Source organism: Ammospiza caudacuta, chromosome 6 (assembly GCF_027887145.1).
Source record: "Ammospiza caudacuta isolate bAmmCau1 chromosome 6, bAmmCau1.pri, whole genome shotgun sequence".
NCBI lineage: Eukaryota > Metazoa > Chordata > Aves > Passeriformes > Passerellidae > Ammospiza > Ammospiza caudacuta.
In genome coordinates, this window is record NC_080598.1 from 31,506,184 (window position 1) to 31,629,263 (window position 123,080).

General features: G+C 39.0%; 1 protein-coding gene and 1 long non-coding RNA gene across 2 annotated transcripts in view; both read right to left on the minus strand.

The window, feature by feature from the left end:
- The window catches only part of LOC131559514 (uncharacterized), a 5,829-nt gene extending 1,325 nt beyond the window's left edge, over positions 1-4,504 (minus strand). The window contains exons 1-2 of the long non-coding RNA XR_009274890.1: positions 4,445-4,504; positions 2,072-2,144 (exon numbers count right to left, since the gene is read on the minus strand). This is a non-coding gene — a long non-coding RNA (uncharacterized LOC131559514). The remainder of the gene's footprint in view (positions 1-2,071; positions 2,145-4,444) is intronic.
- A 13,992-nt stretch (positions 4,505-18,496) lies between these two features.
- PCNX1 (pecanex 1) lies at positions 18,497-107,424 on the minus strand. The gene is made up of 36 exons (XM_058806185.1): positions 107,215-107,424; positions 99,430-99,638; positions 93,415-93,520; positions 90,729-90,774; positions 89,785-89,874; positions 86,445-88,145; positions 75,974-76,106; positions 71,287-71,471; positions 64,097-64,187; positions 62,372-62,429; positions 60,068-60,285; positions 58,854-59,007; positions 58,076-58,108; positions 56,835-57,006; positions 53,204-53,314; positions 52,645-52,736; positions 51,248-51,357; positions 49,504-49,609; positions 47,600-47,692; positions 45,949-46,099; positions 44,199-44,340; positions 42,689-42,866; positions 42,193-42,301; positions 41,463-41,592; positions 40,358-40,416; positions 39,392-39,607; positions 38,756-39,009; positions 37,575-37,805; positions 36,206-36,306; positions 34,873-35,023; positions 32,942-33,172; positions 32,298-32,572; positions 30,398-30,639; positions 28,929-29,365; positions 27,428-27,568; positions 18,497-24,033 (listed from the first exon to the last, which is right to left on the minus strand). The coding sequence occupies exons 1-36, from the start codon at positions 107,365-107,367 to the stop codon at positions 23,893-23,895; spliced, it is 7,050 nt and encodes a 2,349-aa protein (XP_058662168.1). The 5' UTR covers positions 107,368-107,424; the 3' UTR covers positions 18,497-23,892.
- Between the last annotated feature and the right edge of the window lie 15,656 nt (positions 107,425-123,080).

Below are 123,080 nucleotides of genomic sequence, written 5' to 3' on the forward strand. Positions count from 1 at the left end.
ACACAATCACCAAAATACACCAGGATTAAATTAGCATTCAGGGGTAAAGATAGGAAGGGAAAATGTGGAGTTTGAGGAAGGACTTCCTGGCGGTGAGGTATACAAAATTGTCTCTTAAAAGTAATGCAACAGAAGCTCTACTCCTTGGTATATTTAAAATTAAGCCGGACAAAGCCATAGTGAGTGAATGAGAGATAATAGTTCTGATCTAGCAGGAAGGCAGACTTAGGCTATTTTCATCCTCAACTGCTTGGATCTGGCTGTTAGCATGATTGTTTCCAAGCAGAAAACTAAAGTCTTCACAGAATAGCAGGTAGCAGAGAGCTACACCTCAATCTACTACCAGCTCTGGCAATTTTAGGACTGTTTGCCAAACAGATCTATGAAGAACAGGAAAACACATGAGGACTGAGACTGTTTTTGAACTCTATGCTAAATCCAGAAACATCAAACACAAACCGAATTTCTGAAAATAAAGAATGCATGAGAGAGAAATTTAAAAGAACTTTTTTACTTTGCCTTGTAAATACTGATAACGCATGTCTTTTATTTTCTGGAGCCAGACTAAATTAGGCAATTTATTACAGGAGATGATGAAAAAAGCTGCACTCTTGTGGCAATAGAAGTCAGGGCTGGGCTGTGATGGGTTCTACCACTGATTTCCTGCAAAACCCAAAGTCACTTTCTCTACCTTCCCCAGAGCAACCCTGATAACATGACAGTGGATAGGACTATTTGCCAAGTTTGCTTCATCTTCTGCTTCTTGCTCAAATTCCTCTGAAGACAAATCTCTCCCATCTGGGCTAAATATTAATCACTCACAGAAGCAGGGACTTCACTAAAGTGTGGTCAGCAAAATCAAAGCCTACTACAGTGAGATTTTAATCTAAGTATTAAAACTCCTGAAGGCTAAAACAGCTCTTTTGCAAAGCTTCTCAGCCAGGTGCTGAGTTTCAGGCAGTCTTAACATGGTGGCAAGCCAAGAAGTTGGGTGGGAGGCAGGGTCAATGGAAGCTCACTGCAACCACTCACAGCAGGATCTGATTGAAGGCATGATGTGATACACTGTGGGTCTGTACCTGTTGCACGTCTGGTGGATCCCTGATCCTGCCTTACAAGAGACAACCCTCAGCAAAAAAGGAAATTGTTGAAAAAGCCTGCCATAACTCCTGAAGACAGCAGGCTTTTGAACTGGCACATTACAAAAGTGACCTACTCATTTCATGCACTTGCTTCAACAATGGCTGAGAACTTCAAGGCCAGGCTGTGCAGCAGCAGCAGCACACCACCACACAGCCAAGGGATACTTAGAGATCAGAATCCAGCAAATTAGGCAGTCCTTTTGCTGCCTGTTTCTGCTAAATACTGAGACTTGCACATGGGTAGGACATGATGGGAGGGAAAAGACACAGCAAGTTGGGTTTGTGCTGCTGCCAATGACTTATCACAGGAGGTCTTGAGACCTTGGTCAGAGTCATCCCAAAGCTGTGGGATGAAGCAGCAGCTTCTGATCAGCAGCAGGTCTCACGGACCAGCCAGGCTGACAGTATCACTGGCTTTACAGGGAAAAGACTGGCAAAATGGAAGTATATTTTATGCTTGACAAATGGTAACTACTAACAGTGATTGTCATCACTTTTTCCTCAATCCATACCTCCAAGTCTCTGGCTTACATTGCAATCTGGTTAATGCTTAGAAGGGAGAACCAGTCACACACACACACTCCCATGTATTTTTCTGGGAAAAGTCACACAGTTGTAACAGGAAAAATGGGACAGAGTACTGAAACATTTCTCAGCTACAAGCCCTGGCCAAGCAGGGAGAACTGTGAAATTATGGAACAGTTTTCAGGCAGAAAGGACAGATCCCAGTTTCACGCTTTGCTCAAAACTAGGTTACATAGAGCCTTGGAGAGCACACTGTAGGCAACAGTCTTGAAGGGAGTTCAGAAGACAAGCAAATAGAGCAACAAAAATTCACCATATAGACCCTTCATTCAAATTTCCTGAAGTTCCACAAAACCATGCATGAGGAAACCTGGTTTATGCAGTAGAGGTAATTTTGTCCATACCATATCTGTGCTTGTTCTCCTGGAAAACCATCTGGCAGCAGCCGGTACTGTGTTTTCCACTTGGCTTTTATGGCTGAAAGATTAGAAATACATATTTGTCATATATATTGGCATTCTTATTACCTCTGCAATTAATCTCACTACCTCTCTTGGCTAAGCAATTGCTTTCTAAAGCAGCTGACTGTACCCAATTAAGGATTAAGCTGGGTATATGAAATCACACATTCTCTCAGGAAAGGGAATTTTAAACTAAAGTTTGTATTAAGTGAGGTTGGAAGGAAATCTATCCTGGCTTTTATCTTAATGGCCTTTTGAATGTCACCTTTCCATTTAGATCCTCTTGTGATAATCAGTGGCTTCCCACTAACACAGAGGCTTTGGCAGCTCTTTTCATAACACCTGTCCCTTCAGGCAGCACTCTAATTCAGGCAGTTTGAGTGTCTATGCAAAGAAAAGCAGTGCTTATTAAAAAGAGCACACAAACTTCATCCACTCTGAGCCTTGTACATTAACCCCTGGTGAAAAGGATTTCCAGTTACTCTTCATGGAATTGGAGGCTCATGAATACAGAAAACCCAGCGGATCAGGCTGTTACTTATGCCGTGTCCCCTAGCTTTCCTCTAGGACAATAGAAAGCCTCAATTAGGAACAAAATAAATCAGTAAAATATCAGACAGTAAAATGATCAGACATCAAATATCTATGTGAGAATTATTGATGGTGCATGAATAACTTCAGAGTCACAGAATGGGTCAGGTTGCAAGGCATGATTTGGTCCAACCTTAATGCTCAAGTGGGGTCATCCTAGAGCACATGGCATGGGATTGCATCCAGGTGGTTCTTAAATATCTCCAGTGAGTGAGATTCCACAACCTCTCTGACAGCTGGTACAGTGCACGCTCACCCACAGAATAAAGAAGTTTTTTTTCCTTTTGTTCTGCTGGAATTTGCAGCACATCAGTTTCTGCCCATTGCTTCTTGTCCTATTGCTTTCACAGAGAAGAGCCTGGCTCCATCCTTTTGGTACCCTCCCTTCAGATACTTAAATACATTGATGAGGTCCTACTCTCAGTAGTCTCTTCTTGAGGCTGAAGAGGCCCAGCACCCTCAGTCTTTCCATGTAAGAGAGATGTTTCAATCCCCTTTTCCTCTTTGTAGCCCTTTGCTGGACTGACTCCAGGAGCTCCCTGTCCATTTTGTACCGAAGAGCCCAGAACTGAACACAGCACTCCAGATGTGGCCTCACCAGGGCTGAGCAGAGGGGCAGGATCACCTCCCTGGACCTGCTGGCAGTGCTCTTCCTAATGCAGCTCAGGATGCCATTGTCCTTCTTGGTCACAAGGGCACTTCTGGCTCATGGGCAGCTTGTCCACCAGGCCTCCCAGGTCCTTCTCTGCAGAGATGCTTTCAAGCAACCCTCCAGAATGAGGTACTCTTTCCCTTCCCAGGGGCTCGTGTGAGGCTCAATGGTCAGTAGTTCCTTGGGTTCTCCTTCCTGCCATTTTTGAAGGCTGAAGTGACATTCACTTTCTTCCAGTCCTTTAGGCACTCTCCTGATTGCCACAAAGGTGATGCTGAGTGGCCTGGTATGGTATCTGCCAGCTCTCTCTGCACTCATGGATGCATCCTGTCCGGGCTCATGGACTTGTGGATGTCCTCTAGCCCAATCCTCTTCAGCCAAGGAAAAGTCTTCCAACACTCCTTTACCCTGGGCTCACAGGTCAGGGTTTCCTGATGGCTGGCCTTGTCAGTGAAGACCAATGCAAAAAAGGCATTCTTGCCTCTGTTATCAGGGCCAACCCTTCATTTGCCAACAGGCCCATGTTACCCTTAATTTTCCCTTTGTTATTGATGTATCTTTTCTGCTGTCCTAGACATCCATGGCCACAATTAATTCCACATGGACCTTAGCCTTTTTTGTCTTATTTCTACTTATTCTGTCACCCTTTCTATATTCACTCTAAGTGGCCTGACCTATTTATTTTCCTTTAGAAGGGTGCATCCATTATGGTTGCACAGCATTACCAGTCCTGTCTGAGATAACCTCTCTGGACCATTAAAAATTCTACATTCAACTGTTTCTTGAAGGTAATTTTCTTCCTGTTCTTTCTACAAAGACAAAACAGCAGGTACTGCCTTTTATTAATGTATCCATTTTAATATGTCTGCTACAAGATCCATTAAAAATGCACCCTCATTGGTAGAAACAGACCTCTTTCTTCATCCTGTCTTAACACTCTTAACCATCACCTCCTTCTATGACTTCTGAAAAATACAACAAGTAGGCAATGCAGGATAGGCTGTAAATCTTTTTACACTCCCTATCCAATTGTCTGCCATTACAAAAACAAGTTTCCAGGGATGAGTGCTTACCCCAAAGGCGGCAGTGAGGCAAAGGAAGAAACACACACGTTATTCCTTCAGGCAATGGTATGGTCAGTGGCTGCCCCTCTTTCTCTTCACAGACTCACCTGAGAGTGATTGCATTGATCACTGACAGCTGCGGGCAATTAATCTATCAGGGGCCTATTTTAGCAGTACTTTGAAGCATACAGCATTTGCAGGGCCCCTCACCCAGCACAAACTGATGTAGCTTTGTTGCAATGTGATGGTCTGGCCTAACACAAATGAAAAAGTAAGCATAGCTGCATGTTGAATGGAAAGATCAAGCTGAATTGCAATCTAATCCTTCCCAAATACTGATGTGGAAGCACAGTCCCAGCTTCGCAGGGCACAGACAACCACAAGCACTGAGTTGCTGATTAAACAAATAAACCGGCTCTGATGAGCAGAGAAATGCTGAACTCTTCTATCAGCAGTTCACTGAAGCAAGCCCTCAGCACACAAATAAACAGATGCCAGATGTCCTCCAGAACTGTGCAATAATATCAAGAAAAATTCAGGTGACGGACAGATGGATGTCTAAAGCAGTAAAAAAAAATTATCTATTTCCTTGCACCACTTTAGAGCAATAAAAGAAATACATCTGACACAAAAACTGGCCAGGAACACTGCAATGTTGCACTTCTGCCTGCTTCCTGCCCATTTTAGTTCATCAGCAAGATTGTCATGAAGGTCAATGCATTTTAATAATGACATCCAGAGAACAAACAGTTCCCAAATTTCAGTAATTGCTTTGTAAAACCTCAGGACAGGATTCCCATCCATTCACAAAATCGGCATTTTGTGGGAGAACTTTAAATTGTGTGAGGGGTTCCATGATAAGCTTATGATGAAAACTCACCAGCTGCAATGTTCATTGCTCTTTGCAAGGAGAGCAGAGCATTTCCTGCTATTCCTATACAAGGGAGTGAAGCTCACCCTGCAGCACAGCAACCCTGCACTGCTGCTTTCACCTGCTGCCCCTCAGCCCCTGGCTTGCCTCATCCTGGGCTGTGCCAGTGCAGCTCCAGCTCACCCCTGCAGCTCCAGTGTGTTGTCTGTGTGGAGTAATGAATATATGGGCTCCAGTCTTGCACTTCTCACTGCACCTTGTGGCATAAATTATGGCAGCATGATACCACCCCTTCCTGTCTAGTTGTGCCATGTTCTTTCCCAAAAGATTTATTGCCAAATGCTTTCCTTTTTTCTTGGTATTAACATGCTGTAAACATCAATTTATCAGAAACTGTCACCAGCATTTGATCTAGCCCTTGGCAACAGTGTCTCTCTAAGAGATCTGCACTAGGTATCAGCCTGACACATTACTCTTTGGGGTTTTTGAAAGGATTTTTATATGATTTGAGATATGAATCACACAGGTATGTGTGGGTACATCATTATGTCACCCACAAGTGGCATAAGTAACCAGTGAGAAGAAGTACAATCTCAGTTAGCAAACCTAGGAATTTTACAGGTGGAAATAAATCATCCCTTTCCAACCTCAGCTTTCAGGAGAGGTCAGCTGTGAAATGACACCTTCAGCATTTATCCACGTGGAAGTTGTTAGCCCAATTTTCCAAATAAGCTGTCACCTTGGAGCAAGGGAAAGAAAAACCTATCACACTCAGACTGACAGACATACAGACTTACTCATTGGAAGCGTTCGTACCTGACACGTCCACATGGCCTCTGTTTTTCTTACTCATTGGCATTTTGTTTTAGTACAAAACATGACAACAAGGATAAAGTACCATTTAAAAGACCCTGGACATTTGAATAGGTTCAAATCTTCCCATCAAATGAAACAAATGCATGCTTGCATAAGTCTCATATACAGCCCAGACTGAGGGAACAGAGTCCTTATTCTTTTGATGAACAGCTTGCATTATGCTTACATCATGTTTAAGTCAGCCTTATGAAGTCTGATGACATTACCTACAAGGTATTAGACATATATTTAGCTTAAATTGACAAAATGCATATAAATGATTTACAAATCCTAATACAACTACATGTCCAAGCTCATGCAAATCATTCTCCATCAGCAGAACAGTACAAGCATCCTCATGCACAGGAAGCACATTTTTTCTGTCTTTTGCCTTGTGACATAAGCACTTGATGCAAAATGTATGCACATATGGGTATGTATGCAGATGCAGCATTGCTGACACAGCTTAGTTTACAGAGATGCATGCACCTGAAAATTGCACAGAAATGAACTGACAGCTTTCTGTGGCGCCATAATTCATTATCCTAGTGTATGTCTAGTGGGACTCTTAATGAAACAAAGATCTAATGGGGGAAAAAACCCCCCAAAACATCTCTAGCTGTAATATCTCTATCATTAAAAATGTGGTATCTCAGTGCACAGACAAAATGTAGGATCCAGTCCTGACAGCTATCCAGCCTGGACTAACACCATATGCCTTGCAAGACCACCTGTGTTACCCAGCAACCAAACGCCCCTTCTCTAAGAGAGCCAGAGTTTGGAGATGGTCACAGGAACCATTCTCATCTCCCTGCCTCCATCCTGCCAATGGCTGTCAAGATGCAGGTGGGTGCCTCCAACTGGATTGCAGAGAACTGCTGGGCAAGGCTCTGACTGATGAAGTTGCTCATGTTGAGAAGCTTTCTGTTCAGCATTGAGCTTATCGTGGGTGGAGGTTTGAGCTACTGGTGCTCTGCTGCTCCAGAGAGAGGAGAAAGCTTTAACAATTGCATTAGGAAGCCTCTAGTTTTCCCTCCAGCATCTACAGCATTTGCTTTAGAGAGGGTGTTTCCTTACCCTCAGAAAGTACATTTGGTCCTGTAGGAGACCATCATTTTTATAAGATATGCAAAGAAAAGCAGGGAAGTAGTTAACAAGCTCAGTCTACCAAAGCAGAATTGCATGGGTCAGGTGAGGGCTTGTTCATACTTCCACAGCACAGCTGGGAGCTCCTCAAAGAGAGAAATTGCAAGAATAGTTTGTACTGAAAGTGAAGGCACCCTGAGCATGGAGGCTGTCATGACACTGAACACCCTTCTGATATTCAGCTTAGTTAAAACTCATTAACAAGCCATCAAATAAAAAAGGGAAAGTATGTTACAGCACTACACCAAGGAAATATTGGTTATATTCCAAAAGTGCTAAAGGGTTATGGCAGCAAAGTACAGCAGGGCTCAGCAAACGCATATTCAACTAAATTGCATCTGTGGGAAGGTAAAGAGGATGATGCCTGAGGGGAAGGATGCCATCCAGAGGGACCTGGATAAGCTCAAGATGAGCCCCTGTCAACCTCATGAGGTTCAATGAGGCTGAATAATAAGGTTAAGTGCAAAGTCCTGCACTTGGACTGGGGCAAGCCCCAGCATCAATACAGGCTGGGGTGAAGGATTGGAGAGCAGCCCTGAAGAGGAAGAGGTCCGGGTGCTGGTGGAAGAAAAGCTGGACATAATGGACAATAGTGTGTCCAGTATGACCAGGGCAGTGATCTCCTCCCGTACTCAGCACCAGTCAGGTTGCATCTCAAATCCTGCGTTGAGTTCTGAGCCCTTCCCAACAAGAAAGACATTAAGGTGCTGCAGTGTGGTGAAGACCCCACCTGCAGTGCTGCATCCAGCTCTGGGGCTCTCAGCACAGGAAGCACAAGGACCTGTTGCAATAGTTTCAGAAGATGCCCACAAAAATGATCAAAGGGGTGGAGAACTTTTCCTGTGAGGAAAGCCTGAGAAGACAAGGCTCTAGGGAGACCTCACTGTGGCCTTTCAGTGCTTCAACAGGGCTTATGGAAAAGATGGTGACACACTTCATACTAAAGCTTGTACCAATAGGAAGGACTAATGGCTTTAAAACAAAGGAGGGTAGATTTAGGCTAGATGCAACAAAGAAGTTTTTTTACAACGACAATGGTAAGATACTGGAAGAGGTTGCCCAGAGACATGGTAGATGTCCTGTCCCTGGAATATTCAGTCAGGTTGGACAGGTCTCTGAGCAATCTGATCTAGTTGATGTTCCTGCTTATTGCAGGGCTGCTGGACCTAGACAACCTTCAAAAGTCTCTTCTAACCCAAACTATTCTGTGATTCTATGACTTTGCTCTGCTTGTCTCCCACCACTGACTGCAGAGAACCCTACGGAACTACAGATCACTGCTCACTGCAGCAACCTATTGGCTCATGCTGAGCTCTGAGCTTCATTGGGTAACCAGATAACCAGCTACTGCTACCCAGAAAAAACATGGTGGTGTGTGGCGGAAGACAGGTCCCTTTATGTGACTGGGGAAGAGCCTGCACTATTCAATGCAGCCACTGGCCTTTCTCCAGAAGGTTTGGGTTTTGAAAGCCTTCTGTTGCTGTCGCTTACTTGGGGAGGGAGGGGGCATTCAGGGAGAAACAACTGCCTTGTGAGCAGGTTTTCTGCCCTTCATCAGTGCTGGCGAGTATCTATCCTGCTGCCCCAGGACTGCACACAGAAGCCCTGTGGGCAAGTAATTCTCTCACCCAGAAGAGGCCATGGTAAGCAGGGCAGTCCATTCTGCAGGCACTTCATTTTGTGCAGAAGAGAGTTTGTGTGTTGTAGCTTGGGCAGTTAATTAAGAACTGAGAGCGCTTTTCCTGGGGCAATGTGCTTGTTCCTTAGAAAGGGTGGTTGATATTATTTATGGCTTGCATTGATCTAACATCTTGCTGCCAAGGAGAGAAGTCCTACTTTACCCTCCCTGCATTGACACTAGCCCTGGCAGCCCTCTGAGCTGGCTCTGCTCCCTGAGCTGGCAGAGGCAACCTCTTTATGTCCCAGGGGAACAGAAACTGGGAGCAAGAGGACCCCTTGACTGGGAGCCATTGCAGTGGGAGCAGAGAGCTGTTGGATCACATTGGCTCCAAGGTGCAAACTTCCATTTGGTGCTAAAAGAGGTGAGATGAAACCTGCTTAAAACATTGATCTGGCTTCTCGGCATACACAAATAATAATGAAGCTGTTTATGGCATTATTGTCCTGCAGTACACCTGCCTCATTATCTAGGCAGAATGGGCTGTCCAAAACTCTGTTTCATTCACTGCACAACAGGAAGCATGTAAGGCAAGAAACGTGGGCCAAAGAGACATATAATTAAGTAATGAACCACCATTGTAGCAAACAGGCATTGACTGTCAAAGTTAAGGAGGAAACCACAACTTTTTAAGTGCTTGAATTTGGAGTGCTTCCACTAGGAAATATATCCTTTTGCATGTAGCTCTTAATGTAATTTTGGTTTTACTATGAGAAACTGCCTCCAAAAAATGATTTACAATACCAAACCAATGCCCAGTTGTGCACAAGTTTATATGAGGGTGCATTATCGTGCCCCCCTTTGATAAACGGTTGGGTGTTTTCGCTAATTGATCTTGTGCTGCCTGCACCACTTTAGGGCCAACGAGTGCTGCCAGCACCTCCTGTAGCTCTGGTTAATGGATATGAATTTCTGCACATGTGCCAACTAGCATCTTGGCACAGGTCTTGAGGCCTGAGACTTTGAACTGAAACACTTGTAGTGATCAGTAGTGTCACGTAAGTACTTTTGTGGATCAGATCTCTCCTGTTCCTATTTCCATGATCTGGAAAACATGAGTTTTGTGCACACACAGCATCACTGAGTATCAAGGTTCATTGTTTTATTTCTGAATATTTGGTATTTTTCTTAAATCCCTTGCCTGTGAAGAATAGGAACATCTTAAATTCCAACATCAAAACCAAAAAAGTGTGGATTATTCCAAACCTAACTTGATTTGGTTGTAAAGAAAAACTCATAGCCAGGGTGGAGCCTGTGGGTGCAGTAGCAGAAGGCACCATTCCTAGTGCCCACTCTCCCTCTTCAGCCACTTGCCTCAGTACCAAAGAACACAAAGTGGTTTTAACACCTCTGCACAAGTCCAGGATTTAGAGACAGGAAATTGGCCAATTACAGGAATTACAGATTCGTGCAGGCACATCGTGCATGACAGTGCCAGGCAGAAAGCGGGTCTTCAGTGGCAATGAATGGCACCCAGCAAGGCACCTGTCCCACACCCTTTCCCTGAGGAATTGTCCTTCTGGAAGGCCCCACAGCCCCACCAGCCGGGCAGAACCTGCAGGCACTGGGAGTGGATGAGCTGGGCACCAGGCAGCTGCTATGGGCAGCCGCAGGCTGTGCCCTGGGCGATGCTCCAGGCACACACAGCAGCTCCAGACGTGCGGGGCGCAGGGGGCTGGCGTGCACTAATGCACCAGCGCACGCCTTTGCTGGGGGTGCTGCTGCAGAGGCTGCGAGCGACCCTCCAGCTTCATCCTATCACCAAGGACTACACTGCTGCTGGAAAGCTGCTGCTTCAAGCCTGACACTATAAAAATCCTGACAGGCATCACCTGTACTTTGGTGCAGCTTGTATTTAGAAAAGCCGGATAACAAGGAATCGTGGCTTCGCTTGTGATCCTGATTCCTCGCTGCAGTGATGCTGTGACTTGAGTCTGGGGGCAGCAGTCAGGGGCTCTCTGAGAGCATGCTGCCTGCACAGCCTGCTCCCAAAGTCTCTGCCTGGCTCCTTGGCTGCACTGGCTTCCAACCAGCAAGGACAATACATGTCACTAGTTTTTAACACAGATGGAGTATTTATAGTTTTGTATTTTCTTCTATAGCTTAATTAGCAATATAATTTCCTGTAGCTCTCCATGTACTTGTGGGAATGGAGGAGAATGGCAATTACTGTGGAAAGCCAGGGGCAGTGGGGGAGAAGAAGGAAACAGAGAGACACAGACACAGAGCCATTTCTTTGCAAGTGGCATAACAGGGAGATGGCTCTGAGCTGCTGCCAGCGGAGGGGACTGTCTGCAGTGGGTTTATGGAGGAGTAATGACTCATTTCGACTTCAGGAAGGTTCCCGTATGGCAGAAATCGCATACATATTGAAATAAACTAGCTTCAGTCTGCATTGCCATCATGGCCTGCATCAGCACTACTTTCATATTTAAACAAAAAGGATCTAAACAATACTATAGAGGAAATCTGAACAGCTGTCAATGCCCTAAAATAATCATGTTACCATAAGTGTTCAAAGGCCATATTGTCTAAGGAGCTGTACAAACATAAAAAAAACCAGATTTGTGTGCTGAATGTAGCCTATGGCAAAGTACAATAAGAGAGGAGAAGGAAAAAATGAAAAGCAGTGATACAGGGAAGGAGGTCCAGAGCAAAGAGTTCATGAGGCAGTGCTCCTGTGGTGAAAACAGCCTAAGTATCTCCCCTTCCCCAGGGCAGGTATTTCTCACAGAAAACCCTTTTCCGGTCTCCAGCTCTGTCACAAGCAACCTGACTTATGCTGGCACATGGGATGATTAAATCACTCCAAAGGCTTTTCTCCTGACCCCTGTGAAGTGCATGGGCTGCAAAGAGGCCTCCACCTCAGAGGTGTGGCTCTGCTACTGTAGGGAAAGGTGCTACTACTGCACTTTGGATTTTCTTTGGACATGTTCATGGAGCTAGGCTGCTTTGCTGGCAGGCTTCTAGCTCAGTGTTTACTGAGTTAATTCATAAATCCTGCCTCCCCCCAAAAATGAGAAAAATCTGAAGCCTCCATCTACATCAGTATTAGAAAAATCTTATAGCACAACATATATATACACAAACACATATATATATATATGTGAATTGCCTCCCACAACACTTCTCTCTCATGAGGTGGATAAAACTGTTTTCATCTATGAGAAGGCACAAAAAGGGAGGTGGAAACAATTAAAATTAACCAAAAGTCACCATAGCAGCAGAGTTTTGACAGCAATCCTGCACCCTGTGCCTTGCTGCTCAGCTTCAACCTCTGCACAGGCACGTTCTCCCACAGCATTCCTGGCCCGTGCTACAGCAGCTGCCAGCTGAGTGAGAATTCATATTTTAAGCTTTTCTTGTGCAGTTATGTGTTTTACTTGACTCTTTTGGAATTGTCTACACAATGAAGGCACAGCTCCCTTCACTGCTGCCTTTCACATTCTCCCAAATGTCATTTAGAGCCGCAAGAAAACGTTTAGAGAACAGTTTAGGAAAGGTGAGCCATCTGCATGTTTATGAAAGAGAGAGAGACCTGGTAAAGCCATGCTTGTCCCCAGGCATTGTTTGCAAAACCGTTTCAGGATGAAAAGGAAAAGGCAGTTTCAGTGAACGTGTGAGTGCCCTGTAGCAAATCCTCAAGCTGGGAAAGCTGGACTCAGGCGGGAACACTGAGTTACAGCTACAATTTTCTTCCTGCTCATGCAACCCACATGCTTTGTGCCTAAATCTCTGTGTGATGCCTGGTTTGCTGCAGACATCCCAGGTCACAGCTCTGCAAGGCAGCCTTCATTTCAGGAGTGTCTGTATAGATACATATGCACACACTTATACAGAACAGTAGGTCCTGGGAACACTTTAGCAAACCCAGGACTGCCCCTGCACTACTCTGAAAGGTCCAAGGGACAAACCACAAGGCTGAATGATTGTCCTGCCCCAAATGTTTTCTGCAGCTGGGCAAGCAAAGGCTCTCGGCTTGAACACACTGCCCAGATTATGCTTTTCATGGTGTGTGTAAACTTCCTCTCCTTGTCCTCCATCCCCCCACTCCTGACCACAGAAACACCTCAGCCTGTGACAAACTAGAGCTAGAGGCAGTTTCCCAAGGCACAGACAGGGACAGACGTGCCTTGGGCACATCAGGCATGGAGATGGCACTTTGGCCATCTTTAAGCAGCAGCACTGAGGCTGCAGGTCCCTTTGGAGGGGCAGCTGGGCCACAGGCAGCCCACCCACCTGGAGAAGGGCAAGAGGTGCTGGGAGTGAGGGTGCCAGTGGTGGGAGCTAGGCAGCATTTTAGGCTTCTTTCAAGGCACTCTTTATATAGCTGGTTACATAAGGCTATGCAATTTGGCTCCTGTTGGGAAAGAAACGTGGGTGTAGGAGTACTGGTACACCAAACCTGACTGTAAAAGTCATCTGTGGGGTTTGGGTTTTCTTTCCCTGTCATTCTCCACTAATCTCTAGAACAGCCACTGCTAAATACCTAATAAAAAAGAGAATACACTAGCAGTAAGTCATAGTGTGCCTCCAAAACCTGAGCTGGCAGCTGGAGAATATTCCCCATACAGTTTTCCAGACATGACCACGCCAAAGGCTCACATGGGCAGCACCACAGCGTTTACCCCATTGCTGCAGTGGAGGTACCAGGCATGGAAGAGGGTGACAATGAGCTCAGGGGGGCTCATCAGCACCCACCCCTGAGGAGCTGTAGTAACCAGGGATGAGAGAAGCAAGGGGCTGTTCCCCTCCCTCCTTTTCCCCCTGGTGCTGACAGTTCCCTGGCCACAGAAAAGGGTAAGCATAGGTTTTTGGCCTTAGAACAACAGTGGAGAAAGCACCACTTCCCCCAGACTTGACACTGATATGTATTTACATGTGTGTTTCATGCCCAAGATGAAGTCCAGCTCTGCTGCGCCACCGCGCATCACCGCTGCCGTCTCCTTCGGGGAACGCGTTTTCCATAATGGAAATCAATTGTGTTGAAAATAGTCATGGAGCTGAGCAGTGTAACAGCAGGCACAGACAAACACCATCGCGGGCAGCGCCACGCTCCCAGCCAGTTACTCATTGCACTCGCAGCTCTCCTGACACGCTGCACCACGCCAGGCGAGGCCATGCAGGGGCTGGGCGCTCACTGGGATCATCCTGCACACACCCAGCGCTCCAAGGGGCTACAGCAGCAAGGCTGAGGGGGTGGCGAGGCTCAGGCAGAGATGTACAGGGCTGTCATTTCACTGAATCACCCCTCAGGCAAGTCCCACTTGGTTGTTTGAAATCAGGCTTAGTTGATGATCAGCTTTGCTGTTTCTGATGTCTCGAGCCTCTGATTTCTCACACCCAGCAGGTACCTCATCTCTCATTTTATTAAGGGGCTTATGAGAAAGAGACATTTTAACAAGGCCCCTAGTGAATGGAGGAAGAGCAGCAATTTAAAGGACGATAGGTTTTGGATTAGATATTAGGAAGAAATTCTTTTTCTGCACGTACTGTATTCACCTCCCCCCAGACCCCTCTGCTTGGCCTGCCCATCAACACACTTGACCACAGTGCCTGCCAGCCCATTTTCCTGCTGCCAGCTCACAGGGAGCCATGTCTAAGGTCTGAGACATCCTTGTTTTTCAGTTTGGCATAATGCAGAGTGCATTAGGATCAAGGAAGCCAGCACCTGTGAGAAGAGACAGCACTAACATCTTATGAAAGTGTCTCTGCTGGTGATATTTGAGTCAAATGGGCACCCTCTGCATGGACAGGTCTTCCATCTGTTGTGTGGACTCTCCAGCCCAGATAAGGATTAGATGCCACCTGAGAGCTTGCATCTGGATAACTTGTACTGGTTGGGTACCTGCGTGGGGTAGCATCATAGGATGGCTTGAGTTGCAGAAGGACCTTCAGAGATTAGTAGATCCAACACCCCTTCCACAAGACTGGGCTGCTCAGAGCACAACAGATGGTTTTGAAGCTCATGTAAAGTACCAGAAAAGCAGATCACCCAGGCCACAGCCAAGAATCAATTTCAGGGATCATTTTCATAGATTCAGTGACAAAAGACAAGAGTACTGCAGGAAGCTACCACCCAGAGGTTTCCAAGCCTTAGGCAAAGGTAAGTGAAGAGCACTAAAACCAGGGTGCAGCAAGGAGGTTACCTTGTTATTCATAGGAAAGATCCTGAGAAGGTAAGAAATAGAAGCTCCAGGCTCTACCATGGCTGGGAAAGAGAGCTTGGGAGGGAGGCCTTTGCAGATCAAGGGGATGAAACAAGCCCAGTCTCACTGTAGATGTACACAACACTGATGGACCTGAACTCTCCATTAGTAGCAAAAAATAGGGATTACAAGAAGCATGAGGCTGTGGTATATAATTGCCCTAAATATATCTGAGCACTGCTTCTTCCAGAGACAGCTGCTGTCTTGTTGCCTGCAGAGGGACAAGCTACCAGTTTTGCTTTCCACACCTCTGAGTGATGGGCAGAACTTACAAACGTGGCAGCAAAAACAGAGGATACAAAAGGCACTGGCTTTCTCCTTCAGAGGAAGTCAGGGAGCACAGAGGGCTCACTGCTCCAGGTGCTGTAAACACAATGGTACAAGAGACAAAAAGTTAATGTACCACAGCAATGACAGTGCAGGGAGGTGGAGCTGTCTGTTCCAAACCTCTGATACTCCCACAATGAGAAAAGGAGGAGGGCTGGAACAGTTCCTGTTGCTGGTGAACATCGCTAAGGTCGCTCTGTCCCTTTCAGCCACTGCTGGAACATGTAAAATGTGCTCCACTAGCAAGGTAAAAATTGTTTTCTACAAAGACAGCATTGACTTCCTGGCAACAATCTCCTGCCTGCCTTTTCTGGCACCTGCATCAGACAGCACAAGTAGGCTCACAGGAGAGCTTCGTAAGTGCCCAGGTCCCAAGCATTTGTTTCCACAGCTGAAGTCAAAGACACTGAATGCTGTGCAAGGTCACGGTACACTGCTCTGAGCCATCGTGTAATGCCTGCCACAGCAGAACGGATGTGAGGTCCAAACAAGCAGGAGAGGCTACTCAGAGCCTCAGCTGACATTTCTACTGCAGTTGCAGTATGGATACTTATTCGGGTTGCAGGATTTAGACATGCATTCCTAAGAACCACATGTGGAACCAGCAGCTATTTCATTCCCAGCATCACAAAGGGGTAAGAACACTGTGCCCTTTAAACCAAGGTGTAATTTGTCATTTTACCTGAGTGTGACAATGGACCATAATATATACAATACACTGAGTAAAAGAAAGGTGCCCATTATGATTTTTTTTAGTAATTTCTAAGACTGATGTCTGCTAAATCAGAATTACAATCAAAATTAATTTGCACTTTTGAGGAGTTCACCTCTAATTCACTTTGACATAGGGCGATTACTAGAAAGAGGCTGAAAAATTATATTAGGTCTGCCTCCTCCATTTCCTTCAGCTTCTGGAGAGTCAGAAGCGGTCTTTCTCTTTGCTTATCTGTGTTTTCCCCAATATCTTTGTCTTCCTTTTTTTTTCCCCTCTTCTTACCCCCCGGTCATGGGATCACTGACGTGAAAGAAAATAATTAGGCGGGTGGGCGTCTTCCTTTCTTTGTGATATCTTAATAGACATTATGAAATAGTGCAAAAGAAAAAAAAAATCACAGACAAATTCATTCATCCATCGCTCCCTCCTGTGCAGAGGGAAGGACACGGGGCCGCGCAGGTTCCGGAGCGGCCCAGCAGCGCAGACTCACCGGTCGCTTTAGCGGGAACAGATTGATGCTGCGGTGAGAGTGGGAATTGAAGCGGCATCTTTGGGAGCACAACCCCAAGGCAAGGCGGGAGCAGAGGAGCGGCCGGAAAGGCAGGTGCGGCTCCCACGGCGCCCGCGGCCCGCACAGGCCCAGCGCCCGCCGGCCCCGCTCCCTCACACCGGGCCCGCCGTTCTCCGGCGCCCCCTGCCGGCCACGGCCGCCCCGCCGTGACCCGGCCGCGCCGGTTTCCGCGGCACAGCCCCGGTACACGGCACAGCTCCGGGACACGGCACAGCCCCGGTACAGGGTACAGTCCCCGCAGGAGCAGCTCCAAGGCGGCAGAGTAGCGCTCGGGTGCCGCGGGTTCGCACCGGCAGCTCGGCGAGCCACCGCAGCAGCAGCGCTCTACCAAGTCACGGGGCTCTGCCCCAAGAGCTCGGAGAGAAACACAAACCACTTTCTGAGGAACAGAGGAAAATCCACTGATTCAACCAAGGAGACCTATAAAGTCCCACTACTCAAGCACCATCTTTCTACATGAGAATTATGAGTCATAGAAAGTCCGGGTAAAAATAGGATAGAGGACCATCTCTGGCAATACAAGGAAGCCATGCAATAGGCATTCCACTCACCCAGACCAAGTGTGTGTTGTAGAAGCAAAGACATTGCTCCCAGGTCCTTGACAGGCGCACCAGGATACATTGTCTTGGAGTAAGCGAACTGGATTTCTCTCAGGCCAAACTCCCTAAGAAATAGCTTCCAACCACTAACCAGGGCTCCAGTTCCCCAACTTTTACCAGTTGCAGGCCATCTGCTGATACCAACAGCAAGAAACCACAGCAAGTGGACCACAGCAACAATCTTAGCCTTTGCCAGCCCTACAGCAGTCTGGAAGTGCTGCTCCTCTTTTTTTTGATATTGTCAGCTGAAAGCTCAGCTGCCTCAAAAACACAGCAGTTACAAAACTTTTAATCTTTTGAGACTCACTTGCTCACATTAAAAAATACAAGTTGTTTTTCCTTAGGAACACTTGCTCTATGTTCTTCTCTCTCATTCAACTATGGGTCAAGTGTCACAGGCAAGCAGATGCTTGGTTTAGGTTTTATACAAAGGAAACATCGAATCTTTAAAGTCACAGTTCTCCAAATCACCATTGTTTATGTTAGAAGTGATCTTTTAAACTGTAAGGTACAAGATAATGTTGTCTCTGTACAAGTGTGAAATATTTGAGGGAATGGACAGACAGCAGCTGACTATTTTTAAACTAGCATCACTGTACCAAAAAGTGTTTAATGTAAACATAGTCATCAGGAGGACTTCACACAAAGCCACACTTGGCTATCAGATCCAGGATGGCAGACAATTAGAAATGACTGATTAAACCACTTTAGGTAAGGTGTTCCCCAGCAAAGTATGATGAGTGAAAAATTACTGAGGACAAAGACAGTACAAAGAGTGTTCTGGGCTTTGAAAAACATTCAAGAGAAGGGAAATCACTGATAGAGAAAATGCTACAACAAAGACAAAACATTTTAACTGCAGAAGAGAGGGCATGTGACACTGTTATGCAAAAGCATGGAAACCGGGATGATGCTGGCAGTAAAACAGCAATAGGTAAGGTTATTCTTTGCATATCTACAAAAGACAATTTTTAAACAAGAGAATCCTTCATTAGAGGATTATTTGAGTAAACTTAAAACAGTCCTTATAGGGAATTTGTGAAAATGACATCTTAAGAGAATGTAATTGTGCAATAAATGACAACAAATGAAAAAAGGTTCTTTTATTTCTCAGTGTTTCTCCACTGTCAGTACTGTCCTTTTGCTGCAACACGTTGCAAAAACTCTCTGTCTTTTCCATTTTAAACAGCTACAATATTTACAGGCTGTTTCCAATAACACACGCAGACACATACACACTCACAGACACGCAGGTACATATATCCCTATCCCTGGCAAGGTAACCTTTTGCTGGTAGAGGCAATACATATTTTCATTGTCCATTAAAAACCAAAGCCATCCTCTCATTTATGCTCTACTCCCCTCTCCATTTCCTAACCAGCAGCTATTGTCAGGCTTTCAAGGGCATCTGTGTAAGAAGTTACATATCCAGCTATTTGATTGCCATCTTTCAAAGTTGTGGCCTAAGTGTACTGGGCTTATCTATTCAAACTGTACATAACAGAAGTCATAAAAATTGTTCATATTCAAATGTTCTTGACCAAGTGATGTAGGTATACTCCCAAAATCTTTTGGGGCAGCCATCTTAATCACCTTTTTAGAAATATGCATATCATGCTGGGGTGAAACAAGTCACATGCTTTACCTTCCACCAAGGTGTTATGTACCCACTTTTTTACTAAGGCACCAGGAATTACCAGTATAATTTCTGAAAGAGTCCAGCGCCACTGAATGTACTACATTAGAATATCAAACAGCAAGCCAGACAAGAAAAGAATAGATGCCTATATAATAGGTATAAAATTCCTTAATAAAATTAAGTACATAAAACCTGTGGTGGTACAACCCCAAATCCAATATAAGTTGAATAATATTGTTAATGGTAAGAAATGCAATTTATCCAGCTTCATTTTGTGAATTGAGTTCTGTAATTGAGAAAGGTCTTTAAAGCAGTGTCTGTGTTATCTACACTCCTAGGTAGCATGGTGGTGTGTGCATTATCAGAGAAAGCTGAATCAATCATAAGGCATCTCTCCCCCGCTTGCCCAAATCCAGACAAAGCTTTATAGCCTCTTGCCAAAGGCATAGACCTGTGCCATGTCTGCATCTCACCAGTCATCCAGGCTTCTCAAAGAGTTCTTCAGTTCCCAAAGGCATTGTGACCATGGGATGAGGAATGACTGGTGATGACTTGACTGGAAAACTGACATCACCACTCAGAAACATGCCAGATGTCCCATGCTGCAGGACCACTCAGCCTACATGGAAATACCTCAAGAAATCATCATCTTCCCCAAACTCTGAAACCATTCACACATGCTGGATCATGAGAGAGATCCCCAGAATCCAGCACTAGCATCATCCACTGCAAGTAGCACAGAAGTCTAGGTGTCATCAGTGGTGCCACATACACAGTTCTAGGTTTTTGGTTTTTTTAGTCAGAACATTTAAAAAGATTTCACAGAGAAGTGAAATGAGAAAAGGTTTTAAAACATCATGTAGTAGCCATTTTTACTAATGACATTACCTGCTTAACGGAGTTTTCAAGCCCTTTTCTGCAACTGAATGTTTTAGGGAGAAGTTCTTACATATGTACACATAGATACAACCTCCAAAGAAATCTAAGAAAGAAAATAGATTGGAGTCTACCTGGAAGCTACAACAGTAGGACTTAAATGGAATGCTCTTATGGCAAGAGAATATCACAATGCAAGGGGACAGAGTAAAAGCAAACATCTCTAAGACTTTTCGTAAAAGTCTAGAAAGATCTAAAAAATTCTGCTCTATGGTAAGGTTCAATTTGGACTGACAGGACTAATTTGAAAATACCCATCTTTTCCATCCTTACAACAGCAGAAAAATATTACACATCAAGACAAAGGCCAAGAAAATAAAACAAAAGATGAAATAACTTTTATCTAGAACAGAGGTTTCCAAAGACAGGTCTATCCTGTGGCCAAGAAGGCCAATGGTATCCTGGCCTGTGTGGCCAGCAGGACCAGGGCTGAGATCATCCCCCTGTACTCAGAAGGGTTAGGTCCCACCCTGAATGCTGTGTCCTGTTCTGGGCCCCCCAAATTAGGAAGGACATTGAGATGCTGAAATGCATCCAGACAAGAGCAACAAGGCTGGTGAAGGGTCTGGAGTACAAATCCTATGAGAAGGCTGAGGGAGTTGCAGCTGTGCAGCCTGGAGAAGAGCAGGTGCAGGGGAACCCCTACCACTCTCAACTCCCTGAAAGGAGGGTGTAGCCAGGTGGGGATTGATCTCTTCTCCCAGGTAACCAGTGTCAGGACAAGAAGACCCAGTCTTAAGCTATGCCAGGGGAAGTTTAGGCTGGGCATTAGAAAGAAATTCTTCACAAAAAGAGTGACTGGGCATTGCAATGGGCTGCCCAGGGAGGTGGTGGAGTCACCATCCCTGGAGGTATTTAAAAGACTGGATGTGGCACTTTGTATGCACCATGGTCTAGTAGTTGACAAAGCAGTGTTCAGTTATAGGTCAGACTCTATGACCTCAAAGGTAATTTTCAACCTAGTTAATTCTGTGTGATTCTGAGTTAGAAGAAAAACATTTTTGTGTCACTTGCACAGTAGAAACCAAAGATAAACTCTGTACAAACCAACATACAATTGTATGAATCTTAATGAGTTCAGGAAAATCTTTAGAGTTAATTTTCCAAAGCCTTATGGAAGAGTGAAATTTCAACTAGGTGGCTTCTGTTGAGCTGATCTGGAATAGGTATGAGCACTATGTGAATGGCTTCACAAAAGATGTTAGCTGAATACCTGAAAGAAAATGTTAACCTGTTAGCTGTGCACATTAAAATCCATCTCCTGAAGTCAACATACCAAAAGCCTTATGTTTTATAAAAAATAGAAATATTCAATAATTCTCTTGGCCTTAAAAAAGTCTCTTTCTTTCCCTATCTGCTGTTTGCCAATCTAATTCCAGGCAGATACACATATGCACTAAAATTTCCACATTAACAAGCCATTAATTCCTACCACATCTTTTACCAGCAATGGACATTGTCCTTACCTTACCCCAGAGAGTGTGAGAGATAGTTCAGTCAGGGTTAACGTACTGAAAGTTTTTTCAGTCAGCTTTAAAAAAAAACAAAGCAAAAAAATCTAACCTATATATTTTGGTTATCAGTCAAGGCTTCAGTCCAAGGGGGGAAAAAACCAACCCTGTGCAACTAACGTCAAACAGGGGCTTCTCCCTTTTAATGAAGCAATGTTCCTAGTGATACAGAAAACCAGTATTAATTAATTAAAGGTATCAATTAATTAAAAGTATTTACCTGAAAGGAAGGACTTAGAATAAAATCTTCACTAAAAGGCCTTCAATTCAAAACATATACATTTTCTTTGTTCCTGGTAGCAGCATTACCAGACCACTACAGAAGTTTCATCTTCTGTAGTACATTTTCATATATGCAGGAGATTAATTCAACTACTCTATAATGTGATACATATAAGGAATTTTGCTGTTCCACATAGTTTCAAGGGTGGCAGATCTGTGCATTTATACCATGATTAAATGGGACCATGTATGAATCAAGAGAAAAGTAATATGCAACTTTAGGATACACAGCATTTCGAGGACAAGTTTGCATAGTCTATGACGCAAGCAAGGTCCCAGTATCATTCACTGGGAACAGTAGCTGGAACTGAGTAGCTACCAGGCACACAGACTTACCCTTTCATGGCCAGATGGCATACAGTGACTTGAGCTGGAATACCAGTGTTTCTTAGGTAGCTGTTTCTTCCTTTTTTCTTATGCCATGTAACTTCACTCTTGCATTAGGTACATAATGGACAATGTTTCTCTGATGTCAGAGAATTAATTATAATAACCTCTGTGGTATATCAGAAGTCTCTTCTAATTACAACACATATAAAGAAGTGGAGGTGACTGGGAAGAAGATGGCTGCTCCCAAAAGCTAGAACTGTATGCAAATTCCCCACAGAGTCCTATATAATTACAGGTCAGAAACAGGAAACAATCACAACAGGTACATTTCTTTCTTACGGATTAAGAAAAGTGAGTCATAGGAACTGCAAGTCAAGAACAAACCAGTTTCCCTCTCACACTCCCATGATAGTTCTGAGTTACTTGTTTCCCTGAATACACACTTCTAAAAAAATACAATAAAACCTAAGATATGTAACACATGAATAATTCAACTTCACAGTTATAAATACTCAAATTACACTTACATAGAATATATAATCACAGAAAATAAAATTCAAGTCATAGAAAAGAATGAAGACTAAAGGGAAAGACAAGGCAAGGTGGTAAAAGTGATACAAGTTTAGGGCTGTGCCTTCTATAAAAGATCACTGAAAGCAGAAGTCAAGTTTTGTTGGGTTCTTTTTTCATTTTGTTTGGGAAGTTGTTACTGTTTTCTATTTTTTGTTTTGTTTGGGAAGTTGTTAATGTTTTTTCTTTTTAAATTGGATAGAATAAAATAAAACCTTCAAGCATATGTGAAGTAATCACGGACCTGCACCTTCCACTACAAAACTAAAACCACTGTGTTTGCCAGAAAAGAGACAATGAAACAACACAGCCAGCTCTGGGTGTAAAGAAGCAAAGTAGCCATGGCTAGTGAAGGGAAGACAGATGGAAAATCATATTGGGGCCCTCTTTAAAGCTAGATGTGTTGTACAGGCTTGAGGTACCACTGCCACCACAATAAAGTCTGATGTAGCACAGGGATACTCAGGTGCTTTTCTACACATTTGTTATTTTACCATTTATTGTGAAGAGGATGCAGCAAATGCACTTATACGAAATACAGAACATAGAACCAAACCCATGGCACAGCCCTTACCATCAACATGTATATGGAGAGGGAGGGGATTAATCCCAAAGGCAATTTAAATAATGGTATTTTATATACTTATATTTATATATATAAATAAATGTTCTCAGCAATCTCAGGGTTGTTTTTAGTGCATTGCTGTAAAAAAATTAGTGCAGTTCTCATTAATGTTTAGCTCATAAGGAATAAGAATCTATACATCTGTTCAGTCTCTTCTTGCCACACCTGAAACCCTTACACTGTTTCACCAAACTGAAGGTTTGTAGTCAATTTCATTAAAATAAGGTGGATGAATTCCACACACTCTGTGACAAGACATGGCAATTTTTGGCAAAACAATTAGAAAAATATGAGGTGCTCTGATCTTAAAACTGAAAAGTTTGTTGATTTAAAGCATTACGCAATGCATAACAAAATTTATAAACAAAAGATATGTCTCAACAAATCTATCCTTCATGCAAGTGTTTCTTCAGCAGCTAACAACTTAAAAAATTTTCTTACACTTGTTTATTTGGGGGAAGGGACTTAGAGAAATCTGTGTTTCAAGTCCTCTCCTACAACCGGACCAAAGTTCTGTGTCCTGGGAGCTGCTTCTTCTGGACCCCCTCTCTTCTGAATCATTGGAGAAGGGGAAGTTTCAGTCTCAGAGAGATTTACACTTCAGCCCCAAGTTCAAGGACTCCAGTTTCAACAACAGCAACATATTTATCTTCAATTTGAACCAGCAGGATGGTTTTATCTATATGTGACCGACTACTTGGATCTCTGCTGCAAGGCACCCAGCGGTGAATCACCTGGGGGAAAAAAAAACCAAAGTATAATAAACTGTAAGCTCCGCAGGGAGAGCTGTCATATCAAAGTTGTGGCTTATGATAACTCAAGACCTTTACAGGGCCAAAGCAAAGGTACAAGCAAAAATACAGGTGCTATATGACTTAGCTGCACATTTTTCAGTGACAGCATACCCATAGATAAGCTGCACATTGAAGTATTGCTGAAGATCTGCTTCTTAAAATCACAGTTAGATCTTTTACAACCATGAGAGCAGCCAGTCTGATTTAGATTTGAGTACGAACAACTTGACTCAAATCAAAACCAAACAGTTCCTCCAAAGGGAGAAGCAACTATAAAAAGGGCACACATAGAGATTTGGGATATTTTGATGCTCAGTTTGTAATAATCTTAAAACACCTCAGTGTTGTGCAGCACCGAACCACAGTTCACCAGGAGTCAGGTGCAGACTACTGTCTCTTGCAAATTAAAGCTCTTGCCAGGATTTTGTTACCTATGCACTATGAATTCAAGGTTGATCTTCTAAACCAAGTTATTAAAAGATAATTTTAAATTAAAAATATTACAAAGAAGAAGGGGTTCAGAAACAGTGCTACAAATTATTGTATTGTACTTCCTTAGATCTACAGAACTCAGGTACTTTGATCTGCTACTTCCACAGATCTTGCCTGATACTGACTGACAGAAGGTCCCTTTTTCATACTTGTATGTCTCTATTTATCTGCCTCCTTAAAAACACACCCTTAACTTCTGGGCGCCCCAAAGGAACCATAAGGATGCTCCATTAACATGGGTATAAGTGCCATCAGCTTTATAGAAATAGAATAATCTCAAATTTCCCAGTTGTGAGAAAAGAACCCTTAATTCAAGACAAAGTAAGTTAAAAAGCTAGTAAAACTAACTTTTACTAATTCCACAGCAGTAAAGTTTTCAAGAGTCCTACAGATATAAAGAGAAAAAAAATAACAGAAAACCACAGTCTTCCAAAATCAAATCCAAGAGACTCACTTATTTTTCATTATACACAGCTGGCAATTTCTCTTAACACTGGGTGAAGGACATTTAGCTTTGTCCATGGCATGAGATCTATGCTGCATAGATACAGGGCAAGCAGTTCAGCCAGGGAAGCACAGCATCTTTAGTTCCTCTGATGCAACAGTGTGATATTTAAGTGTCTGTTCAAGTCTGACTTGAAAGAATGTCCATATAATTTTTATGCTGCTGTATGGAATGAAAACAGGCATATCCTGTCCCCAGACACAATAAAAAGTTTTCCAATGAAGTCCCAAGTGCTACATACTTGTTGTCCAATTTAACACTAGTGCCTTTGAGACTACTACAGGCATCAATATCATGGCTCCTGAAAAGCTGTGTATTTGCAAAAAGTTGTACATAGATTGAAACTCATCACTGCCATACTGCCACACTCGGTTTTACCATCTCTTCTATAATGACTGGCATTTATTTGGTACAAGCAAAATGTTGTCACCAGGTAGTCAAGAGGTGGTAAGAATCTCTTGGAGGAAGAGGGTTCTTCTACACCCCAGTATCATGTACCATAGAAAGACAATGCTGGGCATACCCTCTCAAAACCAGGAAAAAATAGTTACATTACAAAGAGGACTGCTAAATATAATTTCTTGGAAGAAACCTTATAATGTCTTTCTGCCTTATACACACATTGCACTGCATACTTAGCAAGATAAATTAAATTATGAAAAATGCTTTTTTCTATGTAGCAGCAAAGTTTTAAACTACTGAGTGCTGAATTCCATACTGAGAGCAGACATAAGGTAAACTGCTTAATGAGCAGCAACTCAGCAGATAAGAATAATTTCTGCCTATTTGCAGGAAGGACCACAGTCACAGGATGAGAAAAGGAAGATTGTCCTAAGAGCTTTACTGATACTAGTATGTTTAACCATGAAGCAGGCAGTGTCATCAAGTTAAATCCTTTCCTCCTAATCACATACAGGATAATCTGGTGCTTTCCTCCCTTTCTTGTTAGGTTAAAAGATGCTCTTCTAAAAAAACTTGCCTATATGCTGTACCAAAAATAGATGAGAAGCATTCAGAACAGCTTACTCTGACCTTTAAATCCTCTTGTTTTAATCTTTCTATAGCATCAATCACTGTACATGTACATGCAGCATGCTGTAATTCACAAACTCCTGAAAAAAATTGTCCAGGGACACCAGGCAAGAGGACATGTTTCAACATAACCCTTTACATTCACCATCTTTACCACATTCTTGATCTGCATCAGTATGTCTGTACCCAAGATAACTCAGAATATTTACAACAGCATTCTACTAACAAGTGTTACCTACAATGTAATGCTACTGTTCTAAGAATGGACTGTCAACTCTGTTCGCTCCATTTCTTCCCTGAAGTTTGCACATATATCCACAGTGATGTGGTCTTTCAAATGGCAAAATCTATCCCTAAAAGCAATTTATAAATAATGCCTCCAACTGAGGGAAGCAAAAAAATTTGTTCAAAACTGATCTATTCCAAATGAAAATACAGTTGTATTGAAGAATAATTGCAGACCACATCAGTGACTCTTCCCTCTATCTCTAAGAGAATACTGAAGCATCTTTACAGATATCAAAAGTTCTTAAAAAAAAAAAGTACATCGCAGTAAAAATCAAGAGGTTTCAAAGACCACACTGGGTTTTTTTGCTCATAAAAGGAGCCTAAATTGGGAGATCAGTTTTCTAGCCAATGCAGTGAATTTTTGTAAACTGCAGATGTAACATCCATACAGAAAAGAGAGACACAATTTCAAATCATGGGCTTTCACAAGTTTTAGTTAGAACAGCTTTCCTTCTTAAAAGAAAGTAAACACCTACCATGTATCTATTATACAATAAAGTGACATCTAAAGACTATCTTATTTAGGAACAACTAATAAAAGGAACTAATAAAACAACTAATAAAAGGAACAACTAATATAAGCACGTGGAAACATAAGAACATAAGTTCTCTTTTGATCAGAATAATTTAAAATCAAATACTGTCAATTTTTCAATTAAGGACTTGTTAGTAAATTTGTTCAGGGATTGACATTTCAAAGAAAGGAAAATGAATGATGGATGAATGAGAGCAATGCCTGAGAGATTATGACAAGCTGAAAGAAGGCAAGGAAGGAGTGGTGGCTTACAACATTTGAAACATCATCCTGCATCTTCTCTACAGAGTTGCAGAAATAGCTCTCTGCCTCAAATTAAGACTCTAGACTTGTTCTTCCAGCAACAGAGACTTTGAGAACAGCTGCTCACCTAACTTATCTACAACATCGATCTTTTCATTAACAGAATAAAGGCAGACTGCCACAGAATCAAGACACTGCCTTTTTTAAGGTTAGCTTGCCAACTTCCAAGCAAAACTTACATGGCCTTCCATGCCTTCCTGAGGACTCCAGTCTTTCCAGCTGTTTCTTCCAGCTTTTAGCCGTATCACCTCATCTGGCCACTGCAGCTCTTTCCTTTTTGACACGTTGATCCCTTCCAGTACTTGACTGGGATCCATTAACTATAAGTAGGAATTGAGTTTTGACTGTTAGTTCAGCCAAAATTTAAAAGAAACAGATAAACTGTAACCTTTTGCATAATTCCAGATAATTGACTTTAACCCACTGAAATTGATTTCTGACAAATTTCAAAGTTGGAAACTTGAGCTGCAGGCTCTTCAAGTCCAAACAGCACTGAATTTGGAAACGATGCTGTGGTTTCAGACACCAGTGAATATGCCAGTTCACTGAAGCAACAGCTCTGGTTCCATTCCCCACCTCTTTCAGTTATACTAGCTCATGGCAGGATTAGGGAGCTGGCACAAAAAAAGCATTGGCAGCACGCATTCTAGTAGCAGGGAAAAGTTAAGTGATGATGATCTGTTACAATAGGCTCATTACTTCTTACAGAATATCTTAAAAAACTTGGGGAATTCATTGTTAGGCAGAAGAAGTATTTATCTACTAGCATGGTTAGTTGAGACCCACCCCATGTTTTGAAGTAAACTGGCCTTTCCACAGGGCAAGCAGGAGAAAACTCCTGAAAAATTCTTCCTATTTAAGGACAGAGAGAACTCCATAATGTCCACTATCCACATATCCACTTTATCCTCCTCACACAAAGGATTAGTAAGCAGCTTCATAAAAGGACCCTTGCCTGCTAACAAAAGCTATTAAGCACAGACCCAAAAAATTAATTTAACTTTGCCCACTATGACACAATTTACTAAGTATTACTTAAACTGAGGTGGTATCAGCAATGAAATCATGTTTATTATGATCTAACCTCTTGAATAGACTTCTTGAGGTTTCCCACACGTATACTGCCAAAGACATGTATGTGGGGCTAGTAAGAGCTAAGAATGTAAGAATAAACATTCCTGGATTTTCACAAAACAAGTAAGGCTGCCATGATTAATTTCATCAATAGTGAATTGTCTGCTGCTCAGTAAACCCTGAAGTGGATACAACCAAAGAACAAATACATATGAAAGTGAAAGCAGGTATTTTACACTTACTTTTGTGGAAAATCTACTTGGCTTCAAAGAAAAAAGCTTTCTATCCTGCAAATGAAGCTGTTTAGCTTTACTTGCTGTAATGTATAAAAGGTAAACTAAATATGAAGTGGAACTGAATTCCACTGACATTCTCAGAGCTGCACTATAGCCAAAAAAGAAAAAAAGTAAACAAGGAACATACAGGAAGGCTGCTTGTCCAGAAAACCTTTTCTTTACATTAATTCTCCAAACATAACTGCACAGAAACTGTATATCAGATATTCTAGAACGTGTATTTGTAAGCAGCGATTTCAACAACATACAAAGGAACGACTAATAAAAGCACGTGGAAACATAAGTTAACTTGTTCTTCTAGACTATTCACCTGGATTCTGTAAATAACGTCATCCTTTTTGGCTTGCATTTGATTTGCAGGGCTTGCACTGCCACCTGACTGAGTTTCAGCTGCATTACTCCCTCCTTCTGTCCCTAGAAAGCCCACAAGGGCATGCTGTTTACAGGCTGGGATGCTTTGGCTGGAGCTGCTAGAAGAGGGCAGTCCGTGCTGCACGCTGACCCCAGTCTGGCCAGTAGGTTCCATTTGGTTGACCATAGACAGGCGGGACTGGATGGAAGAGGGGAGGTTGCGAAGGGATATCTGACTGGTGGAGGAGCGGCGGCAAGGCACAAAGCCCGCTGTGGATGTGCGAAGGGATGAGTGACGGCTGCCGTAGCAGTAGGATGAATGGCTAGCGACTGAGGCACGGGCAGGGGAATGTCTGACAAGGCTGGACTGCACAGAGTGGGAGCTGTGACTGGTGCCTAAAAGTAAAAGATACACAATCAGGAAAGTTTGATAAAGCCTCTCACACACAATAGATTGTCAACACAAATGTTTGTTTTACAAAACTGATTGTCTAACCAACATCATCTGAAACAGATGTATTGCAGAAGATCTCTGCTGCATCTCACATAGCAGAATATTTCAATACATTCCATTCAGCTTATCTCAGAATTTCATATTCTGTTCAATTCACAATCCCTATCAGACAAGTACCTTGAAAAATGCTTCAGTCTTGCATTTTCTGCATGAACAATTTCTTACTAAACATTGGCACTTCAGTTTACCATACTTGAGGCCATAAGAAAAGTCGATGCCCATGTTTTAAAATAATATCCTTGACTACACATTCAAAGATTGGGTCAGAAAATTCGTTAGAACAAAAGCTATTTTAAAACAAGTTCAAATTTAATACATTTGAAGCTAAAAACAAATTGCAGTTTATGAGCATCGGTGTAATTGTTTCTCCTATACTAAATATTTGCAGATAACTCTCCTCAGCTGATAGATCTAATTATGTTCATACAAATCCATACATCTGTATTTTCTTTGTGAGTAAAGGCAACGTTTGAAAGACTTTCTCAGCTTTACTGTTTGTCACCTCCTTAACTACAGATCACTACGAACGCTTGGATAAATTCAGTTAGAACACTGTGCAAATTACAGAACTTGTTTCACTGTATAAATAAGAAATATAAACATTCCCAAAAAATGATGAGTTCAGCATTTGCAAACAACGGAAGTGAAATATTCAGTCTGTAGAAACCTATTTTTAAAAGTTATTTAATCTACTTGTCAGCACAACTATATCCCTATTTATCAGATCTGTTTGGGAACCTTGTATTGCATGAAACAGTACTGTAGTAGTTTGAGATGAATCCAGCAGCTCTTAGCACAACATAAAATCACATCACTCTAGTTTGCTTTTTCTTTTAACTTAGGCCAAAGAGCTGAAAGGCCTGTTCTAGCTATAGGACCGAATTTGCATGAAGTTGTCTCTGTTTCAACTTTACCCAGAGTGGAGGGATGAGTTGGTGGATGAGCTGCAGGAAAAGTTGTGGGATGAGCTGCCACAGGAGGGTGCTGTACTGCTCCAGGTCCCTGCCCTGTAGTTGCATTCCCTCCTCCTTGTGACATGCTGCTCTGTGACTCGTTGATAGTTGCATTGTTACTTGTGCAAGAAGCTCCACCTCCAGCATCTGAATCCTCAATATTTCCACCACTATTGCAGCCAGCTCCACAGCCTTTCCTTAGTCTGGAAACACAATGCAAGTGATACATTAATGCACACCTCCTAAACATTTGTATTCTAAGAAATGCTTCATGACATGCAAAAGGATCAGCACAATCCACAGGATTTCCTAAAATCAGTTAAAACCTGACTATTTTCTCAGAATATGCTTTGCAAATATAAACACTGCTTTCTATGAGACTGCAATTTTTTTCATGACAGCTATTCAATAACATTATTTATGATGAGTCAAGTGCTCATATAAATTAGCTTTTTAAAAATTATTCCACCTGCGAAATACAAATCAGTGATAAAATTCCAACTCAAATGCTCATAGAACATCCTGGTTATTTTGGAACAATTTAATAAAACTTATGCTACTTAACACACTAGTCATGTGTAACTGTTACACTGCAAAAATCTTTGTCTACACAGATTAGCAAGGAAAATGTTTCCTGGATTTTTAATGTATTTGGTTTCTGTTACCTTCAGTAAAGCATTCACAACTGTTTGAAGCACATGCTGAACACTCGGACAGTAGGCTAGCCACCATTTTCCAGCATACACAGTTTTTTCACCACATTGTTTACATTAATAAGCTTCAAATGGATACAAACACCATAGCACATTTCCTCCTCCCTTCAATTCCTACTTTCATTTTTCTTTTCTGTCACACTTGAGTACACTGAGCACTCCTTTCCAATTTTTTGTCCCAGGACACAGAATCCTGAAGCATAAACCTTGGATTCAAATACTGTTGTGTGTCATGCTTTCACCTGTTATTCTGTCAAGTCAGACAAGCTGATGGCAATAGGAGAAAAATACCACAGACTGCAGTAAATGTGGCATTTTGGGCCCTCTGGGTGAAGCAGCATGTTCTGTTCTGATATGCTGTAGATGTCTAAGATAAATACAACCATCAGAACAGCTACAGGACTGTTCAGACCACAGCACAAGCTCCTGGAATTACTAAGAACTGGGATGCACATTTCTGAATGGCACACAGCTCCCACTGCTGCTTTTGGAGCCACAGTCATATAGGGCCAGAAGTGCAGTAAAAGTTCTCATGGCCTATAAAACACAGCACAGCAAGAGTTTGTATTGGATTACCCAGAGGTCACATGGGGAAACAATTATATCATTCAAGTTACTACTTCTGGCACTAACATACAGCATTATATAACATATAAGCACTTCTGAGATTTTGGACAACAGCTAAAGCTTGCATAACTATGGATGAGCATGCTCTAAAGCATTAATATAGCCAGTCTCATACTAAATATCTGCCCGACAGGAACCCTACCAAACAGTCCTGATTCTGTAAAGATGGTATTAGAGACTGCAAAAACCATCATACTGAAAAAACACAGTACAGAAGTTGCATTGTGTCTCATTATCAGACCTAACATGAGATCTGAAGCTGCAGTTCCTGCATCTAGACTTTATCTTCTTTTCTCTGAGCTCTCATTTACATAGTTTGTGGTGTATTACTCATCCTTGGAGATTAATCCTGTACCAAAGCAGTTGCCATATGTTACTGATGTGCCTAAAATAAGAGTCAAGGTTTATTTATTTTAATGTGACTGAATATTATAAATTATGCTGTGTTGGGCCTGTGCAAGACTTGTTAATGAAATGAGAGCATGAACACACACTAATGAGAACCTCTTTTGTCAGCTCACCTGTGCCATGTAGACACTATGAAGTTTCTGATGTTTCCTAAGCTGATGGCTCCCCCAAGAATGTCCTTTAGCTGTTCATGACTATCTGAATAGGAAGTAGTCAAAGGTGAAACATAGATTGGGTATCCAATTGGCTGGTCACAAGAAGAGTTGATCATGTTCCTCAGAGCTTGTTTAGCATTTTGGATACTTCCTCTTTCTGGATTACGATTACGCAGGAAGACAAGCTCCTGCTGTTGTCCTGCCCACAGGCCACGTACACACTCCTTATTGACCTGCAAAAGCCAAGAAGAGAGGCTGTGTCAGAAAGTGAAGTAATGAGAGAGCATGTGGTGACTGCTGTGTTATACCAAAGCCTTTGTAAGCACATGCAGCACTGCACTGCAGGACTGCCAGCATTCACATGCAGCTCTTTTACAGGCTGAACCTAGGGGCACAGGCTGCAACAGTGAGCATAAACAAATTTAAGAATGGGATGAGAAATAAGTGAGAAGGAACTGATTTTCTGATATAATACTTGCACTGTATGAGAAGAACCAGCCCTATTAATAACAAAACAGTAAAGATTTCAGTTGAGGCAGCAGTTTGGTATAGTTACTAAAATACAGCTTGCTGTCACACTGTGAAACGTACACAAAGCTTACCTTAATGACCCTGAAACTGAGATAGCGCTTATTGAGCATAATGATCTTGTACTCATTGGTGCCATCGTCCATCACGTGGCGCAGAGCAAGGAGGGACGGAGAGTTGGAAAGAACTGCACTTCGCCAAGCAGGGTCCCCTTCATGTGCTATAACTAGATTTTCTTCATGAGTTGTTATAGCTTCATAAAGGACAGAAGGATCATCATATTCATCTGGAGAAGTGAAGTGATCCTGTTTCCAATAATACATGTTCAGAGAGCTATGATTAACATTTCAGATGTAACTACATATAAAATAGAACATTTCACACCTCAAACTTTTTAAATGATCAGTGCATAATACGAAGTTAGCCATCACCAGTATCAAATACCTACTTAAGAACACTGTTAAAGATGACCTCTTTTACAACAGATTGGTTCTATTTGCCTGTATTTTCTTCAACTTAAAACCAAAATGATTAGAAGGACCTGCGTATCACTGATTCAAGTAAATTTCTAGATTAATTTTACAGTAGATTTATATCTATTTATACATCTGGCAGAAGCTTTTTAGTTTTAACTTCTCTTCTTATTCATAAGCTTCCAACTGTAAAACACTCTTAAGCACTGATTATTCACTGAGACTGTACTATATGAAAATAGCAATAATAAGAAAAACAATATTTACTATGAAAAAGTTCACATTAATACTTGATGACAAACTTCTTCAGCATCAAGACAACTTACATTACTATAAAGACAACTTACATTACTGCCAGTCAAATAAAAACTAAAACACAAAACAAACAAAACACAAAACCTGCAAGTTCAATTCAGTATTGAGTAACATTACTTTCTGGCTAAAAAAGGATTGTGGTTAATAGCTAAATTTCCACACTGACTGAAGCCTGGGTATATGCTGATGCACTGGAAGTGAATTAAATCATTTTTTACAGATTAACAGAATAATGTTCAGAACTTTTATTTTTTCACTGCTGTTGGGACCTGTTTTTCTCTCTCCCTTATTTGACTTCAATCAAACCCATTTTGCACAGCAACCCTCTGAAAACACTTAGAGAGTTGTTGAAGTGCTACTTCTGCTGGTTTCAACAATAATTTGGTAATTATTCTGCTTTGCTGTATGTATTCCTATCACACACCTTCTCTAGATTCAGAAAGTTTGTGTTACATGAATAAGTTAATTCAATCACTGCTAGTTTTGGGAGACCCCAGACTGCAATGAAGGCAAAAAAAAGAAACCGTTATAATTATTTTTTAAATTGCAACTAAGATTTGTTTACTTATTATGATTTTCAAGCAATCTATTCTTCCTGAGTACCAACACTTCTCCCTCCTTACAGAGTGCTTATCACTAAGTATATATTTTCTTGTACTTGCTGACTTAATACATGCACTGGTCAGAATTTGAGAATCTTCACCCACACTTCACTACAAAGACAAACTCTAATTTCAGCTTATGGAAAAGTAACCTTCTCATTCTCACCTGAAACTTGTGATTACAACACTGCAAAGTTAAAAGAACAAGAAAAACAACTCCCACTGGAGGAGAGGACTACGCAGCTTTGAACGCATAACCTTTTAAACCAATTACATATGTGTAGGGAGGGAAGAGGGAAAATATCAGAGAAGCTGTTCATAAGGGAAATCTCTAGATAGGTATGAAACAGGGCTTGACATGTTCTCTGATCTACAGTTAATGTAATTTTCAAGCTCTGAGCACAAACAGCATTCCCTTTTCCTCTGTATCACCTTCCAAAAAATGTTATAATAAATCAAAGGACAAGACACAATAGTCCCTCATTTTCAGTAGTCAATTTCTATGACAGTCCTTTTATTCTCATTCTCTTTTTCCTTTCTCCCAGCCACTAATTTTTAAAAGAAAAAATGCACAAAAATGAAAAACTGGACACATTGTTCTGTGTAATCTCTCACTTGATGTAGCTTCAGCGACATCCGTATTCCAGGGACCACTACTTTCCTCAGTAATTCCATGTCAGCAAAGATCCATTCATCTCTAATTGAAGATATACGGAAGTCACCCTTAAATAGGGCATGCAGGCCATACAAGAAGGATTCCAGGTTACTGTTGACGGGGAAAAAACGAAAACAACCCAAATATTAACAGAAGTACATATCCACAGCTATAACTGAAAAGAAACTACTGAGCTGCACAGAAAGGCACACAATTCTTCTCTACCAAGGTAAGCCACAGGATAAGATAGGGAAAAGATGTGTGTGTAAAAAAATTTGGCACATCAGATGTCTACCTGCACTGAACAGGTAATGAACAAACTATACATGCAACAGACTATGTGGACTAAAGCAAACAAATATCATGAGGAGTGCCTGATTTAATTCAGAAGATTCTAAAAGGCAAAACTTTCCAGGGTATAACAACAGACCAATTAAAGAGGGTATCCAACTTCAGTTGTCCATGCTTTATTACAAAATAAAAGCATGTTAACTTTTCATGCTTTAAAGAAACTATTTCAATTACTAAGCTAACTTAAGAGTGAAGAATCCTATATGCTCTGATGAATCTTGCAAATACATATATAAACAACCTTCAAGATGGCTGGTACTTAGAGGAATTAATCAACAGTTGCCTTGAAATTGAAGTAGAACAGGTTTTATAGTCAGCATCCAGCTGACCAATAGCTTCCACATCCAATTATGCTTCAAGCCATCACCTTGTGATTTCTTGAACCTTATAGCTGTATTTTACATTTGCTTTGTAAAATTGAGGCTGTCAGCCTGCAAGAAAGTTGCCATATGACAACAGATTTGAGCTGAAGACTTGTACAAAACACAATTGCTTGCCACAGAGCTGCCTAAACTGTGATATTTACCACAATGGTCTCATCAAACATCCACCAAGACATATCAGTTTTTCTTTTTAAGAAACTTTCCTCTTTTCCCCCTAAATTCCATATAGGACATGTAGTTGGTGCAGGAAATGGAGCTTACTTTGAGATCCCAGACAATTACAAACTGGTTATAGCCAGTCCTTACCCATTCCAGAACTCCCATCTTGAATTAGTTCAATAAAACAATAGGCTTAGCTGCAAGTCCTCCCACATTTGCTCTTCTATAGTTCCATTTCAGTGGTTGTTGTAATGAAGTTACATAGCACATTTGCCCAGCTTAAGGCAAGATGGCATTAATTATCTATTTCTTCTATGAAAAGATACTAATCTAAAACCTAATCTAAGAACTCAGAGGGATTTTGAGGATAGGAAACTTAAGAGCAACAATATTTTATTACCTAGACATATGATGTGAAGCTGTTCCCAATGCTCGCCGCCCCAGAACACACAGTCCATAACACAGTGTCACTAGGGGTGAGTCCTTACTTGAATCCAGTGGCTTGTAAAAACAAAAGAAAAAATAGTTAGGTGAATGGAAAAAAGAAATGGCCACTGAAAAGGAAGATTCTGCCAGATGAAGGAAAAAGACCCAAACATAGCAGTTCTCAAGTGTGTGTATGTACCTACCACAACAGTCACTGTTAAAAAACACTTCTGATTTAAAGTCTGAGCAAGACTTTTACAAGTATTTAAGAATACTTGTAAAGGTGAACACACATATATGACTATTTGAAATAAGAAATTGTAAAGCTAAAGAGATGCATGCTACATTCCTCATGGTGTGTGTCTTGCAGGCAAACTGCTGATTAGCTAAATTATAGGGTTTAGACAAAAATATTTTCTGTGAATACAGAGGATTATCACTGGTTTTGAGTATTTAAGCCTGATTTACCTGACAACTTCCCTGGACTACAGCTTTAGTCAAGGGGTTAGTTAGGGGAAACCTGCCCTCAGTTCAAGGCCAGTAGTATAGCCAGAGTATATAATGCCCTAGCAAATGGCATCATTCAATTAAGTGGTTAAATCTGATTTTCAATACATATACAAAATATTTCATGTTCATTTCTTGTAGGGAAATAATTTTCTTTGGTTGTTATTTGTCTGTTGACCACAGGACACTAAGTCTTACCCCTGTTAAAACAGGCTTTAATTGATCTTTTATCTCCAAAGCAAAACTGAACCCTTAAGTCTTGGGTCCCTCATTAAACACGTAAATTCCATTTATATTCCCGTCCCTTTAATCTCAATCAATGTCTGCTTATGTCAAAAGCAAAGTTAATTTGACACAGGTATTTTGTAAACAGTAAAAAGTCAAGGCATTCTTCTACAAACATACTAACACTCCTATTTAAAAGGTGGAAGGATTGTGGAAAGAAGAAAAGGTTGAATGTAGGATGATTGTTTACACAAGCCAACTATTCCAGTGGTCCAAGGAAATGGTATTATGTGATCACTGAGAAAGGAGGAGTCTAAGCTGGAAATAGGTATCTTGGGTTTTAGGGATTTTTGTTTTGGAGTTTTTTTAAGTTGGGGTTGATTTGTGAACACTGATATCTAAGTACGAAACATCAATCTGCAGACATACCCTTCTGCATGTAGACAAATGTCTAAGATTCAACTGGTTGATGTGAGCTGGCAAATAAAATTCATTAATGAATTGGTTAAACTGTACACTGGTTACAGAATCTATTAAATTCACATCTCAGAACTCAGCACGAAACCCATCTGTAAGTCAAGCCAACAGGACAAAAGTGACACCATCCTTACCTTTTCTCTTCGAGAGCAGCAATATTCTATCCAGTTCAAATATATCATACAGAAGCTCTCTCGTGAGATCCCTGCCAGACGGTGGTCATAATCCTCATCAATATTGGGGTTAAATGTTGGGTCTACATCCACATAATTGCGGTCTGTGCACAGCCGCAGGCCCTCCTGCATGGTCTCGTTAGCTAACCATTCCTCTAGCTTGGGGGAGGTTGTGACATAATAGATGATTCCCTGAAACAGTAGCAGTTAAAAATATGAGTCAATACTGCAATTTAAAAAACCCCATCCATCTCAGTGTTTAAACTTATTTGAATTTTTTTGGTGAAGATGAACAGAACTGATAAACAGTAGCATTGATACTGCTCACAGGTACAACAGATTTGCATAGAAAACACAACACAGGTGGCGTATAGGAGTATTTTTCAAAGACATCAGGATTTTGAAGCCTACACTGAAGGAATAAGGAAAGGAAAAAAAGGATGGGATAGGATAGTTGTAATTTTTGCAGAAAACAAATACACAGAAATTTTTATTTAGTTAACACAGAGGCTTAGATACAGAATTTCTAAAGAATTCTAAATTTTTTTAAAAAGCTACAACACAAAACAATTTAAGACCCCTGTGCTAGGGAACAACTTGAGTGCATGTGTGAGTAAGTATCTTGGAAATATATTAACCTGAACATTTTCAGCTCTCAGAAAGAGTAGCTTATGAAAAATCTCAATTAGTACACTGATTACCTAAAAGGTTAGAGGTTAGAGTAATCTTAGAATTGGAAAAGAGGGCTTGTTTCTTTTTTGAGAACCAAAGATAGCTTTGGACAGCTTATGAAGACCAAAGCAGCTTGGCTTTCTCTAAAGAAACAAACTAACCAACTTTTCTTTTACAACCGAGCTATTGTATTTCAGTAACAGTTTTGAAGTCCCTATTGCAGCTTCAGCTAGGAGGTGTCCTCTCTCTGATCTAGAGTGCAGGGTCATTGTCCTGCTCAGGTGCTGGACTACTGAGTCACCATGAACACAAGAAACTGTCCTCCTTTGCAGGAGGTATTCATACATCTATAATTACCACCTCAGCCCATGATCCTCATGTGACAGACATGACGGGTTCAAGACATTGAGCAGTTCCCAGGTGTAGCCCAGCCAGCCTCCCCCCACGGGCTGCACTGAGCCGAACCGCACCTTCACATAGTAGGTGGTAAGAATTTTCCGGAGATCAAAGACTTGGAGCATGGAAGCTGCGCTGTTGTCAGTGATGCTGTAACCCTCCAGAACATACTTTGTTACAAGCACTTCCCAAGCCAGCCAACGCTGCCCAAAGGCTGCATTAAAGGAAAGCATGTGAGGAAGGTGGCCCGGTTCACAGCAACAAAAACCTTCATCTTCCTCAACGCCTTCAGTGATGGCCTCAACTTCTCGTTGCTGACAGTAAGTTCCTTAGGAGAAAATAGAAGAAAGATTTGAATGCTTTATATGATTGCTTTAATGTGAACTTGTGTTTAAGAAGACTTGAAATTTCAAGCTATTTCAAATTAAATTCTTTTAACACTAAGTGAACTATCCACCAACAAACGCAAAGGATTTAGATAGCTTAATTTATCACTCTAGGATCCCATTTTAGTAAGGTTTCACTAACAAGTAGCCATGTTGCACTAAAATGGAAAGAGGGACTTAGTGCCACGTGACATGAGCATCAAGAGGCCTTGCAGGCCATTTTCAAAGCAATTTACTAACAGGATAGAAGTGAAAATAACTTCAATTTCTAAAGCAGAAGCCTACTTTTTAGTGCAGACAGCTAAGGACATCTAAGACACTCACCTCTGAATTCAAGCCCCCTCAGCTGGAAGGTGACCAAGCCGTTTCCTATCTCTATAAGGTGTACTAGTGCATTGAGGTAGTCAGAGGCTAGGATGAAGCAGTCCCCAGTACTGTAGTTTCCCCAGCGACCCAACAACAAGTCTCCACATAAGCTGTGCTGAAGGGAACGGGTTAAATGCTCATAGAAGATAGAATTCAGGTTGTTATCATCTGAACCTGCAGGAAGATTGGATTTAGGTTATCTGAAACTGCAGAAAAACATCCAGCTTGATTTACTTCACATCGAATCCTATCTTATTCTTAACCACAATACTGTTTCAAGGTTATACTCTATCCCCCACTTCCCCCTTTTTATGAGACAACTACTCCAAATGAATCTCAAGCGACATTTGTATTTTGAACCACATTTTTTCTTAGTCACTCCTCCATTTCCCAAATTATTCCTTCAGTTCCATTTGTGCATCTGCCATCAACCTATTCAAGATAATAAAGTGCAAAAGCAAATGGAGCACAGACATCTCAGTGATGTCTGTTGTACTCATTACCATGACAATGAGACACCCTCAAACAATACTTGGTGCTTTTTAAATTACTGAATAATAAAAAGCAAAACAGTTTAATGCCTGCTACAATTATAAATAAAAAGGTAAATGCAAACCTAAGAGTGAAATCAAAACACTTATGGGAGAGCCTAAAGAATAAAGCAAGAGAGATGACAGAAGAAAAACGAACAGTAGACAGAGTGACAGCTGTTGGACAAGATCAGAGGGCAAAGTGATCATGAATCTTATAAAAATCCAACAAAAAGCCATTTACATTTGGGGAAAAAGGCACTAGAAGAAAACTCACCCCTAAAAAAAAAAAAAGAAACCCACCAACCCACTTCCCAAATGCCACCCCCCCAAAAAAAAACCCAATTCCCTAAAAACTCCAAACCAGCTATCAAAATCCATCTAGGAGAGCTACCTGGATTCCGATCCAGCTGCGAAGCCAGTCTAGTATTTGAATGATCCACACGTTTTGTGCTGAAAAGAATAAATCACACTTAATGCAAAATACATTACTGCAAGAATGTCTAAGCAAAGAAACTAATAATATAGTGTTCAATATTCCCAGTGAAATAGTTTCAAAAAGTTACTTTAAAATAATTTAAGATGCATATTTTCTGCTCTTCTCATATGCAAAAGTATTTTTTGTGTATGATAGCATTATAATGCCTAATAAAGTTTGTCCACAGTAAATAGCAATAGAATAATCTTGCACTTTAGATGAAAGTGCATACATTTTCTTAGGTATCAAAGTTTTAGATGTGAGAATAAATTAGGACCAATTAAATCAGCCCAGCTAACATTTCAGTGGACTTTAGTGAAAGATTAATTTTTAGACAGTTCTTTCATTATCTGAAACTACAACTATAATGCTTTAATCTAAGATTTGGAACATTGCAATTAAACTGTTCTAATGTTAGAAGGAAAATAAGAAATACCAGAAATACCCATTCAACTTGCCCTATTCTGTTAATATAATATTTTATTGGTCTGATAACCTCTCTATTGCTGATAGTGTAAGAGAAATAAAACAAAAAACATATTCTGACCTGAAGATTCTTTTACTACTAAACCCATCTTGAACAAAAAAACCCAATTACTTTGAAATATTTTTGTATTAAGTTTAGCCAGTTTTGCTGTGAGCAGAACAATAATGAACACAGGTAAAATACACCTATGAAGTGATCCTCAAAAACTTTTTATACATAAACTCACCTTTTGATTAAAATTACACTTCACGATACCATAAATTTCATGTTTAAAATACCAGGATGGCATACCACTATGTAGAAATTACTTTAGCAGCTGAAGCAAATGAAAAAACCAGCTGCTACAGTATTTCAGAAACAAGTTCAGTGAAAACTTTCAATGCTTTATACTAGTTTTCTCTGGGGAAAAACAATAACAGAAAGTCACAAGTTAAAAAAAAAAAAAAAACAACCAAAAAACCGCCCCAAACCAACATCTCAGCCGTACCTAGTCTATTAAAAACAAATTATTTAAAACTTTCTCGTTTCACCTACTTGTAGTCTCTTTCCCAGAATTTGACAGGCCTGGCATATGAAGTGATAAATATTGCACTTCCCAGAAAAGGATTCAGTGGAGTAGAGAAGAAAGCTGACACAACTGCTTGGACAAACAACATGGCAGAATCTGTAGGATAAGAGAATTAAGGAAAGCAAGGCAACAACTGCCTTTTTCTTAGCTCCTGTGATTGTGTTCAATACAGACAGCAACACTAATGAAGAGTAAAACAAGATCTCTATGAATTTCTATGCAGCAAAGATGTTTGTAGGATTTCCAGCATTAAGGGGATTCTTTTTGTTTTTAAAAACAGAAATAGATGGAAATCTGGCACTAGACATGACAGTCATTCCCAAAAATTCAGTTGAAAATACTACATTCAATACATTCCATTCAAACCAGCCTACAAAAGTTTAAAATGCAAAACTCAAGGACTAAAACCATAATGACTCCTGTCAAAGGGAATTACTATCAAAAGGAAAATCATGTGATTTTCAGAATTGCTTCTGGTCCATGTTTTTTTTACATCAGGAATGCTATTCCTACCATTACAATATAATTCACAGCATTGTAACAAGGCAGAAAGCGTGCACAGCTTCTTTGTAATACTCACTAGACAAACCTGCTCTTTCAGCAGTTTTACCCCATAACACAGAATCCATTACAATGCAGTATTCAGAAGTTGTAAATAGATGGCTTCAGAAGAAGGTTTGCTTTTTCAAAGGATACGTGGCACAGCAAAGGGCTGGGCAAAAGCATGGAAGGCAGACCCCCACGTGATCTGCCAGGGAGCAATGTAGGTATATACAAATCTCAATTTATAAAAGAGTTCCCAAAGCTACAGGGGAAAAAAAGAGAAAAACAATTCAGTATTTTCACTAACAATCAACATGTCTTGCATCCTGAGGAATTTACTGGTAATCCTAGAGTTCTTACTGATCTACTAGAAGCTTTGACACTTTGAAAAAGGATGTCATTATAAAAGCAAGTCACATAAGATGCACTTCCTAGTTCTACATACAAACTCAGGAGATATTTAGAAACTTACATATGGTTTCTCAAGCCAACAGAAATGCTTTGGGAAAGAGAAGTCTTAGCTGCCTTACAGTATATCTATTACAGTACAACAGACTGAGAATCTGCAAGATTACCTATCAGATAGGACTATCCATGTGTTTTCCCCTTTGGATGAACTGAAAAACCTAAAAATAGAGTGAAAAGTTACCTTGCTGAAGAGTATGGACATGAAGAAGAGATCTAGCAGCATGGTCTCAGTAAAACTTTTGTAATCAAAAGTAAAGAAGAGCACTGTGAAAATAACAGTGACATACTGGCACGTTGGGCTACTGAATGATGAACGCAGTAACTTCAAGCCAGCTATTGTGATCATTAAAGCACCCAACCTGTGTAAGGAAGTCACACAAAACAGTTATTACCTGTTATCTGAAAGGGGTTTAAAGACCGCTTAAGCTATGCTGTCATGCAATATCAATCTCTTCAAACTTTGATTTGGGTTTGCTTTTGGAACTGGGGGCAAAGGGTGTTAATGATTAGTTGGTTTTTTTTAAAGATAACATCTGATTTTTTTTTAAGGTTACTATCTAAATCTTTTCATCAGTACTCTCAAGCCAATCAATGTTCAAGATTATTTCTAAGCATGCCACTAAAAAAGAAAAAAAATAATTAGGAGATGAAATATCCTTGTGGTCTGAAGAAAAACCTGGTCTTTAGGTTATGAATACTAAAATGCAAAAGTGCTAGATTAATCATCAAGAGGACGTTAATGAACACTGGATTATCATTTCCTGCATGACTATACTGCTCTAATTTCTATTGAGGGAACAGCAATTTTTTTCAGACATAGCAACTGACCTACCAAAGGGTTATTAAAAAAAAGAAGTTAAAGTAACATAACAGCAACGTTCCTCCCAAAGGTCTCATAGTGACTGTGATAATGAGCCCAAAGCAAGAACTTACTAGATGCAAGGATTAAAATTAAGAAAGCCAAAAAAGCCACACACCACCCCACAAAATAAATCTAACAACTTGCCTCCCAAAATATTTTCTGTTTAGTTTCAATATTTATAGTCCTTTATTCCTAAGAATAGAATTTCAAATCCAAAAAAGACACCTGGTTACTGTTTCTTGGAGGCAAAAAATGCAGGGCTTATTACTGAGCTATCATTTGCTGAGACAGTCAGATACACTGCTCAAGGGATTATAACTAAGATTCAATTTAAGAAGCAGTGTGCAATTCCATCTGGATATGGATTATACATAGGGGCTAGGAAGCCTGGGGAATTCCTTGATGAGTGAAGAAAGGTGCAGAGGGGCAGCACACTGGCACACCAACTCCGAGAGCAAGTGTGAAATTTACACTTGATAAACTACCTGAACATATCAACACTATCTTGAACGTGCCATCTGGATAATCATACTATAGACTCTGTAAACTTATCACAGTACTAGGTAATTCCACAGCATGTCATCTTCACAGTATATGCTAGGAGTTGAATGATTTATCTTTGCAGGAGTGTTCTGTTTAACAGTGTAATACTCCAATCAGTTTAAGTCAGCTTGATACAGGCTTTCAAATAAAGAAAAACTTTATTTATTCCTTGCCTTAAGACGATACCATTAAGGCATTCTGTCTTCCCATGGATGCCAGAAGCCACTATTTCATTTCCCACCACAGCAGACATACTCAAGATTACTTAATAGCCTTTTCTACTTACTCAGTATCCAGTTTCTTTGGACTAGCAATATTCTTAGCGCTGCTACTAAGCTCATTGAGGACTATCAGTGGATAGATAACATTCTTCTCTACAAAAAGGAGCCAAATGTGAAGTTTCTCAAACCACATAACATGTGCAGCATCTGTCAAGATATATTAAAAAGAAGAAATCAGATGGCACTGTCAAATCAAAAACACTTGGTTATAAAATAAAGACTCTTCATTTAATCAACTTGGAACAACTGTTTTCTTACAATGAACTTTGGTAGTTTATTTAAGCAAAATAAAGAGAAGTTCCTGTCAGCAGCCCCAGTAGAATTTTTGCACTGTTCACACAACAACAGAACAGTTGGCAAGCTACTTGCTTACTGTATGCAGAAGGAAACAAACTGGGTTCCACCTCTTCAATAATTTCAACATTGCTATTGATGAAGCTGTTTGAAATTATGCCTTTTCTCTCACACAAAAGGATGTTTTTCAACCCTATTCAATTTGAAGGACTCCTGATTTACAGATCTACAGAAGAGCCTATGTAACCCGCCAACATAAATGTCTGTCACTTCAGCAACTTCTTTCAAACTTCTACAAGAATTGTAAGGTGTGTTTCAAATTACTCTAAATTAAGATTAAAAAATTTGCTCTACAATATACGCTAGAAGATTTAATGTCAAAAGTTGTGGTAAACATTGATGCCTACATAAAGGGCAACAACTGCACCTTTTCTAGTTTTAGAGATTAAAGACTCAATGCATTTAGTTGCACTTTTTACTTCTTCCAGATAAAAGTCTGACATCATACTACAATTGCTATTCATATTTATCCATCTTTACATGCAATCACTGGGAAAAAAAATCCCACAAGTTAGACATCAATGAAAAGACCACACTGAATGGCTGCTACAAAGGTAGAGTTTGTAAATCAATTCTGGTAATTCTCTGCTCCTGAAAGCAGCAGAATACTCTCGTGTTTTGACAATTATTTGAACAGAAAAAGCAAAATAGTTTCAGTTTTGTCCAAGGCAGTTTAGACAGGAGTTTTTTAAGTCTGCTGTTAACAATAAAAACATTCCAACAGTGAAATCCCCACAATCAACCACAACATTTATCCATTCTGGAAAACTAATAAGCAGTGTAACTTCATCTTTTTTGCATCTCTGGAGAAAAATTCCTAGAAAACATAGGCTTTAGCCTAATGCTGAAGTCTAACATAGGCCAACAGCCTAACATGTTAAGCTGCAAGCACATATCTATGCAGATCAAGCTGTAAGACTGGCCCCTTGGTGTCTTCATCTATCAGTTGACCACTATTTTCTGTTGTTAAACATGTCAACGATACTATTAAAAACCAAGTAAGTGCCAGGATGAAGTCTCCACCAGCACTCGCCACAGCTAATCCTCTAAAATATCTGAAAACTTAATGTTGAGGAAATACAGAGAGAAACACAATCTTTATGAAAAATTATTGAGGCAATCACAAGCACAAACTTTACCACTCAAGATTTTGAAGACTATGTTTTAATGGAACTGCTCTGAGATAACATTACCACTCACATTATCATCATCAGTTAAGAGATACATAAAATGTCATGGAATCAAAGCATGAGGAACTGACAAAGAAATACATTTATAGATCAGATGCAATGAAATTCCAGTGGTGAGAAGAGTAAAGAGATGAAGTAAATCAATAGGTAACACAAGTTGGTGAGCAGCTAGCTACAGCAAGTTGAAGGAAGTGTTACAGACAATACTTACTCCGGACTTCAAACTGATGGTATTCCTTGGTTTTCAGCAGCGGGTGCGAAAAGCAATGCCAAGGAAGCTGCTTTCGGAGTTGAGGCAGAACATAATGGGTCACAAAGCCCACCGTACCCACCAATGCATAGAGAACATAACTTAAAATAGGCTAAAAAAAACAATTGAAGAAATTAAGACCTTTTATGTGTTTCATAAAAAACATAAAATATTACTTTGTTAGTATATTTTCCAGCATATGAGCACATGCTCCTTCAATACACTAATGCATCTCTTCATGAGAAACTGTACTACCAATTTTAAGATAAAACAAGAAACCCTGTGAGAAAAAAAACCTTCATATCTAACCAATTTTCACTAAGATGAAATGTACTTTCAAGTAAAAAAAGTACACCAATCTTTTTTCACAGTCCATTGCTTCTGACCCATATGCATTTTATAAAGGTATTATTCTCTAAAGGCTGAACCCAATTTACATTTCCATCTGCTAGATAAAAGGAGGTATACGCAAATCATTAGTTTCACATTCACTTGAGAAGGTAAGAAGCCTCCCACAAGACCAATCCCTTCCATAGAAGTCACAAAATACTGTAAAATTAACAAGGGATGATGGTTGAATTTCACAACAATGCTTTCTACACATTAGAATTTTCTCTAAAATTCTACATAAGTCTAGATAACTGCAAAACTAGGATTGCATTATCTTGTCATAAGCTCTTGGTGAATTCTGTGAAGCCCAAGCCTATTGAAATATACAACTAGTGAAGAGCATACAGCCCAGTCTCTCAAACATGGGGGAAGTGTTGAAATCCCGCAACACAATAATAGAAGGGATATTTTCCTCAGAAAGCACAAGTACACATGCTTAAGTAATGCACTTCACCATGGAGACATGAAATTACCTAAATGCATATGCTTTTAAAAATTAGTTTCTTACTTTATGCAGCATGTATTCTAAAATACATGCCAGAAATTTTCATTTGCCTTACATAGGGCTATTCATCAGCTAGCCAATGGCTCTATAATAGGAACAGCAAAATAAGAAACTCAGTAACTGCAGCTCTTGAGGGAAACACCTTACCTAAACTGAAGCACAGGATCTAGTCCCATGCCATTATCACCAAGAGCCACAGATACACATTAAAAGTATCCAAAGCACTAGCTACAATGACAAGTCAAAAACTTTAAACTCAAATGATCTTTGAAGTCCTGTAAATAATCGTTCCAATAAAGGCATACTGCCCTATACTACAGTCTACAAAGAGCCATGCCAGCATGGAACTGCTGAGTCAAGGTTTAGCCTCTCATACTTAAGGCACAAAACATTTTAAACATTGTTTTGAAGTTTCATTTTTCCTTATTTCAAAACAATTCTGACGCTATTTGAGATCGATGATTCAAAAGAGGGTGTTTTGTTTTAGAGGCTATAATAAAAATCTAAAACATAGGAAGAAACTAGGAAAGAGCTAAGGAAGATGATCTTTTGAGTACATACAAGTGAAGACCTTCAGTCAGTCACGTACTTATGCTATAAGTTTAAATACTGGCTAAAATTACCCAGAAGACTCAGCGAGCTACCAGAACACACTTTATATCACACCACAGTATTGGCATACAGAAGGCAAATTGAAGACACAAGGTAACATCTTACCTGTAAAACTGTAAATACTGTACTGACATGAATTGCAAAATAGAGGACACCAATCACTATACACACTATCAGGTCAGACTGCAATCGTTCACTCTGTGGAGTCAAAATAAAATAATTTTAGAAAATACCAGCTTTGACTGACCTGTTAGAATCATTAAAGTTGGAAACTATCCCCGAGATAGAGTGCAACATTTCAATACCTCCTTAATACACAAATGCAGTAACACTGAAACTGATTAAAGATTTTTTTAAATTATGCTAGTGTTAACTACTTCCACTGAAGTTAGGTGAAATTTCACAAGACAAACATTACCGCTAAGAGCATCAGTTCAGCTAAGCAAAAGACTCACAGTAGGGCAGGACAAATCAATACATCAAATATTTTCTCTAATCCTGGACTGTGAGGTGGTGTAAGGGTCCCCTGATGAAAGCACTGGAAGGGACAATCACATTTCCCCTTTATGATCTAATTAGTGCTTAGTCTACAGGGCAATTAAGAGCCCTGGATGAGTGCTGCTGAGGCCAAGCTACCAGCCAGGTGAAACAACCAGGCTCTTTAATCCTCTTCTGACTTTGTAGAAGGGTACAGTATAGCTTTGGAATGACCCCGAGGAACGAGTCTGAATTTTCCATTACTCCCAAACAACGAAAACAAGCCACTGCTAACGGGCAAGCCCTGCCTCAAGACCTGTAATGCCGCCGCAGCCACAAGGGGGCAATGCGTACTTAGGGCCTCAAGTGTAGATTTGTTCCCACTCTGTAAAAACAGCATCAACATTTACAGCCCAGAAAAACATTAAAGGATTATCTACTCCAAAATTGGACAAATAATTACACACAGAAATTATTGCTGCAAAGCCTTAACTTCTTGGGCTACAACTTGCTTTTTTTAAATCAGTTGTCCTGATTTTAAAAACCACAGTAAGAAAGACTATCAAAATCCTCAGCTCCTCTGCCCCTCTGGAGACTAACACCACAGTTTGAGAGCTCAAAGAGGAGCTTGCAGCTCCTGTGGTAACTCTTTCCTGCTAAATGTTAAAAGAATTGCAGTTTCTCTGCTCTAAATATTTATTTGCAGTTTCCACACACTGCACCTCACCATATTTCTAACTGCTGTATTATGAAAAACCCAGCTATAGAGCTCAGCCTAAAGCTGAGCCCTACACAAAGCTAAATGCATATTCAACCTTCATTGGTACAAGTTGAACATATTAAGCTTAAGTCTCTTACTTATTGCTACATTGTGTCAAAAAGAATGTTTAAATATTACTACTTCCATAAATATGGAAGTAGTAATATTTAAACAATATTCTTTAGTAGTAATATTTAAACACATTCTTTAGCAGTAATATTTAAACATTATTCTTTATATTTTTAGTGCATTTGCACTAAAAATTCAAATTAGTGTTTAAGTAAATGGAAAGGTTACATCTGAAAAAACTTAGACCACCCAAACAAACCACAAAAAGCCCCAAAATACTTTCAATTTTTAATTTCTACTTCTGGAACAGCAAGAACAAAGCTCTTCCTCACAACTATTAGAAACACTGAATTAATATAGTTTTGCCACCATTAACTCTTTCCCACTAACTTCTACACAAAAACAAGCATCATCTATTATTATAAAGATAAAAGAAGATCCTTAGTGATACTTCACTGTATCCACACTAGGGAATTCCAACTCCCTCTGCTTTTAACTTAAAATTGCAATATCAGCATTACACTCCTAGGTGTAGCACATGAGTTCAGCTGCAGACTGAAAGGAAATGCTGTGATATCCATTCCAACTAGGACCTTGCTAGGTGACAAGTGTGATCTAAGCAAGATCTGGATGGATGCTATATAAACCAACACAAAGTAAATGCTTAAATGGAATTCAAAAATTAATAAAAAAGCCTACTTACCACAGAATTTCTAAGCTTCTCAGGTAAAGGATCTTTTACTTCAGACAGAGGATCTTCAGGATTTTTGTCTTCAGAATTAGGAAAAAATTTTGATTGCACTAAAGAGCTTAAAAGACAAAAAATCCCACTGAAAAGCATGTATTGTTCGATGTGGTTTTATAATAATAACAAAGTCAGAAGTTCTATTACAAATTGACCACAAAAAATTAATTTTGGCACATCAGTGCTTTCACATAGCTGAGCAAATTCACAGATATTTCAACCTTATAAAATAATTCTTTCGCTGTTTTACAATACAGTGACTATTAAAGAGCAGTAGCCTGATGTTCAAACTGCAGTTTCTCTAGTAGCAACACAGGAGTAATTGAACAATAACTGAATTATAAATGAAATTCAGCACTCATGAAACAAAACTTCAACTCATAAATAACTGAACAGATATGTGCAAAATTTGGAAGTAGCCTATTTGGCAATGCCATTTAAAAAACCATGAATTCTTTGGTTTGATTCAACAGCAACAACAAAGGAAACCTATTCTAGCCTGTTTTAATTAATGAATTAGTCACACTGACTAAACTTCTAAATTCTTAGCAGGCCTTGCTGATACTGAAGCTCCAAAACCTCACACTGAAGCTTTTAGAAGCCCACGTGCAATGTTATTAGTCTTAACAAGCTGTCTCACAACTTCTCAGTGTGATTACAACACCCTACTTAGTGCAGAAATATTATTTCATTTTATGGACAGAAGATCAGTACAGAATGAGCCCTAGATCTTCAAAGGACATTACATATTGCAATGTATTACAATGCTTAACTGTACCACAATCAAACATGAATATCCAGGCTTTAGTTTTTGGAAAGACCAAAAGAACAAGTATCCAGGGAAAAGAACCTCATATCAACTGAACTAAGATTAATTGGACAAGGCTTAGTAGTCAACCCACAGCTAAGAAATTTCCTCTGGTGTAAACATTCATGAATCATTAGTTTTGTTGTTCACAGAGGAGGTCCTTCACTATCTACCCCCAGCCAATATTTATCAAATTAATCCAACATTATGGCTACACTTAAATCCAAGTTCAAGTCTACCTCACCTAGGTATGTGACTAAGCTTTTATTGGTTATACTGGGGGGGGTGTTTCTCCTACTGGAACTGTTTTGTTTTACATGTATCGTTATTAACTGAATCAAACACCCTTAGCATCAGATCAGTAGCATTCTCTGCTCCAGCACAGAATAACAGGAATACCTGTTTCCACATGCTATATGGGAATACTCATCACAAAAATATATCCTTATAATTTAGCATAATTATTTGAACAAGTGTTTGGAGCACAAATTCAATAGAAGAATATATCAACAAATGAAGTGGAAGTATTCAAGAAGTCACTCTGGAGACTTCAGCTTAAACCAGTGCCTTGAGCACTTCTTTAAACACAATAAGGGTACGTGTTATTCCAAACAAATCCAGCAGCACAAACATGGCACCTGACTGACATTTTGGAGAACATCAGCAGGCAATTAAATCAGATTCTGGCATGTAAGCAATTTACCAGAAGTCACAAAAAAGGTCATTGCTAGAGAAGGAACTAGGAGAATTTATAACCATTGAACCAAGAATATACTACTTTTGATTAGTGCTGGTGAGTACAAGCTCAAACAATACTAAGTAGTAACATTATTTGTAGTTTTTCCTTGCAACTTGCTTCTTCATTAGGGAAGAGATATAAACTAAGTCACTTACAAAAGTACAGAAGGGTCACTGCTTTGTCTGCTGAGATGATACGATATTGCCACTAACAAACCACAAAATATGGAGAAGAGAACTGGAATATGCTGCCCATCCCAGGAATCCTGGAGACAGAACCAAAATGTTAATAAAAAGGAGACAAAGTACACACCACTTTACCTGACACACAAGAATTACGTGTATCACAGAGAATGGAGAAATTAACTACAACTCCACAAAAATAAGCCAGGCCTTTTTGTACAAAAATATTGTTCCATCTTTACCAATGTCTAACTACAGATCAAAAACTCTAGCAGTGTACATCTCTCAAATCTACACCATCTTAATCATTAAACAGTCATTATTTCTCATAACCCTGATGAAGCATTTCCTGCATTCCTTGAGACCACAGACTTTTAAGAGCTGTATTTAGTCACTTCTTAATTTTGAACATTACATGTGTATTATGAACACTACATGATTTATTTTTCCTAATGTGCGGAATGCAGATTAAACAGCGGCTTTATTTGTGTTTTCCTGATCTGCACTGGATCTACAAAGCTGAAAGAGTTATTCCTTGCTAAAGCTTGCTTGTCTTAAATGGATGTGTTTACCAAAGGCTAATGAGACAAGTGCAGAAATTCACAAAAAGCTAATGATGTCCTGCAGGTGAGAGTATCATGGGAGTAACCCCTCTAGAACTTTCTACTCTCTGTGATAAAGTGGAAAAGCCAGCCAACTCTGAATTGGACCCACATGTGCTACAATTCATTGTAAACTGAGTATGTCTGATATTGAAAAACACCTGAAATTAATAAACAGAATCAGCATCACACTCCATACTGTTTTCAAACAACATTTCAAGCAAGGAAAACAGGGTGGATATGGGGGAGTGTATGTGTGTTCCTTGGTCAGCTAACTCTTTAACTCTCCTCTTCAGATAGGAACATATCTTCACTTTGACACTACAAACTATTTATTGGTTTATTGTCAAATAAATATTAATTAGAAAACACTATTTCACTTTTGCAGCACCAGAAAAAAATACCTTCATGTGCCACTTTTAAAGGTTAACATACAACTACATGCAGACTCTGCTAGAAACAAGTCACCTGCATGATATTTTCAAGAATTGATGTAGAATGGAAATGATGGTAAATGTCATGTGTTTTCAATAAAAAAAAGCCCATCAGAGCAGGCACAAATCACACACCTTTTAAAAGCAAAAAAAAATGCTTAGTTCCTGCATTGCATCTCCTCTATTGACTTCACAGCTGAGCAAAAATGAAACCCTAGTAAATCAAACTAATATTTCTAGTTAAGTAGTTGCATACTTTAGTTACTTAATACAGAAGGAAGCAGAGAACAAACCCCAACAAACTCCCATTTACTCTGCATCAAGTTTTTCTCACCTTCAGGGCACCATAGCACAGTCCATACAGCAATGCTACTGCCACAATACTACAGATAAAACTGTAAAGTGCTGCAAGCAGGCTTGTGGTAGCTGAATATCAGAGAAATGAAAAGAAAAGAAAAAACATTATTACCATCCGAAGTTAGAATACAAAATACTTCCGTTTGTTTAAGGTATCAGCCCCCTAATTTCCTCTGATGGAAAAAAAGGCAATTCAAACCAGAACAGCTATTTTTATTTTCCCCTACAAGTAATTTTTATTAAGAGCATTTTATGTGGCTTTTTTAATCTCCCTACTAATTGAACAGCTTTACCATGGGAATAGTCAACTGCAATAGAAACCAGTTGAGGAAGAAGTGACAGACTTATTAGGACAGTAATTCTATTTCTCAATAATCAATCAGAAGACTTCTAGGCTTTTTAAAAACACAATTAAAGTATTCTATGTTTAGAGGGTAGGAATAAAAATAGTGTAACCACTAAATTTTTAAACTAACATACTGATCTTGGCTGCTCCACATCTCATACTTTTGCCACTGAAAAAACACAACACTCACCATTGCCACCAAAGACATGAATGTCCAGCTGTTCACAGAGATACATCACAAACGTATTCACCTGAGGCAGGAGACCAATGAAGAATACTATAGGGAAACATAGTGTAAACACTACAGAAAAAGAGAAAGTAAAAAAGTGGTGAATATGAAAAAACAGCATGGTGAGATATTTTTCAGTTTAAGTTCTATGGTATCACACACCCCATTTTAACTCAACAACACTGAAATATTTCTATTATAAATTTTAAGGAAAATATACATTATGTAAAGTCCTACTTCAATGGCTCAGAACTGACTGAATACAGAGGTCATACAAATCAACAGTACTCTCGTTTTAATTGCTGTAGACATGGACACAAGCCAATTCAGGCTTTCCATTTTTATTTAGCAAAGATCAGCCAGGAGTGTTTACAGATTAGACTTGTAAGTTTTCACTCATTGTAAGTGAGACTTATCCGAGCCTAACTGCCTGTCTGGAGTTGCAGGAGCAACCTAACACCAGCCACTCTGACAAAAGGGAGGCCGAGCACCCCATCTCCAGGCTTTCTGCTACTAATAGTATCTGACAATTTTACTCATTTTCCCACACCACTTCTGAACATTCTAATCCTAAATGACTGGGTTTTCTGTTTTTTTGGGTTTTTAAACAAGAACAGACAACTGTAGGAATCATGAAATCACCTGCAAATTACAGGATTTCGGAACACAAAGATAAATTAACGCCACCTAATTTCAATACATAAAAGGCTTATGTCTCCACCTGTACATATATTTTTTTTCCATCCTAAAGAATAAAAGATGCAGAAATAATCTTCTACGTATGTTCACATATAGTAGTTCAGATCTAATTCACATGTAACAGCATATTAAAAGTTCTAAGTTCTGAAGGATAGAAGGAACAAAAATAACCCTAACAGACACAATCTGGCAGTTTAGGGAGGTTTTTCTACCATCTTATTGACTTGTAGCTCCAGTGAACAAAAGAAGAAACAAACTTTAAAATATCTTGTAAAGCACCACAAGACTCAAATTTAATTTTCTAATTTTAAATGCACAGAATAGTTGGACACTGAAGGTCACCACATTAGAAACATCTACAGTGAGATAGATAATGAGAACCTGATCTTTTTCCATACTCCATAGCAATGCTAAACAACAATATCATTCAAAACATGCAGGTTGCAAGCTGGGGGAAAACACTGAATCCTGTATTTTTACTGACACTAATTAGGAAATAGAGGACTACAGACCAGCTCTTCAATATCTAATGAAAATACTTTATTAGACTTCTCATGTCAAACCTCTATTTCAAATCATTGCTCAAGAAAGCCAAAATAGAAGGCAAATACAGTGTTCTGTCAGTGACAGGTTAAAAAGCTTTTTCCCAAAAGTCTCTAAGTCAAACTACCTTGGGCCCATTGGAAACAAAATTACTACACAGATCCGGGAATACACAATTTTTAAAGACTAGTCCAAGAAAAAGCCAATATTTATGATGCTTTTACAATCTGTAACATCCTAGTTTTCTAACAGTGACCAACTAGGTGAAAAGATAAAATGATTATTTTAAATGTGGAGTAGATTTAGAGCAATTGATCAAGTGCAGTATGTGGGACACAAAATAAAGCATTTATACTAGTCCTCACTTGTTTGTTGGCAAGGAGAAACATTTACATTATCTAAATACAAAGTTCACCTTGCCCTGTACACGTTTCTTTCAGTAGCTTTGCCTGGGCACAGGAAAAAAAGGCAGCTGAGATTTTTACCTAACAAAGTGTGTTTGCTAGCAGCCAGCCTGGTCTGTAGTACACAAAAAGCATTGTGAAACAGCGCTTCAGCAACATAAGAGCTGCTCCAAGGGCAAGTGTACGACATGGGGGGTAGGGTGGGATGTGCAATGCAGACTAGTGGAGTTGTTCTCTTTTGTTTGGTGTTTTATCATGTTGGTTTTTGGGGTTTTGGTTTGGGTTTTTATTGTTGAGGGAGTTGTTTTGTTCTTTTGGGTTTGTTTTTTTTTTAAGTAGAATAAGCTGTTCTAGTAATCTGATTTTTTAATTGGAAGAACTGCTAAGAAGTACAAACCACATATGCTGCTGCCAAGACACCCCAGAACAACAGTAAAATATAAGGATCAAAATCCATTTAGAACTCCTGAACTAAGAAGTTTTAAAAGCTAATGCCAAGATGCACATGGCCTGGTGAAAATGCCACCATATCTTTTAAAACTGGTAAAGACTCACTCTTCAGGACTTTTGAAAAGTAGCTCACTTTTACAGGAGGACACACCACTTCCATGTATATTTATGTATTACCATATGGGGATATGGGTATACACTATGGCAATGACTCCACATAGTAGAAAAGGGAAGAAAATATTTCCAAAACTGACCGAGCATTATCAAGAGAAATTAAGTCCGTTTTGTATCGTGAATGAGTCAAAAGTGTCTTCTGTCTTCTTGTTTTATTACTGATACAGAATCAAGTATGCCAGCACATGAAGGGAACCAAAGAATTTGTTCAAAAAGCACCTTTGAAAATGTCTGGACAATTTCTGGTCATAAATATGCAACTTAGACATTTTCCCTCTGGCATTTAAATCCAGAGTTATTAGCAGAGAAAGTTGAAGGGGGAAGCAGTATGAGGCATAATATACAGGATGCTCCTAAAATCAAGTAATAAAAACTAATATCCAAAATGCTTGAGTCAGTAATTCTTATTAATAAATTAAAAATTTTAAAACCCCACGCCGAGATCAAGTTTTCATTTTTCTTAGACAGAAGATGGTCTGGAGGCACACAGACGTAACATTTAACTGTTCTAGTCTTCCACAAACAAGTATTTTGATATAACTGAAAAGCAACTGCATTCAGTTTAGATGAATTCTTACAGATTTTCTTACCCCACCCAAAGCAAGGATCCATAGAAGTTCACCCAAATAACTTTGCTCCATTAAAGCACTGCACAAAAGTTGCCAGGATAAGATGGTCTTCAAATGTTTATGTCTCTCTCTCCTTTCTATGGGGTCTGTTTGAGACTACAGGGCTGTTATTATTTTCATAACAGGGGAAAGGGTTATTGTTTTGGGGTTTACGTTGTTTGTTTTTTGCATTAGGTTTAGGGGAGGTAATGGAGTTAAATGTTACCAGTATTCTGAATGCACTGCGCTGCTCAGAAAACAATAAGATTACCTCAAAATGGAAATGCAGCTCAAAAATTGTATTTTTGGTATTGCTGATAGGACTGTTCCGAGAAGAAGCACATTAAGTAAGACTTAAACTGTGTATATTGTTTTTTAAAATTGTGTCTGTACTGTTCTGCCCAACTGCTAAGTACAAATAACCTTAGAGAACTCCTACTCATTTGCCACAAGTCCCCCCAGAGAGTGTGAAAGAGTCCAAATCAAAATGTTTTTTTAACTACCGAGCAGCTAGGTCCTAGCAAAGGGTAGTGTATGCAGGTCCAAGTTAGATAAGCAAGTTCAAGGATAAGGGCTAAGAAATTAGATAATGAAAAATTTTAGTAGAGGGCATATCTGCCATTTGTTACAGCAAAGCTACAGAAGGGGAAAACGTTCCCCTAAAGTTCTACTGTTGTAAAGCAAACAATTCAAATCCATGAAAAAGCCACTCACCTATAACTAAGTCCCTGGCTGACAGCAGCAGCAATGGGTTGGTGAAAGCCATTCCATACAACCTGAACCTTGTTGTAGATATGTTTCTGCTGCCATAATCCAACAGCCAAATCAGACCACAACACAAACAGAAATATACAGGCCTACTATAGGCTATGATACGATTGTGACCCTGTTTAAAAAGAAACCACAAAAACACCAACATTTGTTCATTATTAGTGGATAAAGTAACTTTTTCTCTTCTACTACAGATACCTTCAGAATCAAAATTAATCACTGGTCATCAACTAATATACTGTGACTTCATCGTATCTTGAAGTTTTCTTCATAAAATCCTTAAAGCATTGCCTTGCAGCGATACCAGTCTGTGCTTCTTGTGGCTTTGATATAACAGACACAACAGTTAGATTACATTAGACTAAGCTAGGCATACCCTTAGTCTCAGCTATATTTTATGCTATGTTGCTTGCAGTAAAGCATAAAATATATCTTACTTCTCTAGTAAATGCTAGAGAAGCTCTGACGAGGCATGGTAAGCAACTGAGAATAAATCAATTTTAAGGAAAAAGGGATTAAATTTATTACTTAGATACTGCTTCTGCTGCATGGGGGGACAGAATCTCTATCGGTGTTTATCAAAATACAACTTCTTACACAAAATTAATGACTTGCTGTAGAGGAATAATGCTTTTAAACATCTTATCTAGGACATAAAGGTAATATTTTGTCTTGGCAATCTAGCAGATGCACAACAGAATATAAACATATTGTGCAATACTAGAATGTTAACATTTCCATGCTCAAACATTAACGTTCACTAAAGCATTGCAAACTCAGCTTATTAGAGGGAAAAAATAAAGCAGTGTGCACACAAGGACAACTGAATGAGCTACACCTCTAAAACAGAACATCAAAGCTGTGTCAGATCATACCAGCAGAGCAAATTGCAACATTAAGAATACTTCTCAGTATAATTGCTAGAATAATAAAGACTCTTCAAAAACCTTATTATGACATGGCTCCCTAGCATAAGCTAGGCTCAGGAAGGAGGCCATGATTTGCTAAATAAATACAAAGAGTAAGGCAGGTCCCTTCTCACACACTAGGACAACTACAAGCCTTTTGTGCCTTGTAAGAAGGAACATAGGAGAAATGCCAGAAAAATCAAACCAAAATGATCAATTCTTTGTGGGAGTTCTGCATCTGCAGGGTTAGTACAGTGGCACATGCCCGTGACTTACATGTCGGGGGGAAGAAGAATCTGGCTGAACACTCTGAAACCAAAATAAAAAGAGGAAAGTTACCCAAACTACAGATAAGTGTGTTCACCTACACATACTCTTGGTTGAAGTTCTTTTAACAATATCTACAATTAATTGTACAATTGTACATTGATAAGCCACATCACCACCTTTAAATAGCACAATGTTGTAAACCATAAAACCTACTTAAAGAGTAGATGTCTATGACCAAAATTCTAAAAAAATCCCCAAGTCTCTTATTTTCAGGATTTCTACTGTTTTTTAACAGCATTAGGAACTTTAATTTTAAATCTAATTTTCATCCTAATAGTCAAATCAAAAAACAATCAATCATTCTTAGATTACAGTAAACCATCATCAGTCTAACAAAAATTAATTATCTGATTAAAAATATGTTTAGATATAATTGCCTCCTATGAATGCTGAGGCGTAGACACTACATAAAATTAGAACCTAAACCAATAAAACTTCAAGTTCAGTTTATAGTTAGTTTACAACATGTAAGAATGTGCTCCTCTTCACACACCAAAAAAATGCATGAGAACACTAAATAAAGGATTGTTTAACAAGCATACATAGAACCATTCTAGTGATGTGACCTTGCATTACCATCTATCAAACTTCCCATGAGGCCAAGTTTACTAATTACTTTATAAATGATAAGCATGCGCATTTTTCCTTAAAGCCCTAACTAACCTGCAACACCCAACTGGATTTATATCTATTGTTTACAGAAAGTGAAGAGAAATTCAAGTACCTTCAACAGTGAGTACTGGCAACTGGCTATTACCAGGCAAAACTGGAAGACCCAAATATCCTTGAAAAAGCCCTCTATAAGAAGTACAGAGCCCAGAAATGCAACTAGAATAGCTAGGATGACAGCTAATACGTTTTCAAGGATCTCACGATTCCTGTTTTAAAGGGAGAGAAAAAAAGAAAAAAAAAGAAATTTAAAGCTAACTACGTCTAGAAAAATCTGCAAAAGAGCAGAGTCCAAAATTAACAGGGGTTATGATACTGGTAGCAAAATAGTTAAGAATAAATTTGAACTTCCATACTCTACTAGCACAAAGTCCTTCAGCAAAGCTAGGAGCTACCATGATGTCAATGACAGCTAAAAGCAGTCATTATCTTAGTATCTTAGGGAATTTTACTTTAAACAGCAGAAGATAACTTCAGAAGATTATTTTAGAAAAAAATCAAATGTTCCACCAGAAGCACGGTCTGTAACGTAAATCTATATTCAAAGCCCATCCAAGATGATGGTAAGCCTAAGAAAAAACAGAAGTATGATAACTTACCTGATTCATGATTTTCTAAGGATGAAACTAAAAATACTCTTGCTTGAGTAAGATATGCCAAGTGGAATACAGATAATTCCCTATGACATTGCTAGTGCTTCGGAACAGAGTTATGAGTATTCCTCCCTGGACAGAATCACTACTATCCTGTTTATTTCAAGGAGGTTCATTCCCAAAATATAAATACTCTATGTTTTCCAAAAGCTGGTAACTGGAGGATCAATTTCATTTTATTCCTCTAGGTAAATGTACAGGGACAAGAAGTCACAGTATTGAACGACTCTTGGAAAAAATGCTCTGGAACAGCAGGCAAATTCTTTCTATTTACCAAAAGACTAAGTGCATGCCAGGTTGTAGACCCTTTAATTAATTTTTGGAGAAGGCTATACTCTAGCTTTAAAGATTGGCAATGAATCTATTTGATCCTTCAAATACATTATTGCCCCACACAGGCAAAGTGGGGGTTGCTTTCTTTTTCCTTTTTTGATTGCTACAGAAGAAAATGAGAGTAGCCTCCATTATTTCAGAAAAACTACATTCAGTGTTATTCTTTCATTTTTCAGAGTACAGTAAGTATGTATAATTCTCTAACGACAGTTTTACCTATATTACAGTTTAGTAATTGTTTTCATCTTGCTTTCTAAGGTCTGGCAACATACAAGGATCTCACCTATCAAATAAAGCCAGAAGAGTTAATCTATCAAAATTGATGCTAATCCAAAGTTTAGGCAGGATCCAAAAGCGATAGTACTGCTTGACTTTTTGAGCTGCTTCCTCTTGAGGCTGCATGTGGTCCTGAAGGTCAGGGCTCAGGTCAATATCTTGCTGCTCCAACAGATCTGTATCCATTGTTAGCAGCCTGTTCAACCTGATCTGAGGAAGAGAAAGCTAAAAGAAAGTTAGTATTAACAAAAACTCCTTTATATCAAATCACTGTATATATACACTGAAAATTGCTTTGAAAAATATTGCTGGAACTCTTAGTTTCACTTCTGAGGAATTACATGTTAAGCACTGTCACAGGCTTCTACTTACTTTTTCTGTCCTTATCACAGCACATGAATAGGACTAGCAGCAATAACAGTTTGCATACAACAACTCTTTGGCATTTCAGCATATGCCTTATTTCAAATGAATGCATCTTCCAAGAACATTATCCCATTTACTCTGAAAACTTCAAATTTGAAGACAAGTAAACTGATACATGGACAACATACACGACAAAAATAATCCAATTATTAATTTAGATAAATTACAACACATTTCTTATAGTCAGCTAATCTGCATCTAAATCCATGCTGAATGGTTCTTTATGCATGACAATGCAACATACTCATGCACCAACAGTCAAATTCAAACTTACTGAATCCAGAATACACTCAGAAATGAACCAAAGAAAAAGCTCTGTCCTAAACAGTCAAGTGCTATTTACGACTATTACTTATTTTGTAGTTTGTTTAGAGTTCTCATGAAAATCACAGTAATACTAACAACCATGAAAGATACTAAAGGAGAGTACTCAATGCTAATAAGACACTATAGTACATATTGTATAGTCTAATCCAGTTTCTAACAGGCTGAGAAACATCTTGACATACTACTAAAATGTTCTTTAATGAAAAAGCTTCACAATGTGTAAGGCAGAGACTAAAACTTCAATACTCATGCCACCTTCAAGTGCAAAACTACAGGTTTGGTCTTTGGAGGGGCTTTTTCCCTACAATCATCTAAGTTTAACATTCAATGTCTTGATTTATAAAATTTTTGTCATCACTCCTTAAATCATCAGTGTACTTAACTATGCTTAGCCAGCTTCTCCTCCCTAGAAAAATACTAATGAAAAAACAAGCAGGAACACTCCTTTCTAAAGGCCTTTAAAAAACACAAACCATACTATTTAAGGCAAACTGTCAGAAAACAGATCCTTTTTTGACAATTTTTTAAAAGCTTCATTTCTTAAAAGGTAGAATCAGCATAACATTCATGGCACTAATTAATTTCAGTGGAAATTTCCCTTTAGGTGCATGGGCTCAGCTTTTACAGTCACAAATTTGCCTTAAAACAGAATCATTCCCACCAATGGGACTAAACTGGCAAACCAAAATCATTGAAGAGGTAATGCAGCCTTTTTTCTAAAGGCTACATGTTTGAGGGGGACTGTGGAAAGCAAAGCAAGTTCCTCTAGCAGACCAAGTTTAAAAAGCACATTCTTGATCAAAAGCATGGTCAGGCAAATGGAGGTCTCATGACCCTCTGCCAAATCCTAAAGGTTTATTTCATTTTCCCTCTTGATTATATATTAGGTACTTCAACATACTTCTCTTTGGTTTGCCAGCTTAAGAATCATGCCCATTTGCACTGTTTTCAGAACATAATATATGACTTCAGAATTAAGAGTACAGGTATGCCTGGACTTGACAATAGTGCAAAAGCTACCAAATCATAAAACTAAGGAATTATAAAGCTATTTGCAGTATGAAACAGTGTAAGCTTCTGCCTTGTTTTGCCAGCCACTTCCAACATACAAATTTGTATTTTGCACATCAGACTCCAATGACAGATTTCTAAATTCTTTTCAGGGAAATTACTCAAGTGAAGTTTCTTTTAGTCAAAATACAGTATTTAGTCTTTCTGCTGCCTGCTAACCTCAGTAATGCACAGAAAGAAAACTGTCTAAATTGTACACATCTTTGGAAACTTTTACAAGGTATCTTAAAACAATTTCTATGAGTGTTTTTAAATCACTCGTTTTTAGATCAGAGGAAACCAACTAAGTTTAAAAGTGCTATGCAGGAAGATTAATTTTTATGTATATATGAAGGCACTACACTACTAAATACTTTCTCTTCATTAATCCAGACAAAATTCTTTCATAAGAACAGTTAACTACCACACAGAATGAATAATCAGTGGTATAAAGTTGGATAGGCTTCTGATTCTTTGCATGCTTCAAAAATAAGTAAGAAAAACTTACTAGATCATGTGGATAAAAGCGAACTGAGGTAGAACTCGATACGTGAGAGTCCGTGTCACTATAAGAACAGGGAAAATACTTCAGATTATAAACTACATTTTATTTCATCAGGTCACTCTAATTTTCTAGTGTCCCAAATTAATTTTGATACCTTTTGAATTTTATCTAAATATCTTTAAGTTTTTCCTTCAGTCACTTATTATAAATTCAAGTAGCCACTTAGTCTCATGTATTGTGGTACATTCCACAGCTATAGTAAGCCAGGTGACTCTTTAATCTTACACTTAACATATTTTCAACACCCAGTCCCTAAATCATCTTAAAAAACTACAATGATAGCCATTATTCCACTTGAAAAACAGAAATTTTATAAGCTGTTAGTTACTGATTTGTAAAGATACATCAATCACATCTCTAAAGAAGTTCAGAGGCCTCTAGTTGTTCACATGCAGTTTCTCATAATTCTATACTGTTTCTATCAATATCCCAAGACTGTCAAAAATAGCATATACTTAGCACAAGTAAAGTGAGCTACTTAAGCTGCTTTTTAAAAACTTAAACCTCTGGTAAGAAGAGCAAAATTACTTTGCAATTTCCATTCATTAGAGATGAAATTTCTCTTACTGTATGAGAGTCCATATCCAACCACTGCTTTTTTCCCCAATTTTGGATAGCTTTTGGATGTTTGTTTTCCATGTAAATCACATGGTTGTAAGACTTGTATCAAATTTATGCAACTTTCCTTCAGTTCCTTGCCTTAAGATAAAAACATTCTTTGTTATCAACTTTACTTCACTCAAACTCAAGTATTCTCTACAGCCGAGATCTGATTATCTGAAGTGGCCAGTTTGTTCCTCCCATTAGTACATTCAACTTCATAACAGCAGCCATCAGCAAAGCCATTGCATCTGGAACATGCAAGCAGTAGAGGCAGGGATTGGCAGCTTTGTGGAAGGAATCCAGAACTTTTGGTCAAAGTTCAATTCTACAAAAGGCACTTGCATACTCTCAAAAGAAAGATTTGAAGATGGGATGTTTTATATTCATTACTCCATAATTCCAAGAGCTATTCCATGTACATGTGGTAGGAATTACAGCATTCAGCATGGTGCAATAGCTTCAGAGCAATTCTACACAGTGAAGTGGATTGGGGGCAGGTGGGAAGCCACAGGAGATTTTGGGTTGCTTTTCCTTCTTCTGCCTCCTATCTTTTCAGAGAAAGAGTATCTTTCTAACAGCAGATGAACTTTTCAGTATGTAGCTGGCTATTTCAGCTGCAAGTCAAATTTTCATCTCAGGCATGTTAACAATTCCATTTACTGTCTGATGCCATCCATGAACTTGAGAATAAATTTATCAGTTTACAACGGCTTCACAACTCGAAGTTCAATAGCCATTATGGTCAACAGCCACCTAGCTTTCTCAAAAATGGGTTGAATTCTTTAACAAAGACTTTCTATAAGCCAACAAAAAATGCATTTGTCAAGTTCTCAGTCTGGAAGTGTACTGGTTAAGCTAGCAGTAATACTCATTTTCTGAGATAAATATTTAACTTAATATTATCTTCTAGTAAAAATCACTTGATTCACAAAAGTAAAAGTATATGGTTAACAGATTGAATTGATTTTTTTGGTAGTGCATACTAAATAACCTTTTAAAATTAAAATAAAATATTGGATTGCAGTAAGACAAGAATCATCACTCTTGACTGGCCTTCACACACACCAGATGTTGGATGCTCTTCTTGCAGCTGGCTCAAAGTTCACAAGCGACATGTCGCAGCCCCCTGTCTCGTAGAGCGTAGAACTGAACTTACCTATTAAAGAAAAGGTCAAAAGCAGGTCAAAATTTCCTCATGTTTCACCCCATTGGCAGCAGTTTCTACTCATTAACTTACTATAGAGATCAATTCAGACATCTGAATTTACATCAGTGTCAAAATACAAAATGTGAGTACTCATGAATGTGCCACCAGGGCAGACATTAGCTACACAGCTGTCTTTCGTACCATTTTACATAACATATACACTGTAACTGCAGTACTGAATTAAAGAGTTTGTATTTACAAGATGCCATCATTAACACAACAGAAGGACAGTGTAAGTCTCTTTTTCCTCTTAGAGACTAACCACATGAAAAATTTGCAGTGACCAGCTTCTTCAGTCCTTGCCACTCCCAAGAGAACCATCAGTACATCATTCACTATCAGCATCTAAGAACATTTAGCTACAGCAGTGATAACACAAGTATTCTGAATAAAATGCTTTTGAAACATCCATGTCTATTTGAAAAGAAACACAGAGACTGAAAGAAGTGGCCAGAGAGGCTTCATAACTTAACTTAGGAAACTCAAAAAAGGAATGTGCAGAAGAGATTTATTCTACAAGCTAGTGTAAGAAGAAAGGACTGCAAACTAACTTCTTAGATAAACCGTTTGGACTTCTCAAATACTTAATTTTAAAAAGTAGCGAAAGATTGTAAGCCAAATGATAAATTACCTTACTCAAATATGTTTTCACAGCACCCACCTCCCAACACTAGCCTGATCAGAGAGATAAGCACTGTAATTTGCCCTGAAGGCCAGGTTCAATATATATCAGCTCTGAATGCATGGAACCTGATTTTGAAACTGATCTCATATGAAATATCTGCCAATTTCTCCATCTCTTCTAGATTAAAACCCTTAAGTCATGATGCAAAACATGCAATATTCCAATATTAGCTTAAATAAACAAAAGAAAAAAATCCCACTTCGGAGTATGTGAAGAAAAACTGTATGCACCTCTCAGCTGTATGTCTTGTAGCTTTTCCTTCTGCTGATACAAGATATCAAGCAGTCCCCGGAAACAGCTAACAAAATCAGAGCTTCCAATCTTTCCCATTTCTGTGAGAGCACAACCTGCTAATACCGTGGATTTTGAATGGTTTTTTAACAAAATATAATCCTGCAGCAGCTTCTCTTCAGACCCACAGACATTTATGTTTGATTCAGAATTTGATTCTTATCAGGTTAAATCCCTCAAGCTAGATGCTTAAAACCAGAGAAACAAAGAAAAAGAACTGGTATATTGAAAACATCTTCATAAAGCTTTCTACCCTCAGAAGGAGCACTTCAGACCAACCAGGGAAATACCACAGCTGTGCTCAGAGCCACCATTGTGACAGACAGTTCCCTACATAGCTCAGGAGGCACAAACAGCATGCACGACAGCACTCTCCCAATATTCAATTACATCTGCCACAGGCCTAAGTACAAAGCTCACTTGTTAGGGCTTTTTCCTCATTGGATAAGATTTTAGTGAAGTGCTTTAGCTGATTATCTTTTGGTTTTCAATGCAGTGTGTAGTACACAGTTAATACTGAAGCCTAAAATTTAAACTAGTAGATAACACGGGTAATCTTCCCACAACTAATAAAAACCCTTGGTTACAAAGGTATATTTATTAACTCTGTCAATAAAAAAGTTTCAGGAGCAAACATGGAGATACTGGACAATACAAATACACTTCAGGTTCTACTCAGAACAAAAATGTGCATTAATTATTATAGAAAAACCGGGGCAAGCAGTCCTTAAAAAAAATGGAAGTTTGGGTTAAATTCTTCATAGTTTAGCATTACTGAATAAAGATCTGGGAAATTAAACTTTTTAATTTTTAACTTAATGAAATTCTAGTCACAGAAGTTAGAATATACTACTTGGACATACAACTTCCCCTTCCCTTGGACTGAGGAAAACACATCAGGTATTTATTTCAGCAGAAGTTTACTGAACTCTTACACTTTTTCATATCTACAGTTCCCTGTCACCCAACTTATCTGTGAATCTACCAAAATTTGCAGCATTTCTATTGCTGCTGTAAGTATTGCACTACTGCAGTGGGATATAACAAAACTGATTTACAGAGGTTGCAAACAGAACATTTAATTCCTATTGCTTATACACAAACTCCAAAACAGACTCAGGATATGTCATGCTTGCAATACATCCACCTATTTAAAGACGCTTCCATTGAAAGTTAGCTCCCTGGCAAACACAGCTTCCCATTAATACAAAAATTTTTCTGCCCCCTTTTTTTGTTTTTCATTTGCTGTTTTTGATTTGCTTTGGTTTTGTTGTTGTCATTCTGCTGGGGTTTTTTGGTTGGTTGGTTTAAATAAAAAGATTTTTCAGAAAAGCCTCAACTCATCTCAGTAGAAAAGTTGACAGGGACTGTTCATTGCTATTGGTGATACAAACTCCAAAGTCTGACTGGAGATAATAAAAAAGGCTCCAAAATCCTTAATTTTTAAACTCTGAGACAGGAACAGCTTCCTTACAGTACATAAATTCTAATGAAGAATTTCAACACTCAAGATTCAATACATATGGACATACCTAGCATTTTTATTTACTCTAGTGACTCCTTCCCATTCCTGTCTCCCAAACAGCATTCTCCATGGGATACTTGGAACAGCACCACATTGAAAACTTAAGAGCATATTTTCTCTCTATGAAGCCTGTAGCTTTATCAAGCTGTGAACAAATGGGAAGCTCCAGAGATAATGTTGCAAACCAAGAAACATGATCAATAGCATGTCTGCCTGCTCAACATAAATGTCTAACTTCTCTGCACACAAACACACACACAAAAAAAAGAGACCTGTAATTCTTAACAAATTAAAGTCACCCACAAATATTCTATTTTGACCAGGTTACAATAACAAACCAAGACACTGTGATACTCAAGCACACAAATCCAAAATACATCTTCATTCTGACATGGAGAGAAGATAAATGTGTGTTCTTTGAAGCAAGTTTCCTTGTTCCAAAAGACCAAAATATCTCATCACCACATCCAGAGACAACCACGTAACAGTTCGCACTGCACAAACTCATATTCCCACAGTTCTGGGCATCAACAGACAACAGCAACAGGCTAATGAGCTTGCACAGACAAAACCTGGAAGACTTAAGTGGCTCAGGATTTAAATAAAATGTTGCTCTGATGGTTTCCTCAGCTAACTTATCTCCAGTGTGCTTGCCAATTTTACATCCAATACATACCACTTTTTTTTAAACTGCTCAGACTAGTTCACATGCAAATGTTTACTGACATGATGAAATTACATCATCATTAGATCAAGATATATTTGTCTACTGCTTCAGTCAGTATTTTTAAAACCCTAGTTAGCAAAAGCAAAGTCATCAGAATTTGACTTCTTGGTAGACTGCTAGGAGCTTTATTTCCAAAGGTCAAAATTGTACCATTAGCTGTGGTATGAAGATGCCCATGTTTTCAGTTAGAACACTTCAAAGTAGGTAATTTTTTGTTTCTATATGAAGTTTGTCAAAAGAGTAACTTACCTATTACCCCAAATTCCAGACTACAACATGAATATTTCCCATCAGAATATGGGAAGTGAATATGTATTTTCCATATGGACCTTTGAACATGCTCCCATATCCATCCCAAATAAATCACATCTATTGAATTATCAAAAGGTACTGAGTGCCTGCTTCTAAATTGGTTTTAATCTAATAAGTAACCAGTGTATATGTCTATCTTTACATGGAAGTTTTGATGTTCAAAACCATTCAACTGCCTTCATAAATTATTTAAATCTGAAAGATTATTTGTATAAACGAAACAACCAGTGATACACCATACCACCATAACTGTCTTGTAAAGCTCTAGATGAGCGGTTCTCTTTAAGCACAAAAGCAATTTTAAACAATCATCTAGCCAAGGACAAGAGTCTGTTATTTCACCCCAGCCTCAGACACTGGGCATCTGTTCTACTAACTCAGTTCCTGGATTCCTAACTACTTGACAAAACCTAATTTTAATTTAATCAATCTTCACTGCAAGGGCTGAAAAATCCCACCTACCTGTCTAAACAATCAGTTATCAGAACAAAAAGAATCAGTACTGCCACACTCTGCTCTGAAAGCTGTCATTCACTTAAGTCACGGCACATGTTTTGTTGCTTTTGAGATTTGAATTACATTAATCCTGCCTATAATCATGGCATTTAGTTTGCCACCATTCCTTTCCATCCTGTATTCCTTCTATGATTTACTTCATGTTTACCACTCCACATCAAGATCCTTTTCCATCCTTTCAAGTTCCTTTCCCCCTCAAGCTTCAACAGTATAACTGATAAAAATCTTCCTACTTTGAACCTGGAAGACTGAAGATAATGCCTCAAAGCATCTCCTGCCTTACTCTCAGTGCCCAGTTAAAGATAACTGTTTCATCACCAGACTGCATGTGGGTCAGGTATAATATAGTGAGGCTCATACTTGGTAAAATAAGCCACCAGAATCAAATTATCAGACAACTTTAAAGTAAACAAAACCAAAAATTTTGTGTCTTGTTAAGTGCTGCGTCTTGACATCAATGTGAATAGAAAAAAATGTAGAAACAGATAGTGCACTGGTAAAGGAAAACATGAGCCCTATACATGAGGGCTTTTACAGTAAATGAATACGTGCCCTGTTTGTTTTCCAAGAGGATTTGAATTAAGAAACTATTCTATGCACTGTACAGTGATATATAACCCCACCTATGTTTGTCACTGATATTTCCAGTTGGAGTAAACCAGGATTTGTTTCCAGGTATTTCCCCAGGCACTATGGTTTTTTTTCCCCTGGGCAGTCACAAGGATTTTCACAGCAACAAAGAACTGGTCATAGCTCCTTCATCACTTTTATTTTTATTCTGATGCCGATCATGGGAAAAATCAAACTACAACCTTCTCCCAACCCAAACCACAGACAAACTACAGTCATCTTTCACTGCATTTTTTCAAGGTATTTTGGGATAACATAGCAAAACCAAGAGCCTTAGACTCAACGGAAAGAGAAAAATAGTGTTACTTCATCCCTGACTTGAGGGTTAAAAAAAAACCAACAACCCAACAAAAGCCCCCAAACAAACTAACCACATACCACTTATAAGGAAAGATACTTTCTTGTCAGGCCTGATAAAGGGATCACACACACGAAAGCTTGCACCATTCTGCCAACTATTTTACTCTTAACAAAAGATAGCACCTGTTCCACAAAACCTGCTACACAAACTAGAAAATTTGATTTTCCTAAAATAACACAAGAAGATCCTGCCTATAATAGCTCCTTTCTCTCAAAGGATTCTAAACTAGATGCTCAGAGTCTCAAAACAGGAAACAAATCCCTGTTATACATCAGATTCCTATCTAGCAGATCCCAGAAGTTTTGTGCCTCCCAAAGAGAACGTGATGTCCCATATAAGCACAGTACAGGTAAAGTTTCAGAAGAATTGAATCTCATTAATTTCTGAAGACTCCAATGCACAAAAAGTACAACAAATATGCCTTTTTACAGAGTCTAAATGCCATGCTGACTTTTATATATGATCTACTTTGATTTCTGAAAGAGCAAATAAAACAATCTCCTAAATAACACAGACCTAGATTGCATATTAAATGACAAATTCTACAGAACTCAACTATATTGTTTTGGGTAAGAGGAACCAAATCCTTCAAATAAATAATGGTGGCCTCAAGAATACAGCTCAACATTACACTTGGACAGAAATAACCAGTATAACAATTTCAGAGTTATATTTCCAATATGAAATAAGAGTCCAAATTAAATTAAAAAATGGGCTTCATGTAACAAGCTTTCATAGCTGAGAGACACAAGCACTGAGACTGAAACAATAACACTTCTATCAAAAAACCAGTAAAACAACAGAATCTTCAACAAAAATTATTAGATAACTAGATCGTGTGTATTTATTACATTTGTAGTTAAGTCTTATCAAACATCTCAGAGTAGGTAAAGGTGGCTTTCAGTTTTGCTTATATTCCATTCTTCCTGCACTAGATCATGCAAAAGAATGAAGACTCATGCAGAAGAATGAAGACTCAGTCAAACTCACATTTAAAGGGTTACCACAGACTCTCAATTCATGGAGTCTTCCCCTCTAGTGGGGTAAGAGACAACTCACTTATCTTTTATTTACACAAAGGTCTGAAACACACATTTGGTCAGTGTTCTGATCAAATCTGTGCTTTTAGGGTATTAGAACTGACAGCTGCTCAAAATTCCATCACTAATAATTGTCAGTGCTCAAGATGCCCATTTTAATAATTCAAAGAAGAGTTAGGTATTAATGATGAAGTCATAAGTAATTCAGGCCATTTATAGATAGGTGCCAAGACCCCTGCCAGGAATTTTTCCAAACTGGCCCCTGCACTATGTGGCAGATCAGTCATTTATTAAGACTGTCTTAACTTCTTCATAGCAATTTTATTAGCTGTACAGAAGTTAATTAAGAAGTCAATAATCAAGAATACCACATAAAATGGACCATGAAGAACTAAGAAGACACTATAAAGCTCCATAAAATGATGACATTTGATATATGAAAGAGTCCAGATTTACTTCCAATACCAAGCTCCTAAATTAAGGTGTACATTCAAAACAAAGCATTAATTTACATAAGTGTTTCTCTTTTTGAACAGCAGCTAAACATCTTATCTAAAAAAGGTAAGATCAAGAATTCTTGGGAGCAATAACAAGTTGGTTTTTTTCAGGAACCAGAAGATCCCCAAACTTGCTATCTCTGCTCAACTGCCTGCAGGACCATAGGAAAGATTTATTACTTGTGTAACATTGTTCAAATCAAAAAAGCTCTCACACCATCATTACTTGTATCTATGACTCCTTATTTCTTATCACGCATTTGTTAGAGAAACTGCCTGGAAAGGTGATTGAGCAATATAGCTCAATATAGCTCAATGAAGCAAAATAGCTCTTAGTTCTTCCTAGAAACACACCTGTAAGATTCAGAAACAATGCTCAGATTAGCTGGTTTTCAGTGCATTATTACCAATAAATCTGCTGTATTAACACTTCCATGTCACCAAGTTACATAAGGCCTGCATACCAAGTTCATCGTGCAAACTGCTACCGCCTACAGCAGATGCAGTGGCATGTGATGCTTCTAAGTGGACACTCCCATTTCTCACCAGCAAGGAGGCGCTAGCGCCGGGCACAGCTGCCTGGGAAGGGGGGCAGGACTGCACTCTGACCTGGGAGCAGCACTGCTGGCCTTGCTGACCATCTTGAAGGCTACGAGAAAACATGCATTGGGGACACATTACCAGGAAGAAGTGCAAAAGAGCCAGAAGTGAAGCAAAACAAGATGTTTCAGTTTAAAGAGGAAATTTTTTTTAAATAGTAGCATTAAGCAGTTAACAGCTAGGATTAAAATAACCCCTACATCCTAGCTAACAGAGTATTTAGGCCCTAGTTGAGGCAGTAATCTAGAGACAGTGCTGCTGTCAACTTCTTAGAAGTAGTATTGCTTTCTGAGATCTCCCCAAGTCACCGAAGAAGTATATTCCTCTGTGTCTTAATTTGTGGGTGCAAAAGCAAGTTACTGCCAGTTAGTTTAACTACAGGCTAACCTGAGGTATCACCTATATTTACTACTGACTATTCCAGTCTTGTCACAATCATTTTTTTGCTTATTCAAGTATGACCTGATCAGCTGTTTAGGGCTTTTTTCTTAGTCATATTACCTTTCTTATTAATTTACACTAACTAGAAAACATCTTTAAGCTTTGTTAATAGGCACAGGATAACACAGACCTTGTAAATAACTGAAGTAATACATTTGGATTCAGAATTATTTTGAACATATTAAGAATCTGTATATAAAGTTATTAATTGGCAAAACTAAAGTTGATTCTGAAGTTATTTTGAAGTTACAGCAAAAGCTTTATTACTCACCAAAACAAAGGTTTTAAAAGTCAACCTGGCTTTCAGAGAAATTTGTACATTTCTCATAGCCATGAGCAGACAATGTTCAAAAATGTTAATTCTCCTCTTCACAGACTTCAATTGCAAAATTAACTTTATAAAACAATTTACAAAAGTTAGATTGTTTTAATAGCTTGTATAATATCAGGTATAACAGTGTCAGAGTACATTATGTTTACAGTTGATATCACACCATCTTTGCAAGAGCACTGGTTTTATTACCCTTCATTTTGTGGATTTAAAGAAGTTACATTAGCTGAGGCATTATCTCAGATTTTGTATTTTAAAGACTGAAAAACAGCTTAAACACTCTCTTTTGAAAAACAATATATATCACCTGTTGGTTTTAGCACTATTTACAGCATGATGCTAGAGTTGGCAAATGAGGCAACTAAAAAAAACAAGATCTTACTAAGAGTTGAAGGGTTATATCTGATGTACTTGCTTTTAACAGTATTTTCTACATCACCTACTTTTCAGTTCTTTTGTTAGAGCATCACTGGAAAACAAAATATGGATATAAGAATAGGTGTTAAGAAAAGCTCATGCAAAATAATGCAGACATGCACACAGCTCAGGAAGAACTGCAACTCATTATTTACTGTGTTCTAACATTTTAGCCTAAAATTTAAATTCAGTGTTTTGGTGCAGTACATAAGGCTTTCAATGAGCTGTGCAGCAACAGAAGCCCTAAGGAAGTTCACGGATGTGCCAACTTTCAGTGCCTTCCTTAAGCAACACCAAACTAATGCTAAGCAATACTGCTTTCCCATAAACAGCAGGTACACATCTCAAGAGATATGTACACAGCTGCCCTTTGAATAGTTATCCACATCTGTCACAATTAAAAAATCCCATCAAAGGATCCATCTCAACCAACTGCAAAAGAAAAACGGCTTATTCTCTCCCTGATTATTACAAGAGTAAAATTCTGCTTCATACAGTCAATTACACACATGCATACACCATTGACCACATGGGACACCAATGAACACTTATTTTTGAAGTGCCCAAAACACTACTGACATTTAGACAGGACAAAAGCAGGGGTGGATGGTGTTTTATGGTGCATTTAGGGTTTGTTTTATTAGGTTACTAGGCAAAATAATCTTGTGTCTAATTTAGTATCCAACCAACAGAATTTACTAGACCAGGTTTAACTTGTCTACCGTTGCCAAAGACACACATACATAATGCCATTGTCTCTTTTACTAAATATTTCACAGAGGAAGTAAAAAGTAATGGCAATCATGGACAGGAAATTAAAAAAGAAATCAGGTTTAACTCAACAGGTCCTAGGGAACATTCCCCCAACATCCAATTTTATGACAGAGTTAGAAGATTAAAGTTTTGCTGGCAAGGATAAGAAACACATAACATCAGCGCAACTAAAGATTAGTAAATCTAATACTCTTATAAGTTTAATATCTGAAGTCATGGATTAGCAGCATCAGAAACTAGACTGTGGCAGCTCACCAACAGCATACAGGTGTGATGTCAGTACAATTGCAGCAACATTTTGAAAACTTCTAAGTGGTAACTGCCTAAAAATGTCTCTATATTTCTTCACATTTGCTCCTTAGGCATGATTTAATTAAATATTTCTTAAGGGTTTCCTCTTTCCAGTAACACAGAATTTACACTAAAATTAAGCTACCCATGTAAAGGAAAGGGTATTTTTAGACTGTTCACCTAGAAATTAGAACATTAATACATTTTTTTTCAGATACATTGCACAGTTGACAGCTCAAATGGAATTTGTGTCAAACAAATATAAAAGTACTTTGGTGTTTGGTTAGCAATTTAACTAGACTCCAAGTGACAGTCATTTAGCATCATGAAAAGTACTTTGAGTAAATTACCTTCAATAAGTATTCAATTCTGACTATGTTTATATGATAAAGCATTTTTGATAATGTATGTCATTATGTTGGAGAAAGTACAGTAAGCAGTGTTGGGTGGCTTTTAATTTAAAATAGAACAAATTTAGATAATGAAGATGCTTAGAGGAAATGCAAGGCTAGAACATTTAATCTGCTTTTTTACCCTTGAACATCTTGTCTGATTAAAGAGATACTCCCACTTCACAACGTGAAATTCATGATTCACAAAGTTCACAAAGTTACTTCACAGTCTCTCACTGAAGTCAAGCTTAAGCCATGGGAACCTTAATGACTGCACTAGAGTGTGGAAATAAGGCTGCTGTCAACCACAGTTTAAAAGAGAGTCTTTTCCTTAGTCTATACCTACAAGAAAGAAAACACTGTTTTCTAACTAATACACAGTTAAGAAGCTTTCATTAGTCTGCACAGCCTCTTATGCTGCAATACACAAAGCTGCACTACCCTCCTTTAAAAAAAAAAAAAAAGGAAAAAAAGGAAAACAAACTCAGAGGCAAGTGAAAGGAACCAGATAAAGCAAAAGTGATCTGAAAGAAGACAAAGTTTTATCATCCTTCACTATGAAGTAAATCACTAGCTTGAAGTTGAACACCCTACATTCAGCAAGACCAAAAGCCTAACAAAGAAAAATCTAAAATTACATGATTACTACTTCATATTGCACTAGCCACTAAAACCACACCTAACTAGTTTCAGTCCTTGATATGACAGAAGTCAATCCTTCATCTGTTAGATTTTTAGGTACCATTCTTACACTCCCCCTGCCTGAGAAAAATTTGCAAACGTAGTCCTCAAATATTTTAGTGGTGTGACAAAGATGGCACAATTCCTCTGACACCCTCTATTGTAAGGTATTTCCTTTTTATTTGTTCTGTTTGTACAGGTTTTCCTAGTTGAAAAAATTACATAAATATTCCCAAAACACAAAAACAGTTTACCATACGAAGGAAGATAATTAAGAATATATAAAATACGCAATTACTCCTACATATTTATCATGTAACTAAAGGAAGAATTACTTCAATACTTATAGGGGACTGTTCTTTCTTCTATAGGCCATGTTCTCCTCACCAGATTCTCCAATTCCATAAGCAACCAAGAAATTTAAAGACTTAAAATACGTGTTTAAAAACTTATTGTGGCTGCTGTTTCTACTGTTCAGGCTGATTGATCAGAGCTGCTGTATGTAACAAATCACCAGGCTCAGCCTTGTAAACACAGGGGCCAGTAAAGGCTGGGGGACTCCTCAGACACATGTACACAGTACATTTTAAACATTGCTAAGGCATGCAAAGTGCCACACAATTAGATTTCACACTAAGCAATACTGGGCATTCTATTCACTTCAATACTCCTCTTTTGCTGCAAAAAGATACAAGAGCTTTATAAAAGTTTACCAGTATTTTAGATTTGGAGTCTCTTTTGGAGTATGTATTTAGCTCTTTATACAAGTTCTGTCATTTTGCTTATCTCTCACAATCTAAAAACGTGAAAAGTGATCACAGTACTAGTCCCCAATGCCTACATTATTCAAGAGATGAAAACCAAAATGGGAAGTGCTGATACTATTTTCTTGGGTTTCTTTTCTTGATTGAAAGTAAAAGTTTTCTAAAAGTTTCAAAAGGTTTTTGATTAAAACCACTGAGGCTAAGTTTGTTAGCATTAGTTAATTTTTATATCAATCTGAAAACAGCTATAACATGTTAGAGACTGACTATCCTGACCATTTTTAAAATAGTGCCACATACACATGCACAATTCAACAAGCCCACAGTGACATGCAGTGACAGCTCAAGGAGGTTATGGTGGGGAAGGAAGTAAAAAGTGCTTTTCTGGCAACACTGGTGGGTGTGGGGAAGTGGTCTGCTGCATGCATGCTAAATATGGTGGAACATTTAGATACCCTACCTGAGGGGTGATCCGATGAGCAATGTAGGAGGGGTAGGGTTACTCCCTGCATTGTGCCGGCGTCGTACTGCCTGACGCCTAAATGTGCTGCGTTCACGGCGAAATGTGACAGTCTCCTCGCTGGCTTGTGCTGCTGCATCAAGACAGACTTTAGGTCAAATACGAACCCATCCTAGTTACGTCAACAGCAACTTAAGACTCCTTTCTTCCCTCTGACCCTCCCCAAGTTAACGAACTTGACTCACAACAACACAAGTAGCTTATGTCCTAAATGTTCAAACAAGCTGCCTTGAGACAGGATCACAACACACAGTTATTAGCAAAGACCTGGGTGGTTGGGGGAGTGTTCCTGAATATACAGCTTACGTTTTTTTAAACCCCAGATCCAAACAGCTAGGTTGCAAAAGAGGTTGGATATCCCAGATCTTTGCCGTTTACGCATGGCAGAAAGAGATGCCAGATCTCCCCATTTATCTCACTGAACAGATCATTAAGGAGAAGCCTGAAGAACTACCTAGCAAAGTTGTCTACCACTTCTCACCATAATCTTCCCAATTTTTTAACTTCTGCCAAATAGGCAGGGTTGAGATCAACCTCATCACAACTCTTCCAGGGGACAAAATGAGTAGCTTTTTTTTCTCATAAGCATCAAGGGATACATGTTGCTCCTTCTGTACTCATTACAACATAATTGCAGAGGCAGGAGGTTGAGAATAAGTAAGAGAATAACTTATTTTTAAGGACTAATGGTTTTGTTATTTCAGGTCCCCAAACAAAAGGTTTGGTTCAAATTTATAAAGCAACATCATAAGAAACAGTTTGTATGTACTCAAGGGATTAAAATATTTATCCACATGTTACCCCCAAAAAACACCTGTGCTCCTTAAGCTCTACAATCTGAACAATTTCAGATTTGGACTGCTTCATGGTGTGTCTACAATCTGAGAAGTCTTCCTCCTGAGCCAAGGAAGCTCCTAGTCAATTTGAATGCAGAGCACTAAAGAGCTCAAATGAATGGGCAGCAGAGAAAATAGGGTTTGGCAGGCAAGTGGAAGAGAAAAAAAAATTGACATGATGTCAGTGCAAGAAGAAAATCACAATCTTGACAGGGAAGTCACAACTTGGTGGCCAAGAAGCCTGTTACTAGAGTTAGAAAACCAAGAATGTGTCCAACAAAGAAAAACCAAACACCACCTCTCCCCCCTATGAAAAAGACCCAAAAAACCCCACAGAGCAATGGCAGGAATACTACAGGCAGAGCAGCCCATATGCACTTCAGCACACTTCAAGTTACAACACTACTGCCATTAAGCTCTCAACACTTACCAGCAAAGACTCTAATGCTGGTCTACAGGGAACAACAACCTATAGCAACCTACCACTGCTGTGTGCTACTGCCGTAGCTCAAGTAATAAAGGCTGAAACAAGAGTTTAATTCACACACAAACCCCAGGTTATCAAATGAATTCTCTGTCTGAAACTTCAATTTATAGCTTGCTTTAAAACAAAAGAAGCTACATAAAGAGATTTACTTTAACACCAACATTCAAGCTACAAGGATTTAATTATCAAAACTATAGATGTTAAAAGCAACACTTTCTGTACTTTCAGAAAAAACAGGGGTTTGCTCATTTTCTCCTCATTCCTCCCCAAGTGTTTTTACAATTTTAAGCATCAATAGTTCATACTACCTTTTTAGGGTATTTCAGCAAGAAGTTTCTTGTGTAGTTTAATATACAGCTTTATTTTAATACACTGCCTAATTTCTTTAAGCATTTATTTGCAGCTCTCACACTTGAAGTACAAAGCAAGTAAACCACACTAAACAAGACAGACTGAATCCTGACACACAGGTCAAAACTGCCCATTAATTTTGTATTACAATTTATAAAGCTCATTTTTTCTAGGATACACATCAACATAAAAAATTCTTATTTACAACACAGTTTCCACTGAGTTCAGATGCAAAAGCAATTCTGGTAATCAGACCACAGTTAAGTACCACAAAATAAGGGAACAGTGACTAGTCTTAACGGAAATGTAAATATCTGAATTGCCATTAAGATGGTAAACATCAGCATCGTATCTTAATTACTACTTGTAACTACTTAGCAAAAGCAGCATTCAAGTGCAATTCTTTAAGGTAGCATACTTAACACTGACAGATATCTGTCAGCATTCTGCAATAACTGAAACAGAGATTATGAAGACACGATAGGTCCTCCCTATATAGCTCAAATTTAACACTAAAGCAAGTCTCAAGAACTAAGTGAGGCAGTGTCCAGTGAGAAAACCGGCTATACAAACACGCTTGAAGATAAGAATAAAAGAAAATTTAAAAAGAAAATAATATATAGTTGGGGATTCAATTCAAAGCTGTAGAGGCAAACAGCTTTAGCATTTTCTAACCATTTATTATTTCATTTTAGGTTTTAAAAGTCAAAGTAGATTTTGGTGTAGCTTTCTACCTGTTTTACCACGAGATTCTGGATTTATCATCTTGAAACTTTTGTTCAATGCACATCTTTTATACATATTCTTCCGGAATGTAGGTGGTGCCATTCAGGGTCACTACACAAGTTTACAAGTTCCTTTGAAAAGACTGCAGGGCTGTTCAGACCAACAAGCTCAAGTCTGCTAACATTACACAACACTGCAAGAAGCTGCATGTAGAAAACATGACCAAAGAAGTTAAAAAAAAAAGGCTAGCTGAGCAGAAAGGATTAGTATAAAGCGTAGAAAGCTAAATTGCTCAAAGTTTGCTTTTGGCTGAAAAGGAAAACCAGAGGGGCTGTGGTTTGGTTTTGTTTACTGTATTGGCCCCCCGGGTTTGCTCAGTTTTCCCCAAGACTTTTCAGTCAGTTTTTGTTTTTAATATAATTTCACAGAAGACATACAATTTAAAATGTACACATACCATTATGGAAAGCTCTTTATGTTAATTTGTATTATTTGTGTTTCTACTTGCCTTTAATGAGAAGGAGGAAGGCAACTGCTTGTGAGTTCACCAGTAGGAAGACAAAGTTCCTAACTTACCCTCTACCATGATATGAGAGGACTTCTATCACATTTCAACACAAATAAGCTTTAATATTTATGATGTCACATACACTTCTCTAATACTGCTTACAACTTATCCTAGAGTCCAATGTAATATCCAACATCTAGTAATGTACAAAATCTAGATGTAACAGGAAGAGATAACATAGGTAATACTTCTAAAGTTCATGCCTACTTCAGTTTAATCAGTAGAGGACGACAAGTTTTTCAGCTTACAGAATGTTTGTTAAAAGGTGTTCTATGTTGTCTTATTCTATGTTTTTTATTCTGTGCTTCTATGCTGAATCACTGCACTTAATATCAAGAAATTCGAGCATTTCCTCTGCATGCTGTCATTTGAATATGAGTCCCCAGCACTATCTACCCTCAAGAACACAAAAATCATGTTTGAAGTTCAAGGTACACAAATTAAAAATATAAACCTACACCCCAGAGATCAATCAAATAAGAAGTGGAGACCTAGTGACAACCTTGTAGCAAACTTAACCCCTCACATACCTATTTCCAAATATAATACAACTCTTTTCAAAGAAGAAATGACGACACTTGTATCTGTTAATGAATATTTGTTAGCATGCAGTTGCATTAACATTAACTTGTTTAACACTTCTGACTGGAAACAGTTACAGGCTTAAAATGTCATGAGGATAAAATTTTGTCATCAGAAACTTGGAAAGATGCTTTATATTGAACCTTTTTATGCTTACTTCTGCAGTTTTACTAAGTTTTAAACAGAACCTGAAGACTCACAGTTTTATTCTACAACTGTCCAACTGCTGTATAAGACACCTAGCTGTAAGAAACAAAGCACAAACAGGAACATTTACATAAGAACAAGCCAAAACATTTGCAACATCTCCCTGGACCTACCTAACGCTGCTTTTAACCAAAATTCAGAAGAGAGAAGCCTAAGAAGCACAACATAAAAAAGCAGAACTGACATAATTTTATTGCATCAATAAGACCATTTTATTTTGCTACAAAAAATGCTAAACCCAGTGCCTTAGATAAAATTCTGAAATATAGAAAAAAATTTCATAAGAAGATTCCTGGAAAGATGTAGTATGAAACAAATACAAGGGTGAAATATCCATGTGGAAAACCATAAAGTTTTTAGGACAAAAATTGCAATCATTCTAACTAGAAAGCCAGCAAGAAAAAAAAACTACCACAGCACAAAGTCTCCCTCACTCTTCTGAGGAAAAAAAGGAAAAAAACCCCACAGCTAAAAAACCCAACACCCCTCCCCCATCACTTAAAGCCTAGATGGTTTTGAACATTAGTCAGGTTAAGCATGGTTAGAGATACGCACAGAACCTGAGTGATGTTTGGACATGCCCTTTCTCACACTATCAAATGAGAAACAGATCTATTTTCAATCACTAATTACTAAGCCTACATGTTCTCAGCAAGAGCTGGAATGAATAGTTTATGGCTCACGTACTCACATAAGCAATGAAATTTGCAAATGCAAGTAAGCAATAAAATTCTTCGAAGACAGAATGTATTTTGCCAAACCCAACAGCTGAAATGCTGTTCTCCTCTATTGTGCATCTATATCTCATTTGTGTTTGAAACCTGAGATGTACTTCACATGCATTTATGGGTTAGCACTACTGTTCTCCTCATGGCTGAGGCATTTATAGTTTATCTTCACATGCCCTACCACTATATTAAAACCATACTTGAAAGATACCCAAGTACAAAGAAGCAGTCTGTTCAGTCCCTATCTTCAGTACGGAGTTGTTAATCACCATGTTATTATGCATCTTAATAAAACCTACAGCTGCAGGGATTACTTACACTTCTCTGATAAAAAAATCACAATATTGGCTCAGAGTATTATAACTTACTGTGAATATTTAATGAAAAATATCACTAATGACTATTTCTGAAGAACAGAGATGTGTGCAGCAAAGGAGAAACAATGAAGAACAGTGTGGTAGCTCCAAGTTACAAACTTTTGCTAGAAAATAGTGCAGAAGTAAACAACACACAATTCAGGAAAGAAAGTAAAGCCCAGGACTTCAATTTTGTGGTTTCATTTATAAAAAAGAAAAAAAGTAAGTCTAAAGCTAGCCTGAAGATATCTTTACAATTATGTCAAAACAGTCACTACAACAACCTGAAAAGCAAAACCCTATCAAGGAAGGAACAAAGCAGGACAATAAAACCATCTGGTTTGAATTCTGAACCAAACATTTTTACAGACCAGCTTGCCAGTAAAATTTTTATATTAAGGCCAAAGATAAAACTAGGAGTCTTACTTATCCTACTTCATTGAACTTCCTACTTGAATGATTCCACTTTTAAAAACACTGGGCTGCTCACATAGACCTCTTGAATATAATGCTGATGTACTTCAGGTCAAAAAACTAAAGCTAAACTCCATCTGACCCCCTGCCCAATGCAGACCCTATATCCCAGAGTTTGGATATCAATCCCTAGTATTATATTCATGTAGCAGACAAATGTTCATAATTGACATTAATCTTTATTAAAGTTAGTTCTGACTTTGTGTTTAGATTTATTCACCAAAAGGAAAAGATGCTGTACATCTTCAAAACACAGTGTTACCAGCATATGTGGCATAGGATGCTAGCACATGATACACAGAAAGTCATGTTTGCATTCCATAGCCTTAACTAAAACCCCAAACATTAATTAGTGGCCAACTTCAATAAATGAATGAGTTTTGTCTCACAGCTACATTTTCCAGCAATGTGAGCAATTCCATCACAACTGATAGATTTTTTATATTTTATCTAATTCCAAAAATTCCTATTCAACTCCTGTTTGAAATGAATACTTAGCAAATACATGAACAACACAGGTCAACGAAATGGAACCACTCTTCCCAAATCAAGCAAAAGTCATCTAATGAAAGCCTATGTTTTTCCCATATCATCCATATGGGAAAAAACACAGGATTGAGTCTCCACAAAATGTACTAAAATTCTGCTTTACTAGGAAGTGGTTAACAATTAATAGATGCAAGATGCATTTCAAGTGTTATTTCATTGGTAAGTTCCAGAACTGTAGAAATTCTATAGTAGCCTCATATATAATTTCTAACATTGCTGGCATCTTTTAGTGCTTAAAGGTAGCAATCTGACCTCGACTGAGATGACAAGATATCCAACATCAGAGGAAATTCTGTAAAACTCACACACAAAAGCTGTGACAATACAGTAAAATGCTTCTAAGATGAGAGCCCTTTCTAATGCTGATCTGCTTACCTGGGTCCAGTTACAGCACAGTTCTGCTGAATACACGAATAGAGACAGCCAACACACAACCTGATCACACGAACTTTACACATTTTTCAGTTTCTATGATTTCTAAACTCCAGTTTCTGATGCAGGACTGTTTGGTTTAGTAGTTTGAGCATGAACTGGTAGACGCACAGAAAACAAGATCAGAAGCCCCATCTTCTGTAATTATATTCATTCTATCTGCAGGAAAATGTAGCAAAAACTAAAGCCATCAGAAGCATGGAACAGCTCTGCAAAACAGGCAAATCAATGACACCAGACCATGTGCAACATCAGTATAGAAGGGAAAAGTCATATGTTGCCAGCAGCTGCCATGACCATTGGCTGAGTAACAGAGAACTGCACTTCTTAATTGCAGGCAGACACACTAAGCATATATGTACAAATACAGACTGAAGAGGTGAACAGGTTTCCATACATCATATGAAACACAAGACTAATCCAAATTCAAAAAGCCCTATTTTGCCTGTCTGTAGAGATGTACTGCAGACCTCAAAAGACAGAAAACAGTATGAGCTGTTACTTCAATATTGCTATGCAATGTACAGAAGGAAAAATGCATCACACTACATGCAGTTTTATTTACAAAAGGGTATGCATCCTAAGAACTTAAAGTAAATAAACCTTAAATTGTAGCAAGCTGTAAAACAGAGCAGCAACTTAAAGAGCACATCTTTTACAATTAATATAGAACTGGAGAGAACACTTGACTTTTCAGGCCAGCTCAAGTTTTACAAAACATCACTGTGTTACATACAGCATTATGGTGGTTCTTTAAATGGTTACAAACAGCAATCCAGAAACAGCACACATCTGACCGAAACCAGGCACAGGACAGTGCAAAGAGGGTATTTCCAGAATATCACCATACAGTGGAGCAACTGCAACTAACCCACGACTCATCAATTCACTAGCTACTTCTGGAGTCTGAACAGCTGAACGAGGATAACAACTACCATAAGACGTCTTCCTTTTTCTTTATTATATATCCACCACACACACATAATTTCAGAATTTCCAGATGCTGTTTCTCTGCATTTTAATGAATTGCAATTTCTGTTCAAATGCACATACTATCTCACAGCAAGTGAGTCATTCACCACTTCCTGGCATAATAATACAGAAATGAAAGTACTAAGTTGTATCTGCAGAAGTGAAATATGTACAAGTTTGTACAACATCCTGCTTAGTAGATTAGTAAAGACCATATCCATTAAGATACACATTTTAGCAGTTACATGAACAAGAATATATATATCTAGTCTCTAAAGACTGAAGGATAAAATGAAGTTATAATTATTGATTTAAATAATATTTGAAAAACAGAAACTGAATGCTGACTGGAAAAAAGGAGGTGGTACTAATATCAGTCTTTCAGTTATCCTGTGTGCATCGGTTAATTATTTGTTTCAGAAAGTTACCATAAGCAGTCACAGACGTTTAAGAATATTTATATAAAATTATAAAATAATCCTTCAGCAAGAGATTGGACCAGAGTACTTCAAAAAATCACATCAAATCAATATCCCCTGATCTTATGAAAATCCAAACCAAGTTGATTCTGTAATTCACTTGTAACAAGTAAATAAAATAATTTCTTAATTTTCTCAAAAAAAATGCTGTACATATATACACATGAGATGTATATATATTACACAGGTATGTCTTTAAAAACCTCCCAAAAGATGAATACATCTCAGTAGTAAGAAATACTGGCTATAAAGCACTAAACATTTTCTCTCATTAATATTAGTCATGGGTAAGCCTAAAGAAGAAATCCACAATTAAAGATACAGATGTTACAGAACTTGTAATATAAGCCATAAATTGTGGGGAAAACTATCCAACAAACGCACACAAGAGAAAAACCAGTAAAGAAGGATACTATGAAAGAATTAGATTGATCATGAACAAATAAATGCAATGTAATTACTGCCTTGCTGCTAGACAAGACTGAGTAAATGTTTAAGCAGTGCTAAAGAAAAATTTGTTCTGCTTTCAAAAAGAAAAAGGGGAGGGCAGAATGACATTCATTTCTTACAAACATAAAGCAAATACTTCCTTTTCTCTTAGGAAGAACAATAGGATGGAAGGTAGGAAGAAACAACATAAAGCTAGTATTATTAACCATATCATGTCAGCAGATGCAGAGAACTCAATTCCAGATTGCTTCTTAAAGACAGCCTGCAATCCACTGAGAAGTACAGCTTGGATATTTGCCATTTATTAAAAATAAAAAACCAAAATTTTACATAATGGTCATTTGAAAACTGGAAATGGATCAGGCCAGCAAGAATGACAGCAAGCCTTTCCAGCTTAAGCTGCTATAGATTTGTACCTTTAAGATTACTTTGAAATTTCACTCAATGAAATGGCGGGGAAGACAAACTTTTTCAAAAGAGCAATTCAAGTATTTCACGATATTCAGCATCTGTCTTACATTAATTCTTTCAGCCTACTGACAATTAGTAAGCACATACAAAGTACAAAGTCTGACATGTTCTAAAACTTAAGTTATGTTAATCCTCCTTTGCACATAAGGCGAGAATCTTAATAGCTTTAAGCAGTAACAACACAAAACAGAGTGAAATCAAATTTTGTGCTACGGAAAGCATACAGTCAAAATGGTAAATGGTAAATACATAAGGGAGACCTTTTATTAGTCACATTACTCTCAGTAGACATGGAGAGCTCTCACTTTAACAAGGCCTTAGGAAGAATGTGTTTAGCTTCTACGGTTAGTACTAGAAGAGTAACCTTGACTGTTTTATTAAAGCTACTGCAAAAATCTGTTACTAGGAATAACAGAAAAAGTTAAAAAAACCCAAAAACCAAATCTGCATACATCATTAAAGTGAAGGCATATAAATAGGTCTGAACTAACTGTAAACCAGTCAAAATTCATCAATAATCAATACACAGCTGAACTTCAGTGTGGCATACTTTCTTTTACTCCCCAGAAATTAATTGCACTTATTTTTATAGCTGTTTTGTTAATATTGGGAGGCACACCACAAAAACAACTCCACAAAACCTCCAAACAAAACCAAAAGAAAACCTCATTATTGGTTACACATCCTATCTCACTGTGAGCTGGAAACCTTTTTAAGATTAATCACTATATTTTTTTAGGCAGTCTACATAATAGTAACAGTCAAATTTGCCATAGTTTGTTAAAAATACTTGTCTTGATACAAAATAGAATTTTATGAAGGGTTTGTCCACCTAGATGTAAAGATCCAGATTATCTGGTAGGTATTGGCCTTTGAAAATTCCACAAGTCAGACTGAGTTAATTAACATGATAACTGAGTTAATTAATTATACTGTCCTGAAAATGTATTTTAAAGACACTTATCTACCTTGACACAAAAAGTCTTCCAGTTAAGGCAGCAAATATAGTTAACCAAGAAAAGAAACAAACATTATAACAAGCAATAAACAAAAAAGATATTAAGAGTTCCAAATTTTGTTTTAAATGCCACTACTAATCTGTATCAATAACAGCTATTCTGGGTAGCTCATTGTTCACATTACACCAAACAAAACAATAGTTACGGAAAATAAGAGGAGACTACATTCCTCTCCAGCATTGGAAGGTTACTGTGTTCACATAATCAAGACAAAAAAAAACCAAAAAAAACAAAAAAAACCAAAGTAAACAAGACTGTCTAGCCAGCAATGGCAAGGCTAAGCAAAAATTAAATCCCTAGGAGAATTCAACTTAGTAACTAGCCCATTGTAAGAATCCACAATTAAAGACAGCATGGTAAGAGTCTGGGATTGGTTTTATTTCTTGACACCACCTCAAGCCATGCCAGAGAGGCTCCAGTCGTTTGTATTACTCAATATAATGGAGCAGGTTTGATTTGATCACAAATAATAGCTTTAAGATACAGCTCTAAATAATGAGGACTGATGGTAACAAACCCCTAACATCTCTACTTATAGATTTTGTAAAACCTGTTTGGGTTCAACACCCATTTCAGTAGATCTTTCAAGATATTGCGAAGGAAACGCTTTTTCAGTTTTACTGAGCAAGAGTGAAGAAACAGGGAAGATGCTTAAGTGTAGTTTTAATTTAAGTCATTCATTAACAAAATATGACAAGGTACTTCTGGTAGGTCATTTACTTACCTCCACTTGCTGATTCTTGCTCTTCCCCTTCAGGAAATGTAGCCTGGCTTGGTAAGCTATTCCTAGAACGAGTGACTGACTCTAAGTGTGAAGCCCTTCCCAACAGAGATAGCTCATCTAGCACCTCTCCTTCTTTGGCTTCCAAATCAGATTTTGAAGTGGTTAACTGTTTTATGTTACCTGGTGCCATTAAACTATTTGGGTCATTTAAACAAGCTACAGTACCACTGTCCAGGCTTAACACTCTGGCACGATTCTTGGCACTGTTTGTGCTAGAAGTCCGTCGTGTAGATCTTTTTTTGCTAATTCCTTCAGAGCTAACGTGGGTTTTGTGAGCATTTTCAGAGTCTGCGCCCCCACGGTCTTTAGAAACATATTTGGTCTTTAAAGCACTGTATTTTCCCTCAGGAGACTGGCATGAATGGGAGGTGGTGCTGGAAGAGCTATCACTGCTGAACTGGTGAGCTGACTGCATGCTTGATGTCCTGCTCAAGTCACTTTGATCACTGGAGTCCTCATCGTGACAAAACACAGCACTGTGAGGTTTAGTACCAGATACACCTCGGAAGGAAACATATTCCCTGTGCCGACTTGAATCAAAACTACTAGCCCTCTTTTTTCCTGTCCTTCTCCGGCTTGACTTGTGGCTAGAGGCTGTTCGATGTATCAAACTAGAAGATTTTGGTCGGACATCTCCTTCTTTTTGTTTTGCACTAGTTTCTTTAGGAGTTCTTGAATCTACTAACACAGCTAGTTTCTCACTCTGCTCATCTCTTTGTTCAGCAGCCTTCCCATGCGGCCTGTCAGCTTGTGTAGTCAATTCATTGGCATGTGGGTTCTTATTGGCCTCTTCTGAAGCAGAGGCACCAAGACCTTTCTGGCTGTGCATCTCATCAGATGCATTAGAACCCTTTACCTCTTGAACACCACCCAGAGGACTCACTTCCACAGCAGTCCTTTGGCTACTAGTCCTTTTGTCAGTAGTAGCACTACTGTCATCCTCTGAGTCGACACCACAGTCTTTTTTCTTACCATCCTTTTCCTCTTCTCTAGGAGACTCCTCCTCGTGCTCTGATAATACACTTTCTATATGCGTTGAGCTAGTATGTTCACTTTTATAGCTACTGATGGTACTGTTGGTGTCACGATCAGTCCCGCTGCAGTAGCTTTCTGTTGAACCACTGCTTCTAGTACTCAGGCTTCTCAGACTGTCCATACTTTTGTCTGCTTTCAATGATTTGCTCTTCCCACTCTTAGTCAATGGTTGAGGGCTGCTACTTTTCAGAATGTCATCTAATTGAAAAACTCCTGAAATGCAAGAGTTCTCACCCAAAGACTCTCGGGATCCAGAAGGGGGTTTGGAAGCTTCTAACTCACTGACAGGATCTAGTCCTCGTTTTTGCTGATAGAGGGGGAAGTCATTTAGTGAAGCATCTGGAAAAGCAACAGCAGAGCTGGAAGTCCTTGGTACACCTCGAGGTCTATGATCCTTCCTATAGGAGTGAGAATGCAGAGTTACCAGCGAAGCTACTTCTGTGTCACATGCACCGTTTTTAGACTGGTCCACAAGCTGGTTGTTCGAGAGGCACACTTTGTCACCGCTGTCCCTTGGCAAATCCTGTCCAGAGGACAATGAAGGTTGGATGGAGACAAATGAGTCGTTCGACACCAGATGAAAAAGCTTCCGATCAGTTGCCAAATCTGTTTGAGTACACATTTAAAAACAGTCATCTAGAATGTTCATGTAAGTCGTATAGCTTCCTTTGAAACTGTTTATATCAGACAAAGTAAATGAACTGAAAAATCCAACTGCAAGTACTATGAATTTGTCACATTGCTATTTAAAAATATTTTATAACATTTGGGCAAATCTGACAGGCCTTTTTTTAATAAAAAAAGAAACCATCAATACCAGCTTATCCCTAGCAACTGATAAGACATGGCAATTCTGACATGTTCCCAACTTCCTCTATTGCGGATATGTCTCAGATTTAATATTTTTACATATTCCAATGTTTCTTAATTATAAAACAGTACCCAGCCTTCTTTTTGGTTCCTACATGCATTAAACAAACTCTAAAGTTATTAAAGAAAACCCAGTAAACCCTATTAAATCTGAAGTCACCAAAAACCCAGCAAAAATCACCTTTCCTACTAGATACCGAGTAAGTTCAGTTAGCAAGGATGCAATCACTGTCACACGTCTTTTTGTACTATAATGAAACTCCCTATGAAGTCGCTGAGTTTTACTACGTCTACAAAAAAAAGGTGCTTTTGCTGTTAAAGCAAATCATTAAGATTTATGGGTAGCTCTTGGTTAAAACAATCATTCCTGTTACCCATCACAGGGAGTCTCCTGTAAAACTACCCATCTGCAGGCAGTACTAAAAGTCAGGCTACTTTCCCTTTTGCTACTGTCACTAGCAGATCTGGAGGCCAAGTTAAGTTTCCACAGTTGTTAAATTCCTGTAGAATATATCTGAATGCATGTAACTTAAGAGACTTCACAGTTACATTACTCAGCTGAAAGTTGCAGAACCCTGCTGCCAATTAGAACAGCATGGCCACCTGTGATGCTCCATTCCAAACACACTTTTTGCACTGAGTCACACAATAATGATTGAATCATCCATCTAATGGTTCTAATCACCCACTAGTGATTAGACTGGCAAAAATGAAAGGTGGTATTCTCAGAGTTAATTTCCTCCTAATCACCAGCAAAATCAGCAAACAAAGATTTCCCTTTGGTTTTATGCTCTGTTTTGGTCTGACCAGGTCTTTTCCGGACAACGAAGCTAAACAAAAAATTGTTTTGTTTTGTTTCAGAACACAAGCTAACAGCTTCTTTACATACTAGGAAAAAAAAATTTAAATTAACCAAGCTCTGATAACTTGCATCTTGGAAGCGGCCTACAGGTCTAAGAACATAGAGCTCTGTATAGGGTTATTTACTTTATAGAAAAGCTTGCCACCATTTCATTTGTCTGTACTCATAAGGAAAGCAAATTAATCTACAATGAAGTCCATTAACCACAGGCCACCTGTAGTCTAAGAGATATTGTCTAAAGAAATCTAAGTTAGCTATCTTTCAGCAGTAAGGTGACAGTAAATATATACTACCTGCTGGAAGATTTCAGAACAAGGAACACAGTCAAATAAAGTTATAAGCATTCAAATTATGCTTCTCGGAAGCTTAAGTAATTAAGAAAGGAAACAGGGAACTTCAAAACAGACTCCAAGAAAGGGTATCAGTAAACTGCATTAATTTATTTAGCATATTAAGCAAAGGGTCTCTGGTAACAAAATACCATGTTTAAATATGGAGAAGAAGAAATTTTACCTTGTTCTTCACTCCCTTCTTTACATAGGCTAGAACTCTGGCCAAGACTCAAACTGATATCATCAGAGGTCTTGGCAGTGTCAGTATCACCTGCAAGTTTTAAGAAAAAAAAGAGTACTAGTGCTCGAAGTATTAACACATACACCTACATTCTCAACTGTCATGAAAGACTGTTGCTTGTATTTCTTCATCTAGGTATGTACCAGTAGTTACAAAATTAGAATAACACAAGATTTCTTTTAGATATGTGTATTGTCTACTCTATTTCTATTATCTTCCACAGAACTCAATGGCAATCAAGATTGGGTTTTTTCCCTTCAAAGTGCATCTGCTGGAATATTTCCTTTTGCATGGTTGTCCATAAAAAAAGGAGGGGTTGACTAAGAAAATATTTCTAATGGTCAGAAAAGCAAGGAGAAAAACAAAATCAAGGTGACAAAAAATCGCATTCAAATTTTTTGGGTTTTTTGCCTTATTATTGGCTGGATATATTTACAAGAAAGTACTCATAATATGCAAAATTGTTATCTTTTCATCTTAGAGGAGTTCACAAGGGCTGGAAATTACTTCAGCTAAATGTCCAACAACAAGAAGTAATCAAGTCATTGATATGCAGTACCAGAAGGATAATTGGTTTCACTGAACTCAACACAGTAGAGAGAAGTCTACCCCAACCAACCCTTTGGCTCTGCATTTTATAGGCAAATGGAAAAGCTGTCATTACATGGGAATTAGATTATGGGCCCCAGACTATTCTCTCCTTATGTTTTGGTCATATCATTTGCATGTCCAAAGAAGACTTCCCCCAACTAGTAAATGCTGTATTTCACTCTAAAAAAGAAAAAATGTCAAGACAGAAGGCAGACAGCATTTGGAAACAACACAGTAAACAATAGTGATTTGAAGTGCTTCTGCAAGGTAATTTAACTAGCTAAAGATCTCACCTTTGATGGTTGCTGCTGTTCCCAGACGAGATAACCCAGATCCAACCTAGAAACAGGAAATTATGTAAAAAGCTGTACACTTTCAGGAAATAAACAATTTTTATTTCCTATTAGTCCAACACAAGCATTTGCCTATACACCTAGGAGAGGTTTTTAAAGCCACAAAAGCATCCAGCAGCACAGTGCTGTAAAATTCTGACTATGTTTCCACTACAAAGAGATGAAAAGTCATAATTAAGCATCCAACTACATCACAGCACTATTCAACTCAAAAGCCAGTGTTCATGGAGACTTTACTATGCTGATTTTAAAAAGTTTCAAACTTAGGAATTCTCCTGACATAATGTGGCAACAAAGCACAAGTGCAGTGCTACAGTAATAATTGCTGTCGTAAACCTTAACATTTAATGCCACGATTCTGGTTGTCTAAAATGCTTAAAGAAAACACAATCTTAGTATAAAACTTATCCATCTTAGTATAAAACTCATCAGTTCACAATAAACACCAAGCTAAATCAAAAAATTGCTCCCATGTGAAAAGATACATATTTTTCCAGTTAATTTCACATTCAATGGCAAACCAGCAGGCATGGCACCTGCTCATACAAAAAATTTCACCATTTAGGTTTGCAATCTACCTTGCTAAATATATCCTATAATCCATTGGAGATTACTCTGCAGAAATGCTAAAGAGAATTTGGTCTTACCTTCAATAACATTTTCAATACAACCTCTCAACTTCAAAGAGCATACAACAATGCAGGTGTCAGATAATTAAATCACTCAAATAAAACAGAGGAAGAGCACTCAAAGGCAAAATCTGAACCTATAATACATAAATATGATGGCCATTTGATTGATGGATGTATACTTACTGGGGTGCTGTTTTCCAAAAATGCCTAGTTAAAATTACTCTGGGGAAAAAAGCAAAATTCTACTAGTTATTTTCTGTAAGCACAGCAATTTCAGGTAACCTGAAGATGCGTGCAGATCCTATTCAGCCATAGCACAGAAGAACAATGGCTTTATGTATAATCTGAAAAAGCAGCTAAGAGCTTGTTTAATACATTTGCTTCACAACATTGTCACACACACTTTTAGTAACTCATATTGTCATGTTTCAACAGTTTTCCATTCAATAATATGTCACTGAATACAAATGCATCATCACCAGAAAGCTATTTCATACAGAAAAACTGAACAGAACTCAGATGCTAACTGTTCATGTTCTCTTTTGATGCTCCACATTCAATCACAGAGGACCAGTGTATACTAATTTTCTTAGAACAAATACATTCTAAACACTATACTTTCTTTCACAGTAGCTTGAACTTCTTCACATGCTTTAATATGAATATTAAAATATTAAAACATGCTTTAAAATATGTTTGGAACATATTTTTTTCCAAGACTAGTCAAATAACTAGTCTGGGCATCATGTTTCTATCTTCCTACATGGACTATCACTTCTTATTCCTTTGCATCAGCAAATGCCTTCTCTCTTGAAGGAAAATCTCTTAAGAGTATCTATGCTGCATAGCTGAGCTTGATTCAGATAAAACACCAGCATTAGCATACCACTGCACTTTGCTATCTACTGCTTGCTCAGAGAGCTAATTAGAAGAACATGATATTGCAATACCAAGCCGACGACTTCCATGTCATTTGAAGACAGGTTCTGTGTCTTTACCAGGATGCTGCATTGTTCATTATCAACATAACTGTACAGCCTGACCAGTTCATCTGCTTGTCCTCATGAAGGGTTGATAAAAACTAGCCACAACCAGCTAAATGTCACAAGCCAACAGACAGAACAGCACATCCAACACTATGGAATTTGAACACATAAACCTGGCAGACATAATACGGAAACAGATTAACTTCCCCAGTGAAATTCAAGGCAACTAGAGCATAATGAAGTTACATTAAAATGTAATAAAGCCACGTTCTTCAGCACTTCCATCTGGCAGGACTCCCTATTTATTGCTTTCTTCACAACCCTGCTGAACAATCAAGGAAGTGAAGATTTTGCAGAGGACATGCAAAAATTAAACAGTTTTAGTCTTTCCATTTTTAGCATGTCTTTCCATGCTTTAGCAAACTAACTTTTTTGAGCCCCAAATCTGACCTATCAGGAAAAATAACCTGCAGAAAGCCATTCACAATTGCAAGAGATAATCAGCAGTGGAAATATTCTAAGATAACATAAGCTTCCTCAAATACAGCATTTAAATTTACAGATTAAGCTTTAAATGGTAGAAGAAACAAAAGTAAGGGAGGAAGACAAAATTAGAACATCAGCATGAAGATACAGCCTGAGCTACCCAAGGGGACAAGGGAATCCCACTACAGTGGGTTCTTAGTACTTAGCTCACCATACTCTGAGCCACTTTGATTTCTTAAATCAGAAGAAAACTAACTGAGGAAAAGGGAATACTTACTGACAGGACAGTAGGTTCCCTTTCAAAATCCAGCCATTCATAATTTAAGTACAAGATGGGTTGAGAGCTACGCTGCTGGGAGAATGCAATGCCTTCCTAATAATGCAGTTACATACAAAAAAGAAAATTGTTTTTAATCTAATATTAATTACCAAAAAAACTCGCAAAAATAACAGGAAGAGGTTATCTACGAACTGCAAAGCCAACAATACTAAAGCAACAACTGTAGTAGCTTTAATTCTTACCTGGTTGTTTGGATCTATCCCAGCATAAGAATTGCGTGAACTACAGCCAACAGGAGGAGTTGCTTCTCTTATGAACTCTGACATCTCAATACCTCCACCAGGGTCACTGAGAGAAAGATTAAACAAAAAATCAACACATTATCCTCACCAGTTAAACAAAATTTTGTCTATGTTGAGCGCATATTCAAAACAAATTTTCCCTTCTCAAAAATCAAGGGCTCAAATATATCCCAATATCTTGGATGAACACTGGCTGTTTGACACAGGAAGCTCAGTCTGAGCCAGAGCACTCTATATGCTCTCATAGAAACTGCTGCCCCAAGTCCACTGTCACCAGCCAACACAAACTGTGAAGACTTAGGCCCTAGAAGGCATTCCAAAATGCTGACATTTTAAGTTCTCTCTGTCTTTATGCGCACGTGTTATTTTTGGATCAGCTGTTCAACCATAACACCCAGAAATTCACCTCTAGAAGAAAACACTACATAGAACTCAGAGCATGGAAAGGACTCCGGGTCCTTTCCTTAGACTGAATCTGGGAGCAAAAGCAAGGATGGCTAATGAAGAAAGCCACATGTGAAAGCTTTTAAACATGCAGAGATATACAGGGCCATAGTATTTCTCCAGGGATGCAAACCACATCTTTCTACTCAAAAATAACTTCCCTTCAGATACTTTACAGCTCCTACCAAGCAGTATTTTGAGGTACAACACATATATCATTGCATCCTAGTGATCTCACCCTTTCAGGATTAATAACTATTGGTTTGAAAGTATTTCCTAGAGCAACATTATCAAATTGTAATTCCACAGAATTCAGCTTGCCAAAGGCAAATATTTTATGAAAAAAAAAGCAAGTTGGATTCATCCATTAGGACAATGGGGTCTGAAGTCAGTTAAGGACTAAAACACAAGGATCCAACCCAACACTAATTGTTAATTGCAAAGAGGAAGCAGTTGAGGCACTCTTTTTCCTATCCTATCAAAGTTCTCTTCAAGCATCTTGATCCAGGAGACTCCCAAACAGAATTATCTGCAGGGTAATTTGACACTGATCCTCTCTACTTCTTCGCAGGTATGAACAAAATCTTCTCAACAATCAAATTCCAGCATTTTGCTTAAAGTACTCATGCACAATGCTCGTCCATCAGACCAATACACTAAAGACAAAGGTCCTCTGAAGAAGGGAACACAAATGGACAGAAGCACTGCAAGGCTTACTTAATGGACAACTAACTAGTCTTATAGGAAAGTCTTAGACAATAGGAACAAGACTTAATAGGGTGGCCTGTGCAGGGCCAGGAATTGGAATCGATGATCCTGATGGGGTCTCTTTCATCTCAGCATATTCTGTGATTCCAACAGTTTCTGAAATACATGGACATCAATCACAGATATTGTAAGCAAACTGTCTGCACACTAAAGGACCTGACACATGATTCATCCTGCAGCATGACATGTTAAGCTGTTGTCATCCTGGAGAGGTGTACAGGCACAACCTCGGGAATCACTCTAAATAATATAAGAAGCACATGATTCTTCCTACATCAGCGATGACAAAGAAAGGACAGTTTGAAGTTAGGAATAATAATATATATTCCTTCAGTAAAAATAAGTTAACTTAAAAGACAACCAGCCATTAGCTAGCAGAAGAACTATGGTCCAACTCAGGCAAATTAAAAAAAGTAGTGAGAAGCCACCATTTTGATACAGCTCAACAATGGGACAGGCATACTCTTGGAGATGGCTGTTTACAGAGCCCTCTCTGACCTAGTATCATCAATTATGCTAAGGCAGGTAAGGAAAATGAATTTTAAAAGAATCAGCACCAGCTCCAGCCAAAGCATTCCTCTGTAAGCATTTAGAAATACATAAGAACATAACATGAATTTAAAGACTAAACTGAAAAATTCTCACAATGCTTAAGTTCAGTCATACATTACAACGTCAACTGAAGATACAATAAAGAATGCCTTTCACAAAAAGATGAAATTCCTTTCCTGTTTGAATAATTAATTGAGAAACACTGCATGTGATTAAAGTACATCTTATGAAGTAGAAAAATAAGTCATTGCAAATAAACTTCCATGCATAGAACCAGGTAGTTAGCCAAAGAAGGCATCAATTTTGTCTAAAACTGAACCACCAGATATCAGCATAAGCAACAACAAAATCCATCACCGCCACTCTACTCACAGCTCCTATATTCTGTAATAGCACACACAAATGAATTAACTAAAGCTAGTAAAAAACATCAACAAATAAAGTCTGCAGGAAGAAGCAGGAAACAGATTTCTAGGATTGACCACTGTATGCCAAAACACCTGGACTTTTGCAACATCCAGAGTTCTTTAGGAGCTACTTGACACTAGTGCTGTGGCCAGGACTTCCTGATATGAAATTCTACCATCTGTTTCTTACAGTTTGCTGTCTTCATTCCTTAGGCAAGTGCTACACATTACAGTTTGCAAACAAAATAACTGCAGTGAAGTTACAACACAAATCAAGAAGACTGAAAAAATTACAGCCAGCAACAGAGACTGCTGTGAAAGAGGCACTCAAAGATGACATAAAGCAAATTAAAACTACTGTTTCTAATTATTAGTAACTCTGAAGGAAAATTACTATCTGCAGGTATATCCCATCAGCATGTCAGAGCCTAACCAAATGCATGAAGACGCCGTAAGTCTACATGAATTCAAGTTTAAAATCTGACTTAGGCTGATTGACTACAGAAATCTGACATCTGACCAGAACTTCAAGGAGTAATCAGAAATAAGTTTCTTTGATTTCTGGACAAAGCAGAGGAAGAGTTTTATTATCTTTAGAAAATCATCGTCTGTCCTTAATGTCCAATAAAAGAGTAGGGTAACTAGTCAGAAGGCTGCTGTCGAAATACATAAGAACCACGGCATGTACTGCAAATGCTAGATCACAACAGATTCAAGTATTACGAGAAATTTTCTTCCAAGCTTGAGTCACTAATGATAGTCAAAAATAAAAACTAACTCCAAACTCAAGAACATGTCTGCCAGCCACAGAAAACTGCAAGGAGAATAAATAGCAAAGGCAACAGTCTTTGAGAGAGATCACCTTTTTCAAATTTTATTTGCTCACTTTTAAGTAGACTGTAAATATTTCAAAGATGCAACATTCTCCAGCTACTAGCTTTACCTGGCAGAAGTAGACTTGAAATTTATGTAGCATCATTATTACAGGTTCTGATGGAGATCAGGAACACCAGCATCACCAGATGAACACTTTATGATACTTTGAACTATAACAGCCACTGACAAGAAGCTATATTCATATATCCAAAAGAAGATTGACTTAAGTGCTTTAAATTATTTATGTGGGTCCACTGATACCCAACAAAGATCATGCTTGCACTGCTTCTATATTTCTATGAGACCAGGAGCCTGTATCCCCCCCAGTTGCTTTCATGAAACCTCACACAAATATTACTATACTAACACCTGAAGTACAAAACCAGCAACACATATTCCTTTCTCTGAATTAAGACTTTCTTTCAAAAACATTAACTAGAGAATTTCAGCTTTAGAAAGAGGAGAGCAAAAAAATAAACAAGACATTTCTAAAGGAATGGTAAGTTGTTCTTTGCTTAAACATGCCAAAGTTTCATGGAAAGAAACCCTCATCCACAAACCACAATTAACTGAAGATAAATGAGCAGTTCAAGCAAGTCCACAAACGACAGCATATAATTTGTTAGATACCTGAAAGCACCACTTAGATGATAAACATCTTCAGAAAAAAAGAAGTTCTAAGAAGCTAAACAGAATCCTGAACACAACCACTGCTTAATCCTGCAAATAAATATAATAAGATTTGTATCTAAAGTGCTCTCCATGACTGTATATGTGGCAAGGTAAAAACTCAAGGATGGCTCTGCAAACTATACTATATGCATATTTATTCAGTATCACTTGCTGTAGCCTAAGCTATCAAAACTAATTTTCTGATTATGCAAATATTTTAGATAGTATCTCTGCTCAGATCTCCCCTATATACACCTTGTATTAGGGGAGCAGAGTTTAAAAATCAGAAAATCCTACACACACATTCTCTTGCCAGACCAGTTTGGGTTTTTATTAGTGTTCCAATTTAACTTACTAAGGAGGTTACAGCTCAATATTAAACACTCATTCTACATCCCATCTACTGGTTTGAATGCTACCCCAGAGTTCTTGTAAGCTTCCAGGCAAAGATTAGTGTATACTGTACATCCCACTTACCAAAAAGTAACTCCGTAATTTCTGCATTGACCTTGTTCCCAGTTCTAGTTAAGAGACCTGAAAGTGGGAACAAGGATCATATAAAAGTTAATGAAACTTTAGTTGGCAAGCAGGACACACAGCATTAAACTAACCTCTACTTCTGAGCTCACAATGCTTATAATGTAGTATCTCGTCCCATGTCAACTGCTCCCTAGACAAAACAGAACTGAAACAACCAGAAGTAATTCACAACACTAGCAGAAATTCCCTTACCAACTCTGAGCCCCTGTTTTGGAAGCAAAAGCTACGTAGCAAAAACACCAAACAAAAAGAAAAACCCCACCAAAAACAACTCAGACAAAATGCCTAAAGGTCACACCTAAAACATGCACCACGAAGGTTGCATGAGAAAGAACAGACCACTAGTTTACTTCCATTAATTTTATTAAGCAGAGTAAGCATTAAGATACAATTAGGGAAGCAGCCTGCCAAAATACCTCAGTACAGTGTTGGTAAGGTATAGGGTGATCTAAACAGAGTCACAATTAATATCACCAGTTTCACCTGCCAAACACATCATGGAAAACAAGTCAGGTTTATAAAAGATTGATACAAGAAGTTACTGTATATCAGCTTTAGAGGAATCTAAGACATCGTTTTTGCCAACAATACCTGAGCTGAGAGAAGACACACAAGAACCTACGACCACGAGGAGCTACCCCATATATAGACGGGAATGTCCTTGTACTTCCAGGCTTATCATTTTAAAGAGCAGCAGTTGAACACTTCCTTTCTTTAAAAGCATCACAATAAACACACTCAAGAGGCTTCTTTCAACCACGTTTCCTTAGTAAGACACACAATCTTTCAAGAGTCAGGACAGCATACAAATCATCTCACTTTCAAAACTACTCATGGCTACTAGTACCGGAAACTCAGAGACAAGAGAAAGGCCATCTCTAAAAGCTAACAATTCAAGGTTGATTTATTTCATGCAGTTTAACTTTTAAGATTGTCTCAATTATCTAAGGCAGGCAGAGGCTTTGATATTAGAGCTCATAACATCCATAGTCTGATCAAACTGGTCTAGCTGGCCTTGTTGATGAATCATCTTTTCTTTCTCCAAATAGTCTGGTCAGAGGAGGAAAACCTCTGGCTTTGTTTTACGATAGCTACAAAGGAGATCTCTGGAAAGGAATCACCTCCTTTTGACAGTACTTTAGAATCATTATCGTCATTGCTGAGCACAACAATTCCAGAATTTCCAAATTCACAGGACAGTATTCTCCTTGAAAAGACTGAGTGGAGTCAAGCATTGTATCCATCTCCTGGTTTTGCAACACTAAAATTGCAACCCAATCAGACACTCCTCCTGGTGAGGAAAGAATTAGTATGTAGTGTGTGGTCTTTGACAGCTAGATTTTTAATACTACATCTACCACTGAAATTAGATTACTTGTACTAATTATGTTCATTAAACATTTAGTGACCTAATCTGCTCACATTTCCCGGGCTATTGCTTCCAGCATGTTCAATACTGCTCTTGAACTCCTTTGGGGAAGGAACTAGGAAATTATTGTGAATGCATGATTTCAAACCTAACACATAAATAAGTCTACTTTTCAAGACAAGACAAAAAACCATCTGTCAGAACTACAGAGGTCTGTATCTATATTCCCTAGTGTTCCATCTCAATCACAATTCCAGTTACACAGCTGATGAAGACAGGACCTGTTAGTCATTTGAAGCAGTATGGAAAGTTCAGCAGACAACTTACCTGGGCCCATTGCTGTCTTTCCTCTTTGCTGAAACACTGCTTTGTTCTGTTTTTGCACCTCTGTCCATATGCTCACTGGCATTCCTCTCCACAATTTCTCCCTCATCCAGTGCCCTGTGCAAACGGTAATTCACCATCTTCAAAACGATAAAGAGAGCTGCTATCACTGGGCAATAGACAGCTACTATCATCATGGAAGAAGGAAGAGCCTTTCAAAAAAAGAACAAGAAAACATTAATGAACACAAGGTTGGATATCCATAAGAACATCCCTAGATTTTAACTGTTTATTTCATGGAGAAAATATGGTAATTCTGAAAGTTACACCACCTACAGCCAGTCTTCATGTGAAAAATGTTAAAAGTTTAGCAACACACAAGAAAGAAACCGTTGCACTACCAAAGATACTAAATCACCACAGCATTGTACTAAATAAACTTGTTTGACTGAAGCTTGAGAACCAAGCTCAACTCTCACTCGCTCCTTCTATGCTTTTGCAATGCAAGACCCAGGCTAGGAAATATAGAGCTAGCATGTGTGAGATAAATATTTTTAATTGCTATGAGTAGAAAAAAAGGGGAAGATTTTAAGCACATAAAAAACCAACAAAGCATGAGGTGAGATCTTATTTCAGGGCTAGTACACAGCATCAAGTTCATTTCAGAAAAACTTGATGCCCATTTGACAGCATGGCTGTACAGGAGAAAACCTGCTTAGATACCAAACATTGGTGTTTTGACTTCACTCGTCAGCTTCCAACAGCTACTGCTGCATGACAAGACACTGATCAGTCACAAAAGCCAAACTGTTTCCTACTTGCATACATAAAGAGGTTGCTCACATGTGTGACTCACACACTGCACAGCAGAACCCAACCTGCAAGACCACAGGCAGCAAAGATTTGTGCTAGATCATTGTATGCCCATGGAAAGGTAGCCAACACATGTTCTGAAAAAAATTTTTCATCTGTACGAAAGGCGGCCAGAAGCCGCATTAAAAAAACCCCTCAGTCCTGAATGCAACATTTGAAATTCCACTCTAAGTTAAGAGTGGAATGCATGCAGCTCTTGCAGAGGTAAATAAGGCTTTCATAAATCAATCACTTCAGCAATAGGTATTGACAAAGTCCAGCCTGGCAGCTATTGAGGAGAAGTGTTCGAAGTACTGGTTAATCTTCAGATTTCACTTCAATGCATTCCTCCTTCTAAAACACGCTTTATTTGTGTTCTTAAATTTTGCCATTTCCTGAGGCAGTGATTAAACAAAATGAGATATTAAGTCTCAGTATGCATCCAAAATTTGACCATTTCCTTTAAAAAAGCAACAAAAGTTTAGGTTGTGTATTTCACTGCACCACTATCCTCTACCCTGCTCACAGTGTAGTTTGAGATATACCTCCAAAATATAAAAATACACACAGACATATGACAATCAGAATTAAACATCAGATATCCAGCTTGAACATTAATGTACTAAATGAGTAGAACAAATGAGCTGTCTTTTTAGACCTCACAGCTGAAGGACAATTCCAGCTCATTTTCGTATCTCCCTAGAGAGACCATGGGAAGAGAAGAGTCATCATTGATAAAAAAGCCCCAGGAACATCTTGCAGAGTCAAAACAATGCTCAGAGTAGAAGACAGCAATGCCTCCCTAACCAGTGCATTGAAACATTTTGAGCCATCTAAAATTGACTGGCTGACAACATAGTGTAACATTATGCAAGGTAACAATCTCCTACCTAAAACTACTGCCCTGAATCCCAGAAGGATTTTAAGTAGCATAACTTAACCACAGTAGTCAGCCAAACAATTTTAAAGGACTCAGCCTGGTCATATGTGCTGAATAGAGAGGCCTCCTTTTCCTTTTCTCTACTTATTTCCCCTTCTGACTCTTCAAGACGCCCCTGGAACTTTGATAACCATGATGACTCTTTGTAACCTAGCAAGGTATTGCTCCAAAACAAGTGGAGTCTGACAACCATCATTAACACCTGCCTTTTCCTCCAAAACAAGTTAAGTCAACACTGAATATAACATTTGAAGTAGGCCAGGCCAACCAACCTGAAATTCGCTAAGTTTCAGTTTGTATGCTGAGCTGAACATCACCATGATGAACAGAGATTCACTCACCAAGCACCAGCTAAGGAGGAGAAAGAGGAAACCAAGCTACTTAAAACCAGCATCAATAAGCAAACAGGATCCACAATGATATGGCATCCCTACAACCCCTGAAGCCATGCTAGAATGGTTTCCTCAAGAAATGAGGCGCTTCCACTTCCAAAAACTTCACAGTCTGTTTCCTGCAGGCAAAGGCCAGCCTGTTAACTTTGGGAAAATGCATCAACTTCCTGTACCTGCTAGGCAGTCTGCTACCCCATCACACACAGCTTCAACTTTCCTCTCCTCTATAATACCCAGTGCTCAAGAGGCATTACCAGAAGAGCCAGACTAAGGCTAGATAACAAAAGCTAGAGTTACTCCATAAAAGATGTGCCTCTACTTTTCTGTCTAGAGAGCTCATCAATTTCTCCCCTCTACTCCTTCAGTGAGGTCACAGTATATCCAGTTTATCTTGCAAATTCTACACTTCCAGTTTTTCAAAGGAAACGTTTAAGAACAAGCACCAAAAAAAGGCAAAACACCTCATGTAACTTACAGCAAACCTAACAGGGAATTCAAACTTTTTCCTCACATCCTGTTTTCACAGGATTGCAGAAAAATTTTTAAAAAGCTAAGGTAACTGATTACCTTTCCTTCTTCTTATTTGTAGTAAGTCCTCATCTCAGAATAGGGTATATATTCTGGGAATAGAAGGCATTTTAGCTAGCTTAGTCTGCCATATGAACACACTTGACATCAAGCATCATGCTGTGTGCAGCACCGCCACCCATGGAACCAGCAACTTGTCTGCAGCACAGCCTCAAGGGGAAATTTACTGCAGCCTAAGCTACACCACTTGCAACTGCTGTTTTCTAAGCCAAACTTAGAAGCATTCAACATAAATTTGGGGTCTTCTCTCCACAAAACAAAGCAAGTTAAGGTGAGATTTCCATTTCCAACTGTGCTCAGCATTTTATCACATGTGAGGAGAGACGTGTTTCTCACCAGCATCCCATGTGATGCCACCTTCAAGACTGGAATACAAATCTTAGTCATAGAAATTTCCCACTAGATTACATCTTAAAATCAAAATAATTTCAAATACTAAAGCATTTTACTTGAGCCCAGCACACTAAAACCCTCAGGCCAGAGTTGTTACTAGACACCAATTGGTCACAAAGCTACAGTTGCAACAATATTTCAGAGAACATCCATTTTTACTGCACATTTCTATTCACTTGCATTAGCACCAAAAGAACACATACTCCACAGCAGTCATCACAACAGAAGCTCTTGTACAATATAAAGAGCTACACAGAACCATATAAAAACTGTGTGCTTTTAATTATGTTCTGTTGAAAACTTCAATTATCTAATGACTGAACAAAGCCAACTATTAGACAAGCTCCTACCCAAAATTATTTCTGAGTCTTAAAGGGAAGCTAAGTAGTGCTCTCAAATATGGGGGGCAGAGGGAAGGACACTGATTTTCTACCACCTTTCCGACAAGTTACTTTCCAAATTTAGATCTTTCAAGCAAACTTAACAAATGCAAGATATTCATATGGACAAAAGTTAAGATACAGGAAAGCACAGTTAAGGAGAACTATGTCATCTGAAACCTCCTGGCTCTTAAATTAGCTCATTTGTATCACAACACAACTTTTCTAAAACAGTAGGTAAAAAAAGGTTTAAGCACTCCTAGATTCCAATGGTCAAAATAGAAAAGAAACCTCCCACCATCAGTTCCAGCACTAAAATATTTCCATTCAAACTAGAGAAGGTCACTGTATCTCAAATGAATGTTTCCAGCACATATGTGCCAGGAACCAGAGAAAACTTCATTGACTACAGGCTGTACAACATCCTTACGAAGAAACTAACACTACATGAGTCCTACCTAATCTGATTACCTAGCTTTAGCTAGGCCCCACAGATGTAACAAAAATTCCAGGTTATCTTCAAAAAATAAATGCATTACTATGAGTGTTTTTAACAGTGATTTTGAAGCTAAGTCTCCAAAATCAAACCAGATTACAGATCCCTACATAAAGGTGTTATCACATAAACATTAAGAAGCCAGTCATCTAGTAAAAAGAGTTAAAACTATACAAGTATTTTGAACCCAGTATTTTATAGAAACAGTTTTACTGGAAAAGAGGACAAATCAGGAAACAACAGACATAGTTTAGCCCTTAATACTTTTTTATGGACAGAGTCCTTAAGAACTGCCATTATGCAGAAGTTCAGTCACAAGTTATCTAGTTTTTGACCAAAACCTCAAAGAGTACTATTGAAACTTGAGTAGCAAGAGACTGCAAGTGTCTTAGAACAATATGGCATATCAGCAACTGCTATCATAAATTGAATTTCAATTATTTAACATCTTAGTTTAAGAAACAGGACATATTTCAACAACTTCAGTGGAAAAAACTTCCACGTGAAGCTACATTTATATGACCTACTTCTATAACTATGTACACAAGTCAGGGAATTAAGTGAACTGTTGACTAAATGAGCTCGACTTTGACAGACAAGTTCTGTAGGTACATGCGAGCCCATCACCCCAAGCAAGGTACAGTCCTGGCTCCTCTTCAGTCACTGGCAAAATTCCACAAGTGCCAGAGCCAAGACTTCATCCCCTCATGCACACGTGGTGGGGCTGAAGCAGCATTCCGACTAGGGGAAGTGCTTTGGCAGCCTCTCTCTTTCCCCTCCCCCCTGCAACACTGATGCATCACATTGGCCTCTGCATTCAGGGTATTTTTTTCAACTCTACCACTAGATTTTACAAAGTGATTGGACAGCTTCCCCATATAGAAAGCACATTTTCTTCTCCCAATTTCAGCTTTGCATTAGAGTAAGCAGGGATCAGCTCTTACAATAGAAAGGCACATCAACAAGCACAGTTGAGTCTGTTACTGAATACAAGTACACAAACAGGATAGACTTAACTAGTCTAGAAAGCAGAATTTTTGTATGTGTACTGCCAAGCCACAAATGCAAGAACACAGATTCAAGGTGCTTCCCTAAAGCAGGCATATCTTACTCTAGACCCCAGATCCTTCATTATTTACATATTTATTTTGCCCCATTTCCAACAAGCACAGTTTAACTGTATACACAAGAAAAAGTATCCAGATTGGCAAAATAGGTACATTTAGGTATACACTGTACAGGGTACAACACTCACTTGCACGTGCTAAAGCTCAGAAGGCAGATGAGGGACCAAGGAAAAAAGGTTGGTAATTGAATTCTAATGTTAGGTTTTTTAAGTAGGTTTGTACCGCACATTAAATCCATCAACCCTAACAGTACAGGCATACACATACAAAGGAACACAGATTTAGGGAATTACTTTCTGACCACAATCATTACCAGATTCCATTCTGAAAATACCAGAGCAACAAAACAAATGCACAGAAAAAAAAAAAAAAAAAAAAAAAGAGCAATGTTGGATGCACTAAACCAAGTCTTAGAGCAGTAAGTGCACCTAAATTCCCATATCCTAGTGCATGTTATTCCTGCTGGAGGTTAAATAACATTTGGAGAGGAAAGTGATTGGCCTACTGTTAAATGCATTGAAAGGCAACTACAAGCAAAATTCTTAGGAGATACTTTTGTATTTTGTCTTTGTTGCTACAAACAACTTGGAAATAACTACAGTTATTGCTGATCCAATGCATAAAAGCAATGCTATGATCTTGTAATTCTTTACATGGGGAAGTTTTATAAGTAATATAAAACCTATCAGCTGTCTTTCTATATACCTTGATTTTTTAAACACACAGGGTTGTCTGCCAGCAACAAGTCACTTGAAGCTAGTTTAGAAACTCCCTCCTACACACCAGTGAGCCAAGCTCAGAATTCAGATTACAATTACCTAAGACTTTTTAAGCAAGTTCTGCTTATTTATGTATGTCCTACAGCAATGCAACACTTACTGCTTTTTATTCTGAAAAAGAGCTTACGAGATGCTAAAGGGCTAAGATGACCAACACAGTTCTGCCTGTTTAGTTTATGTCTAGACAACACTTAAACTGTAGAGGGTGGAAAGAGGGAAAACGGCCAAATATGATTCAATCTCCTTTAACTTGTGACTAATCTCCCTACTTATTCTCAGGGAAGTTGGCACTTGTTGCATCTTTAACTTGTCCACAGCTATGAAGCAAGAGAATTTCTCTGACCTCAACAAAACCCAAAGCAGCTTGCTGCTGTCTTTTCCCTTTATACAGGAAAACTTGTTTAAGCAACACTGAAGTTTACCCCATTCTATGGGTAACTGAAGCCTACCTACTGCTTTAAGAGCAGCAGGAGACTCAAATGCTGGCCCAGATTTCACATTTGTCAATTTATTAAAAAAAATTGTAAAGCTATATTTGAAACCAAAAGGCGTCTCCTCTTCCCATATTGTGCAGAACTTTCAATAGATACAGATGCATAGTTCTCATACAAAGTATCTGCTTAGTTAAAAGTTTTATCTAGCTGTTCTCATGCAACTTCAATTTTAAATGCAATTTGTCTCAGCCTTTAGTTTCCCTGCCAGCAGCCCAGAAGTTTTCAAACAAAAAGCGTTAGAGCTGCTTTTTCAAGACACTGTAATATGAATTAAAAACCATAAAGTTGTAACCTCCTTTTCCACACTAGCTATTTCTTAGTATGAAGTGTCTCATACTGCAACCTTACAAATTGCTTCTATACAAAGCAAATGCCTGACCTCAGAGCTCTCAATTTCTGCAACTTCACTTGCATATGATTTTATCTCCAACATTTCATTCACTAACTACTTTTTCACAAGGCAGCATCTACTTTAGGTTGTCACAGCATCTGGCAATCTTGCAAATGATGTTCTACCTCATATGCACAAAACTGATCAACACACGCATATGATCATACTGTTCTATTGAAAAACCCAAAGTAAACTATTAGCATTTCATGAGTTAAACACAGCTTACACAGGGAAAAAACTACTGGCCAACAGGAAACCGCCCCCTTTTCTTGTATCTGATCACACCTCTCCTCTATGTGCTCCCAAGTCCAAATGTCAGGAAAGTTTCTAGGTTTAAAGGTTAGTATTTTAACAGCTTTGACTGAACTGTCAGTTACAAAGATAAATAGGACAGGAATTCTCACAAACCAAGCACAGTGAAATCTGGACACAAACAAAAAAGCCAGACGAACTTCTTGTCGATAGCACACAATCCAGAGACACTGCCAGCCAACACACCGCATTACAGCCAAATAAAACTTTTATGTTATGGAACCACATGCCCCCACCAGACTCAAAAGTCAGAAACTGACACTGCTGCCAGCCAGAAACACTGGCTAAATCTGACAGTTCCTGTAGAAGCTGCTTTTTACTGACCTACCAGGAGATCGGCAGCGGAAGCTGCCAGAGGTATTTCCAATTTTGAACGAAAGTAAACAGAAGGACGAAGGCAAAGTGCCAGCGCCTATAGCCCCGCCGCGCCCACCCCCAGATTCCCAGGAAGGGGCCGACGCTCCCGACCCGCCGCAGCCCCGATGGCGGGGCCGGGCCCGCTCCCAGCGCAGGGGCCCGGGGCCGCTCCCGGGGCCGCGCCGCGGGCAGGGGGCGCGCGCGCGGCGGCCCCTCCCGGCCCTCCCCCCCACTCCGGGCCCCGCCAGGGCCGGCCGAGCCCCGGCACAGGCCGGGGCTGCGCTCACCATGTACAGGGTGAAGGGGAAGCCGAGCAGGAAGAGCCACAGGTAGAGGTGCAGCGCGTTGACCCCCGCGCCCTGGTGCGGGTCCTGGTACCAGCCGCCGCTCAGCGCCGCCCACACGCCCTGGCGCAGGATCTGCAGCACCTGGGAGCCCATGGCGGCCCCGCTCCGCCGCGCCGGCCCCGCTCTATCCGCCCTGCGAGCCCGGGCAGAGCCGCGCACCGCCCGCGCTCCGCGACAGCCGCAACCGCCGCCGCCGCCGCCCCAGCAACGCCGCCGCCATCTTATGTCCGGGCCCGGGCCGCCCGCCCGCCCCCGCGCCGCCGACGGACCGGCGGCCCTTGCGGCAGGGGACGCGCGCCGCCGCCGCCGCCGGGGGGCAGCGCTGCGCCTGCGCGCGGCCTGCCCGCAGCCCCGCCCCCGCTGCCCGGCACGGCCCACGCAGCGCCCCCTGGCGGCCCGGCTCGGCCCCGCGCGTAGGCCCCGCCCCCGGCGGCCCTCGGGGCTCCCGCCTTGTGCGAGTGCTGTGAGACGTGGGGACACGACCCTCGGAAAAGGCTTCTTCAGTTGGGTTAGAAAACACTCCGATATCATCGAGTCCAAGCTATGACCAAACACTACCGTATCAACCACACCGTGGCACTATCACATCCCATCCTTCCTTGAAGGCCTCCAGGCGTGGTGACTCTTACCACCATTCTGGGCACCCCATTCCAATGTCTAATCGCCCTTTCTGTGAAGAAACTCTTCCTGATGCCCACCCTGTACCTAAGTGCAGAAGCACTTCAGCTGGGCTATGACACTGCCTCTGACTCAGGCACTTCAGCTGGGCTACCCTCTAAGGAGCCTGGTCCAAGGTCCTTTCCCCTTCAAAGCTCCTTCCTTCCCTTCTCCTGGAGCCTGATTCCCAGCAAAGTGCTGCATCTCCTCCTTGCAGCAGAGCAGGAAAAAATTTGTCCAGCATACACTTTTAAGGCTCCAAACCTACAGCAAGATAGCCTCACCATTTCTTGAGCTGCCCCCAGCCCCCATTTACTCTCAAATACATAATGCCACCAAACCCCTGGCATGTCTGTCCCCATCCTACAACAGGATTTGTTGTAGGTTGCAACACCTGAAAAAACAGAAATGTTAGGTTTTACAGAGAGAAAACAACACAGCAGGCTACAGGTGCACCCCAAATCTCTCATGTATTTAAATTTTGACATCCACCTATTTTTATAGATCATCAGTTCTCATCAAGTGCTGGCTTTTCAAGCTTTCCCCTAAGACATGCACATCCCAAAAGTCACATGTTAATTAGAAAGGGACAGATTAGGGAAGGAGTTCAGACTGCTCTCAAGAAGGGACAAGAAGAGTCCTCTTCCTACAAATGCTATGGGCTCCAAAAATTATGAGGGGACTGGACCATCTCTCAAAGAAATACTGAGGGAACTGGGCCTGTTCAGCCTCCAGAAGAGATGATTGAGAGGGGATTTCATCATTGTCCATAGGTACTGAAGGGAGAGTGTCAGAGAAAAGAGCCAGGCTCCTCTCTGAGGTGTCAAGCAGTAGGACAAAGAAGCAACAGGCAGCAATGCACAGGAAGTTCCAGTGGAACATGCGGAAGAACTTCTTGACTGTACAGGTCACCACACACTGGAACATGTTGTCCAGAGAAGTTGCAGAGTCTCCCTGATAGGTGATATTCAAGATATGTCTGGATGCAATCCTCTGCCACATGCTCTAGGAGGTCCCTGATCGAGCAGGGAGGTTGGACCAGATGACCCACTATGAGGGTCTCTCCCAGCCTGACCCATTCTGTGACTCTACTGCAGAAAAACTGCAGGAGTGGAATAACCCAGGCACTCAGCTGTGACTCATGGTGATCATGCATTTGGGCTGGTATTTTCAAGAGGCTGCATTAATTCCTCAGTCTCCACTGACAGTTAGTGAGCCAATGGCAGCATTTGGCTATTCTTGGAAAACCAGAAGACAGAAGTTACTGACTCAAAGCAAATGTATTTCATCTATTTTCCGTTTCCCCAGTGAGAAAGTAGAGAGAAGGGATGGACACAACGCCTCAAACACAATGGCTTTCTCCCCAATATGAAATAATTAACCTTTTAGGATAGTGCATTTTCAAATACAAATCTGGGAGCAGTTTGTTACAAAAGAGCATTTTTTCACTCTGTCAAACAGGATTGAGATATTAAAGGAAATAAAGATGGGGGAAGGGAAAAACCAACAGTGAAAAACTACAGAGGATTATCATGGATGAAGAGGGGGGGATTCCCTTTATCCTTTTGCATTAAAGCCAAGCATGACAAGCCTCACAAGTTATAGTACGCTCAGAAAAAAAAATAGAACTGTTTCATCTGCAATATTTGCCAAAATACCATTTAAAAGCTAAAATTATAAATACAGTTGATAAAAGATGTACTTGTTAGATTGTGTTATCCATACATATACTTTGATACTGTGTTGATCAGGATTATGAAGTGTTAGTTCTTTCAGCAGCTGTTGTATCAATGTTACATAAAAGCTGTTCACCTTCACAAAGGGAGGCAAGAGGGATAACATTCATTAATAACATGTCTGAAGGCTACAGTAAATGCTTTAGAAACCTTTATGCTCCTGTTTAGGAGCCTTTGATTAAGTCTAGACAGATTAGCATCAGCATCCTAGTAATGATTCATATTAAACAGTGCCCCTGTGCAAGAGGCAGAATCCTGAGGAAGCTTCCAGCTGTTTCCCCAGCCCCACTACAAGTTGTTGGGCCATTGGGCCAGCCATGGTGTTATAAAGGCTTGGGGGACATTGCATGGCAGGGGGAGGGAGTGGCACAGGGGTGGAGAAGTTAAAAGCAAAAAATAAACAGAGGAAACAAAATATAATTAATACATATATATATATTTACATCAAATGCAAGTAAAATTATGGACTCAACCCTGATCCAAAACAGCATAACCTATGTTCAAATGCACGTCATTGTGGGAGAATCTGGTCTGCAACCAGTAAAATAGGAAGAGATTATCACATATTTGAGAGGGCAATTGATATTTCATTGGTTTAGCTATTTAAATACAGGCAGACTAAAAACATTAGGACACAAGGAGGGGGAAATCATATTTTTTAATCCATCCATGCCCAAAGGTTGAATTGATAACAAATCCAGTTGTAGGCACTATTAACAAAGCAAGAAAAAATAAATTATTAGTTTTCATGGGGAAACAAACAATCAAAATCTAGATAGAAAGTAACAGCAGTAGATTCAATCTGTGCATGCCAACGAATAAGGAGCTACTTGTCTCCACTGTACTTGAGCCTTGTGGCTTTTCTTCAGGATGGGTACAGGAAAAACAGCTTGCTCTAGAATAAACAGAGAGCAGGCATTAAATCAAGTGATTGGAGACCAACCAATGCATGCTATTGCAAGAAGAGGAAGTTATCCAAAACAGTAATAAAACACTGAAACTTGTCACAAAAATGCTTCAACACATTGCTATTTCTAAGAATAATATTATGCCGTGCTTTGCACCATTAGAAGTACATTAATCTCTCATCTTCTCATCCAGGGGAATGAGGTTCTACACTTTCCCTCCAGACATCTTTCACAGGATACCCAAAGTTATCATTTTTAAATTAATTATCAAGAGAATTGCTAAGTTTTATGAGAACATTACTTATAATTAGGACAAGAGGTGAAACAGAAAATTTAAAAGAATATTTTGCCTAAATTGGACAAAACTTATTAGTGTCCAAGAAAAAAAGCTTATGACTTGGAAATTTTTGTTACAGTAAATCATCACTGTATGATACCAATCTGTGAACAGCTAATAACATAGTCAGAAGAAAACAAGACAAGCACCAATTTACTCTCTTTATAGATCTAAGGGCTAGCACTTTTCTCTGTGCTGGATAAAATATTTATTCTCAGGTGAAGATTGACAAACGAGGCCTTGGTGGCTCACTACCAACTTTTATACATGTCATCATATTGATTCTTGACTTAGGACCTGTAACGAGGCATCAGCATTTCAACCCCAATTTTTGCATCCTGCTGACAAAGACTACTCTACATGAATTGTATACAGTATCCAAAGCAACAACTTTGGCTCAAAAAGATGCAAACCAAAACAAAAAAATGACAAGAAAAATACAGAAGTCAATTTTGTATATAATTGATTAGGATAGAGGAAAAGTGCACCTACTTTTTGCTTTTCTGAAGAAAAAGTAGTAAAATGTATACTTGCTACTAAAGCATTAAGCTTTTGGGTAATTTAATGTCTTCACATTTTTTCCCTACCATTCCCTATAATTGCAACAAAGTTAGGAAATGTTTTAGCTGAATTTGAAACACTGCCATAAAGAACAGTGATACGTTTTATTCTCTGATATTTTATGAGAATTAAGAAGCAAACTTATTTTCAAGGGTGAGAGAAAGCAGAAAGTCATTCTACAATAATATTTGCTAACCTAGCTTCACTGTAAAATGGCGAATTTTCTTATAAAAACTATCAGGAAGTTGTTCTAGATTAACTCTTAATTACAGTAAAGTGGTTTGTAGCAACTACAGGACTCAACACGTTGCCACAATACCAGCAGCTGATGGCAGCCTGACTACTATTTGCACAGGTTTTAAACAAAGTTCTAAGCATGAACCAGATCCTCTCACAGACCCCATTTCTAGAAGTCACACCAGAAATTTGCACTTTAATGGAATTCTATGAAATTACTTCACAAAACCTGCTCCTATATATTACCCTGACTCCCAACTAGAATGCAACTTTTAGAAACAACATGAAAAATATGCCTATCCTTTAATGTTTTAATACAGACCAGAAAGGGATTTACTAGCAGGAAGATCCCATAGTAGGAGACATCCTCTCCATACTGTGCCAGCAGACTTACCACAAACATCACATCCAACAGCCTCAGCTATATATCAGGCTAGTCTCCACACCCACCTTTATTGCAGAGAGCCACACCACCAATCACATTCTCAGATCCACCTGTGCTTTCAGGCTACACCCTTCCCAGCAGGGTGTAGGAAAGGCCAAACTCTTCCTTCTCAGTGTGGGAGGACATTGTTCTTACTATCACAGTAGAAGAAAGGGAAAAAACGGTTTAGGTTTGGTTTGGGGTTTTTGTTTTTTCAATTTTTTTTTAAAGTTATCACTATGACTAATGCAACTCTTCATATTACCTCGCAGTGCTACTGAGGAGGAGATACTGGTGCTGCTGTGTGGAGGATGCTAATTACTCATCTGCAGACAGCTGAACTGTGGAGTCTGCAGTCCCACTAATCCTGCCCTTGCAGTTCATCTCAGCTGCCTGCTGCACCTTTTGAGGATGTAAGCTCTCTCTGTACACTGTCTGAGCCCTTTGGTTTTCTCAAGACAAATTAAGAAGACCAAAGCAAGAGTCTTTCCGAATAAGAGCACTTACATAAGTTTCTTATTATCAGGGAGTGCTGAAAGGGGAAAACTGTTTAAAATAGATCCACACAGACAAAGAAATCCTGTGACAGCTACTAAAAACAAATTCTAACCAATGTGTTGATATCAGCTTTCTGTAAGTTGCCACTCAAACAATAGTATCTTAAATTCCATTCCTTTTATTTAGTGTTAGAATTTGTATTTATGCATCTTTCTGCTCCACACTTTTAACAGCTATGTAGGCCACAGTTTCCCTATCCTAACTTCTTGTTTCAACCAACTTCTTGGTTGAAAAATCAATCAGAATGGCTTAATAGTTCCATTGCTGGAGAAAGAGTGGAGTTTTAACATAGATTTTCCTCCTAAAAATAGCTCTGTCTGTGCTTCTTACAAGAAAATTGTAAGGCCATCATGGACTTTTACATTGAAGGACCTAATTGTGTGAATGTGTCCACACAGAAACCACAAGAAGTATCATCAATGTCCTACTGACCGTGAGGTCTCTCTGAAAAAGAAGAATTTGCTAGCATTGCTGGTACATGAATTGCCTAAAAATGCCATGGAGATGAAACATAATAAACAAGGCTAAAATTAGAATATCCAAACACTCAGCTGACAGTATTTTAGCAGCATTTATACCACATTCTTTAAAGTACAGCAGAGTGGTGCCTCACTGTAAGAGATTTCTACCAAACAATGATTCATGATGTCACTGGGATAAACTGCAGTTTAAAATCTTTGCAGTTAAAACTCTCTGTCTGAAGTACAAATCTTCCATAGTATGATAATGAGCCCCCAAGAGCATCTTCCCAGTTTTGAAGGATTTTCTCTCTGTTATGGCTCATCTTAGCCATTTTTCTAAGTTCAGCCTTTTGCATTGGTCAGTCCCTGCCTAGGAAAGAGTTCTGGTTTAAAGTACACTGCCAGAGGCAGAATTACAACATATGTTAAATGCCTATCAATTTCAGGGTACTAAAAAGAGGCAAAAATTGGGAACTCTGAGGAGGAAATGTGGGCAGAATTTGGAGAATAGTGTTAAGACACCTGGCTTGTCAACAGGGAGCTGTGGAAATCTGTGGAATAACTAGTGGCACTGCTAGGTGAGAGTGTGGAAGTGAATATGTCACAATTTCATGTAATTACATTTCTTACAAGGATTTGCTTGGGAAAATTAGTTGAGATGTCCTGCAAGTCTTAGCAGTTTCCCTGGAACTTTCTTGGATTTTAAGTTCATTTTGAATAATTAGAAAAGTAACTTCATATTTCTGTCTGATTTCAACTCCTTTGCTAAGTGTGTGTAAGACTCCTCACTGAATACAGCCTTGTCTGAAGTGGAACATGGCAGTGACTGTGTGCTTTAGTAGGAGGTGTGAAGAATAATTTTGACATTCAAGACTATTGGAAACAGTATGTAATTCATTGCCTTGAGATGGAATGTGGCCATAGTTAACAACCTGAATTTGAGAAAAGAACTGCAGAATCTCAGTTTTAAATCCCTTTTGGAAGGTAGAATCTCTAGTCATATAGTGCTTCAGTGCCAATACAGGTTGATCATGGAAGAAGTGGTACTACTTTTTAAACAACCAAGGTTTAAATTCCCAGAGATGTTGCATAATTTATATTGGCAAAAAATCTCAGCTGCCTCACAAGATCTGCCCATTCCTGTACTCTTCTTTCTGTTCTTTGGAGGTCTCCCAGAAAAATTCTGAGCAGGTCCGACCTGCTTAGTGTAGAACAGATTAAATCATGCCCTGAGGTGTTGTGAATACTCTTTTTGTATTTGCTTGAATTGACAGTGCCTGGAGGTATAGTTGACAGATTTCAGAATGTGAAAATTATTAATCGGGATGGGGGGGGTGCCCCAAAACACTGTGGCGTTATGGCAGAACTGAAATAACTTCCAGCAACCCTTTAAAGAGCTATTTAGAAAGAAAATCCATATGAGATAACCAGTGAGTAACATTTGCTGTCCTAGACAATTGTTTCTTAGGCCATGTTTTCTTTGAGCACAAGCTGAAGAAAGCCATCATCCTACAGTTGCACTGCTTCATGAACTAAATGAAATCGAGCATAAGTACAGCAGAATGATGGAAGCCTGAAGGAGGTGTGATGAGAGCTTTCTTAGAGAGGACATATGGCCTCTAAAGAAAGGGCCTTTGGCAGCCAGTTGGAGATGGCACAAGTATTCATCAAGGAAACAGCAGCAGCAAAGCTCTTCTCCTTCTTGTGCTGGCTGAATATATTTGTTACAGCCATTCAGTGGGTAACTGGTTTTGGCCGACCTCCAAAAACAGCTTTCCATGTCAAACTGATGTGGGAGGAAGCTCTTAGTACAACAGAAACCCACAGCTATAGAGAAACACCTGCACAGGTTGGACTTGTCCCTCCTTGCAGGCTCTGCCTTCAGCCAGCTGTGCTGTAACCCAGTAAGGCAATCCCTGAGAACAAAGAGCACATGTAGCTGCATCTATGGACCCGTGTGGTCATGCACAGGTGTAGATACACCACAGGTTCTCAGACAGCATCATTTTTCATGCAAATCTTCTTTCAGCTGCATGACCTGATAGTCTTCAGCTTCTTCTCACATCAGATTGGGTTTCATTTTTTATATTTATCCTTGTGTCCATGAGTTCTGACATCAGAATTCTTTGCCACACAAGCACAGCCTGATGATACTCATCATGAGCAGTGTCACAGTAGCACTAGATTGATCAGAGAACTTTGTGCAGCCAAGAAAAGTGGACTTAGAAATAGATTAACTCTTTGCAATTCAAAGTTATCTGCTAAGTGGCACTGATACTAATGCATGTTGGATATATTTTTTAAATCTGGATAAAAGCAACCTGCAAAGAAGGTATCCTTAATTGCTTTGTACAGATGGTAAAACGGTTACAAATAATCTGCTCTGGGTCATGATGTAAATCATAGGCAAATCCAGGACATAGATCTCCTGATCCATTAAACAGAGTTAGGTTTTACATGAACATAACATCTGCACAAATTGTCACCGCTTCTGCAGAGTCAGTGGTAGACAAGTGAGTTTTTCTTGGTTCAGAGACAAGGCAGTGGGACAAAACTAAGGCTATTCTTTCCCCTATACCTATTAATCCCATGAATGTTCCATAGCTTGTATCATGAGCAGATAATGACCAGCACAGAAATGGTGAAGTTCACAGGTCAGAGAATAGCAGGTAGGTGAATTCCAGCTCTCAGCCAGTCTAAAGGGTTTTCTACAAACATTGCTCATTCGTCCCTTCTGTGGAAAACCCCACAGGATGCTCTCTGAGAAGGTGCAAGACTTTGGAGAGTTTCTTCCTGATCTTTTGCTCAGAAATGAGAGAATTTACCGATCATGGAACATCCTGTTAATCCCTTATGGCAGATCCTTAGGAATTCTCATCATCCAGAGATGCCTGTATTTCCCAACACTGCTTGTATGGGCGCCTTGTGCAGCTGCTGTGTTCTTCACTCCAGAACACTGCCCATAGTAATAGCACTAGTCTTGGTGCATTCTTTATTGGTCTGCAGCATGGAAAGATCTATTCAATCCTTTGGGAAATGTTTGATGGATTAAGCAATGAAAAATGATCAGACAAATAAAAGCAATGAAAAATGATCAGGGAGAAAACTATTAGAAAGCAAAGGAATTAGGTGTAGGTGTAGGAGGCTGATGATAGTTGTATATTTCTGACCACATCTGCCAGGGAAACATATAACCTTCAGTTTTTCATAGGCCTTTCCAGAACAGTGGTGACTGCAAAATGGTCTGGAAACACTTTTCTGGAGATAAACAATGGAAATGATCTAACATTAAAAATAACTCTAAAGGCAAAAAAAAAAAAAAAAATTAGAAACCGCTTTGAAACAAAGGAAGGGTGGAGTAAGCAACCCTTTTGGAGAGACTTATACTCTGTTTTGTGCTGCTTACAGAACCAGAAATGTCAATGAAGGTTGTGTCAGAAATCTGTAATCCATATGCCTATAGCTGTTATGTGGAGTGTTCTGAATGTTATAGAAATTAGGGATCCTGTTACAGCATTCCTAGTACATTACAAGATTTACAGCAGCTAAAATTAATTTTGCAGTAATTTATCTTTTTGCCATTGTTTCAGCATGTGCTGTGACATAAAAAGAGGAAGTTTTGTTACAAAAACTATTTTAACCACAAAAAGATATTTTGCAGTAGAACAAGTGTTCCAAAGATTTAATTCACTATTGAGCATTACATAAATCATAGGAAAAACAGTTTCACTGTGGTAACAAGAGAATTAAGTACAGGTAGCTAAAGTAAATTGACTCTTGGACTACATTTTGAATTTTTTCACAGTTAGCTTGTAGCAATGCAACTAAATACTTTCTTGTAAATCTTTAAATGACATATGATGGAAAACAAGCAAAGCATTTTAGAATTTTTTAAAGTCAAAGCTTCAGGTGTAATTTTGAAAGCTCTAGATTGAAAAGCATTTTTATTCATAACTATTACTTCTACTGACATCAGGAAAAGTGTACCTATCTCTGCTTTTCTTTTAATACAGAAAGTGCCTAGGATCTGAATCTTAAGAGTTCAGAACTTATTAATTTATCTTATTATCTGTTGCAGTGCAGCTTTTCACTGGCCTCCCTTCTGCCTTACTTCTTAGAACTGATCTAAACAACACATACTTTCTCAAAAATACTTCTGTGTGACTGGCAGGCCTGGTAGGAGCTTCTGTCAGATGCTATTCTCACTATCTAATATCATCTCCTGGTTCTGTGTACCTCATCATATAACAAATTTTCAGACAAGTGATTAAATTGTCAGATTTGCTCATAAATACAACTGAGAAATTATGAGGGACTGTGTTTAATGGAGTGATGGATGAATATCAGCTCCAGGCTAGAAATATTTAGAAGGAAGAAGACTGATGTCTCCAGAAAATCCATCAAATCCAATTATCTAGAATGACCTTCAAAGAAATTCAGTAGGATGAATTTCTCTGCATGTGTGGCCTTGTGTAATCTTAGGAAAAGGAGAGATTACTGAAACCTTGTCTTTTAAAGTAACACCTCATCTTTTCCTAACCAATGAGATAGCAATGGCCATTGTGTGTGTGTGACACATCTTTCTTTCTAACACTCTCTGTAAAATAGAATGGATAGAAGTGAGCTGAGAATTAGTCAGTCTTTGAGTGTACAAACCTGAACACCTGTGAATCTGAATCTGAATCCATCAGTAGCAGAGCTGAGGGAAAGGACAGAAGTCCTAGATGTGCATGTACAGTTACAATTGAATTAAGACTATTCAAAGGTCAAGTGAAAGTTAGTCAACCTGCCTTACCTTCTGCAGGGTTTTTAAGAAAAGGAAACAAGGTTACATCCAAAATGCATGTTTCTTTCTTTCCTCTCACTCTTACATCACTCTTAGGATTTGTAATGGCAGCCCTAAAATCCACAGAAGGTTAAAAGGAATAAACTGGAGAACAGAAAATAACTGAAATCAGTTCTGAGAACTGAACTCATTTCTGAGCATAAAAGGCCTTGTTTGAGGGTGAAGCTGGAGAAAAATATAATAAGAGTAGTATGAAGCATGGACCATAAAAAGGGGTCTTCCAAGGACAAAATGGGTGTTTAGGGGAGCCTGTGGAGCTAAGTCTGCCAGACTACCTTGTGGACCTAGATGGGCCTGGTGGTGTTATTTGTAATAAAATGAAGGTAAGGAGAGTTGGTGCTTCTACTGAAGAGGACTGTGATATGGTTTCTCATACATGCTAGGGGATTACTTGATACAGTTCTATTTTCAGTGCTGTACCTCTGGCAAGGCTTACTGGTTGTGGGATGTAAGCAGGGCCTGGCAAATTCCCTCCTGGATGGTGCTAACTTCACCAGATGAAGTGCTCATGAGCGGGATGACTCACACTACCGCATTTCTTCACTATTACACAAGCTTTTTTCCCACAGTAAGGTTTTCTTCCACATTTTTTTTCTGCGATTTTTTTTCCCTTTCAGTAAAAGCGCCTGCCTTTATCATGATTTCACCCTGAAACAGGCAAGGGAATTCAGTAATGCAGCCTGGCAGGGTGTCAAAAGTCCATTTTCTCAAGAGGAACAGGAAAAAGGTAATAATGGTTTGAGGAACTGGAAAACAAACGCGTCCTATGTAGACTACAATTGGTCCATCTAAGTGAACAAAAACAATGAGCTCCGAGCGCTGAGGAAACAGCGCAAGGCTCCAGCAGGGCCAAAACCAGAGCGGCCGAGAAGGGCTCGGTTTCTGAGCGCGGAGCGGCCGGAGGCGCTGCCGGCGGCACCGCGGGCTCCCGGCGCCCCCCGCAGGGCTCCCCGCGCCTCACCGACACCGCACCGGGCACAATGTTGGGTCCTGCCGGCAGCGGAGCAAGAGGACTTATGGTCAAGCAATAGATACGTGCAAAAATTCTGTCATTCATACGCTCTTACCGGCTCTTTTAGCAGCCTAATTAGAAGGGGAAATACCGACACCACGAGAAAGAAGAAAGCATGTATCCTTCATAAGGTAGTCATGTTTATGTTATATTTTGGAAACTGCTCAGGTACCAATTAGACTCAATGACACTGACCAGTCTGTAGTCTGGGACTGAACTCTCTAGGCTCACTCCATGAATCACGTTTCCCTTGTCCTACAAAAGCTTCAGCTGTAGAGTGAACTGTACAGTGCCTTGATACATGACCAAGCCCACTAATTAAGACCACCAAGGTGAGAAAGACCAAAATGTTAAGAGATAACACAAATTATTTCTGGATTGTAAAGGCAGAATTCTTGACATGGCTTCTACCCTGTAAGAGTCTCTGGCTGTCTGTGGATCTGGTGCTGCCAGTACTGAGAGATAGCATCACAATAAAAACATGATGTGTCTCTCTGCCCACACTTAACTAAAAGATCAAAACAGACTTAGGTCTATTTTCATGTAAGTATGAGGAAATCTCCTTCTAGTTGCCTTATGAAATATAGAATGGATACAGTATCATATCTGAGCTTAGTCACCGGGCATAGACACTGTAAGGGGAAATCAAGACAGAAATTTTTCCAGTAGTCATCCACCGTTTAAAAGAGGTTCCTCTAACTAATTATGCTAAGGATTTAAACTGAGATTGTAAATAAAAGGAAACAGCAGGCAAATGTCACCTGTTAACTTAAGACAATGCGTCAAAAAACAATTACAACAACGAAGGAGAGAAGAGAAAAGAGAAGAGAAAAGAGAAAAGAAGAGAGAGGAGAGGAGAGGAGAGGAGAGGAGAGGAGAGGAGAGGAGAGGAGAGGAGAGGAGAGGAGAGGAGAGGAGAGGAGAGGAGAGGAGAGGAGAGGAGAGGAGAGGAGAGGAGAGGAGAGGAGAGGAGAGGAGAGGAGAGGAGAGGAGAGGAGAGGAGAGGAGAGGAGAGGAGAGGAGAGGAGAGGAGAGGAGAGGAGAGGAGAGGAGAGGAGAGGAGAGGAGAGGAGAGGAGAGGAGAGGAGAGGAGAGGAGAGGAGAGGAGAGGAGAGGAGAAGAGGCTGGGGGTGGACCTTATTGCAGCCTTCTAGTACATGAAGGGTGCTCCAGGAGAGCTGCAGAGGGTCAATTGACAAGGACAAGTAGTGATAGGACAATGGCTTTAAACTGATAAAGGGTATGTCTAGATTAGATATTAAGTCCTTTGGTAGGAATTTCCTAGGAAGGTGAGGGTGGTAAGACACTGGAACAGGTTGCTCAGGAAAGCTGTGGCTGCTCCATCCCTGGAAGTGTTCAGCACCAGGTTGGATGGGGCCCTGGGTCATTTGGTCTAGTGAAAGATGTCCCTACCCTTGGGACAGGAGGGTTGGAACAAGACAGGGGGTTGAAACAAGAGTATCTTTAAAGTCTCTTCCAACCCAAGCCATTATATAATTCTATGATAATTACTACTGCACTGACCTAGTTGGTCTTATTTTAGATTGAGGTTTATTATTCTGAATAATAAGTTAACTCAGTAAATACAAGTTAGGGGGAAGAAGACATCAGCCTCAATCGACAAAAGGATTATGCTACCCCAAATGAAAAGGTTATCTACTCTATGTCCATAACTTTTTAATGGCATATTTAGCAGTGATGATTTGGGGATGAGGCTATGATTTGCATATGAATGCTGTTATCTAATGAATGTTGTGTTTCTGTATGTTTGGAAATGAAGTTTGCATCTGTATGGTTTGAACTCAGATGCTCCATTTTTTGTGTTGTCTTTCTGAGACTATGCAAGGGTGGCTTTGGTGATCTGAAAACTGTCCCAAAGGTTTTGTTTGACAAACTTAAAACCTAAACAAAATACCTTGTTTTCCTTCTTGGTTTTGTTATTTCCGAACAAAATCTCATTTGCCCTCACAAAGAGACTTGGTCGTTGCATGGGCAGGAGGCCTTGAATGGGAGACGAGGTGCTAGAGGCAGTACACAGTGCTCTGACTGAGTGCTGCACCATAAGCTGGCCTTGACAATGCAGGGTCAGGGTCGTCTGCTGCTGCTTTATTTTTCACGTGAAACATAAAAAAAAGATCAAGGCTATCAGCACCTATAAAGATTTTAGAAACCTGAAAAGTTTTCTGTAGTGTCTCTCTTGAACTGTGGTGAGAGCATTTGCATTGCGCTAATCACAGTTCTGCAAATAAGTTAAATATTTGTTCCACACATTTGTGAAACTGTGGCACAATGTTGCCAGTGTGGCAGCATGGTTCTGATATTCCCTTACAGGAGCAGCAACTCAGTCTATGACTAATCAAACAAGAGCTATGTGTGTGGCTTGGTTTGAGGTAATACACAGTGTGCAAATGTTAATCATTACTAAGCCGAGTTAACCATTATTTCTGTTAGGCATATATCTTCTAGTGTAGACAGAATCTCACTTGAAAGTGTTCCTTTATTATATTTTTCTTAGAGGGATGCAGATGTATGAATGATTCATGTTGCATGAGAAATTATGCTGTGACCTATAATAATAGCCATTGCTCTATTTTGTTATGAAACCAGATCCAAACTAAATTTAAAATCCAAGTCTGTCTGTAAAATCTACTGCAAGCTTCCAGATTTTGGCCCAGAATTCCCACTCTCCGGTGTTTTTATCTTTTATTTTTCCAGGTCATCTGTTTTATGGAGAAAGAACATATAGCCATCTGGGAGATTAGCATATATATTTTATGAAGCAGGGTAGAGCTCTCTCTTTACTGACTCAGATGCTCAAGACCCAGATTTGCAGCCTGCCTCCTAGCTAGCACAGCACAGTTCATAAAGCTTCTGTTGCCAGTGGCTTACCCCTCTCCCCCTCATCAAGTCCAGAACAAACCTACACTAAAGTGATGTTGGAAAAGCAGTACTGTTCTAAAGTGGGGGAAAAAACCCAGTCTAGCTTTACAGCCATGTAGAGAGGCAATTTTTAATGATAGAAAAATCCGTTGGTCAGTAAAGCTTACATTGTTTGAGCAGAAATTATCAGCAATTGATCTGTGGTATTTCCTCTTAAATGTATAAAAGCCAAATGAGAGTGCTGTGTTAATTTAATATGCAATATAAATTACCACAGGATGTAAGAGGAGTGAGCTGCAATAAGATGTGCCAAGGGGCATCTCCTTAATCTTTTATATTTTCTTACTGTGCTGGTAGAGACATGCTGTCATTGAAGCTATAGTTAGAATTGCAATATGTTTCTAGTACTGCAGTGTAGTTGGATGGTGCCCACAGTCCTTCCTTTTTTTCTGGACATTCCTGTAAGGGGATACAATATAAGAAAATAGAGGTAGTATAGAAAGTAATCTTACCCCTTGAGGAGTTGCAGCTGAGGCAATTATTAGAGATTGGGAACAGGCCTGACTTTACCAGGCCACAGCTGTAGGCAATCAGAAGAGTGTTATAAAAGAGTGGGTTGGCTGGTTGAGGGGAGACTGGAGTCAGTTGGTTACTGTGAAAAGAGGGATGAGTCCGTGCTTAGAGGAGCTCCTACGAGAAGCATCAGGGAGGTATGAAACTCTAGCAATATGGAACCTTTGCAATATATGACAATGCATTCCTCTTCATTTTGTTTTTTTAATACCATTCTGGTTTTTATCCTTTGCAGAACACATAGTAGGAGCATAGACTTCCAACATTTTGATATCCAGTTAGATTTGTAACTGTGTACTGCCAAGTTTTAGTAAGTTATAGAGCTGCTAAGTCTAGTGGTAGTCTGCACCAGCCTCTGGAAAACACAGGACAAAAGTTAAGATCATAATCCTAAATTTGTATTAATAATGATACTGAATAAGCAGAATACTCTCTATTGCTTCTTAAAACAAAGACTGGGAATAAATGGGCCTTCTTGTTTACCATCTAATAATTTGTTGGAACTTTTAAAATGTAGATGAAGAAATGAGTCTGAATTAAAAGCTTTGGTTCGAAGTTCTCAGTTTGAAAACAGTTTGAACTAAATTCCGAGTGTCATCTGCATTTTGCAGGTTAT

Coding starts and splice junctions, on each gene's coding strand:
- PCNX1 (XM_058806185.1), bottom strand. CDS start 107,367: ATGGGCTCCCAGGTGCTGCAGATCCTGCGCCAGGGCGTGTGGGCGGCG. Junction 90,775..93,414: donor GGATAGATCCAAACAACCAG/GTAAGAATTAAA, acceptor TCCTGTTTCTAG/GTTGGATCTGGGTTATCTCG. Junction 59,008..60,067: donor CTTCTGGCTTTATTTGATAG/GTGAGATCCTTG, acceptor CCTTTAAAACAG/GAATCGTGAGATCCTTGAAA.